This window comes from Clinocottus analis, unplaced genomic scaffold, assembly GCF_023055335.1.
Source record: "Clinocottus analis isolate CAN_PGR_092001 unplaced genomic scaffold, fCliAna1.0.p SCAF_11, whole genome shotgun sequence".
Taxonomy (NCBI): Eukaryota; Metazoa; Chordata; class Actinopteri; order Perciformes; family Cottidae; genus Clinocottus; species Clinocottus analis.
This window is the reverse complement of record NW_027175832.1, coordinates 3,308,072-3,451,227: the sequence shown is the minus strand read 5'-3', so window position 1 is coordinate 3,451,227 and position 143,156 is coordinate 3,308,072. Positions and strand designations below refer to the sequence as shown.

At 42.5% G+C, this 143,156-nt stretch overlaps 8 protein-coding genes across 12 annotated transcripts; 2 read left to right on the top strand and 6 right to left on the bottom strand.

The window, feature by feature from the left end:
* Nucleotides 1-2,232: 2,232 nt before the first annotated feature.
* kdm4ab (lysine (K)-specific demethylase 4A, genome duplicate b) lies at nucleotides 2,233-17,435 on the bottom strand. Its single transcript, XM_068569397.1, has 23 exons — nucleotides 17,280-17,435; nucleotides 15,585-15,746; nucleotides 15,317-15,492; nucleotides 15,066-15,180; nucleotides 14,711-14,904; nucleotides 14,331-14,380; nucleotides 14,141-14,244; nucleotides 13,894-14,031; nucleotides 13,528-13,727; nucleotides 12,367-12,533; nucleotides 11,442-12,256; nucleotides 11,185-11,292; nucleotides 10,881-10,998; nucleotides 10,575-10,750; nucleotides 10,215-10,428; nucleotides 9,901-9,980; nucleotides 8,390-8,445; nucleotides 7,314-7,422; nucleotides 6,189-6,380; nucleotides 4,975-5,145; nucleotides 4,724-4,843; nucleotides 3,786-3,878; nucleotides 2,233-3,658 (listed from the first exon to the last, which is right to left on the bottom strand). Exons 2-23 carry the CDS (start codon nucleotides 15,723-15,725, stop codon nucleotides 3,521-3,523), a joined length of 3,675 nt encoding a protein of 1,224 aa, XP_068425498.1. The 5' UTR covers nucleotides 15,726-15,746; nucleotides 17,280-17,435; the 3' UTR covers nucleotides 2,233-3,520.
* A 943-nt stretch (nucleotides 17,436-18,378) lies between these two features.
* LOC137782252 (protein ABHD8-like) lies at nucleotides 18,379-26,117 on the bottom strand. Of its 3 annotated transcripts, XM_068571461.1 has the most exons (6): nucleotides 25,941-26,117; nucleotides 25,085-25,153; nucleotides 21,414-22,240; nucleotides 21,093-21,263; nucleotides 20,748-20,964; nucleotides 18,379-20,646 (listed from the first exon to the last, which is right to left on the bottom strand). In XM_068571461.1, exons 3-6 carry the CDS (start codon nucleotides 22,229-22,231, stop codon nucleotides 20,446-20,448), a joined length of 1,407 nt encoding a protein of 468 aa, XP_068427562.1. In that variant the 5' UTR covers nucleotides 22,232-22,240; nucleotides 25,085-25,153; nucleotides 25,941-26,117; the 3' UTR covers nucleotides 18,379-20,445. The 3 variants fall into 3 exon arrangements, with proteins under 3 accessions (XP_068427562.1, XP_068427563.1, XP_068427561.1); XM_068571462.1 differs by lacking the exon at nucleotides 25,085-25,153; XM_068571460.1 differs by lacking the exons at nucleotides 25,085-25,153; nucleotides 25,941-26,117 and adding an exon at nucleotides 24,495-24,805.
* A 2,779-nt stretch (nucleotides 26,118-28,896) lies between these two features.
* On the top strand, nucleotides 28,897-31,296 carry LOC137780803 (DET1- and DDB1-associated protein 1-like). Its single transcript, XM_068569035.1, has 5 exons — nucleotides 28,897-29,245; nucleotides 29,487-29,567; nucleotides 29,697-29,748; nucleotides 30,011-30,072; nucleotides 30,207-31,296. Exons 1-5 carry the CDS (start codon nucleotides 29,237-29,239, stop codon nucleotides 30,309-30,311), a joined length of 309 nt encoding a protein of 102 aa, XP_068425136.1. The 5' UTR covers nucleotides 28,897-29,236; the 3' UTR covers nucleotides 30,312-31,296.
* An 842-nt stretch (nucleotides 31,297-32,138) lies between these two features.
* Nucleotides 32,139-44,974, bottom strand: ano8a (anoctamin 8a). The gene is made up of 18 exons (XM_068569025.1): nucleotides 44,633-44,974; nucleotides 42,559-42,669; nucleotides 41,491-41,623; nucleotides 40,379-40,517; nucleotides 40,098-40,194; nucleotides 39,834-39,950; nucleotides 39,535-39,662; nucleotides 39,061-39,222; nucleotides 37,962-38,114; nucleotides 37,523-37,649; nucleotides 37,159-37,214; nucleotides 36,984-37,058; nucleotides 35,675-36,172; nucleotides 35,207-35,347; nucleotides 34,870-35,061; nucleotides 34,631-34,762; nucleotides 34,161-34,271; nucleotides 32,139-33,644 (listed from the first exon to the last, which is right to left on the bottom strand). The coding sequence occupies exons 1-18, from the start codon at nucleotides 44,832-44,834 to the stop codon at nucleotides 32,991-32,993; spliced, it is 3,228 nt and encodes a 1,075-aa protein (XP_068425126.1). The 5' UTR covers nucleotides 44,835-44,974; the 3' UTR covers nucleotides 32,139-32,990.
* Nucleotides 44,975-50,258: 5,284 nt separating this feature from the next.
* Nucleotides 50,259-56,675, bottom strand: LOC137804432 (putative lysozyme-like protein). Its single transcript, XM_068603657.1, has 6 exons — nucleotides 56,046-56,675; nucleotides 55,445-55,514; nucleotides 54,634-55,346; nucleotides 52,264-53,326; nucleotides 51,883-51,940; nucleotides 50,259-51,427 (listed from the first exon to the last, which is right to left on the bottom strand). The coding sequence occupies exons 1-6, from the start codon at nucleotides 56,439-56,441 to the stop codon at nucleotides 51,394-51,396; spliced, it is 2,334 nt and encodes a 777-aa protein (XP_068459758.1). The 5' UTR covers nucleotides 56,442-56,675; the 3' UTR covers nucleotides 50,259-51,393.
* Nucleotides 56,676-65,073: 8,398 nt separating this feature from the next.
* Nucleotides 65,074-73,663, top strand: nr2f6a (nuclear receptor subfamily 2, group F, member 6a). 3 transcript variants are annotated; one of them, XM_068603689.1, is made up of 6 exons: nucleotides 65,074-65,815; nucleotides 66,128-66,928; nucleotides 68,261-68,355; nucleotides 69,667-70,019; nucleotides 70,192-70,438; nucleotides 71,276-73,663. In XM_068603689.1, the coding sequence occupies exons 2-6, from the start codon at nucleotides 66,657-66,659 to the stop codon at nucleotides 71,548-71,550; spliced, it is 1,242 nt and encodes a 413-aa protein (XP_068459790.1). In that variant the 5' UTR covers nucleotides 65,074-65,815; nucleotides 66,128-66,656; the 3' UTR covers nucleotides 71,551-73,663. The 3 variants fall into 3 exon arrangements, with proteins under 3 accessions (XP_068459790.1, XP_068459771.1, XP_068459780.1); XM_068603670.1 differs by having other exon boundaries at nucleotides 65,075-65,815; nucleotides 69,664-70,019; XM_068603679.1 differs by lacking the exon at nucleotides 65,074-65,815 and having other exon boundaries at nucleotides 65,859-66,928; nucleotides 69,664-70,019.
* A 339-nt stretch (nucleotides 73,664-74,002) lies between these two features.
* zgc:154006 (uncharacterized protein LOC563016 homolog) lies at nucleotides 74,003-92,192 on the bottom strand. Its single transcript, XM_068600184.1, is given in 18 exon segments — nucleotides 74,003-74,104; nucleotides 74,726-74,767; nucleotides 74,929-75,100; nucleotides 75,864-76,118; nucleotides 76,564-76,697; nucleotides 79,920-80,081; nucleotides 80,154-80,357; nucleotides 81,014-81,572; nucleotides 84,050-84,162; nucleotides 84,538-84,588; nucleotides 84,812-84,983; nucleotides 85,060-85,253; nucleotides 87,219-88,318; nucleotides 89,289-89,379; nucleotides 90,632-90,676; nucleotides 90,678-90,733; nucleotides 90,842-90,910; nucleotides 92,051-92,192. Coding segments are annotated over 18 exon segments (3,663 nt in total).
* Nucleotides 92,193-93,093: 901 nt separating this feature from the next.
* Nucleotides 93,094-139,706, bottom strand: kcnn1a (potassium intermediate/small conductance calcium-activated channel, subfamily N, member 1a). The gene is made up of 9 exons (XM_068600173.1): nucleotides 138,213-139,706; nucleotides 119,281-119,754; nucleotides 115,600-115,695; nucleotides 114,410-114,828; nucleotides 103,583-103,724; nucleotides 103,222-103,332; nucleotides 102,472-102,599; nucleotides 99,048-99,117; nucleotides 93,094-97,421 (listed from the first exon to the last, which is right to left on the bottom strand). The coding sequence occupies exons 1-9, from the start codon at nucleotides 139,581-139,583 to the stop codon at nucleotides 97,116-97,118; spliced, it is 3,117 nt and encodes a 1,038-aa protein (XP_068456274.1). The 5' UTR covers nucleotides 139,584-139,706; the 3' UTR covers nucleotides 93,094-97,115.
* Nucleotides 139,707-143,156: the final 3,450 nt, after the last annotated feature.

Here is a 143,156-nt window from a genome sequence, read left to right as displayed (position 1 = left end):
TGTGTTTCAGGCCACCTGATGAATGCTTTGGTCTCCAACTCCTGAGACCTATATGTGCCTCTTGAGCAGCCGGGTGCTCCATTGGTTTAGTATCTCGTTGCTAACGTTGTCTGCAGCTTGATGCTGGGCAGATGGCAGCATACAGGAGGCTTTCACTGCTCAACCAACAAGCGTTTGAAACCAAAAGCAGGGGAATTACTGCTCTGAAGCGTCACAGAGGATTTCTTTTCGGAGGAAGTGATTTGCAGGAAGTCACGGTGAGGGCAAAAAGCATGGCATGTAAGTGAAGATGGCAGGTAGGTGGTTCTCATTTCTCATCATACCAGCCCACAAGTGAAAGACCACATCCAATCGACACACTTCCATCCCACTTGAAACGGCAACGTACGTCATTGGAAAACTGAAACAGCACTCTTGGGGCATTTCTTTAAATTGAAAGAAATCCCCCAGAGGCGTTATATTGAAATGTCAGAAAGTTCAGGACGGGAAACTTGAATCCCTCGATAATTTCAAAGAACTATTTAGTCCCTCAGGGCACACTAATCCTTAATGAGCCAGCTGACAAGCTGCGCCCACGGGGAACTTCCTGCCGGGAGTTTAACCTGCTCCTGGGAGAGAAAACCTTTCCTGCGACTGTGAAGAGATCCAACCGTGCCAGCAGACCTCGAGTGAATCTCAAATGTTCACCTTTCAATTTTGTAGATTTTGAAAAACACCTGTGCATGTCTAAAGTAAGCCTTATTGAGCATTTCCAAGCAGTTAATAAACACTTAATAACTGGTTTATAACACGCTATTGTATCGTTGTAATTATCATCATTCATGCATTTGTCAACAAACTATAAGTGAAGATTCTGTCACAGATTATCAATATTAATCATGCATAAATAAGAGGGTCTGAAGAAGTGACTTACTTCTTTGGCCTGACCCTGGAGGCTGAATTAAGGAAAAATAATACTGTTTTCCGAGTGAAAGTTAAACTATAAAATGCACCTCAGCAGTCACGAGGAGACAGAAACAGGTTTACGAGACTCATCTCTAAGGAACTGAGAGGATGTCGACGCTCAGCCTCGATCTTGTCTGCCCCTTACGGATGTGATCTGACACAAACTCCAGTTATAATGACCAAAAAACTCCAGCTATTTTCATTTGGGAGATTGCTATGATTATCACAGAACTTCCATTTTTCTGTGTGGTCGGACTGATAACGACTGGAAATTCTCAAATGACACTTCCGGGCTGATTTTTTCTTGTGATTAGTTCTTTTTTTCCACCACAAGTTATTTTGCTTAGTTGTAAAAAAACAAAAAAAACCCTATTATCAGCAACCACTCAATTATTAGCGTGCACAGAAGTCAAAAGTGAAATGAATGAAATGTCAGATGTTTTTTGGGGAAGTCTCCACTCGAGTCTCACAGCCTGAAGTTTCATGGAGGTTTAAAGGGTGCGGCGATACAGAGAGCCAGGAGCGATCCATCGAGTCAAATTCCAGCACAGCGATCTGCAGCTCACAGGACTCATGCTGCTTTGCTGCTTTGGCGCAGCTGCGAGCCCTCTGGCTGAGACACCCTACACCACTCATTTCAAAACATGAGAACGGGGAAAAACGCAGGTGACGGCCCGGTGAACAACTCCATGCAAGCCAGTGTGACAGAAAGAGAGACTTAAAGGCGAGTCGACGTCGTGTAGTCCTGCCTACGCTTTGGTTTGGTCACTTTATTAGTACCCGCTGGTAGACTTGGTTTGCACGAGTAGAAAACGAGGCATCCATGTCGACATCCATCACAACAGACAGAGGAACATGATGAAAGTACTTAAAGCTACAGATCAGTGCTGTTGTGATTATAATATGTTCACCTGCGAGATGGAACAAAGCTGCTTTTGTTGCGCTTTGTTCTGCACCGTGGTGCTAAACACCTCCGTCTAGAGGGGAGCAGATGAAACTCTCCGTGTCCGTCCTTTAAAATGGAGCCGGCTATCCGTTCTGTCTCTGGACCGAGTTGGTGAAACGCGGCCTGAACCTCAGCTCACGTCCGTGCGCTACGTGTAGAAAGTAAAGTGGAGGTTATATTTCTTAACCGTTGATGATGAGAGTACACATTTGATGCTGCATTGGACACGAACCCAAATAAAACCTGATCAGACAGTTTGAAGTGACTTCCAGCTTTTCTCTACTTTAATGGCAGATACAAAAGAAAACTTCTTAACATGTTTCTTGTTCATTTAACGCCTTTTTATTTATTTGTGATCAAACTAGAACCTGGTTACAATGTTCACCTCTAGAGCCAGCGTTTATCAAAAACATAGTGGAGGCCATGTGTTGACAAAATGGTAAATCTCCCGAGGAAGGAGGTAAAAATAAGTGCTTTTTGTTTGTTTTTTTCGAAAGGGACTTAAGACAGATTAACATTCACACTCTTCAATCCCAATACAGGAAACGCAAATCTGAGAATTTAAACTGGACGTCTGAAAACCTATCAATATAATAAATATAAATACATCTTAGGTTTTCTACAGATTGTGAAAAGGACATGACAAAAATAGCTTTGTTCTTAAACTCAATTCACTCCAAAATAAATAAAGTGTGACAATGCTTAATTACAATAGTTATAATAAACCGTAAGCTCTACAAAAATCAAAGTATGTCCGGCCCTTTGAAATGTAAGGCGTGGGCCTTTGAAACATGTCCAGACGTCTGTCTTCACAGTAAGATGCACGTCGACACACCGATGAGAAGCAACACCGACCACGTCACGCGTCGCATCACATGACCCGCGAGTACAACCTAAAGATGCGTCAAACGGTGACCTTGAGATATTATTTAATTTCTTTGGGGTATCAAGTGAACACAGATCTACATGAATCAAATTGTTTTCGTGGTTTAACAGCTGATTGGCTCATAGTTTACAGTCCTGCCTTTGTTAAATTTCAAAAGATTGACCCTAAAAGATGCTTCCTTTAAAGCCTCATTCCCAAGCGTATGATAAATCATTATAAAAATAACATAAATCAGTAAGTAAAGTGTCATTTATAGAAGAAATGACACAAAATTTGATCAACTGCCAGTTGTATAATGTTGAAAGTTTCCCTTACAGTTGGTAAACGTGGTTGTAGAACAAAAATATATCTTTCCCAAATTAGATAGTCAAACCTTTTCCATATGTAGTAATTACTACATGATGGCTTCTACCTGAGAAAATTAAAAAACACTAAAAATGAAAGGGAGGAAGAAAACAATCCACAGTGTGTGATGGGAAACAAGTCAAAAAATATGATTTAATGCACACTAAAGTCATTGAAAGTCCCAGCCGTAGTTTATAAATATGTAGCCTGACAGGTAGAGGAGGGGGAAGAGGAGAGGGAGGAAGAGGAGCAAGAGGAAGAGGAACATTCCTATCAGCAGTAGCCAGAAACAGAGGAGCCAGACCATTAAACAAAGATCTGGAGCTGCTTCTCTCTGCGGTGATTTGAGGCCGAGGAGGAGAGGTGGAAAGCAGGCGCGAAAAGCTTAAAAACGGACGTCACTCCATGACGGTTCGGTAGATGACGGGCTCCACGTAATCCTCTTTGTACCGAGAGTTGCTGACCCGTTGCCTTTTGGAGTTCTGTTTGACGTCGCTCTGGGAGAAGAGCTCGTAGCGCATGTCCGACGCCACCGACTGAGGACGGAGCAGCAAGAAAACGGGAGTTAGTGCTCGTAGAGCTCAGACACAGGACACGATCATAAACCACACGTGAAGACTTTATGGCTGGTTTCACATTAAAATGGAGGCGGTTGAACTTTACCAATCGTGACTTGACTCGCTTGGGAAGATTCTCATCCAGAGTGTAGATTTCTTCTCGCTTGACAGTGATTTGGGATCCATCCTCAAACTCCACCTGCATGCACACAAACGCACAGTGAAAGCAACAAAATACATAGAACGTGCATGAAAAGTCCTTTTCGCTGGTGCATTTTTTTTTTTTTTTTAATGAATGCTGCTTTAAATAGTTTCTTTATTACATTTTAAGCACTTTACACTTTACTTGATACAACCGTTTAACTGAGAAGTAAAAAAAAAGGCAATAACATGCAGGCTGTGGTTTCACATGATCATTTCTCTCTAATAGACCACCAGACATAAGTAGAACTGCATAAATATGCAAACAAAATAAAAGCACGCCCCTTTTTTCCACATATTACATATTGATGAGCATAGTTACTCATTGATAATGAGTCCAATACTTTTTCACTTTATACACATTTTTGCTATTTTATTTTTATTCCATCTGTATATTCAATATTTTTTCATACTTAATTTTTTAATTGCGTTTTTATTACTATTTATTTATATTACTTGATCTTCATCTCTACTTACTGTGAACAAGGGCTGCTGTAATCCTGCTGTAATTTCCCCACTGAGGGACTAATAAAGGATTATTTTATCTCATCTATTTATTTTTTACCACGCACACTTTACAGTTGAGAAACACAACTCCCCGTCTGAATACACAGAGTAAGCAGTAAATGGACCGGTACTTGTATATCGTTTTTCTAGTCATCCGACCGCTCAAAGCGCTTTAACACCACATGACATCATTCACCCATTCACACCAGATGGGAGGAGCCACCATGCAAGGCGCCACATCAGTACTATCAACCATTCACACACCGTAGGCGCAGCTACGGGAGACATTTTAGGGTTAAGTGTCTTGAAAGAGGGACTTAAAAAAGGCGAGTTTACCATGTACATGGGGATGGAGTGCGACGCCATGAACTTGGCTCCGTAGATCAACCCGTCCGTCCACCGCACCTGAACCGGATCACCTTCGGCGGGCGGGCCGAGCCGGGCGCAGTCACGGTTCTGAAGAAGAGAGCGAAAGGTGAACTTGGGTTTAAAAACAGGGGAACTTCAATGGTATCAGCTCATAAGCGCCGTCCCGCTGACATCTTTACACTCGACAGAGTGAGCGATGGGACGCGGCGGTCACTCACCTCGATGTCCTCCGGGAAGAGGTTGTCGCTGAAGGAGCCGTCGTCGAACACGACCTCGTAGAAGGTGGCGGTGGTCAGCTCCCTCACCTCGCTGTGGTAGTAGCGGCAGTTTCTGTATTTACAGATCACCCTCTGCCCGACCGACAGCTCGCGCATGGCCGCCTTGTTCCGCTGGGGGACAGAAACGGAGCGTTTATCTTTAAACGCTTATCTCTCCGCTGCGCTAACAGCCACATGAGCGATAAGTGGCGGTAGTCTTGAATAAACAGCGCGGGTCTATAAAGATAGCGCGGCGATGATTAGCCGAGTGGAAGTGACAAATAAATGGCTTTATGGGACCAATATACATTGTGGTCAGACGGCTCAATATCACAACACCAAAGAAGATGCCGTTGCACCAAGTTCACTCGCATTCAGCGACGCAGTTGTGTTTCTGCTCATCTCTCAACAGAACAAAAGAAACGTCTCTCTCTCTCCAAGTAGTGATCAAAGCCGAGCAGCACGAACATGTACAATCGTTAGAGTCCCTGAAGTGCTTTGAGAGTTTACGAGTTTAAAAAGTCCAATTATTACTTGGCTGCACGGCTAACTAAATCAGTGCTGGAAGTTAAGGCTAATTAGACCATGAAAAGATCCTTTGTCAAATAACTACAATAACAGAGCTCTTAGCGCCAAATAATGTGTATTTAACACTCTAAAAGCACAACAACAACCAATGTTCACAACAGCAGTGCAAACGAACTTCAATTAGTCCACTGTCGTTCAACACGAACATTAAGAAAAGTCCATTTATTGAGCAGTGGGAGGAGCCGTTGATATATTAAAGTTATTGCTGAACCACATTGGATGAGCATCATAACGTCATGGGTTGACCTACAAAAACACGTCATCCCCGCAGAACTAGAGGAAGCTCTTTGTTTGCTGACACAACACACTGAACTCTGAGTCCATGGAAGGAAACTTAAGATACACAAACATAACTGACTTAAAAAGGTCTTTTCAACATCATCACCGTATGTGGGATAGAAGCATCTCAAAAAGTACAGAAAGAAAATCCAAACAAGTCGTGTGATGAGACAGAGCAACAAGTTAGTGTGTATCATGTTGATTGGCTTTCTGTTTCTACTAGTAAGAAATGCTCCATCTAACTTGCTTTGCCTCAAACGGCCCCAGAATATAAGCGTATGTAACCCACGTGATTAATTTATTACTACCTCTGGTATGCTCGGCGCTTTGTGCCTGTGGCAGGTGATGAAGACTATGAACGGCCAGTCGTCCGGGTGCATGATCATTCCGGCGGCCTGAGCGCAGGTGGGGTGAAACGCCGTTGAGCAGCGCCCGTGGGAGCACTGGACACAGCAGCCGTTCAGCTCCCTCTTCATCCGTTTCCTGCAGTACGCACACTTCTACCAGGGGGACAAAAGACAAGCGTGGATGTCGTACAGCGGTCAAGAGGAAACGTTACAGGCGGCAGGTTAAAGCAAAAAGGAAGCACAGGGGAAGGAAAGGAGGAGAAAAGGAAACGAGCCAAGTGGGGAGGATGAGAGGAAGAAAGATTTTTTTTTTTTTTTTAAAGTTATCAAAGCGAGTACGGAAGGGAGACCCAGGCACGAACTGGAACACAGAGATATGCAGAAGGATATTATACAACTTCCCTTTGATAAATTAAAAGGCTTCTGACATCATCAAGTACATATTTAGAAGTCAATCCATGGAGATCAAGACCTATAACAATGGAGACAAGGCCAACCATTGTGAACAAAATCCTGCTTTATTTCCAGACTGACGGTGACTAATGCGCAAGAATAGACCGTCGACTTTATTTTCAAATCAAAAAAACCTGCGTATTAAAAAAATAAATAATTAAAAACTAAAAAAAGATGTGGTCGGCTACATCACGCACTTGAAACGGCATCCATTATTTGGAAACATGCAGTGGCCGGATTGAGAAGTGAAAGTGGTGAAAAACAGCCAAGAGGCGCCGCAGCAGTTTCACTATGTGGAAATGTGTGTTCTCAGTGAGACACACACACACACACACACACAGATGCCATCAGGGTACAACTCTGTTTACCAAGAATCCAATCTGTGTGTGGGTCAAAAACTACAGTGGAAAAAAATAGACCCGACTCATAGTGCCGTAAATAACCGGATTGGCATTGTGAGAGAGAAAAGATTTCCCACAACCACACTCACTGCATTCATTGTACGTCAATGAATATTCCTATTAAATTACTCATCAACGAGCATCACCTTTATGACAACAAAGTAGGTCTTCTTGAAATCACGGCAAGTTAGACTAAAACCTACAGCAGGCGGCTAACTGTGGTGAGTCTTACCAGCTTGAACCGAGGCAGTGGGATGGTGGAGAGGTCAACGGGGCCTCGCTCTGTGATGTTGACAAAGCGAGCTTCCAGCACCGTGATGGCACACAGCACATGAACCCACCTGAGGGGAAAAGGCAAACATTGGGAAGCTTTAGGACAAACAATTCAATGTCCAGGAGGCAATGTTTCTAGAAACGTGACAGCTGGAATTAAATAATGTAGTTACACGATAAAACATGATGTGTAGACTTCATGTAGTCCCAACTACATTCATAAAAGAGAATACTTATTTATAAATGAGCTATATAGTGGATTAGTCTGCACATATACAGGAAGGCAGGAAGTCCCATGCTGTCGTAAGCCGTTGGTTGACAGGAAAACAGCATTTCCTTACTGTGCAACCTCCAGCTGGAGTTGTGTTACAACAGCATACACACAAACATCTGCCGTGTATGTATGAATCTGTGCATGTTTGCTTTTAAGTAGTTTGAGGGGCTTGATCCACCAGATGGATCTCTGCAGTAACAGACTCAATGCAGTCAAAAGGAGAGTTAATGGACGGCATCAGCAGCGAGCTGTTGAGCACCAACCAGCCGGACTGTCTGCCCGGTTTTGTAAACAGCATAAATCCTGATTACTTTTCCTTTTTTTCCATTTGCTGTGTTTATTACTGTGACTATGAAGATGTTCTAATTAAAATAAAAGAACAGGAACTCTCCTTAGAGAAGAATATTTGTCTACTTCTTTCAGAGAAAGCGAGACAATTAGAAAACGGACCCTCTTCAGCGGCGTCCTCCTGCTTGAAATAAAAAGATCCAACCAACAACCACCTTGCGTCCTGCCCCATAAAACCAAACTGTTTCTCCATATAACTCAAAGTTATTTGGTTTCCACATAAGACCGACGCCTCACGGTCCAGTAAATCCTATTTCAAACAGGAACATTGGCACATTTAAATCACCCTTGCTTTCCATCCCATGGTACTAGATTAGAGAACCAGCTCAGATTATCATGACGACTATACACGTATGACATCATGTCAAAGCAGCTTCTGGTTTACAAACTCCTGCTCTTAGTGTATTTCTTACTTGTCGTCGTTGGCCCTCTGCAGCGCGCCGCCTCTCAAGGAGCACAGACAGCAGTCCTGGAGGAAGACAAACACAAAACAATGTATTATTAAAACTACTCACTCTGGCAGCTGACTCCTTTATCTTCATCACACCTAAATCCTGATGTCTGGATATTTGATGTTCTCCTCGCATTTCTTAAAGCTGGAGTGAAGCTAGTTTGCTTTACCGGATCACATGGACAGGTATCAGCGATACAGAGATCAATCTATTTCTATCAATTCTATAAAAACATGTTTTTTAAAATGTTCTAGTCTGACACTCTTTTTTTCCCCACAGATATTACACAAACCTAAGATTATAAAATATACATTTAAAAAACTGTTCCCCCTGTATCTGGATGTATTAAACACCATAAGTAATATACAAGTGGAATATATGGTTTGGTACATGAGAAGATTGCAATAGCGTTCAAAAAGCCCAAATGTGTATGAAAGTGTGGGTATGCAATTTTCGAGGAAAGAACCTAAAAATAGGTTGTTAAAAAAATCAATTGTCTCAGTACGGTAATCGGCAGTTCTTAGCAAAGTCAACAACGCAAGGAACAGCTTTAAATCCATGACGTTAATAGCTCAAATAACAAAATCACTGGAATTCTCATTATACAAGGAATGTCTTACATTCTGCTAAAAACAGAAACAGTGTGAAGCCAAAAGTCCATTGAGGGGTTACGATCAAATGCACAGTGAAGCATTGCCCACTAGTGGTCAAAGGTGTTTGTGCCGAACCGGGAACACATTCCTCACGTTTCTAACGGTCTATTGTTCTGAGCCGGCAGGAATGCTGAAAGCAACGGAAATTCAATCCAAACAACCTGTTTCAGAACACAGGAAGCAGCAGCAGGGAGACATTTTTATAAGTGTCACAAAAGCTGCTGTGGTTGTTAATTGTGTTGAACTAAGAGAGGATATACGTAATGGTGTGTGTCGTACTTTTAGGTCAAATATGGATCAATTTAAGAGACTGGATAAGCCTCACAATATTGTGTATGTACATTTTTATGGAAAGAAACTTTGAACTGCAGTCAAACAAAGATGCATTCATGATACACACAGTGATTTCAGCTGCAATTCACTTCAATTCAAAAATAATAATAATATACTCTAAATGTTGCACCATGTGGTTTTACCTCTAAACTGTTCCAAGACCAAACAGTTATAACTTTAAATCAGCAAAACAAACACCGGCAGACATTACACATGTAAAACCAGGGCATTCAATTTAATCTTTAACAAAAAATGTAATTGTTTTTACCATATGAATAAAACATTGGAGCACAAGTCACATCTCTAAGCTTTTACAACTAATCTTCCCCACTGTGCATACTGTTGATCATGATCAGGGGCGAATGTTCTCTAATCGAGGCGACCTGATGCAGGGATACAGCAACTATTTGCTGTATTTTTTGAACAATTAATATAATTAAAATAAAAATGATGATTTTCTGCAAAAAAAACAACCATAGAACTGACCTCGGTGGTGGCATTCGCCTCACAACGGGCGCACAGCCAGTCGTCTAGTTCTGCTTTGTCCCCAGACACACCGTAGCAGCCTGAAGAAGAAAAGAAGATGTCATTCACATGGTTAACCCCACAGCATAGTCATTAGCCATATTTGGCTTATTATTTAAGATAATTCGTGGGCATAAAATTGTCTTAAATTGTGTATAACACTAGTTTTAAGCTGAAGAACAACAAAATATCTGAATGTATTTACCAATCCCTGACTTGTTCCTACAAAAGCACATTTTAATAAAGACCTGTTCATCGCAGAAAAGGGGGCTTACTCGTATGCACGCGGACGCAACACTGAGCACAGCTGACCAGCCGGCTGGTCCCGTCCTCTGCTACGTGAGGGTTGGACAGCTGTCCCTCCCCGTTGTCATTCGTCTTGCTAGATTGGGTGTTGAAACACATTTCAGGGATCAGCGGCTTGGACCACTGGCGGCCTCCTGGACGGTTGACCATCGTCACGCTGGAACTCCCGCTGTTGGAGTCAGACTGGAGGGGAGAAAGAAAAAAATGCAGTTAACGCATGGTCTAAGAATTGTCACCGTTATTGAATTGCTGCGTTAACGTGCCCAGCTCTAATATAAATGCAAAATGATAGTAAGAACATTAGTAACTTCATAAAAATATGCTTGCACCTGATGGTAGGTGTAGAAGACCAGGCAGATGGAGCAGTAGGGGGCCTGCTGGCCCATGCGCTTGTTGTACTCTCTCTCTGCCTGAGGGTTGTACGGGCGACACTGCCACAACTGAGTTAACGGCTTTGCCCACTCCTCTTTCTCCTCTTGCTCAAACTCATCGTTTATGTACTCTTCTGCAGATGATGGGATGAGGAACAGACACACAAGTGTGGAAGAAAGAGGATTAAGCATAATAATTAAACATATACTATAAGAGTAATAGGCTCCACACGACATACTACTACACTATGCAGGTGAACGTACCATTGTCACTGTGCACCTCCCTGATGAGAGGGTGATGACGGGGCAGCTTGCAGAGCTGAGCCTGCAGCTGTTGCTTCTTCAGAACTGACTTGCAGTACGACTGCTCTTCTGACATCTGCTGGAGCAAGAAGTGTATAGCAAGACAAAACTTTAAAAAAAACAGGGGTGATACTGTACCGGTAGCAATGAACACAACATCAGTTTGATTGACATAAATTGTAAGACATATTGGGGGCTTGTCTGCATCCATTTCCAGATAAACGTTGGGTCTGTGAGAATTTGGTCACAGCGAGAAACTACTTACATGATGATGCTGTGTGATCACCTTCACCGCATCACAGATTGGTTTCTGGACAGGAATGGTGTCCTTTAGGACGGTAATGCCACTATCCACAATGGGGGATTGGTTTATCTGTAGTTTGAACATTAAAAAAAACAACACCAAAGTAACTTTCATTAGTACGTATGCACAATAGCAGCAAACTCAGCAACTTATATGTGCAACAGTGACTATTTAAAAAAATAAAATAAAACTTGTAAAAGGTAAAAACACCAAAGGACCTTTCTCTTGCTGTTCTTGGAGGCCTGCATCACCGTTTTGCTCATCTCTGTGAACTGGATTTGTGAATTTGTTTTCTGTGTAGAATTGCAGGTGAGTTCAACTTCTGGCGCTTTCACCGGCTTCACTGCTGGCGCCTTCACTTCAGGCGCCTTCACCGCTGGCGCGTTCACTTCAGGCGCCATCACCATTGGCGCCTTCACCACTGGCACCTTCAACCCAGGCGCCTTCATTTCAGGCGCCTTCACTTCAGGAGCCTTCAACCCAGGCGCCTTCACTTCAGTTTGAACCTCAGCAGGCATCGACATTCCAGGTTTGTCCTCCTTTTGGCCCTCGACAAGAACCTCTACTTCGGTCTGATTCAGTGATGCGTTGGTCAGAATCATTTTGGACTCTGGCTGTGGCGAGGACTGAACCTGTGTGTGTGATAATGTAAAGCTTTTGTTCTGGAGATGACGTGGCTGATGCTCTCTAGCGTAGCTGTGCACCTGCAGCTGTGTGTGCGGCTGCAGCTGCTGCTTCTTTTCTATGGTGTAGCTCTGCACCTGAAGAGTGTCTTTTGAACTCAGGGTTTTGTGGAAGAGCAGGCTGGCGACCCCCATCTTGCGGGCAGGCTGAGCGGTGGCTTCTGTCCACGAAGGTGCTGCTGAAACTGATAAATGTCCGTTTCTGTGCTGGGACTGAGATGAGATCGCAGGTGCACGGGTCTTGGTATAATGTGGGGGGCGGCTTACATCACTGTTACTATGGGTAAGGTTCCTGTGAAATGGATCCAATAAAGTGAGCTTGGATGGTGTGACAATCAACTTTGGTGGGCCTGTAAATTGAATTGGAGAAAACCGTTTAGGAAGAGATGGTGAACAATGCACTTTAATTACACGTCGCTGCCCTAGAGGAAATTTAAGGGTAGTGCACGAGTGATGATACCTTTATTTCTCTTGACATCCTGTGACGTGGTGCGTGGAGGTATGAGGCTTAGCCTGGGACGCTTCCCGTACTGCTCCACATCTTCCTCATCTTCATCCTTAGGAACAACTTCCTCAGGCACCTCCAGACAGACCCTGTGTCTCTTTGTCTCTATCCTCTGTGTCGTGCTGGGGACCAAACAGAGGAACATGGGACTATAAACTGCAGGGGACAAAACAACATTTGCTCGTCAAATACCTCTTACAACTGAAATGTTACGACTGGAAATCAGTACAACGCAAAAACTACAGGTTTAAAAAAAAAAAACAGCATTAGTGCTGAAGGGTTTGAGAGCCCTTTTGGAAAGGCACTTCAACTGCTTGAGTTAAACTGTTCGGTGGCCAAAAGACTGTGGTCTTGCAGAGCGCTCTTCAGGTGCAATGGTGTCTCAAGCCGCTTCCCCACTGGACGAAACCCTTACCACGAAGATGTGTTTTTTGTTTTAAGTGGGAAAGGTTAGAATCTGAATTGATTCCCGGGTCATTAACATCTGCAGTAGTCACAGGAATTTATCAGCTCATCTACTGAAAAGGGAATGGAGTTTATGAGTTATTTTTTACAAGGTTTCTTCTGTGATGAAAGAAAAAAATAACTTTCACAAGCTAATTTTGGCAGGAAAAGGCTAAAGCTGTATACGTGTGTGGCGCAGGGCTTTCCAGCGGCATTAGCATGTCTCAGTAATTCTAACTGATTATTAATAAATTAAAGCTGTGATTCGTCAAGAGTAAAGAGTATTGATTTTCTTGGCTGTAACTGGATATTTAAGCTAATATTAACTGGCATTAAACAATGATTTATTGTATATTCTAGAGTAAGTACTGTCCAACAGTGTTAACAGCTCCTTTATATATTAACTAGCTTTCTTATCCATTATTTTACCAAACTCAGACAGACGAGATCATAAGATAGGATGATTTGTCTCCAGTCACTTTACATGGCAGACGTGCGCGTTCCCAACCGAGGGCACAAAATAACCAGAACTAATAAATCACAGATGAACTTAAACATTAAACTGTATAAACTACTCAAACAAGTATTTCATAAAAACTTGAGTCTGTAATAAAAGTTTGATTGAAACATACATATAGACCAGAACATTCATTTCTGGAGTAAATTACTCACCTCTTTCGCTCTGCATCATCGCCACAGTTATTGATGTCATTAAAGGACTCCCCCAGGAACTCCTTCGCCTCTGGCGTTGGCCGTGTGTGGTCAATGGGCGACACATCTCGCCCTGCCAGCCACTGTTCATAGCGATCTGGCTGGAATTTCTTCACAAATACATCCATCGAAATCTTCACCATGTCTCTTCTGCATGAGCACTAAAAAGGAAGAGGAGCAACAACAACAAAAAGACAGATTCAAATGGAGATAATGTTGCATGCAATCTATAAACATATAGCGGATAATACTGTAGAGCTTTACAGTCTAACAAGATAACTTCTCATTCAAATTAGGTTTTCTATGCCGTCATTTGGCAGTCCTCACCAAAACCGCTTGCTTGCCGTACTCGATCCATCTCTCTGTGGCGAAGTTGGTAGATTCTGCACAGTTGAAACCGTGGTTGAAACCAGCATGATAGGCATAAGGGAAAGTTACCATGAACTCCCCAGCCTCCTGAGTAATCTTCGGGAGAGGCAGAAAAACATTTTAGTCACTGCAGTTTGTACAGTTGGTCTTGTTCAACGGGTATGAAGAAAAAGGCCGAACAAAAACAAATAAGTCTACCTCATACCTTTTCAAATGGAATGCTGTACTTCTTTAGTATAGAGGGAGAGATAAGAGTCATCTTGTGCCTTAAAAAAGCCTCACAATTTTGAGAGCTACCAGGAAAGAATCCTAGAAGGAGAGAGATCAGACAGGTTGTCGTCCATGATGGTGGACAGATTTATCATATCAGCAAATAATATTGTGTTTGACCTCACCTTTAGCCAAACGCTCCAAACGTTTGCCATGCTCTGGAGGGACACAGTACCTGCACAGATTCAAATTAGTCTTCTTAGTAAAGTGAAAGAAAAGAATAAAGAATAAAACACCCTTCTGCATAGATGCTATAATGTCACCAGTATGAAATAGTAAGTCTTGTCTATGTGTTTATGTAAATTGAACCCATTACTATGTGAAAAACAAGAGTGTGTGTCAACATTCACTTCTGAACTCACATATCCCCTAACTGTGATTCCTCTGCGTTTATATCAGAAGTGGAAAATCTATATTACATTTGTTACGATTATAACAATTGTATAAGAATGTGTAACAATCAATAGTTCTGCATCTGATCAAGAAAAGAAGTGTGTGTCCATACCATGATTTGGGCTCTCCAAAGTGCAAGTAGTTGATACTATAGAGGTCCATGTCTTCGGTGTGCCATGCAAAGGTGGTCTTCCACATGCCGAAATACAAGTAGGGTGTATTGACACCCTCAATAGTGATGCCGCTTTCACATTCCACTGTATCCAAAATAGTGTCAAGATGGCAAATGTTCCATTCTTTGACGTCCTGCAGAAGTGGAGAAGACGATACAAAATCAACAGATGAGACTTGAAGCTGCGGTAAACAGCACTATGTTCAGTAATGTATCAGGTACACAGACAGCAATTGGAAAATCCATCAATATTCAGCAATATTCCAGGAACAACATCCAAGAAATGTCAACTCACAGGGCCATAGAGTGATCCATTGACATCGGCCCCGTATATGGGAGGGTTAAATGTCACGTTCTTCCAGTACTTCCTTTCCAGCTCCTCAAAGTCATCATAATGTGGACTACAGAACCTATAAAAAGAAAATAGTGAATTACAGTACCATGATTAACCTCAAAAAGGTTAGAAATGCAGTTTCTCGCTTTTAATTGCAGATTTAACAGATGTTGTGATAACCGATGGAAAAAAAAAAAGTCTAAAATTCTCACTTGTCACTGTTGGCAATCTTGCGAAACTCTCTCACGGTCATGGACTTCTTCTGAATGTTGTATTGAGTGAAAAGGCCCGACTGGCCTGTGACCACCTGCTGAATGGGTGCAGGGATCACCAAGTTGTCGATATCGTCATAAGAGTTTCTGGGCTTCCATTCCTTTGGGGGGACAATCTTGGAGGAGGAAAATGGACAGTGAGTTACTGCCAGAAAATATGAACCCATTAACACTAGAATGGCTTTGACACATCAGTATCAGTACTTACTTTAGCCAGGCCTGCCTTGTGTGCTCCTTGGGACTCCACATATGCAATGTAGCGGCTGAAGTTCTTGAATTCCTCAGGAGTGGGGTAAAATGTCATGATCCCCTTGGAACCGTTGTTTTGGGAAATCGCAGCGGACGCCATCCCAAAACTTAATGGCAGCTCCTGCAAATTGTGAATGAATGTTGAAATATCTCGATATATAAATATATCCTTAATCAGTTATTTCATTCTCTACCAGAGACAGGTATCTTTAACTTCACCCTTAATGTTATATCTTAATTGAATAACTAAAAACGAACAATTCAATGATTAAAACAAAGTAATAATAAGTATCTACAATAATATAGCATTGTGTATTTTGGAATATTTATTTTTCTGAATTTCCAAAACTCATTTACATTTCAACATACCAAAGTTACCCAATGTTAACTGTTTCGTAGCCTGAGTGATAACACCTAAAAAACGGTAAATCATTAAGCGGGCATGTGTTGCTGTTAGTTCTTGACATTTTAAATTACTTCTACTGCGTTATATTGTTAAATAGATGTTACTTTATTAATCCTGCAAGGGGATTTTTTTTTCTCCTAAAAGCATCATCACTACGTACAAGTAAGCAATACAATATTAAAAATGCACAAAATATACAAAACAATAATACGAATGCATAATATATACAAAACAAGAATACAATGGAATAATAAGAAAACTGCACAATATATACAAAAATAAAAATTAACTAACAAAACAATAGTTTAACGGAGTTCTAGTTGAGTGATTGATTTAATCAGAGGGGATTTATCTTCTTATCGCAGTAATGAGGTCACGTGTCTGTCCTTTTGAAACAGTGCAGTAGGTGGTGGAGAGGACGGTTCGGGTTATCCAATATGGATAATGTCTGTAGTGACCTCTCCACCACCTTCTCCAGACTATATGCCATCTCCGGTTGTGAATAGTAGAGAGAGCATCGCGTAGCCTGGACGGACAGAGCTGGTGAACTACCACCGTCCCTGATTGGTTAACACCGCGTCTCTTTAATTCGGCCCCAGCCAGCAACATTAGCTCATTTGCTAACTTCGTACAACGAATATACGCGCTTCATATAGTTTAGCATGAGCTAATCCGATAGCATTGTGATTTCACTGGGATTAAACTCCCATTTAACGTTAATTCTGGCCACGTAACGTAAATTACACGAGGGCCGACATTAACGTATACTAGTGTAGTCGGCGTAAACTTGCCATCTCGCTGTGGTGGTGCGTCTAAAAGGAGAGAGTGATAATCACAAGACAAATAGGGTAGCGTAGTTAGCCCCGGTTCACGTTAACGCCATGATTGAATGGGACTACTTCCTGTATTACAGAAAACACCACAGCTGCGTTACATCCTTACTCATACTTGTGGTCGTTAGCAAACGTGAATACAGCTCGCGTTAACGTAGGATAGAAAAACAGAGTCATCTCATTTTCTATAAATCCAACACGTATTTGAGTTGACGTTTATAGACACTACAAACAAGTGAAACTACCAGTTTCCAAGTCAGTGATATAGATTCCAGGAAATAGCCTCGGCCCGACCCCTAGCATCGACATTAGCTGTGGAGCAGTTCCGACTAGCTTAGCCATGAGATTAGCATCGTGAGTTAAGAAGCTAGCATTCTGAGGAAGCCGTATCATAACTCGACATGCACAAACTTACCGCCTCCTCTCAGTTGATTAGGACCTTAATCCTTTGCGTTGCAAAGATCTCGTAATCAATAGAAAGATCCGTTAGTGGCATAAGAGAGACAAGACAGCTTGCTAACTAACCCCCCAGTGAATAGATCACTATCCTCCATTACCACGTCTACGCATGTACACGCATCTCGGATTTTGTTTACCACAACACGCATGGGACACGCTCAGCCAATCAGAGGGCTGCTCTGCTGTCTCGTGTGTCTCCGGATGGAGTTTAAATTTGGCCTTTTGGTTTACAGTATACCCAGATGTTTTTCTATGTTTATGCACTTGGGATTTAAATTGTACATGGGGGGAGCAATTTTCCAATATTACGAAAAGTACTAGGTCCAACAAAAAGGATAGGATATATACCTGATTCATCCCATAAGGGGAAATCTTATAGTGGCAGCAGCAAACAAGGTTACATATACGACATTTAAGAACATTATATAATAAAAGTGCAAAAATGCAAAGTATATAAAGTGTGGAATAAATATAGTGTAAATACAGTGAAAGCGGTGCTAAGGATGTTAATGTTGATGATGATTCAATTTAAGGAGGATTTGGCCAGCGGTGATTTATTATTACAGTCTTATTGCAGCGGGCAGGAATGTTCTCCTGTATCTGTGAAAAAAAACCTTTAGACAATTAATTTTTGATATTTGTTTGTTTTTTCAAACATACCAGATTAATATATTAGTAATGTTTCAACTCACCTATCTATTTAGTGATTACAAGTTAACTAGATTGCCATTTAATGTTAGTAAAATTTAAGCTACTAAAAATGAAATAACATCACATTAAATTACATAACAAAGGTAAGAAAGAGATAAAGCTTGAAAATATATATATTGATAAATAGCGCTCACATCGTTCACATGTAATTAATGGGGAATTGATTAAATTAGATATACTGCTACGTGGATAGGCAAATACATTGTATTTATTAAATATAATTAGGAAAGATTGTGTGTGCACTTTGCATTAATGAATTTCTGAAATTACTGTGATGCTGTTACATCCAACTCTCCCTGAAAAAAAAAAGACTACGACTGCAAACAAACAAGCAAAATCACCTGTGGACTGTGAACAACGATTTTATTTAATGACAGGAAATGCACATTCATACACTGAATCCAACTTTATTGATAGGCTATATAATATCATATGCATCTACATTCAGGCAGTGCACATATTATGACTCCCGTGAATAAATGCAACAATAACATTGACACATTTTGCTAACCACAAAAAGATATAGCACATATGCGCACTGACAATTTGTATTTGCACATTTTTAGCATAAGAGGAAGTATGTGCACCCTGTTGTCCATACAGTTTTACTGACCCTTCACACCAAAAGAGACCGACAGTACATTGCATCAGCAGCACTTGTTGGTTTTTGGAAAGTCCACAGAGAATACATAATGTTTTTGAGATGTCAGTGCCAAGTCCATATATTTCTATGCTATGTCTCTCTATTTTGTTCCTGTTGCATAAAACCAGTCATGTTGCATCAGCATCGTGTCGAAATGCATATATATAACCGACCAGCAGGGTCAGTAGTACAAATGTCCCTGTTTTCAGGAGACTTTCTCCTTTGGCTAAATTCATATTTGATTTTATGCTTTGGACATCCAAGTCTCTAATCCACCAATTTATGTATTTTGCTTCTAAACACAATATAAACTCTCCAGTCAATAGGGAGCATATTAGAATGTCCTTTAACTCGCACCTAACTATCCCACTATGAGACAAAGCACCACCCATCAATGAATGTCTTTTAGTGCATACTATTTAGCTTATTCTTTCTGTCTGATGCTTGATAAATATGATGGACTGGAGAGTAGTAGGGGAACACACTTAGCAGCTTAAAGCGGTCAACACAACCACAATGTGTTTTGGCAGTTGCTATTATTTTGAAAATAAAGGCAAAATAATACTTACACATTAAGAGGAACAGTCATTTGATTAGAGAGACGTACACTGGGAATTTTTCAATATGAGAATATATTGCAACTGGCTGAACCAAACCTCTCACTTTTTTATATTCTGAACTCATACAGGGCCTCGGTACTTTGTATCCTTAGGATATTATATACCATGGCAGAAATGTCTGTTGGAATAAAGGAGGAGAACCTTTTGGCATCCATGTTTGTTTTCATCTGTTTTTGCAACCAGTTCACATAAATCTCATTAAATATGACTTAATTTTCATGCAGCTGTGAATTGATACATTGGTAACATTGTGCTTAACAGACACACATAGCTTTTAGGATTTAGATTTTATATTAGAGTTCAATATATGAAAAATATATTGCTGTAATTTGGAAATAGATGAGCCAAATGGTATCCACGTGTTATATTGACAAGTTTTCATGTTCGCAATGGTGTACACAACAGATGGCTGGATTGCAGTTGAGTAGTTATATATATATATATATTTTTGATCATGACGTAATTTTTATATGCACGTGGTGAAAATATTAATTACATTTTGCACGTATATCGGTATATATTTAATGTCTTTTAACTCATTTTCCACCAGTCAGTATTTGATAATGAACTATTATTATCAACACTTGAGTTGCTATGAGCTGTCCTTCACTTTACTGGCAAATTAGAAATCAGATCTGTAATTCCTCGATTCACAACACTGCTTCCAGTTTTCCACTGAGAGCAGATGTAAGATGGGCCCAACGATACGTTTATGAACATTTTGGAAAGGCTCAACAGAAGCGCTGCAGTACTTTACAGAATATTTCAAGTGGGGGAATTCACACACCAACTCATGGATTGTATCCTTTTTCATCTTGCAGTGGTCAGATACATTTCATACACACGTCACACATGAACATAGTCCTCCAGGTATTGTGTTATTTTGCCACAGTGTAGCACAAACTGGTATCAAAAAGCGAAGCGGAAACTGACTGTGTATTTGCATCCATTCCTCTCATTTTTATGTTCGTTCCATCGTTCTCTTGTCGACACAATGCCTAAGTCCTGCTTTATCTTGGAGCACCAGTGGCCATCTGCATCCTTAAGATGTGGCTCTGTTTATAACAGCTCTCAGCCTGGTAGCAGCCTCAAGAACACAAGCCACAAAAGGCCTTCTGCTTGGTTGTGTAATAAAACTCGACTCCTCGTTATTTGTCCATGGGCTTATTGATTTTCAGAGTGTGGAGAGAGTCACTGAGAGCTGTGTCTGTCTTGATGCTGTCTTTTCTAGACATGTCAGGCTCCCATAGAAAGAACTCGTGGAGGAGGGTGTTGACGGTGTCAGGGCACTCCATCATGACCATGTGACTTCCCTCCTCAATGACTTTTAGGAATGCAAACAGAAGGATCTAGAAATGGAGCCAAAATGAAGGCAAAACATTACAACAGGTAACACAAAAAAATTCACATGATAAACCAGCACTCATTCCCACACGAAGATGCACTTCACCTCTGCCATGCGCTGGTCCTCATCCATGGGCACAAACTTGTCACACATGCCGTGAACCAGAAGGATAGGCGCAGTCAGCTCGGCATGGTAGACCTCATCCCCCTCGGGCCAGTACTGGCCACTCATCATGGCTCGCAGGACAAAAGGAGACACATTGAAGGCATTGCCCTGCTTCAACAGCTGCTTTTCTTTGGCACCTTGACGGGCAAATCCGGCCCTGAAGGTCAGGAAAATAGAGGAATTACATTTTTAGGTCGTTCTACGTAATCTTTCAAATGTCATGACATCAACAAAGTCATGCGGGTGTGTCATTGTCTCTGGCGCCAGTTTTGGCCCCGTACTTACTTGAGGAAGCTCCAGGCCAGGCAAGGTGACAGACAGTGAAGGACACATGACGGCAGCTGGAAGATGGAGCATAGGCTGGGCTCCAGAGCTGTGGGCCCCCCTCCATTGATCATCACCACCTTATGGACCAAATCGGGATATTCGTGTGCCAGGAAGGTGCAAAATGACACCCTGGAAGAGAGGGAATGAGATTATGTTAACAGCAGCATGGTAATCTCTCCTAGAGAGATCGATTAAAAAAATTTCTCCTTTGGGATTAATAAAGTACTTTTCATTCATATGGTGAATAATTTATTACAAAAGTATGCCACAAATCCTCACCCATATGAGTGGCCGATGAGAATGTTGCGTTTACGGGCATATCTCTTAAAGATGGCACGGAGGTCCTCTGCAAGAGCATAAAACGTATAAGCTGCTGCTATCTGCGGGGCAGTGCTGGCTCCGTGCCCCGCCAGGTCGGGCGCGATGACCTCATAGCCCAGCCGAGAGAAGAACTCCAATTGGCTGCTCCAAATGTCCAAAGAACCCCCCACGCCATGCACGAAGAACAGCGCCACGTCCGAGTGTGTCCCTTTGCAGCTTGAGATCACCCTCTTTGAGTCGATTTGCACCGTGCGCTTGGGCTTGCGGCGGCGGCGGCGAGGAGGCGGAGCAGGTTTCTGTTCGCCAACGGGCGGAGGAACCGGAGGAGGAACGGGGTTAGGGTCTGGAGAAGACGGCATTTCTTTGTAGTCAGCCAGCTCCACCTCTACGGTGCTGCAAGGCTCCAGATCCCCGTCCTGACACTGCAGGATCTCGGAGTGCAAAGCATCACCGAGGTTCTCAATCACCAGCTGGCCGTTGCGGTACACTGTGATCTTCCTCTTGCAGTGGACACTGCTGCCGATAACGCTCTCGTTATAATCCTCAAGAGAGCCGCCGTGATCACCGCCATCCTTCTTTTCCTTGCTGGCTACTTGCTCTTCGGTTACTACTGGCTGACGCTCAGGGATGATGTGTCGCACTCGCAGGACTCTTCCAGGTTTCACCTCCACAAACTCAAAACTATCAGAGGGTTCTGTTGCCTCCAGTGGCAGGACCAGACTGGCACCCTTCCCAGTCAGGCAACATAGTATCCCTTCAGTGATACTGGTCAGCATGATGCTTTCCTGTGTAAACAACATCGCACAGACACAACAAAGCGGATTATAATTCAGATGCTTCATTTCAGACAAATACATTTAAAAAAAAGAAAAGGTCGAAGGGGAAAAATTGACAATGTGTAGGAAGCGACATGTTTTCAGATGTATATCCTGTTGCAGTGTTTGAGGATGTCAACAGCTCAACAGGAAGCAATTGGGTGCCAGCTACATAAACTGTTTCCTAGCAACGCAGTCACAATGAAACAGTCTTCTTTATCCTCTCATTAGATCGCTGCCAGCGTCAAGTTAAACGAAACACACCAAGAGCGAGGACAGTCTCAGATCAATGGACTCAACACTGCTTTGCAAATTCCAAATACCGTCGTCTGCATAAGTGCAGCTTCAACAGCCTTTGCGGAGCTCGACTGGCACACTCACCTGGGAGACAAAGCAGCGTTTGAGGATCCCAACACAAAAACAACACTTGCGCTGTACAGTTTCAATGTCAGGAACGACAGGGTCACAACATGCCGACTCAGACGTTTGCTATTAATAACCCCTCCCTTTCACATGGTCTGAAGCAGGATGTATATAAATAGAAAACACCAGTCATACATGGACTGTGTCCATGTCGGTGAACTGTATGTCTCATAACAGCCTGATGGCAGTTTTCCAAACTCTACTGCTTCCACTGGAGATGAGTGGAAAACTATTTTTGTTTTTCCTGCCCAGGAGGACCCGTCGCAGCTCAACTGCATTTTGGCAGTCGTGCAAGTAAAGCATCATTAGTGTTCATTTTTAATACATAACCTACACTGACTGGTTATCTCTAGGAAAAAGAGTGGGATGATTTACATACTGTATATACGGAAGCCTATAAGGTTTCCTTGTGTCCTGGCTAAAACAGAGGAAAACAGAGCACAGTTACTGCACATTACAAAGGCATATTTCACATGACTGCTCATAGCATATCATAAGAAATGTAATTTAGATGATGGCTCCAGTCTTCCCTCTAAATATAATTAATAAGAATGCATTACATCTGGGCCTCTTCAGATAATAAATACTGGAATAGGGTGTATCTCATCGTAAAGTCTTGTAATGTTTGCTGCTTCAGATGTCTGGCACAACAGTGAGAGAAATATAGAGCTGGTTTCCCAAGCCCATCTGCATAGGGAGGTTCATGTGTGCATGTGTGAGTGTGTGTGTGTGTGTGTGGTGTTGTTGTTGGCGGCAGGGTGGTCTGAAGGTCAGGACATCAAGTGCTATTGAGTTGTACCTCAGGACTAAGTGAATGTTGACTGAGAGGCCTGTCTTTCCACAAACATTCAAAAGAAGCATTGATGTATCAAATCTGCATTGTGTCGTCATTATGATCCATTTATCCACGCATCAATTCATCCATATAATTACATTTTGAAGCCATTCTGTAATTTTATTATGAATTAATCAGTCTTGCCACATCATGACGATGTACAAACTGTCCACTGAGGAAAGTCCTAACTGGTGCTCATGATAATGGTGAATATTCTGACAATGTAGCAGGACGTCACCTGACCATGTTTAGCAGTTTGGATGACTCTGGTGTAGAGATGCCACTACACCTCATTAACACAAAACTACATGAGCACTGACAAACAGCCCGTCATCTAAAACAGGGGTTCTCCTGCTGACCGATATCGAGACGCTCAGATCCACAAACCCTATCAAGTCAAAGAAGCTGAAGGTTACTCATCCATGTGATTCGTCTTTGTCTGCATTGCAGAATATGTAGGTTGATATGTCTGCCAAGTCTTACATTAACACACAGTGTGCTGCTCTATTTCCACAACACACGGTCAATGGCACACTCTGACATAATATCTGCACATTTAATAGCTATATATGCAAAGTATTTTCTGTTTGAAAGGCCACATGCATCAATGTCCTTTAGCTTAACTTATTGTACAAGCCCAGGAAATAAATATATCAAGCCAATAAATATCAAGCCAGAAACAGCAATATTTCAATAATTTGACAAACACCATCGTGTACTGTTTGTTGCTATTCACTCTAATTAATACATGCCCATTACTGCATCACAAATAAAACATATTAAAACATACAGTGGCAGCCTGCTAAAGAGGGTAATAATTGCTGCATGCATGTTATTGATAGGTCTGTTATTGTCGCTCTGTCAGAGTGCAAATGCATGCAATCCTGGTGCAGCTGTTTATTGATGTTGATGAGCACACACATTATCCAAATAGACAACGTAATGCAATAAAAAACGATTCCTTACCTGCAGAATTACTGGTGATTTAGGGTGATTAGAATTCTGCACCGAAAAATGAGGGCCGACGACACTGAACTGAAAAAACGTTGCATTTGGTGCAACAATTTGTTTACGCTAGAGATGCTGCAAAATAGTAAACGCCTCTCATTGGCCTCATTAGACTATCACAGAACACGTCGGGGCTTGAATTGATGATAACGCATGAATCCATTAAAGTGTGGCGACTGCATCTCAATAAGAAACTCATAACGATAACAAACGATGTTTTTCTCCTTCAGCATCCACTGCGCACTCAGACCAGACTCTCCCCATCCCTGCCACCCTTGTATCCGCAGCAGTCTTCGGGCATTTTGGCTTCTGAGTGGCAGCGAGGAGGGCGAATAGAAAACAGCTGAGCACGTAGAGGGGGCCAATGGGAGAGGGTTGATTCCTTGTTGCCAAGGCTGACAGAATTGCAAAATGCGTAAGTGCGTGTGTATGTATGTGTGCGCGCAGGTGTGTGACAGAAATTATGAAATGACAGTCCATCTATTTATCTACAGAGGCGAACACATAACCGCGACCAGGCCTGCATGTGTGATCCAACATGTACAAACCTGGGTTCAAATCGTCCTCACTGCAAAATAAACTGACACCTTAAACGTGTCCAGGCAGTTGCTGCGTCACTGAAGGGAGAAATAAAATGACCTTTAGGATTAAGATGCGCTGCGTCCTTCTGTTCCCTCTGAACTCACATCTCACCATTGGTCATAGTGGGACAGGCCTGTGCCTGTCACGGAGTTGCCAGCTGTGACGTTTATGGGGCGGAGAGCCTGAGCAAACAACGTTGTTATTGTTTAGTAATCGATGTAAATAAGATAACGACCTTATGTTCATGAATGAAAAGCATGCCTTAAAGAGGCTCAAAAACAATTAGGGTAATTAACATGCCAGATAGCCTCTGTGAAATATTGCTTGCACGTCAGTGTACACAGGAGTGTTTGAATGGCAACGCGTGTGCTGGACAGGACATACTTGAATTTGTTTTAGGCCCAGAGGTATAACGTATAATGCTATCAAAGCTGGTTTTGGTCAACACTACTATACTGTGGGGTTCAGTGGTACACATACTAGAATAGCATTCACTGGGGGGAAAACAACAACTAAACTATGATTTACTTTTTTGGAGAAACTAGTGTTTTGGGAGCAGTAGTGCACTGATTGAGATATAATTCTAACATAGTGGGTCTCATTGCTTCCTAGGCAGTGAGTCCTATCGGGCTGTATACACATCCTATTGTTTACCTAGTTTACTATCCACGTCTGTCAGACACTCTCATCTCAAAGCATACCCGTTAAAGCGAGAGCCTTTGTCCTGGCCAATAAACCGTTTTATTTGTAAAATGTGGTTTGTGTGTCGATCGGTAATCTGCTCCCTGAAAAACGCTACTCAGGGCAGCAATATCCACCTACCCAGCAACAAGTCTTTCAATTGGCTGGAAGGTCTGAGCCAATCATATTGCTTCATATTCGCCCGCAGAAGGAAGCCCTGTGACATTCACCAGTCCTATGTCTGTGTCAACTGTATGAATATCTAAAGATGAACATCATACGGTCGTCTCTCTCCCGACTGCGTGGACTCAGCAGTTCCACCAGGTAACGGAGTTTGTGTACTTTCATGCTCGTCGGACAGCAAAGCCAACGTTTGTTTACGATGCTAACACCAGCAAGCTAGCTTAGCGGTGCGTTAGCTGCATAGCTACTTCACCATGCAAGTAATTGGAACGGACAGCCGAGTAACAGCTAATAAAGTTCATATCAACAAGTCATGGCCGACGTGGTAGTTAAAATGTGCTTTATACCTGTACATTTAATAATTGTGTCTATTATGGACAACTGCGGTCAAGTGAGTCCACATCTGCCGAGTGAGCCTGAATTGCAATTCTGAATGCACCTCCATTCAAGGTGTTACGGTACGCAGCGCAGAGAAGCCAGAGAACGATACACATTGACAGAGCTGGGGTCAGCCTGAACAAGACTGCATTGCAATTTTACTATACAAATGTAAGGATATGTTCTTATAGCGGTTTGAATTTTGGAAATTGTGACATTATGAATATCATTATGTCATTGAAGCGGACTTTCAAGTCAATTTCCTCCAAAACTGTACAGTAAAATCTCACGGCCATACACATGTGCATGGCAGAGGTCAGAATGAACAAGGATGCATTGTAAATTTACATTACAAGTTTAAGGATCTGTTTTTATAGCCCTTTGAATATTAGACATTGTGCAGTTATAAATATCATTACATGTAAGCTGAATTTGAAGTCACTTTTCTCAAACTGTACAGTAAAATCTCATGGCCATACACATGCACATAGCAGAGGTCAGTTTGAACAAGACTGGGTTGTAATTTTACTCTACAAATTGAAGGATCTGTTTTTATAGCCGTTTGAATTTTGGAAAAGGTGACATTATGACTATCATTATGTCATTGAAGCTAACTTTGAAGTCAATTTTCTCCAAAACTGTACTGTAAAATCTCATGGCCATAAACATGGACAGATCTGGGGTCAGTTCGGACAAGACCGCATTGTAATTTTACTTTACAAATTTAAGGATCTGTTTTTATAGCTGTTTGAATATTGGGATATTGGGAAATTACGTTTGAATGCTTTTTGTGCTATCCAAGCCACCGTAGACCACCATACTGTAACACCAGGAAAAGACGGTCATTTATATTTATGCGTGCGGCTCACTCGGCAGATAAGGGCTCACTTGACCGCAGTTAATGGACACTGGGGCATGGGATCCATGCATGAGACTACTCCACATATTTGTAGTAGCACAGAACACCATATGTTACAATGTATTTTAATTGTCATTCATGCAGATATTAAAGATTACTATTTGTTTATAATGTTTCATAACGTCTGTGATCTGTCAACAGCATCCTTGCAGGGAATCTCGTAGTAACTGGCAACTCTCACCTAAGATTGTTCAGCAACTGGATTGTGCCCAGAGCAGCTTCAGGACCTCTGATTTCCAGATGTGGGCCACTTTCGTCACAAGCTGAGGGTTTAGGAGTGTTCCAACAGCTTCCGTGGCAATACCAGCAGGTGCGGACGGGGAAGAGAGGCACAGAGTATCAGCCTAAGAACATCAAACGCAAGAGGACCCACGGCTGGATCAAGAGGCTCAGCACAAAAGGTGGCATCGAAGTGATTCTGCGCCGCATGTTAAAGGGACGGAAATCACTCTCGCACTGAAGGACCTTGTTGGAAAACCTTCAAGACTTTCAGAAAACGGACATTGGTTCAGAAACGCTGCCATTGCTCAAGGTGCTCAGCAATCGTGTGATGAGTTAACTGGTGATACTGGTTGTAGGTTGGGTTTGGCTTTCCTTCAACAAACAAGTTAGCCTTCAACAAACAACTTTCACCTTGTTATTTTGTATCCATGAAGTTGTGATCATATTATTATTAAATGTTGTCAGATGTATGGATTATTTTTTTTGCTTGTGTGAAGTTCTTTGATTCAAAGACAAAATGTGTATTTGAAGATTAGTGTCATCTTAGTTGTTCTCAAACTAAAACAATAAATACATAATAAAAAACATCCCCTGCAGAACTTAAATGTATTAGCATTCATGTTTAAAATATAGTCAGAAAAACATTATTGTACACTATTTCCTTCTGCAGACAAAGTTCTGCTATCTATACTTTTAGGGACAAAGTTGTAGGTTTATTCAAATGAAGTCCGTCTACAGAAAGAGTAACTTGCTGGACGAGAAGTATGTCTTCAGGGAGCGGGTCCTTATGGTCCTCTCATAAATTTGACAGTGACGCTGAATTCCCTTAGCATTTCATTTTCCAGCCAAAATATTGTTGAAAATGAGAATCTGTGACAGCATAAAATCAGACAAGAAAAGAAATGGAAGCAACAACAGACATTTGTATTTTCGGAAAATTGCAAGTAAATAATTACCATTACACTGATGTACAGATTTAGCCCATACACTTTACAGTTTTTGGTATGAACTGATTTTAAAGACTTAACTGCTTCAAGATGTACGTCCTTGATGTCCAGATACGCATTTCTGCATTATATATAAACAGTTAAATATCGATAATAAGAGCTTCTATTATGAAATCTGTATGTTTTTTACCAACACCCATCCATCTGCTTAATTCCTAGCTGCGGGAAGCAACAGCATGTAGATAGATACATAATGAACATGTAGGGCATGCTGTGTAGAAAGTACTTGTGTTGTTTTTTTTTTTTTTATCAGATCGTCATGCCAATGACCACTCGCGCGTATTGGGGAATTGGTCTATTACATAATCAATTCCTAGCCAATCAGCGCTTTGTTTTTTCTGCCTCGTCACGCATCAACCACTATTCGACCAATGAGGTGCGTCGAATCTCGTAAAGTAACCGCCCACGAGAAGACTAAACAACAAAGATGGAGTTGTGAACTAGTAGCAAGTTAGCTTCCAAAGGACGTTCAATTTCTATTTTTTTGTGTAATTGCCGTTCACAGAGCGGAAGTAACCAGCTGATTCAAGGGGAGTGATGCGATCATATCCAAGTCATACATAGTTGAAGTGTTGTAGGAGTCGCAAGAAGCTGTCGAGCGATTAAACATACCGGTGTCTTGGTGGCGACAAAGACAACAAGGCTTAACGTCAGTGGCTACCTCGGGGAGCTAAGTAACGTCTGCTCCTTTTCACTGTCAACGAGCGAAGAGCGCGACTCGGACTCAAATGGAGAAGGTAACGTTTGTTTCACTGCTTGTTCTTTTCTTGGTGTTTACGTATAAATGGTACATAGTTGGTTCTCGTCGGCCTCGATAGACCTGCTGCTTAACTGCGTTGTGGAAGGCAGAATGCTCTGTAAACACTGTCACGTTACGCGTGAGGGGCAAACTGCTATTGCTACCTGGCTTTGCTAACGTCTGCTGGTCTCACCACCCGGAAGTGCTTTTTTGTTCACATGTTAATGTTTTGCTCGCAGTCAGATTTCCTGAAAGGACTACCAGTCTACAACAAAAACAACTTCAGCAGGTTCCATGCAGACTCTCTATGTAAAGCATCAGTGAGTCATCTTTTTTAATTTTTTATTGTTCATTCACTGTTGTCAGTGTCTTTGCATTCATACAACTCTTGTCACGTTGTAATATTCTGTCTGAGATCAATCTAACCAACATGGAAATATTTGTTTCAGAACCGTCGACCATCTGTGTATCTTCCAACACGGGAATATCCATCAGAGCAGAGTAAGTGCATTGACTTATGAATATGCTTACACTACAGCCCACTTGCTATCTGAATTGATGAATAATAATGAATTAGTTGTACTTGTGATTACATTAGTTTCTGGCTTCCATTAGGGAAAATCTACTTCAGTTCCAGGTCAACAGTGTCTTCATTACTCAACTTGTTTAGGTTATTATTCTCTAAAAGATCAGCTGATTTCAACTCCACCCTTTCTTTTCTATCCCTCTTGATATAATCAGTGCTTGTGTTTTCTCTCCTCAGTCATAGTGACAGAAAAGACAAACATCCTATTGCGATATCTTCATCAACAATGGGACAAAAAGGTAAAGGTTGTTAAACATATCTCATGTAATTTAGGAGAAAATTGGTGCTAATTCTATTTTTTTTTTCATTTGACAATAGAAATCTTATGTTATGTTTGTTAGTTACAAGGTTTTTTTCTTTCTTACTTTATCAGAATTTGGCTAAAAAACGAGAGCAGGAGCAAGGAGAAGTGGAGAACATGGCGCCTCCACGGAAAGTTGCCAGAACAGACAGTCGGGAGCAGAATGAAGACTCGTGAATGGCTGTGCTGTTGATGCACACCCAGCAGAGACTGACCAATACAAACAAAATGCAAACCCAGATGCAGAATATATGTTTGCAAACCCAGGCCTTTGACACTGAAGCACACAGGAATTAATACATTTCAAACCATAGTCGGCATGATATTAATCTAAAAAAAACATTGGTTTTAATGTTTTCCTTCAGAATTTCCCCTTCAACCAAAGTCTTTTTTTGCTTTCACACAACATTTTCTTTTCTTCCAAGACACCTCTGCCTCAAATGTCAGTGTTTGGGGTGTAAAAATAACGCCTACCTCCTTATTCCTCATTCCCTCTGCTTTTCCTTCACTTAAACTCGGTTTTCTTTCAAATGGTAGCTCCTTTGGGGAGGGTTTACTCTTGTAGTTATTCATAGCTTCTCTGAGATATGCACATATTAATTTAAATCTATGTAAGTGGCATGCCATCTGTTGTTGCTCCTACTCCATAAGAATGTTTTTGTTTTGAACCACATGAGGACAGTGGTCTATACAATGTTATTTTGGCTTATCTTTTATGTGATTACTGGTATTGTGTTTGTTGCTTAGATTTAATCAGCCATTCAGGGTTTGTTATGGACGGGTGCTGAAAGTAATGTTCTTGTTTTTTCTTGTTGAATAATGATTTATGGCCTTAAATGGAAGTATGTGTGTTTTAATGATGTCTTAGAGTAAACCCCTTGGTTTACATTGTTGTTTCAGGTGAAGAAGTGAACCACAAGTCAGTTGAATGGATGTTAGCGTGTCTAGAAAGACGTATTCAAGCCAATAGAGTCATACTGGAGGATGCAGACTGTTTTTGTACAATAAGACCTGCAGATTGTGTAGCCATGTTCGAAGTTTAATGCTCAGTAGTTTCAGATCACCACTTTATAAGCAGAGTGTGTATCTTTGTAATTACAATGTTTGCACAATATTTTATGGATGAGCTGAGGACTGCAGATTAAACTACATTCAAAATGTATCCGTACTGCTGTGTTGGCGACTTGTAAGGGCCGCTGTTCATCCTTGTTATGAAGGTGCCATTCCCATTTACTTTCATAGGTTTCTCATTTGAGTGGCATTGAGGAAATGTGTGTTTGGATTTACAAGGACAGCAGGACGAAATAAACAGCTCACAAAGTAGGTGAAGCTCATCGTACATTTTTGTATTTTTGGACAGTATGTATTTTGTGATTGTTCTGACCCTTTTATCAGGTAACAAGACAATGACTCACTCTGATTTTTGTCTTCACCAGGTTAGCCATATTGTTGTTTTGTTTAGACAATGTGTTCTTGACATTGGAGGGATACAAGCCAGAGATCAGTAAATGTTGCTTTATTTTCTTTGCACCTTTTAGAATCCTCACTTTTTGTGCATTTATAAAGGCTAATCTGCTACATTTTCAATGTTTGTCGCGACGGAAAGTTGAGTCCATTAACGTACATTTGTACTTTTGTTACATTTAGCTGTCAGAAGGTTTACAGAGTATATGTGCAGTTTGACTGCTTATGTAATTTGAATACAAACACGTTTCTCATGTATGAGTTTAAACCAGAAACATGCAGTTGTATTTTCCCGGCTCGCTAGAGGAGTGTGCTAACTCTACTTTTGTCAAATAGTTTATATTCTATCACCTAATTCAGTTTGGAATGTGTTTATCGTTAAATGCTTTGCTTTAGAGTTTATGTATAAATGTATTGTTGATCTCAGATCTCATTCTTATAAAGATTACACTATATAAAGGCTTAAAGTTAACAGCAACATGTTTTGTGTGGAAGTGAAGAAAACATCCTTATAGCATGTATTGGAGGTGATTGAGTAAATGCTGTAAAAACTTCTGGCAAAGATGTCCTTTGTGCATATTTATATAGGAGTTTGTTCTGTTGTCGATGTCATTTTCATTATATATAATCTAGTTTACATTTCCTCTTTCCAATAATCAACCCAGAGAGTGTCTCCTATCCAGTTATTTTATTTTTTCCCGGAAACATAACATGGGTGTTTATTCAAGTGGGATTTATTTGCATCATAGAAGTACATTCACTAATTTATGTAGTAAAATAATTCATAGAAAATCAAAGTTAAGAAAAATAGAATATTTTTTTTACGGTCACAGTGAATATAATTTGACCTATTGCGGAAGAATACGATGGCTTCGAAAGTGCTCCACAACTGAAAAGACATGATGGCCATGTAATGCATGCACACGACGCAACATGCATTTAATACAGGCATAAGAATGAGAAACAAACCTGGAAACGGGAAGCTGCTGTTCATGTCCTTTCATAAAAAGGGCTCATTAATGATTAAGTCCTGGCTTTTGAAAAAACAAAAAAAATCCCTCACGTCAACATCACCTGTTCTGGTGCTGTTGAAAAACCAGGAAGTCATGCAGTAGTTGAACCTCAATTAAATGTCACTCAAGCCCCACTCAAGGAGTTACACTCACTGTACACATTTTACATGGAAGCTAGATAATCAAGCGTTAACAGACACGGTATAATACTTTGTGCAAAGTAAGTTGCATCAAGAGTGGCTAACGCTCGCTGCCCGTACGCTGGCTCCTTGTGACGAATGTGTTCTCCTACAGTACAGGTGCGTCTCTAAATGTTTTCTGAACATGTGTACGTACATTGCTCCAATCGTAATATTACATCGGTTTGGTTGAACATGTATTAACTCTTTGAATTGTCTAAATCAGTCAATTGTCTTGATTCTCCTTTATCGGACTCGTTTGAGGGTAATTCCTCCAGGGTTGTGTTTGAGTCTCCTCTGTTGTGCTGAGAGCTCGCGGGCTTGGGCGCTGGTTGCGTCCCGTTCACACACACCACGGTGCCTTCGGATTTGCTGAAACTGAACAGCTTCCCAGGACTGAATGTCCTGTTGGGGGACTGTGACCTCTCCTGGCCACCAGGGGAAACCGAAGAGGCCCCCGATGAGCCTGGCACTCCGGCTGCCACTGCCGGCTCTTTCTTCCCCTCGGGGGACTTCAAGAACTTCAGAAATCCAGGGAGCTTTGCCTCACCTCCCGTTGGGGACTGGGCAGGTGAGCGCGAGTTGCCGGAGGAAAACTTCCCCTGGAGAGGGATGATCTGCTTCAGCTTCATGACATTGTTGTTTCCCAGCAGAGAGCTGGGTCTCTTGGGCTTGTCCCCCCCGGCCTTGCCACCCGACGCTTTGTCGTGGTGGTGCTGGTGCTGGGCGTCTGCCCTGTGCTCGCTCTCCTGGCGGGCCTCGGCCTGCAGCTCAGCCTGACGCTGAAGGTCCTCCTCCTCGCGCCTGCGTCTGAGCTGCTGCTGGAAGTGCTGCTGGGCCTGCTGCTCATGCTTCTAAATAGGGAGGCATTTTAAAATGAGAGAGAGAGTGGAAGACATAGGAAAAAGAGGAGACGACTGCATAAGGAATATAAGTTATAGAGTATTCATTTATGGGAGGAAGCGTTGCTAGAAAATACAACTTTCTTCAGATCAGTGTTGACTCCTTTACTCTCCTTTTATCATTTTTGCATCGTCACTGATGAAGAAGTTGCCATCCGATCCAGCAGTCAGCTAAGACAAGAAGTTGTGTACACACAAAATGTGCTTTTCTATCCCGGCAAGACTTACCTAAGACACTATCAAGACAAGTGCCACTGATGGATACAACACAAACATCATCAAACACAGACAGTCTTTTCTTATGGACGGTTAAAACAAGCTGCACTCGTGTACGCTTTTGGACAAGGCATACCAAGAGACCAGGGACACAAAAGGGGGTACATTTATAGAAAAACAAAATACAATGAGTACAGCCAGCAGCTCAACGTAAGTTGCCCGAAGGTCTTTCAAGCTATGATACAACTATACCTTGAAAGCTTCCCTTCGCCGGTACTCTAGCTTGGCCATCTCTTCTGCTACCCAGCCAGGGATATCAGGGATGGCAACATGGATGATGTACTTTAGGAGGATTGCAAAGTGCTGTAAACCACCGAGACCACAAAGGGACAGGCTCAACACACAGTTACATTAAGGCACAACCACATTATGTGTCTTCTTCTTTTATATATAAATAATATATATATACATATATATCTTTATACCAAACAACACATCTCATACACATACCAAAAACTCGTATGAGGTTTTGTGTTCATTAATAAACCTGGATCAAAAATAATATTTTGAAGGTTTTTACAAAGTCACAACAATAAAAAGCAGGCCATGCACAGTTGTAATCTCCTGGAATATTCAAAAAGTGTTATTTTGGGGAATAAAACAACATTATTTTTAAAACTATCAAACAAACCCGCCTTTACTGATCACAGTGCAGTGCATACCTCCAGTAAGACGATGGATATGATGGTCATCTCAGGACTCAACCAGGGGAACAGACGCTGGAGCTGCCCACACTGGCCAATCAGGTAACAGTTAACGATAATTGCTATCAAGCCCATGGCCTCCATTGCAGTCTGTTGTTGAGAGAGAGAGTGAGAGAGATAAAATGCACAGGCCATCAGATGCCCCCATTATGTACATTGCAGCCTGAACGGCCTCTCCGACGAAACAAAACACTGACCTGCCACTGTCCGATGTTCTCCACCCTTTGTCCGAAGGGTCTCTGCAGGCCGGTGCAGAGCTTCAGGGCGTCGCTGCGGATCTCGATGATGTTGTTGATGAGAGCGCACATGGCCGCCAGTGGAAAAGCGGAGGAGAAGAGCACCACGTAGCCAAATTGGATAAACATTTCCTGGTAGTCCTGAAGCGTGTCCTGTTGGGGTCAAGTATCATGAAACGTATTAATATTTGAGCGGGAACACCGTTGTGACATTGGATGCAGATGCGCTTATATGATGCAAGATAGTTCTTAAAAAGTCAAATTTTGCATTCCTTTCGCCTCATATCAAGAGGCCCACCTCATATGTCTGCATACAGCTCTCCATCTCAGCCTGGGTCAGACTGACTGTTTTGGGTTCTTCTGGTGGATCAATCCATGACTTCTTGTGCTCTGTCCCCTCACCAACGTCCCTTCTTCTTTGACAGAGAGAGTCAGATTCCTTTGGAGAGGACACAGTGACATACTCCTTGGTCGATTATACTTTCAGTGACTCCTAAGGCATCTGAAATTATGCAAAATTATGCCCTGCATCTCAGTGTACTTCCTGTATGGATGACACAAATCTCCAAAGACGTCATTTGTAAAACTACATTTGACAAATTGAACTGTAAGATTTGATGTTGTCTGAACATAAATACACATTTGTGTGTCAATTTTTAGACAAATTCCCTGATTGAGATTTAGACAGAGTCGGCATTGAAGTCAATGAAACACAGTGAACAATACAAATTGGATAGTGAGTCATAAAAACAAACAGACCACATACTTGAGCCAACAATTCACAATCACTGTCGTCATCACAACTGTCGAAAATACTGGACGGATCCATCCCTTCCTCTACCATTGTGGGACTGTCCTCTAGGAAGCTGCGATCCACTGGCTGCATTTCTGTCGCGACATCCTGGTAGTCGACCTTCTCGGTGAAGCTGACCTTACGCTGCTTTAGATTGCCGTCATTCATGTCCCACTCTTCTTCTGTCAGCCTGAATCCGGCTTTCAGATCTCCTCTTCTTTTTGTCTCTGAGTTTCCGTTAGCAGTGCGACTGACAGGGATCCCACTGGAACCCAGGAAGGAATAGGATGTCATTGAGGCCTGGGCTTTTCCCAGAGCCAGGCGGCTGTACTTGAGTACAATGGTTTGGAGTAGCTCCCACAGCACCTTGGGCGTGAAGACGCCCAGCTTGTTTTGCTCATAGAGATAAGGCTGGAGGACCTCTTTGATGTTCTGGAGGAACTGGCGGAAGATCAGCAGAGTGGCTAGCATCTGTGAGGAGACAACAGCTGTGACTGGGCTGAATGGAAGAAGTGCAAAAGAGAGAACACACACATTCCTAAAGTGTTCAGCAAGAACTCCTGCTGAAGATATTCAGTCTGACAGAAGGTACTGACATGATCCCAGGATATTTACAGCATCTGACACCCATTAAAGCGAGACTATGTAAGTCCTGAAAGTGAAATTACCGCACTCTTCCACTTACAAATGCTAAGTGTATTCATCAGCAATAAAATGTACCTTTGCTTCAGCCTTACTTTGTCAGGTTTAGAAGCTAATTCAATGTTCGCTACACCCAACGGCCTTTGAAGAGTTTAAGGATAGCATAAGGATAGTAACCATCCTGGATGCCGTCAGCATTTGACAACTCTATTCTGCTTTTTTAAGGACGACTGCAGCCAACTTTACAAAAAAAACTTTAATCTTGTAACATTTAAAGTAAAACAACAAGCTACAAAAAGCTAGCTAATAGTAAGCAAACCAGCCAAAAAGCTGCATGATGAAATAAGAGTATGATCTAACATTTTTCTTTGTCATATGCCAAAACCAACTAGCTCTAGACTGTCCTGATGATCAATGCATTTTCTTTATTTGCATGTCTTCTTCATGGATGATTGACTGGTGAGGAAAATTGAGAAGCCAGCTTGTGTCTACCTCTAAAATAAGGACCCATTGTTTCAAAACTACTAAGAATTTCAACGGGGTAAATTGACACCATTATCATGTGTACACACATGTTCAATAAAGCTGATCAGATTCATTTTGTCTTAATGTTTTTGATACTGTCAACGCTTGTTGTTACCTCCTTAAGCCGCTCCATGTCCTTGAGGTAGAATCCGATGTAGAAAAGGCTCAGGTAAGAATTAATAAATTCAAACTGTAAGACAACCAGAAAATATTACACAAAGTCAAACACCCACTCAGTCGAGAGCGATTGTCTCTATTCTGCCACAAAGAGAGGAGGATGCGTGTCTTACAAAAACCATCTTGATGATGAGATTATTCTCATAGGCACTCTGAAGTCTGTAGTTTTCTGGATTGAGAAATAAAAGAGACGCATTTGTCAATGTAGAAAGGTTGCTTATGGATCTCATAAAGAGAATGTAAAAGACAGAAACCGATATATATATATATATATATATATATATATATATATATATATATATATATATATATATATATATATATATATATATATATATATATATATACTCATACATGTCTACCCTAAAATACAATCATGGATAAATGTGTCTCATCTCATTACATTTCTTGCAAAACACAATTATTTAACACTATATCACATTTTTCAATATTGTGAGTTAATTTTGTGTCACTTGCCCATGTCATTGAGCCAGTAGGCAATCTTCTTGTACACTTCATCACATATGGTCACAGTAATGGCCAGGAGTATCTTAGGAAGAAATCTTGTGATGCTGGGCAGCTCCTGAATCTCCATCACCACTTCCTGCATTAGAAGAATAATACATATTTAATAAGTCCATTCATATCTACTCCCACGGCTATTTGAAAAGGCTATTAAATGAATATAAACTGGCAAGAGGTATTTTTGGATGTGCTTTGTTTATATTATACGATTCACACATTTCCAGTTTGATGTGTAGTTATTTAAAGATCTTAAGTTAATACGCTGTAATTCTACTTTTTTATGTCTTTCTGCTGGTTAACTGTTGTGCAAATCATCCGCATTTATCGGACCCAGACTGTGTCAACTCCATGTCTTGTCTTTGAACCTGGCTGCTGCGTTGTCTGTGTTCACCTGCAGTTCCAGGCAGAGGAGCATAGCGAGGAAGACGAAGCAGAGACAGAGGAGGCAGATGGGCAGGCTGACCAGCCATCTGAACAGAGCTCTTTTCCAGGGCGGGTAGTAGAACTCTTCACAGCCCGTTATGGGACTGCAACGCTTTACTCCCTGCAGACAACAGAGGAAGAGAAAACCAGCAGGCGGAAGGATCATTTAGAGACTTATTTTTGCATGATTGCAATCATCTTCACTGGAAAATTAATTGGAAATGTTTTGTGCAAAATGTCCTCCGTAATAACTGCTTGCTTGCCAGGTCGCGTTACTTCTATTTTTGCGGTTGCGTGTAACATGAAAAAATGTGGAAAACCTCAGACATTGCAAATGAAACACCGATTTACAGGTTGAGATTCTCTGGTTTGTATTTCCTCAATCAAAGTTTGAATAAGATCTGCCATTAATTGAGAATATATGAACATGATACATCTAATGGGGTGCAATCTAAGGGGCGACGGTGGCTCAGTGGTTGGAGTGCCCGTCGTTCAATCAGTGGTTCGAGTCCGGCCAGTCGTCGTGTCCTTCAGCAAGACACTTAACGCTGAATTGCTCCCCGTTGCTGTGTCTACGGTGAATAGAGCGAACATGTGAGTCGCTTTGGATAAAAGCGTTAGCTGAATGTAATGGTGCAACACATTGTACTGCTTTTATTATGTAATTATATCACATTAAACCGAACAACCATGTTGCCAGAAGTGCATCTCTAAAAGCATATTGTGAGGCTTGAACCCGCGACCCTGAGATTAAGAGTGGGAGTGGGAGAGATGCAGCCTGGCCCCCTCTTCTCTGAGCGCATGTGGGCTAAGAGGACACGCTCCTCTTGTGTCCATACTGGTCACATTTCCTGGTATTGTGCGCTTTTCCGTCAACTGCAGAGTTGCGTAAGTGCTGGCTGATAAACCACTCAACCAGAGTGACATACAACACAACTTCACCTGAGAATAGTGGATTTGCAGCTTTGAAATACAATAAATTACTGTCGATTGTGTGGCTGTTCCTGCATGAGAAGTCTTCAGCTCTGTTGGCGAGCGACAACGGATGTTTGGGAGTAAATCCTCACCCTGAACTGTGGCCTGGGCTCCTCCAAGGACTCGGTGGGGGTGTCCAGGGTGCCCCACCTGTAGGCCAGCTCCGCCTCTCGCCTCTTCCAGCGCTCCAGGAACAACGTCGCCCACACAACATTGAAGAGGGCGAAAACCACACAGCAGATATCCTGACTGGTCTGTGAGCAAACAGGAGAGAATCAAAAGACACTTGTGTAAACCTTTGAGAGCAGGATTATGTCGTGCAGTTGTCAACTGCCAAAGCTTGTGTTTCTTCAACTTGTTTTAAACCCTCTTCTTATCTTTGCAGGAAAATATACAAAAAGTATGATGACAGGCAGCAACAGAGACAATCTCACTACAATCCTGTCATGCCTGGATGAAAATGAAATAATATGATTACAAATCAGCATCTGTACACATATGTATCATAAGATAGTTAAAGGGTTATCTTGAGAAACACTCTGAGTGCTTGAAAAGACAGACTTTACCTGGTCAGCCTCTGCGAGTATCCAGAGCAGAAAGCCAATGACAGCAGGGTAAAGCATGGAGTTAGTGTAGAAACCCAGCCAGGCAAAATACATGCCGATCTTCACCCCGAAGTAGTCACAAATATCATCTGCAAAGCACGGGAAATTGTTAACAGCTAATAGTGACACTCTGAGAAGAAGACTCAACACGCTCATACGATTTTACAGTGATAATAAATGTGGCTTAGTATTAACAGTTTCGCTTGTTGTTACTGCCCTGACCATTTATTTTTTCAAATTAAAATGTTGATATTTCCCACCCAGTGGCTGCCTTTCACACACAGCCTGGACCCACGACGTCATCAGCTGGTTGAGGATCCTCTGTTCGTGGAGAGGGAACATTTGATGGATCACCCCACGAGCTTCCAGCTCTGGAACTAAAAAGCAGACATCGTGAAACGTTCGCACGGTATCCAACGTGACATTTGTGACAAAATCCACAACACAAAGTACTGCTGGTAAGGAAGAGAAAAAGGATCGATTAACCGTCAACAAAAATGTAATGGTAACAAATGACAGCATACTGATTGGCTGTCCCTCCAGGAAGTGAATGTTGTGGAGCACCTCCCCCTGTTTGGCACGCAGATTATCCAGCCAATACTTTATGATGCCCTGACGCTCCTGAAAACAGTTATGGGGAGATGGAAAAGAATACTATTACTTGATATTTAGAGCCATGTATTTTCAAATTCCTGAACTATAGCAGCAAAAGACAGAAAGAAATATCTTTCATGACACACCCAGAGCAACACATTTCTATCATTAGCACTGACATACAAGGTTTCTCACGGTTTTGACCTCTCACCTGTGAGGTAAAAAAGCAAAGCTCGCTGTCAATGTTCTCGTAGATGTTGTCTTCCTCGCAGGAAAAGCGCCGCATCCCGCCACCGAACTGCGGCTTGACGGCCTTGTGCATGCCCATCTGCTCGGCTCCCCGCAGTAAGCTGAGGGTGAGGAACGAGGGGCAAATGAGCAGCAGATTAGACCTGACGGAGCACGACTGTGTCGCGGCTGGCCTGCAGATGTTTGACAGATTAAGTGCATTGAGGCTATGCACACAACAAAGTAAACACACACACACACACATACAGGACTGTGACAGTGGCTTCTGAAATATCCGATTGTTCTAAAGTGTCCTTAAAGGAATAGTTTGATATTTTGCAAGGTGCATTTTTGTTCGCTTTCTTGTCATTCTTGAGCGACTCGTCTACATAATCAACGTCATTGTTTCCAGAAATATGCCGATCTGAGGAACGGCTAAACCCGGTTTACTTGTTGTCCACACTAAAGCATGGTATTAGGATTAGAAACAAACAGAACGTATATCTCTTTGCACATATGGTCGTGACTCCAACATACACTCTATACACTGGTTGTGCAATACTGCCATCGTAGTTTTGCGGCTTATTTTCTGCAATACTCGTACTATATTTTGTGCCCTATTTTGTTAAGTTTATTGTAATTCTGTGTGTTGGGAGGACCCAGCAAAACAAGTTTTTCATTAGAGTAACTCTGTTATGTGTGCATATGACAACACAAATATCTTGAATCTTGTTAGTGGTAACTTCAAAATGATCTTCTGAATGCTAAACGCTTCTTCATCGCCCCCGTGTTGAACATTATTACTGTTTTAACGTAACGTTAAACCATCGGACATTGATGTTTGGTATTTTGTATAGTTTCTGTTTGCATTAACGCACATGCAGTAGTGAGAAATTGGTTATAGAAGTCTGTAACTGTTGTTACAGGTCTATCCATCGTAAATTCACATTACTCTAGTGAAGAAATCCATTCATGTCATAATAACCATTTTTAGGACTTTTTTTAAAATGTCTCACTCCAAACAGTTCAATCAAAGACATAAACACAAGTGCATGCACACAACCACACACAGAGTCAGATGTTTTGGACTCTTACTTCTCAAATGTCGTCGTGATGAAGAAGGCCTGCGCCTGCGTGTGTTTCTGCTGTCGAACCTGAATGCTGACTTGTGGGATCCCAACACGAATCTGATTCAGGAGCCACAGCAGCGTGTGATCATCTATTGTATCTGGAGGGAGCAAATATTGATCCATCTTAAGTTTGACATGTGAGCATGAAAATACATTTTCTGGAACAGCGGCGTCCTTGTTTCGTGGGCTTTACTCCCTCGCAGGTTTGCAGGCATGTTTGCCAAAGGCAGAAAATGAGGAGTTTGCCGTTGCATGAAGGGGCTGAAAGACATGCGTCCTTCACCGATGGGAACCGACAGAAGGGCGTGGAAGCATGATATGAGAGTAAAAAGTCACACTAATAGTTGTCTACATATATCATAAATATATCAAATATCGGTTGAGAGGACAGGCTATATAGCCCAGATGGATTACAATGGGATTACAGCAGTTTCAGTTTTGTGTCTGTTTAAATGTCAAATATGACATAGTATGCCATTTAGGCTGCTTTTAAACTGTTTCAATGGGAAATTATAATAGCAGTAAGCAAAAATGATGACGAGAAATCTGGTTGTTCGTTTAACAACCATCTAAACAAGAGCTGCGATGGGTCATTTGGTTTTGTTTTGTATTTAAATGAGGTGAAAATCAGATTTTGAAGGCTGGAGTATATGTTGACACTTGCAATACGTACATCTTTACTGACATAAATTAGAACAAACAATTATACCTCTGTTTATATTGTCAGATAACGCCTATTGAAGTCCAACATAATATACAAGAAGAGATTGTCTGAGTCAACTTGTAAAGATAGTTTGATGAAATGCCTCATTTCTATGCCCAGCAGCAGCTTCCCTATCAGATACTGCTCTATAGAATTGGGTAATGTAGATGGATGAGATCTAATTGTCCCCTGGGATCATTTTAATTCCCAGACACACGTCTGAGCAGCTGGCTGTCCACCAAAGACGTTTAATGAGGACGCACTGTTCTCTCTGCAGGGAGAGATTCATCACAGGACACACGGTGGGAGACAGGCTCAGCTTACCCGTACCTGGGAAAGTCATCAGGATATCACAGTTTTCGGTGGGAACCATCTTCATCCAGGACTTACGAGACATAATGTAGTGTCTGGCCTGCAGAAGGCGCTTCCCAAACAGTTTATCTGAAAGTAAAAGCCGGGGCAGCAGGAGTTAATGACGTGTATGACTACAGAGAATAAAGGATACATGGAGTAAGTGTGTGAGAGAGAAAGAAGGACAGACAGATGGTGATGTGCTTCATCAAGGACACAGATGAAAGGTCAGTAGTGTCATCACTGATGTTGTCTCCTGCTATATTGTCCGATATTTCACTATGTCATGGGGACACAGAAGACAGAAGACAGAAAATGTCCAAAACATTTGTCCAGCCAGCGTGAAGGTTGACTGTGCTGCACTGGAGTCATGTGACTTGAAGTCAAAAGCTGTAAGCAAATAGATGATCTGTGCAAATAGCCATGAACAAACTGGTTCATCAAGTCTGTCTCTAAAACCATTAAACAGGCGAAGCAGTAGAGGCCTTGCAGCCCGGTCCTATCCCACAATGCAGTGCGAGCGCTAAAGTCATGATTCCTACTGCTTCTTGCTCTTTCACACATTGGTTCTCGCTTTCAAGTCACACTCTCGAGTCACACTTTCTGTCTCACGCAGTACAATAGACTCAGTGACCGATTTCTTCTCCCGGTGACGCTGTCTCAGTACATGTCCGCGCTCAGGATTTCATATTCTGCAGTTTAATCGCATCGTCACATCACCTTTCAGCAAGTCTCAGCCTTATTATTAAGAGCCTTTGTTTTATGGCTGTGTTTTAGACCAGCGTGCCAACTCAGTGACGGTAACAAACACTTGATGTACTGGACCGACGACACATGTCAGACATGAATTAGGTCATGTTTTTGTGTTATAATGCAGTAGATTTTATGTGGAGATTATTTTAAAAAAAAAAATGTGTGTGTGTAATGATGCAATCCAAGTAAAGTCACTAACAATGATTGATTTTATTTTTCGTTGTCTTGCATTTGCCGTATGCTTTTAATGACTTCAAAGTGCATAGAGCATGCACACAATATGAGCCAGTGTTCAACAACTCCATTAACAGCTCTTTACCGCTGAGGGGAGGTGTGATCTGTCGTAGCCTCGGAGGACACACTGATGTGATCATCAGCAACATCATCATTCGTGCTCTAAGCTCATGGACCTCTGTCACAATGCCCATACGCACACTAATCTCAGGGATACGGATGTAAAAGAGGGCATTAAAGTGTAATTATGATGTTCATATCCTATTTCCTGGCTATATATCGCCTGTCCTGATCTATATAAATGGTGGACGTTTTCTCTAAAAGGTTAACATTGGTTGGCTTGAAGTCAAAAATGAAAATTAAGGCAATAACTGCGGTGACATTACTCGGATGTAAAGGTTATATGGTCTCATCCAGAGGACCGGACCTCTGCCTGAGTTTCTCTTGCTATGAATGCTGGATGGTCATAAAAACTCACGATTACATTGGGCCCTAGAATAGGCCTTAAGTAGTCTCAAAACTCCTAAAAATGAATCCCGGATGAACCTCATAAAGTTGATGAAATCACATTTTTAGTGCCGCTTAATAGTCCTCATAATACAAATCCAAAATTAGTCATATATAGCCAGTAATGTGCTTACTCGCCCTCTGAACTCGTATTATATCTGCAACAACAGAGACGACACGGACACTGATATGTGAACCTGCAACACAATCTACTCTCTTCAAAGTGGAGTGTGGTGGCACAGCCCGTCGGGACGGCAGAAGACTCCTGCACGCACCTGTGGACCACTAGAGCCGGACTCCTTCCCGGGCCTGTCTCCGTCCTAATGCGCACTATATGTCGCGGGGGGGGGGGGGAAAGGGAAAGACGCACCGACATCAAAAGCCCAATCACAGACAGGACTGACCCCTTAAATCTCCTGTGAATCATTCTGTCTGTCAAGCATCAGTGACTGCACCATATTACAGTAGCCCGACGTCTTTCAGACCCATATGCCATATAGGTTACTTCAGCTCCGATCTTATAAGATACATCGACGGGTTTTTTTTCTTGGACACTCACCGAGCACCCCGGATGGTGATAAGGACGTGTGCTGCTTGCTGGTCCTGTCCTGCTGCTGCTGCTGCTGCTGCTGCTGCTGCTGCTCGCTCGGCAGTGGCACCGTCCTCTCCATCCTCTCCACCGTCCCGTCGTTGGCGTCGATGTCTGCTCCGGTATTGCTGCTCGCGTCTGTGTCAGGTGCTTCGGCGCCTCCCGCTTGCATCGTGGTGCACGAATACTGGAAAGGGGCTGGAAAACCGCCGCACTGCACGGAGTATTCGGGTGTTTTTTTTTTTTTTTATTGCATGGCCGTTGCATGCGAAGGGGAAAGTCTTGTCTGTGAGGGAGAGGAGGAGGAGGAGGAGGAGGTGGTGGTGGTGAGGGAGGAGGAACATGATCATGGCATCTACACGCCCGCCAGTCGTGACGACAGAGTTGAGGGAAACACCTCGCTGGCTACAGGTCTATTAAAAAATGGCATACGTGTCGTAGGTATGCAGAGCTGCAGGTGGTTCAATCGCACCAGCCTCCGATCATATTCATCAGGGTGCATCTGTCACTTCTGCCTCTCAATGCCTGCACATATATTCACATGCACCATCCTTTGCATTTGCTAACCAATATGTAGGCCCAAGCTGCAGTGTTCACAATTAGTTTTATATGAATACACATACATGGTCTGTATGTGGAAGAACATATATTAATGCCACTGCAATTGATATTTTATGCATTTAAGAATGGCCTATCGCTATTACGGAAGAACACAAGTTGTTGATTTTACACTGTGCACACATTAAAGGTGCAAGATCCTAAATCAGGAGCATTTTGATTGCCTCTCTACAGCTCTCAACATGGCGATGGTACAGCGGCTCAGAGCCGATGTTGCTGACACCACGATGGCAAAACCAACTGGCATGCAGCTAACATGGGATGTTTTGGGCTCTGGGTTCAGTTGTCTGCTTCACCTGGTTTGTAACGCATCCTTGAATGGATCTCAAATGGACAGAATACCTAAAAGAAGATTGAATGACAGCGCTTTTCACAATGTATTGCCCAACAGGATCAGAAAGACACTGCTGATGGACTTCCTTTACGTGACATGTTGTGTTCCTGAGCTTCTGCTTCCTAAGACTTTAGATATTGTTGGTGGCAGCATTAATATCATGTTTTGTAAATTACCAACCGTTTACATCTGTTAAAAGAAGTAAAACAAGAAGGAAACTCAATTACACAATCATGACATTCATTTCCCTCCAATTCCAGTATGGCAATACTCCTCTCTGGACAGTAGGTGGCGGTAGTAGACAGTTTAAAGCAAACAGGGAAGAGTCATACTGTTACGTTCTTCAAATATTAAACTATGTTATGATAACCCAAACACTGAAACTCTATCATGCTTCTTCTGACATGAGATGTGGAGTTTAAGGTGCAAACTAATGTCTCGTCTCTGGCCCAAGATGCCACAAGATCACGCATTTCAGTCTCAGATGGCTTCACAAGACAGCTTTGATTTAAAAAAAGCTCAAATTCCCCCAATTATTAGGGGTTAGAAGTCAACGTTCTGACAAATAAATGCAAAAATAGTCTGTGACCCATTTTGACGGGTATTTTATAAATTCTAATATTGTTTTAAAGGGCAACAGAAATAATGTGTGGCCATAAAATGACAGAAAAATAAAACCAGTGCTCATCGGAATGATGAAAATCCAAAAAGACAGAAAAGGCTTTGAAAGGTCTCGTAGTGTAGAGCTTTAGATGGATAAATGGACTTTGTTGACTCACTGGAGCTGTCTGGGATGACTGCCGGCCTTGCGCAGCCTCTTCCTCTGTTAAAACATGTGTTGGACCCCGAGGAATTCAAGAAATCATCAGCGACTTTTGAAATGCGTTTGGGATGTTCCACCTTTGTTTTGTTGAATGAAAAGACGCCTGTTGACCGCTGAGCAATTCCTTAACAGGAAACAGACTATTGTTTGGCCTTTTGCAAAAATGGTGTTATTTCTATATGTATTTTATGAGCAAATATTTATTATCACGGGGTCAGAGAGGACATCCTGCTGCATGTGTTTACACACACTTTGTGCAATGACTAAACCCAAATAACTACAGTGGCTTAAGCTCCATTGCTCTTCCTTAGCTGAGCAGACGACCTGTGACCCTCCCGGTATCCCAGCATGCAGCGGAGCACCAGAGAGGCTCACTGTGTGATGGATAATCAATGATATGGATAAATAGGACACTGTTGGTGCTGGTCTGCGGCTTACAGCAGCTCAGCTCACGACATCCACAGTGTTTACAACAACTGACACTTCAGGGAAAACTCATTTGGTCCTCAGTAAAGCCTCCCGTTTACCCACAATGCATGCTGGTGTAAAGGTGTTGGTGAACTGAAGTGTCTTCTGGATTTCTTCAGTGTATTATTTTGTGTCTTAAATGTGGAAAATACATATAGAGATATTGTACCATTCTATCTCTTCTTTGTATTACTGTTTAGCAATAAATGCAAGTATCAATTTAGAGATAATAGAAAACAAATAGCATTAAATGTAATAACTATACTTAAAATAGTTTTTTTCCCCAGTGTAAATTGATAGTCTAGTACATATATATATTTAAAAAATATAAATTATTTATGGTTTGATTCTTAGTTATTTAATTTCACAAAACTAGTGATATTCCAGTCAGCTGTTCTATGTTTAATGCTAATTTAAATGCTAGCATGCTAAAATGCAAAACCAAGAGAATGAGCCTCTACCCGATAAACATCTGCATGATAGCAAAGCGATTACGTTCATTAAATTAATTGCAGGCTTTGGTTTGGTTGAAATTATTCTACCGTTGTAACAAAATGCTGCTAATCCTCTACAGCTGTGAAACATGAAAGAAAAATGATAAAATAGAGCTACGAAGTGTGAGAGGCTACTCGTGAAGTGTTTTTCTTCATTCTGTATTCCCTTTGTTAGGTTGGAATTAGGACCACCAGTTTAATTTATTTTAATTGTGACTCTCAGAAATCATGTTTTATCTCTATTGTCTGAACACTTTAATGAGACACAGCTGCTGTTGCCACCGAGAATAATCCAGCCAGCTAAAGTTGAGCCCAAAATGAAAACAGATTAAAGGTGCAAATAATGATTTTAAAAAAGTTCAGTTTTCTCACTAGTGTAATTTAGCTTGTTAGTGGCACACATTACATCATTTTAAGCTTAGTGATTGGATGTTTCTTGCCAAAATGCACCTCAGGAGTTGTAGTTAACTTCTCCCCAGGTAAACTTGTACCTTAGCAAACCAGATATCTTGTAACAGCTATTCATATTTTGGACTATAAATTAATCAAACCGTAAGAATATCTCACGTCGACCTCTCTCTGTGGCAGAGCTCTAACTGCGAGTGACGGCTCATCGCCGAAGGCGGCACGTTGACTTCACGTGTGCAACCTCCGGACGATAAAATTTGCTCGTAAAACGGAGGCTACGCTAAACACAGGTTACTTGAAGTCAACACGCATTCTCTTCAAGCAATCAGACGGACCCGTGTTTCCCTTTCCAGAAACAGAGAGAGGTCACGGTGAAAGTCAGGGTTGCGCTGAAGGACTTCAACACAAAAGGACATCAGTGTGCTGGGGAACATTTTCCGCTCCCCCCCCCCCCCCCTTCAACGCTGTAGTATCTGCAAGACTAAAAGGGTTTTTCTGCCCCCTGATGTCTTTTCCAGCCCGGGCAGCAGCCATGGGACTTGAGGGAAGGCTGGGCAGATAGGAAATGCAATTAGAAGTCACAGTAAAGAGGGAGCATTAGCAGCGACAGACAAAAGAGTTCATAGTTCTGCAACCCCAGGTGAGGAAGGAGGGCGTTATCACAAGCACCCGTTCCCTTTCCGGCCTCGGGAGAGGGAGGGAGGTGGATGGGCAGGCTGCGACACAATGGCCCCCGAGTCTTCGGTCTCGGTGTTGTCGTGTCAGGATCCCGAAAGAAAAGCCAGTCGCTGAGCTTCAAGTGGACCACGATCCTGATCCGTATGGAAAAAAAAATGAGTTAATTTTTTTTTTTTTTTGGGGTCCTAATTTTTTTTTTGTGGCGGAATGTAAAAATAAGAACCAAAAAAAAAAAAATCTAAAAAAATTGGGACCAAAAAATAAATAAATAAATTAACCAATTTTTGTTATAATATTCAACGGAAAAAAAGTCAACAAAAAAAAATTATGTTTTTTTCTTTTTTTTGGTCCTTATTTTTCTTTTTGTGGCGGAAATGGGCTTCCATAAAAAAGTCTTTTTTCTTTTTTGGTCCTAATTTCTTTTTTTTGTGTGGCGGAAATAGGCTTCCGTAGGTCCGAGTGGCGCACGAGGACTAAATAATTAGCGAATTGAAAAAAGGACAAGGATAGAATAATGAGTGGTTGAGGGCCGAATAGTTAATGTCTAGTGTCAAAATCACACATCAGCATTGTTGGCAATGTCCCAAAGTTATTGTTGACCACAGAACTAAATGATTGTATCAATAATATTACAAGTCAATTGTGTTCAAGATGCACGCCAAACCTCTTTGGACTGTTGTGTAACATGATCACACGTTTGATATTGTACACCTGACTCTTTATAAGAATCACACACATCATTTGTGAAGGGTCTTGACCCGTGTTGTGCTCATTATGTCTTGTTTTACCAGATGTCATCGAGCACCCTGAGTTTTATATTTTCTATAGAGTTACATTGGGGTGAGATCCACTTGGTGTCAGGGTCATGACCTTTAGATACAGTTCAACCATAAGCACTTATTCAAAATGTCTCATTTACGATGGGACGCTTATATGATGTTGTGTTTTCTTTTTCTTTCTTTCTTTGGAACAAAGGCCCGCAGTAAAATAGTTTGTGTCTGAGTTACCATGACATATAATATTGACGTTATTATAATATTAAAGATAATACGTTAAACACCAGAGGGTTGTTGAATACTGAACTCAACATTTTAACAGCTGGTAAAATGTAAGGTGGAAAAGTGAAACAATATGTATTGTTGAAGTTGTGTAATTGTTAAAGTCAGGGCTTAATTAACAATATTTTTTGTCTGTAATTTAATAGTTTGGTGTACTGTGAAATAAATGATACGTACAAATAAAACAAGCTGTTATGTTTACTGTTATTGTCCACTGTGTCAGTAAAAACAATGGTCAATTGTGTCATTCTGTGTGCTGGGAATAAAGAAATGACAAGAATCGACAGGAAAATGAATGGCGATGGCAGGAAACACGTCGACCAGCATCATCGTGATGACTTTCCAGCAGAGGAGCTTTTAACACGTCCTGTGTTGCAGTCAGTCTAATAAAGCAACTCCCTGAAGCATTCGACCAGTTAACCTTTAATATCCTCACAGCTCCTCTACAGAAAACTGGACATCCCAAACGTGGAAAAACACTTGATGTTAAACAAAGGATATCCTTTAGACAGGAAAGAGCTCTCCCTTCGCTCAAGTCTAAGTGCTGTTTTTATTAATTGGCGCCACACACACAATACACACTCGCTTCTTGAATTAAAAGTGCGTTTCCATCCTTCCACAGTGCAACGAACAGGATGTTTGTTTGTTCCCATGATGCTTTGTTTCCCTGTTTCTATGGTAATAATAATAATAATAATAATAATAATAATAATAATAATAATAATAATAACTTTATTTACATAGCACTTTTAAAAACAGAGTTTACAAAGTGCTTTAACAGATAGATACGAGCCAAAATGGCGGCAAACATAAAAGACCATACCATAAAAGCGTTTAACACAACCACATCAAACAAATGGCCAAAATAGATCCAAAAAAAATTAAAATTAAAAAATAATTAAAAATTAAAAAAAAAATTAAATTAAAAAAATTAAATTAAATTAAAATAAAAACATAAAAAGATGACATCACTTAAAAGCAATTTCATAAAAATGGGTTTTAAGAAGTGATTTAAAAGAATGGTCGGGTTGTACTGGTAAATTTAAATGCCCAAATCTTCAAACGTGGGGTATTTATTTCTACACACAAACAACCCTGTTTATATTTTGTCCCATATTAATTTCCGTCTCTTTGTTTTAAAAACCCAGGAAAGAAATGTACAATCTGTTTGCTTCTGCCGTTTGAAGGCTTGTTTTGGGAAAAGGTCACAGCCCTCATCCCACACCGAGACAGGCTCCATCTTTTCCCCCGTCGCATGTTCCTTATAAGAGATGGATGAGGATTTTATTTAGCCGATGGATATCCGTGTTCTCAGTTAAGTGACAGCGCATTGTTTTTAACAACAGCGTTTCCAAAAGTTCCTCCCATCTCCCTCAGACGGACTGTTTACAGGTTGGCAGGTAAACATAAACAAGCTGAAGGGGCTAAGACTCGGTGCCAATAAATCTTGTCTGAAACATTACAGGAGGGGCTGAAGAGTCATTTATAGATAATTAGCTACACAATAGGTGACGCACACGGGGACAAAGTGTTGCTTCCGGCTCTGCTTCGGATGATACGTATCTTAAATAGTTTTGTTTACAAAGACGAGGCAGGTTCAATTGATGCACTTACATTCAAACAAAGCCTTTATATTTCGGTATTTACAGTCTAAAAATACAATTTGTGCTTATTCTTACTGTGTGGATACAACATGGACATACAATTCACATTTTACATTCAAAAGTGCAATCATTATTCAAAGTATTGTTCTATATGCATATTAAAGTATAAACTGTGACAAATAATGGAAAATATATGGTACATTTATTTTTTATATAAAACATGAGAACTCAATATTAGAAGATGTGCTAACCCAAGATCCTGGCGAGATCTTGTTTCTCCCTGAATAAAGAGATGAAGAGACAGCTTTTGTTAATGGATAGGTTTGGTGATGTTTTGAATTTTTGTTATTGTCAACAAACATGATCACAAACAATTATGGTGCAATTAGTTTATATCGATGTACTATGAAGTTCTACTTTTGTCCAAAAACTATTACATACACAACAGTGTCCATGCTGTATACCATATATATATATATATATATATATATATATATATATATATATATATATATATATATATATATATATATATATATATATATATATATATATGGGGCCGTAGTGCCACGGACAGAGTAGGGACATCAACTATTGAGAGACAAACTAATACGTTGTTGTTGTTGACGATTTTTTGTGTTGTTGACAGTAACACAAATAAAGGATATATTCACTCTTCAGTAGGCAACAAAAAGCACAGAAACAACCTGCAGCTAGACGAGCCTTCATACTCACTCGGGGCCAGGCGGGTTGATGATACGCTGCAGATCTTTCAGGTGTTGCGCAACACTGACTGTTGGTAAAACATAAGCAATGTGTCATCACTAAGCCAAGAAACATCAAGCTGCATTCATTCACTTATATATCATATGACAGAAAATTCAATGGTTAGCATTTCTTCTAAGCTCTACAAAGACTACAAACATCAATCAGGTTGTATTACTATGATGGAGTTTAAAAAGCAAATACAAATACCACTATCTGCATTGCTGGATACCACCAGAGGCATAAAGAAGGTGAGAAAATACACCGCTTTATAATCTGCGTGAGCCCTACCACCCTTACTTAAAAGATATCCCAGAACAAGAATGATACATTGCAGACATGTATTCTTACTTGAGCCACTTGATCTTCCTCCATCCAGTGACGATCCCGTTCCACCACCATTCCCAGATGATGGTCCTCTCCCTGTTCCACTTCCTGTCTTGCTTTGCCCCGGGTTGCTTCCAAACCAAGAAAATCCGGTGTTGCTTGACCCACTTTTATTCGTTGACCCAGTTGACCCAGTTGACCCAGTTGACCCAGCGGATGACCCGAGGCCTGAAGAGCTTTTCCCAGTCGATGCTGGCTTGTTGAATACCGACCAGCTGGAGCTACCAGACCCAGTAGATGAGCTGGAAGAGCCCGTCCCAGTTGATGCTGGCTTATTGAATGCTGAGCCACTAGAGCTACCAGACCCAGTCGATGAGCTGGAAGAGCCCGTCCCAGTTGATGCTGGCTTATTGAATAACGACCAGCTGGAGCTACCAGACCCAGTAGATGAGCTGGAAGAGCCCGTCCCAGTTGATGCTGGCTTATTGTATGCTGACCCGCTGGAGCTACCAGACCCAGTTGATGAGCTGGAAGAGCCCGTCCCAGTTGATGCTGGCTTATTGAATACCGACCAGCTTGAGCTACCAGACCCAGTAGATGAGCTGGAAGAGCCCGTCCCAGTTGATGCTGGCTTATTGAATGCTGAGCCACTGGAGCTACCAGACCCAGTCGATGAGCTGGAAGAGCCCGTCCCAGTTGATGCTGGCTTATTGAATACCGACCAGCTTGAGCTACCAGACCCAGTAGATGAGCTTGAGGAGCCTGACCCAGTTGATGCTGGCTTATTGTACGCTGACCCGCTGGAGCTACCAGACCCAGTTGATGAGCTTGAAGAGCCCGTCCCAGTTGATACTGGCTTATTGAACGCTGACCAGCTGGGGCTACCAGACCCAGTAGATGAGCTGGAAGAGCCCGTCCCAGTTGATAATGGCTTATTGTACGCTGACCCACTGGAGCTAGCTGCCCCTGCATTATAAAGCTGACTCCCACCAGAAGAGCTGGATGAGGAAGACCTGGATCCACCCAAACCCAACCCGAGCTGAGACTGTGTACCTGTCGAGCCTCCTAGAAATCCACCAAACCCTGGCTGAAATAAAATGAGAGAAGAGTTAATATGAGGAAAACTCATTCTAAACCACTTGTTAAGACAATCATTAACAGTATTTTCAATATTTTTCCATTTTTTAACCAAATGACACAGTTTTTTTGACTGCAACTCCTTCCCAACAGGCCATGTCTTTGTTTTATTGTGATTTTTGTTGCAGATCCCAATTCTTTAGGTCCTAATCTTTCCAAAAAGGTGTCTTATTGACCGACCAAGGAGGCATTTCTGGGGAATCTGGCTTGTATCATGCTGGATGTTCAAAAGGAGGTCTGGAGCGAAAATTGTTTCCACAGTTTTGAACAGGTTAAACAAAAGCAGACAACTGACATAAATAGTTGCCTAGTTCTCAGCCTTTTGCCCTTTTGTACTTCACTGGCTGACAGTTTCCCTCCCTCCCTCTCCTCTTCAGCTGGATCATTTTCAACAACCTGTCAGGTTGCTTTGATTTCCTGTATATTGTCCAAGATGTTAAGATCTAAGGGCGTTGCTATTGTTTCAATATTTATACAGGTGTTATATCAGCAAAGAAGCCTTCTGGCACTGCAGAGATTATATTGCTATTATTGGCAATAAAATACCATTACCTAATTATTGCACAAATATCATATCACATATCCAGATAAGAGCTGTTTTAACCCTTGCATGGTGTTCGGGTCTATGGGACTCGTTTTAATTGTTTATCAAAATAAAAGTAATATGATTCATTATTTTTTTTCAAACTCTGACTTTTGACCTTGGCTGATTTTCTGCGAAAAACATATCAGACAAAATGTTCATCATTCACATTTATATTACACACAGGGTGTTCGGGTCCACTGGACCCGGGCTCATAAAAGTGTGGAAATCGTGTACCTGAATTAAATTATTAACCATATTTGCTGTTTATATTGCTTCTAATTGGGATGAAAAAAACATCTTTTGAGTATTTTACCATAAAATTGTTTGATTGTGTTGAATTAAAACCCCCAAAATACAGCGGGTCCAACAGACCCACAAAACTGCTGAGTAGCAAAAAAATGAACACCATACGAGGGTTAAAATCAACAACTGTGCAGTATAACAATACCCAGTATAATATAGTATATAGTACAGTATAATATATAATATATCAGAGGATCTCCATCAGCATTCCTTGCATGTAATATCTGCTTCTGTTAATACAATGAATGAAAATCTCATTGTCTTTTCTCAGTTACTGACCACACAACGTCACTAAAAATGCTGCCGCCTTCCCCCTGCAGAGCTATCAACACGTTCACGTAATCAGTCTTTGCACTTTTAAGTCTTACCTTAGGCATACAGGACATGTTGAGTTGCTTGATTTGCTCTGTCAGGTGATCATTTGCTTTACTTATAAACCTGACATTGTTGTTAAGGACTTCTATATCTCCGTTCAGCCTCATCTTGTCCATCAGGAGTTTCTCCTTCTCCTCGTCGTGTTTCCCTTGAAGCTTGTCCATGTTCTGTCTGTGCTGCAGGATCAGGCCTGAGCGGTTCAAGCTGCACTCGCGGTAGTCGTCGAACAACCGCCCGTTCTCTGCCTTCATGCGGCTGTTCTCGGCCTGGATGCTTGACACCTGCTCTCCCACGACATTCAGGTAACGCTGAAACTTGTCCTGCACTTCCGTGGACAGGCTGGTGCAATTGGTGCGGATCTGCTCCAGGTGATCCATCTGATTCCTACAGGAGAGCTGGAAGGCGACGTGTGAGGGGAAGAGGGAATTGATCTTGTCCAGGAAAGCCTTGGAGACATCGGAGATACCGCTCAAGGACTTGGAAAAGTCATCTTTGCATTTCTGTTTGAAGAAATCCACCTCTTTTTCGTGTGTGGATTTGTCCCTCCGCAGACGGATGACCTCCAAGTTGATGCTGTCCCTCTCTTTGGCGGTCTGGTCCAGTTCTATCCTCATCCTCTGGACTGTTTGTGTGAAGTTGGACTCCACAAGCGCGAGCCCTGCTTTCAACCGCTCAGTAATCAGCCCACAGTTACATGGAAGCTGAACTGCTCCAAAAAAACAATGACAGAAAAAAAGAAAAGGAGTAAAGTTAAATGAAATAACAACAGTTACTGTGTTGATTCATTTGGGGGTTTGCACTTACATGTGGTCAGACTCGGACCTGCAGGACCTCCTGCGTTCTCGCAGAGGATCAACTTGTTGTAGGTCTGTTGCTGTTCACATCAGTCAAAGAGGAACGTGTTTTAGGGATTTGTTCTCAACCAGTTGTGAAACGTATTTAAGCAGAAAACAACAATTTACTGTGGTCATTAACAGGATATTTATGTTTACACTGTCTTACTCTGACATGTGGATTCAACACTAAAGTGCTGTTTTGACTTGTAATAAAAGAATATCTCACAACTATGTTTTATTTATTGAAAAACATTCAAATACATGTGCATTCAGAGAATAATCATTGGTGTAAATGTGCTTTTGAAACCAGCATGACACTGTTAAAGCTCTTTAGATCATTGAAGCACTTTTTTTATGAACTTTCTATCTGCTGAGGCTCATCTTGACTGAAGCACTGCAGAACATTAATTGCTGACTTTTTACATTACTGACACAACCATACATACATTTCTATGGCGGCAAAAAGGTCTACGTCATCCAAACAAGACAAAGAAGATACATCACCTGTGAAATGTATTACGTACAGGAACGTGCACGTCAGAGACAAAATACAGGATTAGCTTTCTTACCAGCTTCTTGTCCATATCTTGGATGAGGATCGCTGAGATGTTGGAGAAGTAGCGTAGTTTGGCCAGGTCCCAGTCGTTGCGGGCTTTCTCCGTCAGGGTGGTGTTGAGTAAGTTGGTCAGGTTCTTCCTCTGCTGCCTCAGGGCCACATTTTCTATCGACAGTCGGCTGAAGCTCTCCTCCAGGTCCTGGTTGCGCGACGTGGACGCCGAGTCCTGCGTCTTCCCGTAGACCAGAAAGAGCACGAGGCTCACGATGATCAGAGACTGGATGAGCGAAGAGAAGAAGAAGACGATGCGCATGTAGTAGCCGCAACTCTTTCCCTTTGACCGGTACTGCATCTTCTTCTGGGCCCGCGGGCTCGACTTGGAGACCTGCGAGTAGCCAGTGGCGTACATGGGTGCTGATAGCGAGAGGGCTCAGAGAATTACGATAGGTTGGCTCGCCAAGTTCAAACGAGGTCCATCCCCGACTCAGAAGACAGATGAGGTCCCTCTCGACACGCTGTAATCTAAATGATAACTCAATGCTGGATTATTTCAGAGCAGCTGGTGGATACCACACTCTCTTTGTCTCAAGCGTGCGCTTCTTCCTCTCACGAAGCCAAACGCTCTACCGTCGCGGACCAGACGTTTCCTCTCAGGAGCGTTGATAACACGAGAATTGATCAGATTGTGAGCGAGGTGTAAACATGTGGAGGACTTTATAAACTCCTCTGGCCACACACTTCCCATGATGGGAAGTTGTCCTGGACTCAGTCTCCTCCCTGCAGAGGCCATTGGCGGGCCTCTCCCTCTTCAGATGTTATTATCAGTAATCCCCAGTACACACTCAAACACCCTAAAACTTGGAGTTTGTGTTTATCATGTTAAGCGATTCCAGTGTTGAACAAACACAGTCATGGTAAAAACACAATATTTGAGATTTTAAATTTTTTTTTATTTAGTTTTGAACAGATTAGTGTACATCTTTAAATGGATGAATACTAAATAGAAAAGTCTCAACGTGACATTATTGATAAAGTGACATTTACACTTAAAAACACCTTTATTTTTCTTATTGAAAAAAAAAAAGCAGCAGGCCATAAAGAGCTCACTGGACTCACCGTGCCAAACTTTTGAAAAACTGTTTTATGGGATCATAAAAGGTTTTTCCGGTGCACAGCAGGCCAGCAGGACAATGGCTCATGTTGTTCTCTGACGTTCTCGTCCAGTGGCTCTTTGATGCCCCGAGTCTCAGTCCAACACGATGACGTGGGTAAGCTGCCCTCTGTCTCACAGGAGACACACACACACACACACACACACAAAGAGAGACTAAGCAATATCAAATGAGATAGAGGAGACTGACAGTAACAGGCACGACTTTTTCCTGCCAGGAACTGTTGACGTGCCAGGCCTCATCTTCATAGGAAGCAGTAATTCATAGAGGAACTGTTAATGGACGAGCCTGAATCGACTCTTTGGGAAGAGATTCTTGATAAAAGGCCAAACGCAGGATATTAGAGACAAATACAAGAAATAAACACTCACATTGATTGATTTAATTGAGGTTGAAGTGGCTGTTTTTTTATGGCCACTTCAAAACTTCCCCAGATTTTTTACGGGATGTTGCCAACCTGGCTGACATGGCTCTCTTAAATCAGTAAGAGAGGCTTGTTGCATAATTCATACGCCTCAGTAATGCCTCGTTTCAGTTAGAGAGGTCTTATGCAATAAAATAACTATTTTTATATTATAATAAAAGAGTGCGGTCCATGCAACTTTACTAATTTATGTCCAGCAGACTTATCCCATGAAATAAAAAGCCGATAAGAAGTTTGAGCTCACTGTCAGATATTGAAACAAGGATTCTGAGGTTAAAATAATAAAAGAAACCCCATGTTAGAGGTGATGCTTTATTATCTCAAAGAAGCTCTCCGCTTCCGTCTATTAAGACAATTAAAGCAATAAGCCAGCGCAACATGGAACTGTCATTGTGTTACACTTTGAGCTACTTCCAACAACAAGTCTGCCTTCAGAACGGATACATGCAGTATGGAAAGGATATAAGAGCATCCTGTGCAAAGGGTGGCAGCGCCGTGCTGCAGACCAACGTGCTCTCATGCACTTTGAGATGGGAGATTCTGGCAATGTCTGCAAGAATGAAATGCACCGCTGCTTTGAAAAGGGTGTTAAAGGCACGTTTACTCCTCGCGCTACTCAGACACGCAGACAGATTTTGCTGAACGTGCTGACACTTGCACCGATATTTGCACCGTAAATATGAGACAGTCGGATGAAAGGTGGGAGCAGTTTTGTTCGTGAGGCTGAAAGAAATCGATGATGAAAATGAAAAACATACTCTTGATGATCACAGACGTCACTATGAACACATTTCATTTAGACTCAGATGAAAACACAAAGGCCTGTTTTCAGTCTGCCAATTTCATGAACTAAAATTACATTTTAAATGATGTCATGTGTCTCAAAGCAAACTCATCGTCCACACTTGTAGTTCGATCATAAAACCCTCTGAGATGGTGGAGCAGGAGGAAAGCTACATGAATAGTTCAGGACTCTTTACATTTGAGAAACTCCCTCGAGAAGACGATACAGGTTAAGCACCAAGAAACATATTGAAGAGATCTTTTATTCATCTTAAACAAATAAAAGGGATTTTATCAGGTATAAGGGACATCTGCTGTTTGTATGATACATATTTAATATGTGTAATATTCATATTTTAGCATTTATCCCCAACTAGTTGGCACTGTTATCACTTGTAGCGTTGTTAAATTTACAGATGGCAAAGGCCGTCTAGTCATGTCTAAACCCCGAAAAGATAAATACATTATTATTTTGTATGAATTTATTCTTTTTAACGTGCCGTCTTATCTGGACCGTGAGTCTGTTATAAAGTTTGATTTATTAATAGATGTTTTTATAAAAGAAAACCTTACATTACATAGAGGTTATACCATGTCACTATACGGCTTCATTAATAACAAATATAATAAAATGCTCTAAACTGTACATGCTTCTTCAGAACATTGTATGAACTTACATGAACACAAATAAATAAAATGATAAGAGTCGATAACAAAGCTGTTCATGATCAATGTTTTTTCCCGCTCCACTGAAAACAGCTTATCCAAAACAAATGTTTGGCTGTTTATTTGTTCGCCCCAAAAGCGTATTAATAAAAAGCCCAGGTGGGTGTCACACAGCCACATTTGGCAGCACCTCACGGGTGAAGAAGCCAAAGCTGCACCGCTCCCACACCCTGCAGCTGACGTTAACCCTTTCACCAGAATACAGTCTGTGGAGCGGCCTCTGTGTCACACACTAAACCTTCACTGGGTCAAGTAGCGAGGGAACAGAGCTCTATTGTGTTGCCGTGTTGGAGTGTGTAAAAGTTCTGTGAGACACGAAGCCAACTGAAGTGTTTACCGGGATGGTTTCCTGTCAGCTGAAGAGGTCTGTTGACATCGTCTCGACCCGGTTTTGTTGAAGCATGAACTAGAAGTCCCCCACATTAATATGACACTTCAGACCTGCAACTAAACAGAAAAAGAAAAGAAAATGAAACAATAAAACAATAGAATGTGAATGCGCTCATTTGTCTTACACGTGTCGTGCACTGTGGGACGAGTTACACTGGTCTGGTCTCTCGGTGGAGGTCATGACTTGGACTGAGTTCAAGTCTTGACTACATCAGTTCTGGTTACTGTAAAACATGTTTACATTACAGGTCAATAATCAACATTTTGCTAATTCAGAATCAGCTTTAATGGCCGTGTACGTTTTCACGTACATGGCATTTGACCCGGTTTCTCTTTGCTCTTCGTACATATACAAAAGTTAAATATAAAGGACACAAACAAGACATTAAGAAAACAGGAAAAAAAAGAAAAGAAAAGAAGAAAAGAAAGCTTTAATTAATGATGATAAGTAATGATATGGCGTTTGGATTGATGGCACAGAGAGAGGACAGTCTCAATGAAATATTCAAGACACACACTCACACCAAACACACACACACACACACACACACACACACACACACACACACACACACACACACACACACACACACACACACACACACGGTATTACTTGTCATGGAACACTGCAACCTAGTGGGGGATCAATATAACTGCATCTGAAGACTGCCTCAATGCTCTATTTAGCAATAAATGATGTGAATTTAATTAATGTAAATTAATATTTTAGAATAAATTATAAAACGCGTATAGTTTAACATATTGGGAAATACTTTTGGGTATTTACCTGATAAACATCACTGGAGCCAGCTGTTAGCTTAGCTTAGAACAACAACTACAAACAGCTAGCCTGGCCTTATCCACAGATAACAAAATCTGCCTTCCAGCAGCTCTAAAGCTCACTAATTAACATGTCATGTCTTGTAAAAAGTACAGCAGTGTAAAAAGTTTTTGATTTACAGCGACTCCCTGTTATCTGTTTAGTCACGTTTGGACAGAGCAAAGCGAGCTATTAGCAAGCTATTAGCAAGCTATTTCCTCCTGTTTCCATTGCGTGTCTGTCTGACTTGGCTCTCTCTCATTAGCACATTTTAATAAAAAAAACAACAACATTACATTAACAACTTTTTGTTTGTTTTAACTATCCAGTTCATGGAAAATGATTAAATGTCTCTGTTATGACCCCGGTATGTTTTCGCTCCACCTGCCTGCCCGCTTGTTTTATCCGATCTTAAAGAACCGGGTTCCTGATGATAATCACACCATGGGGGTTTCTTTCCAGAGACGTTTGGCTAATTGGTTACTGATCTGGTCCGATCTAATGATCTGGTTATCCAGATCACAGCCTTGTGCTGTATAGGATGGTTAGCCTGAAGAAAGGAGTCTCTGTTACTGAGAGACACAGATGGGAAGTGGTAAATCTCTGAGTTGACCACCAGACAGAGACAAATAAACAATATGGCGCTAAAAAGTTGTGCCCAGTTTGTTTTAAGTTGAGCGAGAGCAAGACAATACTTCCTTTTGTTACCTACGTTCTCTCTTCAGTGCAGCGAGAGGATTCAGACGTGCATTTATCATGACAATGCATGATAATATCAAAGCCAGAATTGTTCAAATGGATTTCCTCAACGGGGACTGGGATGTGCAATCCTCTCAGATCGTTTATTCAGGCTCCAATTCAATCTAAAAATGAAAGACTCGCTGTGACCAGTGGCTCCTGTGGCGATGTGATAAGACTGCAGCATTCATATCAAGGACATTTTCCTTCATATTGTATTTATCTGTTGTTGTTTTTTTTTTAAATCAATTTTTCCTGCAAAGCCAAGAGGCAGCTGAAGCATTAACGGGTAAAATAAGGGTGGTTTTGGTCATATTAATGAGCTGTACAGTGGCTTTCTGCATGCTCCCATCAGCCACCTCTCAACAGAGGTGGCTGAAATGACCTCATGATGAATCCCCGAGAGTTAATCCCCCTCTTCTCTCCATGTCCTCGACCCAGCAGATGTTTTCCCTTTGACCCGCACAAAAGGTCTCTGTTTTTGTTTCCAGGCTCGTCCATTCCTCAAAGGTCACAGGTCACCGTGGTCTCAGGGTGAAGCTGTCACTGTAACTCTAAACATTTGACAGCCATCAGAGCGTGGTGAAAACGCGGTGCCGGAGAGGAGGCCGCCTCATGATTACTTTAAGTAAAGACCTACACATATGCTGATGCGGTTGAGAGCACACACACTAACACCCTGAGATTGAATTACAGTGGTTGCTGGGGATGCCTCTGGGAGAGGGCAGGCCTCACTTGAGACACAGAGGGTTGTATTTTTGTCCTCTGTAAGAGACATTAAAGGTTAACTTAAATGGTTGAAATGTTAACTGAATCAATAGCTGAGTGATTTGTGTTTGGACCTGCCTAAAAATGCCAAAGGACGGGGTTCAATGACACGTCCTGGAGGCTTAACCATGAAATAAGTCTGACAATTTGAAGCCCAATAAAACTTGTTTAAATATGACAGACAGGGCAACTGATCGTTGGACTTCATCACGAGGTTTTAAAAAAAGTATTGCACACGATTAAACACAATAAAAACTTGAAGTTACACATGTTTTGGTATCAAAGGTTTATTAAAACTTGAGTTAAACTGAAGTCTCTTCCAAGAAACAAATCCATGTCGGTTGAGTATTCTAGAAAACCTCAAATCTCAAACTAAATTCAAATTGTGTAGAAATTATTCATTTTGATAGATATATCTATGAAAAATGTATTATCAAAGATCAAACATTTGCTTGCGCAGGAACATAAATATGTACGACGTGTGAAGTTAGATATGAATGTAGCTGATTGTAGAGCAAAAGGCTTCGTGAAGCTGGAGGTGCACGATCAAATAATTCAAAACTTCTGGCAGAGACATGGACAAACATGGTGCTGCATACGAATGTGTGTAAACCTGCTGTAGAGTCGAATTGTTTTTCTATTTACTCTCACTGCTGCTGCTGGTGTACCAAACAAACCTTCAGGATAAAGATCATATACAGTCTAAAAAATTACATTAGCTTCCAAATGATTAAAACTTCAAATTGCCGCAGTTAAAATTATGCTGAGGTTATTTCCGTCGCAATCTTTGGTTTTCAGCCAACCAAAAAGGGTACAATTAACTTTTTTTGAACTGAAAGCACTGAGTTTAAGCTCTAAGTCGAAAACACAACGCAAGTGGAAACAACCTGTCAATCACAATGTAGCCCCGCCCCTAAAACATACTCTAGAGGAGTCGCCCCCTGATGGCCAGTAGAAAGAATACAAGGGATGCCCTCATAATAATAGCATCAAGCTACCACACTCAATAAGTCACTGCGTATATTGCAGTGCAAAATAAAAAGTCAGGTCATGGGCAATCTCGTCGGGTCATTTGGTTTAATGTTGTTCCACTTTGACTTCAGCTGAGAAACACATTTGGGGGAATCACATAAATATTTGAGGAAATACACGACTGATATGTGTCGTTTGAGAAGTGGCCAAGCATGTTAAAGCAACTCCTACTGCACCACAAACAGCTCAATTTGAACTTATAGGTTTGATTTACCCTTTTATGTTTGGTCTAAAGAAGGTTTTTCAGCTGAAAGCTTGTGTAAACTCTTAAACTGTCTCTGTGTGCGTGCTGTACATCTTGTTGGGTTTGCAGCTCGGCAGACATCTTTTTGCAACATTTGCAGTCCTGCACTTTTGCATTACTCTCTGGGAGTGTCTACATTCCTGACCGTGGGTTCAAAGGTCACGTCACTCCGGTCCTCAGGAGGATCTCTCAGACAGACACACACGCCCTGAAGTGGAAATGAGAGGCATGTGCAGCATATCTTTAGGTGGATAGTTTTATTCAACTGAGATTTTATTGGAGGGCTCAAATGTACTGATGCGACTGAAATAAACATAAGTGGACATTACCTTATGCTGTCAATTCAATAAGAAAAGGGACTCAAAAAGCTTGAGTTAAATGAAGACAAAAAGCAACAAACAAAAACTATTTTAGGACCAAACTTTGGAATAACAGCTGTGTTTATTTCATCTCCACCCGCCCCCCCACACACCCTTTATTTGACAAGCCTAATCTTTCCCAACACAAATAGTGACAATAAGCAGGCACAGTGGCCTAATTAAAGGGACTTTCATTCAAATTAACACACACTCTCACTCTCTCACACACACACACAACCCTCTGATGAGCCATTAGCCGCACAATGGCGAGGACAATGTGTCTCTGTGACACACAAACACACACACACAGTTCTCCAGGGGGTAAAGCTGGGTTTAGATTTAGGAATGCCATATAAGTGTTTGTGTGTGTGTGTGTGTGTGTGTGTGGAGGGGGGAGAATGCCTTTAAACATGTCGGTAAACACTCTCTGGATAAGACAACCAGTTGCATATAGTGAATGTCTCAGGGGACGCTTTCATCTCCCCATATCTACAACAGCAACCCCCCAAACCCTAAAGAGCTGCACATTTACAAGCAGATTCGTCACTTATCTCTTAAAGCTCTTATCCAGGGCTGCCGTGCGTCCTCCTCCTCCTCCTCCTCCTCCCTCCTTTATCTGCATTTGACCCTGGGCTTTTTAGCGTGGCAGGGGTGTGAAAGTCGGTTTGACCTCTCGGGGGGTAACCTCCAACACAAATCACGACGTGCTCCACAAAAAGCGCACAGACAGAGGGCCTTGAGCAGATGAGCGATGACCACAAAACTGTAACCTTTATCTGCCGCACAATGAGCCGTCCTCCAGCGGGCTGCTCCCACACATGCGAGATCAAAGTGTGTTATTCAAATGGCAAAAAAAAAAAAAAGATGCGGCCTCCCTTTGAGAAATAAAGCTCAGCTCTTTGCCTTTTTGCGCGGCTTCTTATAACGCATACCGCAATGCCGAACCCCCCCCCCCCCAACATTTGATTGCTTTCTCAAAGACAAAAGGGCAGGAGCTCTGCTTGCTTGTATTTGTTGCAAGGCCTCGGGGTAATCTGGTATTGTCGAAGGGTTTCTTGAGGCCTTGGGGGTCATGCTCTCTGAGGAGAGAGATCCTCCACATCCTTCCTCTGTGTGTGTGTGTGTGTGTGTGTGTGTGTGTGTGTGTGTGTGTGTGCTGCCCCACACAGCCCACTCTCTTTGCTCTTTGACTCCAATGGCCATATAAGGCATCCAGCACCATGGAAACCACAGGGCTTGAATAGCAGTGTCAAATCCCTGTAAGAGCACACACACACACACACACACAAACACAGCCCCTCCCCCTCTGCACACACACACACACACACACACACACACACACACACACACACACTCCCTCCCTCGCTTTGCTTGATCTCTCTCTCAACACACACAAATAGGTTGGGTGAAAACAGACAAGGGGAAAGAGGGGCGAGGGGAAAAAAAAAAAAAAAAAAAAGAAGCAGCAAATGCTGAGAAATCCAGCTTGTCTCCGGCTGTGGCCATTTTCTTCAATCATAATTTGATTTGTGGACTCTGAAGCCTGAGAGAAAACGAGGGAGGGAGGGAGGGAAGGGAGAGAAGCACTCGTCCCTTCAACCCCCACCTCCTGTTTGCCTGAGCCATAGGGAAAGGCTTTACACACACACACACACACACACACACGAAAAGCAGCACACTGGGCTAGGCCGCAAGTCATTAGTTCCTGGTGGGCAAGCACTGACAAAAGGCTGGGGGAGAGGAGCCCGCATGAGTGCCTGGAGAGCAACCACAGGAACTATGGAGGGCTGAGCAGACACACACTCTGCTGCCTTCTGGATTTTTTTTTTTTTTTTTTTGGAGTTGTTTTGGGGGGGGGGGGGAAGGAAGCAACACCGGAGGATCTCGTCACAACCGAGCACTCGTGCTACGACCGAGCACGGGAAGCGAGAGCGATCACTTCCTCGTGTGCGCGCGTGTGTGTGTCTGTGTGTGTCGAGGATCTACTTGTGCATTTCGGAGGCGAGAGCAGGACGTCCACGTCGCCTCGTCTGCTGCCACTGCAGCCGGCGGCGCCCCGAAGAAGAAGACGAAGAAGAAGAAGAAGAAGACGAAGAAGACCACATGAAAGCGATGTTGTTGTTGTGGCGTGGAAGTCAAGGTGTTTTTGCGTGATGTGGGATGTCTTCATTGTGGGTCACCGTGCTGCCGCCGCCGCTGGCAGGATTAGGGCAGAATAGCAGAGCTCAGTCTGCGCTCTGCGCCGCCTCGCTGGATGGAAGGAAGATCTAGAGCAAGAAAAGGATTTATTTCCCAGTGGGGGGAAGACACGGCACATCCACATCGAGGTAAGCTCTTTTTTTTTTTTTTTTTTTTAAAAAGGAGGTGAATTTTTCAGGACAGATTGAGTGGTCGGGGTGCTTTTAGAGAGGGGCGGTCAAAGCCTCTCCAGGCATGTGCTGAGGAGAGCTACACAGAGGTCCTTTTTCAGCCATTGCTGTTGCTACAGAGACACAGAGCTGTGTGTGTGTGTGTGTGTGTGTGTGTGAGGGGAGATTTTCACCTCATGTCATTAGCTCGCAATTCCTGTCTGCCGTTGCAGCTGTGTTTTAGGAGAACGTGTGGAGGGTTTTTGTTTGACTCCCTGTTTCCTGTGGAAGGATACTCGGCTGCAGCGTGACAGCGCTCGACCGGCTGCAGCTCCAGGAGGCTGAGCAGGAGTCTGTCGAGAGGACAAAACACCACCGAGGCTGCGGGCTGGAGAGGAGAAGAAGAAGGGATTAAAATCCACAGGCATGCAACGCTAAAAGTTACCACACTGCAGACTGTTTCCAGGTCATAGTGGAGTGGGAGGAGACTGAACGGCTCTTGTTTTGTTTTTTTTGTGTGTGTGTGTTGCCAAACACCTTCCTCCTAAATGCTGTAGCCTATTTCATGTCTCCTCGACGCTTGAGGACTTATTTTTTTTAATATATTGCATGCTCAGAAGACGTGCCAAATGAGAGCACGGGTGAGCAGATACTGATTATCTCCAGGTGAAGGCGAACACACACACACACACACACACACACACACACACACTCTGGACTTTTTTTTTCTTCTTTCTTTTCTATTTATGTTTCCTTGACAGCAGCCAGACATCTTGGCTGCCTGTCCCGTTTTCTTCCGCCGTGGTTCGGTGACCAAGCGATGGCCATGGTGAGTGGGGGCTGGGGAGATCCTAATGGGGGCACCAACGGGCTGGGGGACAAGAGCTACCTGAGGGGGGACGAGGAGGACGGCGGCTCCCCGCAGGCGGGAGGCAGCGACATGGAGGCCGGAGACGACGACAAGTCCTGCGTGGTGGACTGCGTGGTGTGCGGGGACAAGTCCAGCGGGAAGCACTACGGCGTGTTCACGTGCGAGGGCTGCAAGAGCTTCTTCAAGAGGAGCGTCAGACGCAACCTCAGCTACACCTGCAGGTGAGCGGGGCATCATGGGAAATGTGTTGCACGCATTGTTTCCACGCGGCTGCTGTCTTTCTCACGCAGTTCAGACGGCGTAGTCTTTTGTAGCCTAAATGTTCAACTCGTAACGCCTCTGTGTGTGTCAATGTGTTGTTTTCATGTCAATTATTCTATTTAAATTAGCTTTTTTTACCTCAATATTCCTCAATGAATCATGCAGATATGTCACAGTTACACCAATGTGACTGTGTGGTAACTATTGTATTTATATAACCACAAACATAAGGGGTGTCTACGATAGAGCTCAAACAATGTCTGTTTCTATTTTAATTACATTTTTCTACCTCTATTTTGGATCCTTTGAGCAAGCGAAGAGGCCTGGTCTGCTTCCTGCTTCTCACATGTGATCATTTGCAGCTTTTTCTGTCTTTTTTATGACCGCACACTGAATATAGTTTGTGTTTTTGACTCTTGGTCAGATAAAACCGTATGTTCCCTTCAGCGACAGGCCCAACAACGGAGTGATTAATTGTGACATTTGTGGCAGGTTTATTGTCGATTGCAGCTTTGCTTCGGTGTGTTTTGTAAATCATGACACACAGAAGCATGAATAAAGATGTCTCTACGTCCAACAAGTTAAAATTAAACAAAGATGGTTCATGGCTCTATACATACAGTTTTAAGTTCCATGTTATGAGATTAATCTTTATATTTTTTGATCATTAATTAATACCATTTAAGTCTATGGACTGTCAATGACTACTAAAATGTTCGGGGCCTGAAGTGATATCTTCACATGGCTTGTTTTGTCTGACCAAAGAAGGTCCACATGTAAAATGCTCCATTTAAACTTAGATATAAAAAGAAAAGCAGCCAACACATTAAAAACAATGAGATGCAGAGATTATGAGGCCTGATCTTCTTGAGAAAAGACTGAAACTATGAAGTGATTATCCAAAAGGTTGCACCATTTCTTCATCCTATTATGTTATTGATCAAGTAACAGTGAATGATACAATCATCTGCTTCCTAAGCATGCTAATGTTCCCTGTGGCCTTATAGTAAATTATGCAATATTAATGTTCAAGAGCACTTTAATGGGAAGTGAAGACTTTGCATCACCGAGTAAAGCAGGATTGGTTCCACGTCCGGCTTTAGGTTTGGATGTAGTGTTGCTCATCGGTGAGAAAACCAGGCTAAAAATCAGAGAATCTCTCGTTGAGATCAAAGCAGATCTCACAGTCTGACACAGCATGAGTACAAAATCATCCATTTCTCTTCCTAAAGCTCCAAAATGTTTTCTAAAAACAACTATATAGTACATTAATCCAACGTTTATGTTCTCAGGTCGAACAGAGAGTGTCAGATTGACCAGCACCACAGGAACCAGTGCCAGTACTGTCGACTGAAGAAGTGTTTCCGTGTTGGGATGCGCAAAGAAGGTATCTGTCCACCTCGATTCATGAATCCGCCGTCCATTTTGATCCCTTTTGGAAAGGATTGCAGACACTGTGGGACACACTGTCATTGTACTTTTGCAGTATTTCAAATACTGCAATTGAACGGATATAAAAGAAGTCATTGACATGTCTTCAGTGAGCAGTTCTATTACTTCAATCAGCAGCTCTAAGAAGATTTAAAAAAGAACTTTGCCTTTGTCATTATCTTGCCTCTTCTGCTCCATAAACCCCAAAGTGCAGAGAAAATGGCACACATGTCTGCCGTCTTGGCCCTATCATGGCTAAGCAAGCCATGCGTGTCAGCTCAATGCCGGGTACTAAGTGGCTTAATCTAGTGCCTGTGTGAGAGTGGCTGAGAGGGGATGCGGTGCTAAGACACCTGCGTCCCAGAGCATTAAGCCTCTGGTTGAAGCTGCAGAAACCCTCTGCCATGTTGCTTCGATCAGTCACAATCCAATACGGGGGATTTCAACCTGAAGTGATGGCGTCATTCAGCGTCATGGCGCTCGATGCACAGAAACCATGTCATAGGAGTTTTAAATGAATGGTTTGTGATTTTTTTTTAATTTTTTTTTTAAATACAAGTATGTCTCATACTCGCACATCGTAAAGTATGCTAATGAGACACGTGATGGCTCCTCGGCTCGGCTTGACCACCTCCACCGGGAGGTCAGGGTCAGATGCAGAGCAGCATTCCCGGTGTCTTGCTCAAGGACAGATGCTTACCACGTACATCCACATCCCCCAAATTGACTCATCTTGAATCAATAGTCTGCCCTTCTGTCTTGGCTTTGCCAGCACGACTGTGTCTGTCACGGCTATGGATGATGTTTTTAAGCGAGAGATAAATCAATGTGGTTTCTGCGATAGCATGTCGTAAGTCTCCCCCCAGAATGAATAGTTCACAGATTTAAAATTTGAATTGAGAGTGATTTTTTATCTCAGAGTCTTTGTTTTATTTCCATATATGACCTTCATCTAAAGAGGAATCATTTTTTTATCCTCACTTTCATGCTGCTCTTGGCTTAATTGTGCCTCCTTTTAATCTTGAAGAATAGTTTTCCCAATCGAGTCGAGTCTGTCTGCTGATAATCTGACACACACCGCTGGATGAACTCCGTTTTAAATTTTTGTTCTCTCTGTTTTCTTCTCCAAATCCCCTCACATCCCTCTCCGTGTCCTTCACCCTTTCTCCTCTCTGTATCTACTTCTCAACCCCTTGCTTTCATCTACTTCCTGTGTCCTCCTCTCCTCCCCTCTCCTCCCCTTTGTACCCCAACCAAACTACAGCAGTTCAACGCGGTCGCATCCCACCTCAGCCGAGCCTCAGCCCCTCCATCACGCCAATAGGTGGCGCCAGCGGCCTTGGAGGTGGCGACTTCTACAACAACAACAACAACAACGGAGGAAGCGGAGGCGGCGGCGGCGGCGGCGGAGGCCAGCCGGTGTCGGAGCTCATCTCCCAGCTGCTGCGTGCCGAACCGTACCCCAGCAGTCGGTTCGGACACCAGTACAACCAACAAGCCGGTCCGGATAACGCCATGGGGATCGATAACATCTGCGAACTGGCTGCCCGGCTCCTCTTCAGCACCGTGGAGTGGGCCAGAAGCATCCCTTATTTCCCCGAGCTGCCCGTGTCAGATCAGGTTTGTAGATTAGTTTTGATTTCAAACCTGGTTTTGGGTGTTATTTCCTTGTTATCAGACGGTAACAGGATAGGTTGTCTCCCTCACAGCGTGCATACGCAATGACTGTAGTGAACATTAAAGATGGATGACGTGTAGGTCAATCTGATTTAACACGCCGACAAATGTGCAGGTGGCCCTGCTGAGGCTGAGCTGGAGCGAGCTGTTCATCCTCAACGCGGCGCAGTCGGCCCTGCCGCTGCACATGGCTCCCCTGTTGGCCGCCGCCGGCTTCCACTCCTCGCCCATGTCCGCCGAGCGCGTGGTGTCCTTCATGGACCAGGTGAGGGTGTTCCAGGACCAGGTGGACAAGCTGACCCGGCTGCAGGTGGACTCTGCCGAGTACAGCTGCCTCAAGGCCATCGCGCTCTTCTCCCCAGGTGATGGCCGTTGCTCTTCTGCTTTGTTGAAGGGTGAAAATGAGCGCAGCATGCGGCTCGGGTTAATTTAAAGTTAGTCTTGGACAATCTCCAAAAACATTGGAACCTTTCATTTCCCATAATGCAACTTGATAGCGTCTTTCGTCAGACCCCTCTGCCCGGAAAACTCTCAAATTTAACATAAAGCTTTATGTTAGAAATGTGCAGACTTCAAGTCTAAGCCAAGAATAAAGCTAAATCAACAGGGTTATGTTTTCTGACTTGACTAAGCTCCCACAAAGCCACAGAATACATTAAACGATCATATTCCCGGGCTGGTTATGACTTAGCACGGCTAGAAAACTGATCGTGATGCGCAAAATATCTCAGCTGCCTCTCTTATAGACAACCATGAGGAGGAATTTAATGCAAAATAAGTCTGCAAAATGCACATTAGAGGCCAGTAAAACTGTAGATCTTAAAATGAAGAAAGCTGCAGGTAAATATGCAACTTTAATCTGTGAATTAACCCACTATGGCACCATCTTCTGGTTTATTAATGACAATGCAGTAATGCACTACGTGCTGCATAATTCACTGCTGTCACTGATCATCAGGCAGCACTGCATGTCAAGATTGTGCATGAACAAACTGGGATGATCAGGGTTTATAGGTTTGACATGTTTTCCTTTTTCATAGTGTAGACATGCTGAGGCACTACATGTGAATGTGTTCCCCCTCGTGGGCATTTTACCACATTATCTGCGAAGATTTTAACGTTCCTCTCGGCTCATCACGACTCTTTATGTAACCCGCCCACGCGATTAAGTTAACCGCCTCCTACTCTCTGCCTCTCAGACGCCTGTGGTCTCACGGACCCGGTCCACGTGGAGTCTCTGCAGGAGAAGGCTCAGGTGGCGCTGACGGAGTACGAGAGGATGCAGTACCCGAGTCAGCCTCAGCGATTCGGACGCCTGCTGCTGCGCCTCCCGGCCCTGCGCGCCGTCCCGGCCAGCCTCATCTCGCAGCTCTTCTTCATGCGCCTGGTGGGAAAGACACCCATCGAGACGCTGATCCGCGACATGCAGCTCAGCGGAAGCTCAATCAGCTGGCCGTATGTCCCTGGACAGTAGCCCCCCCGCCCCCTCACGCCTCAGGGGGCGAGGTCTCCGTTTGGGATTAGTGACGACAAGGACCCACAGGAAACCTCCTGACTCATCACTATCCATCTGTGTGGTTGACAAAACTGCAGTGCCAGCTGGCCGTCATATGTACTGTACTGTAACCGCTCTATTTCCCCTCCCGCCCCCCCGCGCCCCCTTCCTTCATGAAACGAGCCCTCTGTCTCCATGCGGGCCTCCAGTGAAGAGAGGAGCCGGCGCCAGGATGGATACGTCTCGTTGCCAGCCCGGTTCGTTCCGGTGCCAGGTCTCCGGCCGGAGAACAGCTTTTCCCGCTGGGCTCGGATACGGCCTCCACAGCCATGTCATGTCACCACCCACATGCCACAGCGACTAAAGACGCTGCAGTTTCATGTAGAGGGCAGCAGCACCCTGCTACAAAAACCACCGACAGGACAAAACTGTGCCGCCGCTGAAAAAAAATCAGCACAACATCCCCCCCTCCCTCACGAGTGGGCTCATTTTCCACGGCTCACCATTTGTGATACAGTCGACCTTTTTAAAATCACACAACACTGATAATGGGACAATGCGGTATCATTATTATTAGAATGGATTGAACTGAATAGAAGACAACGTTTCAGTGGATTCAGCGCTCTCTTGGATCGGCACCGAGGAAGAAGCCGAGGTGGCAAATCAAACGGAACAGAACGACAACAAAACCAAGGAAAAAAATCACCAAAGTCTATCATATCATCCTTTTGAGATGTGTTTTTTTTTTTTTAAATAGAATGATTAGCAGAGAGATGGACTCTTGTGACTGCCTGACCGTCAAGTGAACAATGCATTTGGATTCATTCACAGGGCTCGCTGTTGTTACATGAGAGTGGAGTAATACCTCAGTAGACATCAGAATGCTTCAGTCTGATATTTCCTAAACACAAACCTCTGTAAATGTTGTTCACCAGAAACCGCCTTCTTTTTGACAACTGCCTTCTTATTCATTATGAATTTGGAACACATAAAATATGAAACGAGCATCACAAACATTCGTCGAGTATCTTTTGAAAAGGAAAAAAAAACAAGACCCCCCCAAAGTGACTTTCACTCTTGTGTTTGGAGTATGAGTTTTGTTTGGATCAAGTTTTTTTGAATTATTATTATTATTATTATTATTGAGAAACGGCAGGCTGACATTAACTAAAACAACTCGCGATGTAAGAATTAGTTATAGTTGTTGGTGAGAGTTTATAACCGACACTACTAATTAAATACCAGTTTACGGCGACCATTGCTGTTTCTGGGGGCATTGACCCCTTGAAAAATGTATTGAAATGTGTATATATATTGAGGCCAACTTTGTCTTTTTGCATGTTCAAATGTTTTGGATCTCTAAGTGGAGACTGTTTCATTATTTTACATTATGTAATTAAAGGTTCCTTTTTAAATATTGCTTTCACTGTTAGCTCCTAAATGTTTTTTTTCTATATGTATTTACATAAAAATACCTCTGTCATCTGTTTAGATGTCAAAAAAAGAAGCTTATCTTCATGCCATGTCAGCCGGTGTGACGGAGAGATGCTCTGAGTCTCTGCTGTTGTGAATGATGTGAGAGGAAACTGTAACGGAAGAAAATCTGGTGGAAAAACTGCACTTGGAGGATGTTCAATGCCAAAACATGACCCTGTCTGAGTGAGTTGAAAAGAGAACCTGTACTTCTAGAGGCGAGTTTACAAATTCACAAGTCGAAGCTTATTCGGAAATAACTAAATCATCTCCAAATACAACACATTTCAGCATATAGTGCTTTTAAACGCAAAGTGGATGTAACTCTGCTTCATCATCTGCTGCCGGGTCTTCGGGAAGTTGTTTGGATTTTCTTCTTTGAGGCAACAACTCACACAACTTTTGTCATTGAGGAGAAGAAAAAAAAAAGAAGATAAATATGCTATTAATGTTTTCTTATCTTTGTGTTACTGAGTCCTTACGTTTTTTGAAATTTCATGTGTATGGCAACGTTATTAAAAGAATCAAAAGGTGACTGTGTCTTTTTATGTTTTTGTTTTTTCAGACTACTTGAAAAAGTGTTGTAATTACATCTGTATGAAGAATGCCAAATAAACACTGCAACATGCACCATGAACGTGTTTTACTGAATGAATTAGTCTGAACTGCTCATTTAAATAATTTACGAGATGCTATTTCTGTACAAAAGCTGACATTTGTTCTTCAGCATAAATATTACATCCTGTAACGATTAAAACATTAACTTCAAATTCACATTGAAATGTCAATCCTAACAAAATAAAATGCGAATGTTGTTACAACCACACAGAAAAGTAGTTACAGTTCAGTAACGGGTCGGTTTGAGGCCACGTTGGGAGAGAAAAGGAGAGAATAAATCTTTCTTTCAGGTCAAACCTGTCGGTGTTCTTCCTCAGCTGTTTAAACAGATTTTAAAACACTAACAAAGACCTTGGTCAAAGATTTTCACCAGACGTTTGAGGTGGAAAAGTTTTTTCCGAAGCTCTTTGCACTGCTTCTTCTTTCCTTGATAATCGGACGTCTGGAAGAAAAACACATTGAAACAAGCACATATTAAAGGATCAGTTCACCTCACAATACAATACACACGTTGCTCACAAAAAGAGATTTTACTAATCAGGTCATGATTTCTGGAAAGAGACATTTCTGTTGAGTTCCTTTAATAAATGTGTCCCTCGTTGACAAGTGAAACATGTCTACAACCAATGTCAAATAATCCATATTGATGAATAGCACTACAGATAAGAAGTAAAACAAGTATTTTTGACTTTGGTGTGAACTTTTCCTTTAGAAGTTATCTTACCTGAATAAACACTTGTAGTTTTACGGGAGCTCGCGCACCAAATGAGCTCTAGTTCCTGTGTCTTGTCTTCCTGTACGGTTTAATGCTAATTTAAATTTGATATGGTTTTAACAGCTTGGGCACGAACACATTTGACCTTCGACCTTTCTTCCTGATTTCAGTCTTTATGCTAAGCTAAGCTAGCAGGCTGCTGGCTGTAGCGTCATCACAATGGTACGAGAGAGTGGTATCGACCTTCTCGTCTAACTCTTGAGAAGAGAATAAGCATATTTCCTAAAATATCAAACAAATGCACGTAATAACGTAACATGTTGATCCCACTGGTGTGAGTCCACTCACCCTTTTCAGTACTTTCAGTCGATTATACTCGTCGGCCACACCCTGAAAATGGAAATGCAAATCCTCTCACAGAATGTACTTTAAAACATAAACCATGTAAGACAATTATCCGACTGTGTTCTTTCTCATACTGAGGATGACTGAAGAGGTTAAGATACAATAAAAACAGCAGTGACTGTATATATTCGGCGTCTTTTCTCTACCTGGTACTTGATGGAGTCCTCGTCCAACATGTCCAGATCTCGGCTCAGTTTGTGCATCTGGTCGCTGACGTCGTCCATTTCGGCACAGAGGCTCTTATAGCAAGCCAGATCGGAGTCAAACTCCTTCTTGTACTGCCGGCGCTGCTCGTCTGAAGTTATCTCTGGATACAGCCTGGTGGGATATTACCAAGACCACATGACATCATTATTACATTTAATCTACCATAGAGGCAGAAAAGGGCCTTTTCTGTCAGTCTTCTTCGCAATATTTAAATAAAATCACTTAAATCTTTGGCCAAGTTGTCTTGACTGTAGAGATGATTTATAGTATTTGTAGTATTACAGCATTTTTCTTCAAAAATAATATGAATATTCTTTCAGGGCAGAGAATATCTCGTCATTGATATTGATTAGTAGGAAAACATAAGTATGGCTTCCTCTCTGATTGGTTTTACTTATATTTGCATTCAAATAAGGTTCATTTTAAACTGACGCTGAGCTTTTCTCGCTTCAAATACCTAACATAGCCGTTTTTTGCCCTAAACCAAGAATACATAATCCGTATATACTGTATGTATATATATATATATATATATATATATATATATATATATATATATATATATATATATATAGCTTTTTAAGGGAGAAAAAGTATCTAAACACTGAGTATTACCTGGATTACCTCTATAACCGCTATAATACGATTTACTGTATATATAATACTTTTTCCATCATTCATTTTCATAATTTCAAAATGACTTCTCTTTTAATTTGTGTTTCATGTCGAATTTCCAGTTGTTTGCCTCAATGAATCATGGAAACCCGGTTGTCCCGTGTGTAGTATGTGCTGTACGAATAAACATGCTTTGCTGAAAAAATACCCAGATGCCAAACACACCGAGGTCGCAGCATTGCGTGGCAGCAGAGCTCACCTGTACAGGTGGTCTGTGTGGTCCCCGTCCAGCTCATTGGCGGTGTCTCCGGTGGTGTAACCGGTCTCATACGGGGACTCCATCCTCTCCTGAGCGGCGGGCCCTCGGCCCTTTCTCTGTTCCTTCTCCGCGCGATAAGGAGGAGGTTTCCGGACGCTGTCGGCGTCGTCCGAGGAGCCGCTGGAGCAAACCGGGACCCCGCTGTTCTGGTACAAAGGCTCCGCGGCCCGATGATTACTGTTGTCAGCCGAGAAACTATGAAGAAGCAAAGACAAAAGGTATCACGTGACCCATCGTGTGGCTTGACTGTTCGCTGCTGCTGCGTTCATTTATGTCGTATTTTAGTTGATGTTCAAGTCAAATATCGGGAGAAAAAGCTTTGTTGATTTTGGCGTTGTCTTTTTGTTGTCATGCAGAGCAAACAGGACTTTAGTGTATAACATATATGTGTGTGGACATTTAAGATTTAAGAGCCTGAAAACACTATCATCGCAAAATATGAAGCTGCAGTCCACATGCAGCTGATTACTTATGAAATTAAGAAGTGTTTTGACTGAACTGAAGCATATTCAAGGCAGAAGAAGCTCTATAAACACAGTTCTCATCATACGTTCTGTTAGTGGACATGATGTGTCCTGTTTTTTTTGTTTTTTTTAACGCAATCCTCTTGTGTCTTGAGGGCTCTGCGATCATCTCTCACCTTTTGCTTTTATAATTCCCCTCACTGTGAATGCTGACCGTTCCATGGCTGTAGGAGACCACGCTGTTTTCCGCCGTCAGGTCGGGTGCGGTCGGGGCCTGCTGGGTGCTGCGCCCCTCTCCAACAAGGTTCACCTGTCGGACAACACCAGGAGACCGAAATCAGAATCCATTCACTTGATATCGGACTTTGTTCCAACGCGGAGCAGAGCATTGGATTCAAATCGTGCAGAAATGCATCAGGGGAAATCAGAAAATACCCAATATGTAGTATTCTGAAACATAATGCCATATTTAGTTAGCAATGTGATACACATGAGAAAATCTTTAAGAGGAATCAAATACATTCGTGAGCTGGAAAGAAATAATATTTTCTGCACTAAATCTGTCAGAGTGAAGTAACTGGAGAGTTCTCTACACTGAAAAACACTCAGATGAGAGAGACTGTGTCCCTGCCAGACAAGCACACACACACACACACACACACACACACACACACACACACACACACACACACACACGTACACACACACACACACTTGGGCACATTGTGACACAAAAAGTCCTTTCTCGCTGATCAGTGTCTCATCTCAAATCCTTTCTTTCAACAACTATCAAAAGCAGTTAATTGGATGGAAACACACAATTTTCTGAACAGTGTCTGCGAGGAATGGAGGTGTGTGTGTGTGTGTGTCTGTGTGTGTGTGTGTGTGTGTCACCGTGAACGCACTGAGAAAGCTGGAGACCGGAGTGAAATCAGTGCAATAAACATCTCTGGTGTCCCATCGTTCTGAGCTATCAGGTAAACATGCAGCAGAGCACAGAAGTGAATAAAAAGCTTTGCAAAAACTGCGTGGTCATAAGAAGAACTCCTCCTAAAGAGAATACCAAACACACAAACTGCATTATGTCTCATGTAAACCACTGTTACGCTGTACAATGCATCATTAATGACTTCTAGTCTTTGACCTATTTCTGGATCGGTTCCCAGAGCCGATGCAAATGTCTGGAAGAAGCAGCCTGCGAATTAGATCTCATGAATGTGGAGCCGGAGGACGATCCTCTGCGTGGAGAACAAACTCGCAGAAAGCGGCGGGGAATCTGACACACTGCGGCAGGAAGGTGCCGAGAAGAGCCGACGCTTTGTGCACAGCCAGTGTTTTGAATCCCCACGCTGTTGAGTCCAGCCAGCGTTTTTGAAAAAGTGACACTTTCTACTAAAATACTAAAATACTGCGACTGACGACAGAGAGCGGGAGCTTTCATTACATCTGGAAAAGTTATTCATTGATTATCAAAACCAATTCATTCATCAACTAACTGTATTCGCTCCAGACCCCAAAGTGAAGTCCTCACTTGAGAATCTATAATCAGCGATAATTGTACGTCATGAAAGATGAATCATTTGTCAACTTCTGGACATTTCTTTCTGTTGATTTGCTTTTAAAAATATATTTCTTTATTGTTCACCATTCTAGGATATTTAATCTGCAAGGAGGAGCTGCCCACTTGATACCTCCCATCACTTCATGTTTATAGTCCTATTTCTGCTCTCCTCTTCCACTTGAGGGAGGATTTCTCATGTTGGACTGTCCTGTTAAATTGAATCAACATACAATTTCTAACTATTCTGCTGTGTTTGCGATGCATCTTGTTATCCTTTGCCATCAACTACCGCTCTTCTCCCAGTTCTGTTAAATACGAATGAAGCTCAAATCACAAGGAAATGACTTCTTTGCCAGGAGTCTGATCCGCAGCAGACCTTTCGCGTACTGAATCATTTAGCGCCACCACAGTCTGGAGGGATTCACACAGCAACACTGAGGAAACTCAACCCTTTTCATACATTATACATGCCACATACATTATATATGCCTCCCTGCAAGGCAAGCATCTTCACTGCAATACAGGAGTGCCCCAGAATAGGGCCTGCGTCTCCATGAAGTGACTTGCTTCACCCTTTGCGCTGATAGGCAGTATGTCGGCCAAGGCCTCGCAGGATAAACTGATTTAATGTCGTCCCCTTCCATAACGAGTCGTGGTGATCATGATACATTCATAGGACACTACGACTAGTAGGTTATTCCCCGCTAAACGCCACACGAGGCTAACGCTGTGAACTGCAAAGCGTACAGCGCTCACAGAGCTCTACAACAGCATGACCACCTGCTAAATGCTGGTGTGAGCACCGATGGTTTGGGACAGTGAATTAGACATTCCTGCTTTATCCATCCATGATATACAACTTGTACTGTCTTCTGAAAAAAAACAAAACCATATGGAGTTGGAATAAACTTCCAAAAGCGATCATTTTTCTGAAGAGAAAAGTCAATAAAAGTCACCAAAATCACTCCAGAGTCATTTGAAACAGTTAAACAATGACCATTGCTGTTGGTCTACTGTGTAGATATGTTTTCTTTATGTTGCCACACCTGCCAATCCCCACAGGATGTCTGGACACTTTGATGCTCTGCCTCAATCTGTGCATCTGTCGCGACTAAAACATCCGCTGTGGTGTACAAACTGTACACGGCGCATAAACAAAAGCGTATCTAACCCACATCGTGACCGGAGGCAAAAATAAAGTCAACTGCCAAATTGCTGCAGGTCTTGTGGGCCCTCTGGTTGGATAAAACGCTAAATCACCAGACAATATGTGCACGGTATGAGAATCTGGCAGGCTGAAAGTTAGGAGCAAAACTTTTATGTGGAAACTGTAATGTTCTAATGTTTTGGATTGTGTAAATGCAGATATATGCAAATTCAAATACTTCATCAAATACTGCTGATTTAATTTAAAAGCAAACGCTTCTTCTTTGTTAAAGAACACGGTGAATCATTTACAACTGGTTTCAAATAGTTAAATTGATCATAAAAGGTGTGATCAAAAGCACGTAACGACTATTTCTGCTCAAATAAAAAACGAAACCTGACTGTTAACCATGCGCTACATTACGATGAAAGAGTCTCCAGACCTGTTTCCTTTCACAGGAAACCATATAACGCTGCTTATCGCTCATTTGTAAATAGTGTGTATGCAGCCATTATCACTCGTCTGGTTAATGATCAGTCAGAGTGAAACCTGGGTGTGCCGAAGATAAACAGCAACGCTCTCTGACTCAACAGCAGCCGGGTGGTGTGAGTTTGTGGAAACCAAAAAGGTCACGAGCAAGAACCATCGGCTTTTGTTGCGTAATCTGCCTCGAATATACAGAAATAAACATAAACCACAACTTTTTAGTGGACTTACGGCAATGAGTACATTATCTTAACTCAATCATTGACACAGCACAAACCACATTCATACTCAAAATATCACGAAGAAAGAAATGATGAAACATAAGAGACATTAATCACCCAGTCCTGTACATTCTGGCTCTCCGGCGACCTGAGCCGCGGCTCGTCCCAGTAGATGTTAGCTTTGCCGTGACGCCAAATCTTGCAGCGGGTCTTGTAGGCGTAGTACGCAGACAGGGACAGGACCAACACCACCATCAGACCCAACACCAAGGCCACCGCCTGAGGGAAGATTATAGATCAGTATATAATAGATTAGAAGAAACTACAATGAAATAGAATAATCCCGCTAACCTCCTCTGGGTCCATGTAGCAGTAGTGGTGCAGGTATTGATTGTACATGGGGAACCCCCCCGGAAAACCGGCCCCCACGCTGCCGCTGAGGCTCGGGCTGCCCTGGATGTTCTGGCACATCATCAGCATGGGATTGTACAGCATGCTCTGAGAGCTCTGAGACATCGGGTTCACCCCGATCACAAAGATGATGTCGATGATGCCCTTTGAGTCAAGAGGAAAGGCACATTTATTCAACGTGGCGCAACATATAAAAAAAAGAAAATACAGACTATACGCGTTCCTACCACCACTTGCATGCACAGTTGGTTTATTATTATGTCTTAAATGCTAAAGGTCCCATGCTAGCAAGATGTTCTCTGCAACATTCAGAGCATTAATACAGCAGAAAACCAGCACATGTGAGCTTATTAGCGCTGAGCTAATATGCTGTTAATCAATATTATACATATATTAACAATGGATGTGAATAACTGGTGTATGAAAAGCGTCGCTTGATGAAACCACACTGAACTATAACTTTAGCATGTCATTTTAACCTCACCTATAGTGAGCTTTTTAGCACCTTTCAGCTAATTTTCTGTCCTCAAACTTTGTTGTTTTCATTTATTCTCTACGTTTTTCTTTTCTCTTATAATTCTACTGTTCACTACCTGCCCAGCACTAAACAACAGAGAGACACAGTTAACAACAAGCTGTTGGAGCATTTAGCTGCTGAAGAGCCACATATGGATCTCAGAAGTTGGTGGAGACCAAAAGTCGAGCTAAAAAGGAGACCCACATTCACCAAATGACCAGAATCACAACTCCAAAGTCTTCTTTGTATCTTCTGGATGTGTGATACGCTCGGTGAGACTCACCTGAAGCACAGCTAAGATGAGATCACAAATGAACACAGTGAGGTAGAACCTGCATCCCCTCATGACCCGAGAGCGCGAGAAACTCCCCACCAGGAAGCCCAGAGAAACCAGGAAGTTAATCGCCGCCATGGAAATCATCGCCCACTTGGCGGACTGCGGCGTCATGTAGGAGCCGCCGTAGCCGTAGCTGCCTCCATAATATCCCGACTTCATCCCGGCGAACGCTCCCGCCGCCCCGACACCGTGGCTCCCGTAGCCGCCGAGGCCGAACCCGTTCATGTCCCACACCAGGGTCGACGCCACGAGGGCGAAGATGAGGAAACACATGAGCACCGTGGCTCCTTGGAAGGTTTTGACGAAACCAGGGGGGGAAAACCAGCGGTAGAAGTGCTGAGGCTTTTCCTCGATGTAGTTGGAGTCGGGCGGGGCGTTGTAGGTGTAGGGGACATTCTGGCTCTGCGGGGAGTGGATGCTCTGGTTGGGGTAGAAGCTTTGAGAGTTGGTGCTGTAAGGCGGGCTGTACACAGGCGGGCTGTCGTAGTACCGAGGCTCATACATGGTGTCGAGGGTTTTGCTGTAATTTCACCTGAAAGAGGGAGGAGGGAAATGTGTTCATGAATTAATAGAAAAAACAATGTCCTTGTCATCTCTTCACATCACTTGTACACAAATGACTCAAGTCAGAAGCGTTAAAAGGTGTTGTCTCAATCCTCTGGCCTTCAAAGTATTGAATTCATTGACTCTTAGAATTGAAAACGTGAATGCAGAAACTCAAATGTGCCTGTTTGTTTTGGCTAGGGTTTTTTTTTTTAAGCGCCTCTTCGCCCTTCATTCACCTCTACATCCCTGAACCCTCTCGCTGGTATCGTTGACCCACGCTTCATTGCTCCAGAGGAACTCAACCCAGCAGCCGTCAATAATTCAGAAAGAAAGCAGATAACAGGCGGGCAGACCTGCAGACATGTATGTTACCTGAGAGCACCTGCTGAGGGTCAGTTACCTGAGAGAGAGGGGAAGCGGCAAGAGAAGCCCAGCCGACTGTGGCCGACCAGTTGTTTCTGTTTCACATTTTCTCTCAGAAAGCAGAAATAAAACAAAAGTAACTCAATTTGGTTCCCTTAATGGGATGAAAGTGGAACCAAAAATGAAATTCTACTTAGATATTTAGCTTTAAACATATTGTAATATGTTAACCTTCCGTGTAGGATCTGACCAACACGTTACGCGTCCATTTTGAATGCTTTAAAATCTTCTTGAAACATCCAACAGGTCAGATTATGGATCAAATGTACAAAGAAAAAGCATAAACAATGAAATGATCCATTATAAGCTGCACATAATACACACAATACACAACTTACTTTGCTCTGTTGAAAGCGTTCCTCAACTTTGCTCCCGTCAGTTAATCTCATGTCGCTAATCTCCTGTCTGACAGCGCGGGGTCCTCCTTATACTTCACGGACGGTCGTAAACTGAGTCATTTCCCTCGATGGACCTTTCCCATGAATGGAAACCTGCGGAGCGGCGGTGAGCCTCAGCAGCGGCGCACTTCACCCTCCTGACCCGACAGCTGCACATGCTCTCTCCTAGATCCCTCACAAGCTATGCTACCTTCAAATTAAAGATTAAACACTGCATCAGGTTGAGTATACTCTCCTCTTGTAGTACACTGGATACGTTCAAAGTTCATGAATATTTCAAGGCACAACATATAGTGGGAGGTTTACTCCAAACAACTGTATTGTGATAATACTTAGTGGCACAGCATGTGTGAGGTTTGTGAAGCACAAATGGCTTCACGGTGTGTGTTTGTACTGTCTGGTTACTGAGCTGATGTGCTGTTGGTTCAGACTTGAACACGGAGCAAGAACAAGCAAAGTCTTGACTTAAAGGGTTTGGCACAGAAACAAGCAAAGGTGTCCACAAAAGCACGAGGCAGGACCTCAGTCAAAGCGCTGCAGACAGGTCTGATAGATGGTGAAGGTTCACAAGGAACAGAAAAGGCTTGACAAAAGGGAACACACACACACTAAACACACAAAGAAAGGAGGGCGATAACGAGGGGCAGGTGTGAGGTCACGCAGGTGGAAAGTAAAAGGGCTCGGCAGATATGTATCATCTCAATAATGACAAATGAGCACATAAAGATTCACAATGCGCACAGAACATTTGTGAATCTTCATGCGCATTTGTTTTTTTTTTATACTTGATATTTTATTTAATTATTTCTACAACAGAAAAACACGTTGCTCAAAAGGTAAGAAAAATAGAAAAAAACAAACCTTCATGTGCATTTGTGAATCTTTTTTTGTGTGCATTTGCCATTATTGAAACTGATCTGACTCCATAAAGAAACACACAAGAGCAGGAAGTGAAACTAGAGACAAAGACGAGTGTACCGAAAGAAAACTGGAAATGATCATCGAAAACTTAACAAAACTTAAACCTAACCTGAGATACACTTAATAGTAAAGCTAGGAATTATATTTAGTTTTTCTATTTAGTTTTTTTCTGAAGCCAAATGAAAATATATTCCAGTCTGAAGGACGATACAAACCATGGACAGTAGGCGCAAAGCAAAGTAGCCACAGTATGTAAAATATGTTGTTGAGAAACACAAAATAACAATGACAAAAGTCCAAATACGAAACAGCAATAAGTGTTTGTAAAAAAATGACCTTCATTACACAAACAATTTCTTAATATAAATTGCATTCACTGACAGAAATGTGATTTAAAACCATACACTGAATCAACATGTTGTTCCTCTGTGGCAAACGGGAGATAGCATGTAATGCACGTCATACACAACAGCAGAGCAACATTCAGCCTGTATAACTGGTTTAAACCAGCTTTCAGGTCACGCTGACGCTGGTACCAAGATCGCCAATTAAGCTTGTTTTATCAAAAATAAATAAATACAATACGATCAATATACGGACGAAATAAAACACAAAAAAGTGACAAAAAGAAAAATCAATGACAGAGAAGTTTATTTTTGTTTAGCTGCATGTATTTCTCTCTGTTCTTCTTCATGTCCGATCATTCTCCAGGGATTCCTGGTCAAAAGTACGGATTCTGTTTTTGATGTGGCTCAATTTAGCTTTTAAATAGTCACAGCGTTCCTTTTTCTCCAGGAAGCCAGGGTCCTGTGGAAACACACACACACACGAACACACACACACACACACACACACACACACACGTCAAATAATCTATTGATTAATGACAGCAACCTCTGTCACCTAAATGTGTTTCTTCTTCTTCTCCATCTCTCTTCCTCTCTGCCGTCTCGTCTGATTCATTTTGTAAAGTAGTTTCTTTAAATAAGAATTTCCAAGTCAGTTTCACGGTGGAAGCAATATTATTATCAGTATTGAAGAAAAACAAATGTTGCCTGGTTTGCACAACAGCAGCAATTCTAACACATCTCTGGGTTGAATGTTGGATTTTCCACACTATTTGTTTGAGCGTGAGCAGATGGAAAACATGATGTACGTGACCTCACTGAGTCACAAACTTACACTTTTTTTCTGCTGATACTTCTTCAAAATGCTTTGAATCCTCTGCCGATCCTAAATGATGAGGAGAATATTTACCACAGTGGTTTGCATATAGAGCGTGACACTCAGCACACATTTGCTTTGCGTGGAAATAGAGATGTTTAACGATGTCTTCTGCAATCAGGAGGCATAATCATGACCTTTTCACCCCAAATTAAATCCCGGAAGCCCATCACAGAAATAGTTTCCGGTTAATAAACATGATTAAATGAAGCGTGTTTCGCATTCATCTCACCTCTTGGCTTTTCCCGTCTCGGGGGAGTCGAGCCATCATGGCGTCCAGCTGCATGAACTTATCCAGGGTGCTGCCGATGTCCCTGTGGAGGTCCTTGTATTCCTGGTACTGGTCATTGAAAACTGCTTTGTATTTTTCCTTTTCCTCCACACAGCTGATCCCGGGATACTTTCTGTGGGGAAGGATTTTAGGGAACGTGAATACGTGGCAAAAAGTGAACAGTATATGTGACTTTGATGTCCACTCACATGATGTAGTCTGCAACGATGTGCACTTTTGGAGCGTATTCAGACGCTGTGGCTCTGTTCACACCGACGGGCTTCTTACGGACCTCAGAGACGTTTTGATTGAGATAATCTTTACTCGGAGACTTCTCTTTTTCATCCTTGAATGATATGCGCTTTGTTTTTTGAGTTGTTAGTGGGATGGACTGGTAGAACTCCTCCTGGGGCTGGAGATAAAAGACAAAAAAAGATAATGAAAAAACGGTGGATTAATTATTTAAGGATTGTACAGCACTATGTGTTCAGGCCTGTGTCATCAATACATCTTTAGCTTTGATAAGCTAAGCCTCTGAAGTTGTGTCCCCTCAGCTGGGAGATAAAATCATTATGTCCGCTCCTGGCCTCTCACACTTTCTTTTTTGACATTGAACATATTTGCTGACCATGCTGTTTGTCACCTATAGGTGGTGGCTGTGATGTTGGATTACATGGACTCTATTTGCTATTTGTTATATGTTTGCTGTTAAAGGGAATGTACAAATGTAGTGTTTATATATTTCAGCCATCCGTTTTCAATTCCCGTAACTGAAAAACTTTAAATCGACTTCTGTCGAGTCTTATGCTTTAAAATATTAGATTTGATGTTGTTAGAAAAGTCTGCTCAACGACCAGACTTCTCAACGACCTCTCAAAGGACCACGTCTTAAATACACATCATGACCCACTAACAGAAACCCTCATGACGTCTTCGGCCTTGTCGTGAACTTTTCCCCCGTCATCCCACAGAGTGGTTTGCAAGAAATGGTCATGCGAGAACAAAGGAACTGCACGTTCTTTCAGACAGAAACTTACAGATTCCCCAGTCTCACTGCTATCAGGAGACATGCTGAGGATGTGTGTGAGATGAAACAGAGACAGTTCAATGAGAAGTCTGAATATAACAGTGAAACAGTGACTGATTAAGAGGGAAGAAGATTTCCTTCCAACTGATGTGTAATGGATTGCATGTTGGACTAATTAATATAGATCAAATACCAATGGCCATAGGAGTGTATTAATGTTAGGGTCCTATGTTCCTCAACTTACGCTCCTCTTAATATGACTTCATATTAACAAGACCTTTAAGAAGGTTTTATGTTCTCAGCAATGCTTCTTAGGTCAGATGTTGAAATCACCCACATACAGCCTAAAGCCTACTGATCTACTCCTCAAACCTCCTCTTTTCCTTTCTTTTCTTGAGACATTGATGTCCCTACAGTAGCTTAACTGATTTTTACCATTCAAACTGCATTTGAAACGTCCACCCTTCATTTGCAATTTGAACCATGGACCTTTAGAAGAAAGCCCACAGGACACTGGGAACATAAAGATGACCTCATGACCTCAGGGATGTCACTCAACCATTCAGTCCGGACTGAAATATCTCAGCAACTCGCTAAACTAAGATGGTAAATATACTAAATCACACGCTCAACATGGCAGATTCTAAAAACACAGGCAATAGCAACTTTGTATGGAGAGTAAATGATGATGAACAACTCCTATTGACATGTCTTAATTCGATGTTTGCTTGGTAGTATTAGCAAATGTTTTACAGATTACTTTGCACTGAATAAGCATCGCACACGTGGTTTCAAAACCGGAGCTTCTACTTCATATTTAGCTCATCTATTTCTGGCCAACTCATACAGAGAGGACCGCACGGTCAATACAGTTAGGACAAACACAGTTTACAGCTTTGGGACGAATCCTGGTGGACTGCCAGCAGAAAAGAAAAAAGCTGACATATCAATACTGACAAATGGCACATTATTCTGACTGACTGAACATTGTATTGGATTTGATCTTCCGCTGTTGTTTCGGAGCTGTAGTTGGCTCATTTGCAATCAATAGCAGTATCTCTGACTGTTGTCAACAATAAATAGGATGTCTGATACGTCATATATACTTAAAATGACATCGAAAGGGGAGCGAGTGTGACGGAGCAGAACGGACAGAGTACAAACAGGAAGGCGATGAACCATGTCTGGGCTGAACATTCACAAAAGCTGTGGACACGTTGAAGGGGAACTTGGACGCGTGATCACTTTCCAAATCCAGAGAAATGCAACTCTTGAATAAGACACTTCAGTCTTAATCTCATTTTCAGCTTTCAAACTCGACATCGCATTAATGACCTGCACCTTGTTCTCAAAGTACTCTTTCTCCCTCCGTGCAGCCTCGTGCCTCCACATCTTCAGACACACCAGGAAGCTTCCCAGGTACATCGCCATGTTGATGAAGATGAACGCCGTTCCCGCCATCTGTCCTCCGTCCACCCGGCACAGGTTGGCCATGACGGGGTTGACGCCTATCGTCGTGAAGCACAGCCCCCCGCGGTTCAAGTCGTTCAGGTAGACGATCCCGGCTGCCATGTAGAGCAGGAACAGCGCCACGTTGATGAAGGCCTCCGTCAGAGGCCACCAGGGCGCGTCGAGGAGGATCGTGCGATAATACATGGTCAGCCCCATCACTAAAAGGATGAGGGTTATAATCCAGGTGACTCCAGCGACAGCCAGTACAAAGGGAGTCATGGGGCCCCTGTAGCTGTATCCAGATAGGCCTTGCCCATTGTTGTATGCGCCGTTATAGAGTCCGTAGCTGTTGGACCACTCGCTGTCTTTCTGGATGTACGCGATGACGCAGGCGAAGACCATGCCTCCAAAAAGGAGCTGAAGTCCCGCGAGAAGCCGGAGCAACCCTGGCCAGGATTTTAAATAAGAGTACTTCAGGTTGTAGACCTCCAGCTTCTCAGCGTAGTACTCTGCAGGGTGGATGCTGGTCAGGAGAGATTCCTCCCGTGGGGCCGGATACAAGAGATCATCATAGGGGCTCTCCCTCAACGATTCGCTCCAGTTCCTGCGGTCCCGCAGGGGACTCACTGGAGGACTCACTCGGCTCCCATTGGGAAGGATCTGGATCTTACTGGTGCTGGCTTCAGAGTCATTACAGCTGTCACTTTCCTTTGTCCACTTCTGGATGATGCCTCCCCATGACTGAGGGATGAAGGCTTTCAGTCTGTCCCTCACGCTACCTTTGTTGTCCTCCTTCTCAGCGTACGGTGGAGTGCTTGGAGAGCTTGTATCGCCGTCATCTGTGATGTTATCCGGTGTGGGTGTGTGAGTCACCCACACGGGCGCTACTGGTGGACCACTCATGGAGGATCTCTTGCTCGAGGAGGACTCAACCACACCGCCAGGGTCTCGTCTCTTGAATTTGCTGCTCAAGCTTTTCATGCTGCAGGCTGATTTTGGTGATTCATTGAGAGCAAAATAATCATGTAGTCCTCATGAGGCATGGAGAAACTGGGAAGGAGATGGATACATCATTAGTTGTGTATAAGATGTGTCATAAGTATATGCTGTAAATGTATAATTAACGTGCTTGAGCCTCAGTAGCTCACATGGTATGATTTTAACAGGACTTTAGTGCCTCATTTAATTTGAACTCAAAATGACTGAAGAGTGCAAGAGTCAGATTTATGAACATGACACTTTATATTTCCTTCCATTGTCCTCTCAGTTGTATAAAAAGAGCCATGGTTGTAAAATGCTTTTACTTCCTTATCTCAAATGAAGACAACATATAATAAAACAATGAAAAATCTGATCTTAAAGGACCAAACCTGTGTTTAAGTTTAAGTTAATAATGCAAACGTGTCAGCAAACATTTCCCTATTTACACATCCAACAGATAACGTCTTGTTTGTTTGTGTCCACCTTGGTTATATAAGTCCAATATCCACTCTACTTTTAGTTGTGTTTGGTCTCTCTGGCTGCAGAATGCTCCACCATGTTCACCAGCGAGTTGCTCATTGTATTTGTCTGCTGATTGGTGCTGAGCAGGTAGCGGCCATTTATATTTATTTGGTGCTTTTTCACTGTTAATGAGTACAGACTAATGCAAAGACCCATGGACCAGATGTCATTGTCCAGAGATGTTCTGATACAGATGTTAATACCAGGTGGAAACCCGGTCAAACAGCTATTAAATCACTGTTGAAATAAAAATATTCAAGATAGCGTCGTTAAACTTGGTTCACTTGTACAATTCATACAAACACCCTTTTCCATTTAGTCTGTTCTATTTTTATATGAAACTGCTGATAGACTTATTTTAAGGGTCTGTTAATAGATGTTCATCTTAAACATACATTCAAGAAGTGTTTGGATGGTCAAAATACAACTTCTAAAACACACACCAGCGTTGTTTACAGCAGAGCTGAGCGGGAACACAACCCGGCTGCAGCACAGCTCGACTGACAACAGGGTTTAAGCTGTGGCTCACAGCAAGCTGCTGCATGAGCTTTTGATACACAGAAAAAGTGGCATAATAACACTGTCAGACATCAAAATGAATCTCAAAAACACACTTCTCTTACCGGCTTGACCCCAGGCTCGTTCTCTGGTCACGCAGATGGACTTCGAGCAGGTTGTCTGGAAGGAAACCGGAACTGATACCTACTGTAAAATGGCCGGCGTGTCCACGGGGCCCACTCAGCGCTCCAGTCTCTCAGGTGACTCACTCGCAGGGTTAGACGCTCAGTTCCACACAACTGGCCAACTGTGTGTGTGTGTGTGTGTGTGTGTGTGTGTGTGTGTGTGTGTGTGTGTGTGTGTGTGTGTGTGTGTGTGTGTGTGTGTGTGTGTGTGTGTCGAGAACTGAGGGGGGAGTAAAAAGCTCAAACATTAAACCTGAACCGCCCCTGAGCCGCTGCTGACTGGCACCACTAAGTTAATCTGTGGGAGGGAGAACGAGAGAGAGAGAGAGAGAGAGAGAGAGAGAGAGAGAGAGAGAGAGAGAGAGAGAGAGAGAGAGAGAGAGAGGCCGAAACTGTTGACATTCATAAAAACAAGGAGGTGGAGAGCTGTAACCCCAAATGATGCACGTAACCCACAACACGTGCTTCAACACAAGTCGTCACTTTGTCCACAAATTGACCATTCAGCCATTAATATTTCTTCTGCGCACATTTATTATCACTTAAAACATTCAGAAAGAGTGGATTTTCTTCGAGAAAAGCACGTGTTTGATATCAGCTCTGTGATATTAATTACATCTCATATCTAAGATCTGTAAAAAAAATAAAAAAAATCATCCATTATCATCCCATCAGTTATGAATAATGAATTCTCCTCTGGACTGTGTCATATTGTGTTGCTGTCACAGAGGGAACTGGAGTGTTTGGCACTAGAGGGCAGCAGGATCCTGTGTTTCTCACTTAGATGGTTGATCGCCACCTCTCTGAGTTTGCTCTTTCTCTCTCTCTCTCTCTCTCTCTTTCCCACTTACCTTTTCCAAATCTGGCTAAACCCGGTGAAAAGCGGTGCTCTGTATTGCTTGGCCTTGTTTCTTTAGTAGTCACATCTAAAAAAATAGAACAAAAAAGCAGCAAAATTAATAAAACACACCACGACATCAAGATATCGTTCCATTCAGCAAAGTGTTGGTGTTGTTTTTTTCATTCTAACTGTCTTACTGCAACATTACCTTCACCATTGACGACATATAATCAACGTTAAAGGTAATGTTGCAGTAATGTTGTTCATTAAGATACATTAAGGTATCCGACTACTGCTGTGTGTGACGTCACTCTGTGCCAGCTTTTCTTCCAGCGCAGGGTCGATTTTCATGTAGAGAAAGCTCAAGGCAAGGACATCTGTAGTGACACACACACACACACACATACACACAGCAGTACTCCCAGTCAATACAGCGCAGTAAAACATAATGCAACCCACTTCCTCCAGTGAGAGTAGAGTCCCACCAGTGGCCTTGGCCCGGGGCTGGCTCATCTGTTGTTGCTGTGCATGTCCTCTACTGCCGGCGCAGGTGCCTGCTCATCTGCAAATGATATGCAGAACAATGCGAGAGTCATGTATTGGGAGTGTATACTGTATAAAGCAATGGCCTGGAATGTAAAACAGGGCATACATATATAAATATATCCTTTCTTGTGTTGGACACAGATATAAATATGAAAAAAAGTCATGATTCTAAAGTTTAAATCAATGTCAAATGTCAGACACATATCTGTACTGTTATCAAATGTATGATTATAAAAGACAGATGTGTGGAAAATAACGAGCAAAAGTGAATGTTTGAAATGTCAAGAAACATGCTTGTTTGCTTTCTTGCTGAGCGTTAGGTGATACTCATAATTGTACGAACAATGTGAATCCATAGCTAGTACACGTTAGCTTAGCTTAGCATAAAGACTGGAAACAGCAAGCCTGGCTCTGCTCAAAGACAAAACAAGTCTCATGCCACATTTCCCCTAAATGCTACAACTAGCCTTACATTCCTGAGTGATACATGTAAGTATTGTGTGAATAGAGAAAGTTCATCTTTATAACTAATAAAAAAACAGTACTTGATGTGAGAAGTGATCATAGATCGTAATCTCTAGCTGGAATGAGGCTGTCAAGTGGAGGACAGTTATTTATTCATCATGTGTGTGTATCCCAGTGCACGTACGTACACACACAAAGAAGATACATGCACGCTTTCATGCTTGAAGTCCTGAAACATGGCTTGAGGGCTCAGAGAAAAAGCCTCTTTTCTTCCTTCAGAGCTAAATGAAGCTTCAACAGCCTCCAATGGACCAACTCCCTTGTATCAGTTCATTCTGCTTCAGCTTTCAGAGAGAGAGGAACGAGTAACCGAGGAAGAGACTCACATGGGCAGATAGAAAGAGAGAAGTGATGGATGCTGATATAAATTACACTCAAAACACATTTGTTGGACTAAAAAGGCCCTTCACACCCACTCTCGACCACTAAAGCGTTGTGCATTAAAAAAAAAAAAAAAGGCCCGAACCGAGATCAATACTCCTGTTCGCTCTGATATCCCCGAGTGTATGCCAAAGCACGTTAGCTGAAAGTGATAGCGAGGCATTAAGCATAATGCAGCGGCTAGCTATTAGCTCCCAGATGCAGACAGGGAGAAAAGTGAGGCCTGTAATAAATTCAATAACCGACTTCCCCTTGTGCCACAAGCTGTCCCCGAAGAACCTTTTCACACTCTCGGATGATCCTCAACACTCCTCCCCCTCCTCCCCCTTCTCCTCCTCCTCCCTCCACCTCCTCCCGTCCTGCCCTTCCCAGGCCGAGGGTCATCCTCACTCCTCTGCAACCTGCCCCTCTTGTCTTTTCTTGCCGTGGATTCATCTTCAGTACCCTCTAGGGGAGATCTCTGGTAATTTAATTCCCTTTTTTTTTGTCCTCCCCTTGCCTTTCACACTTCCAACACAGGAATAACTGGATGAATGAACTGTGCTCATCAGGAGACGGACATTATTACAGCAGGAAAACTACTGGGAAGTTCATTTGTTCAGGACATTAAATAAGCTGTGGACACATTTAGTTCTTCACGATGAAACATTCGGATCGGTGGTGCGTTCTTTAAACCACACATTGTCCTGATCATATATGAAACGACAAACCCAAAAATTGATGTGATGCTGCTGTGCTATCGGCAGGGATGAGGAGCAGAGGAGCATGTCGTTGGGGTTGTACAGCAACAACTACAGGGTGACTGACTCTGCAACTCTTGTGGGATATCGGTCTGCTGCCAAGTCCCTCCTGATTTGGCTGTAATTAACCAGGCCGAGCCTTGTTTGTGCATGTGGACATGAATAGTAGCTTGTTATTTGAACATTAATGGCTCAGTGTGTGCGTGCGTGCATGTTGTCGACAGCACATAGTTCACCTTGGAACAGCGCCTCAGCAGCTGTGCGTCCTCTGGAGCGACGTTTATGTTTATGTCAATACATCCTCCTGTAATCATGTTTTAGGATGTCCCCGCCTCACCGTCTTCCAGGAGGAGACATGTGATGTCTGTGTCTGTCCAACTCACCTTCCACAGTCACCGTTGGCTTTAAGCTGCTGTCGTTTCACGTCTCCTGGACCTCGTGTGAAAAGGTTTTGCGGATAATGTGACAAGAAGTGATTTCAAGTTAAAGGTTCGGTGGCAAAAAAGAAGAAGAGAGTTGTGGTCATAGCTGAAGATAGTCTTTAATGATTTGACCTTGGTGTCTCTCCTTGCTAGGACAAAAGTTCACCTGCAAAATGAAGGAACAGCAAACAGTTTACAGAGAACATGTTAAACCCATTTGCCATCCATTAAAAGTTGATTTATTCCAGTGCTACTACGTACATTATGCATCATGTGGCAGTGTACACAGAACAATGATTGGGTTACATTTCTTCACTTGTTGGGTTTTTTCCACTCTGGTATTGTTCAGTAGAAGTGTGTTCTGATTCCTGCTCTAGGAGGAAAGCCTACTTTTCAGGATAATAAAAGACTCTGGGATGCGTTTATCACTTTGACTCATCTACCATCATCAGAATAACATCATGAATGTCCCTCACTTCACTACAAAATACTGTGCATTTTTTTATTTTCTAGTTGAGAAAATCGGGTCTCTATTAAATATTGGAATGGTGTTTTGGCAGGACTTTGTTGGTGACAGGAGAAGGAGTGAAAAAGAAAACAAACTTTACACCGGGATACGAAAACAACAGAACCTGATTAAACCTCCACCAGCAGAAAAAAGTGCGAAATGAACCAAAAAATAATCTTTAATTTGAAATTTCAAAATCCTTTTGTGTCCCTTCTCGATTGTTGTTTTTCTGCTGCCCTTGCAACAGCTGTGCGTCGCACCCAGCTACTTTAACCCCCGCGGTTCACCATTTGTCCCGTTTACTTGGCGACATCTACAATGAGGTCATATTTACAGGACACCCACTCTTGCTGTTCTCAACCTCCCTCCCCTCCCCCTCTCCCTCCGCCTCTGGGCAAAAAAAATGAACGTGTCAGTAAATTAGCTTCTACTCTCAGCTCGTTTTTTGTCTCGTCTCGCCTGACTCCTGTTGCCTGGCGAAGGATGAAGTCCTTAACACCAGCACCTTCACATCTCTCTGGGGAGGACACTCCAGCATCTGTGATCTTTTCTTGTGTAACTGAATATTACGCACCGAGTGCAACATGGAACATGAGCTTAGCGGTTCCTCTGCTTCTTCCTGTCTATTTGTTCCTTTTTTTCCCATTCAAACCACTCAAAGGTCTTTGCTGCAGGCCATATGGGAAGCCTCTTTTGTGTGCGGGTGGGGGGGGGGTATATGTTCTCAATGACAGACGACAAATGTGAGGCTAAACCTGCCATGTAATGAAGAGATGCAAACCTTGGATCCGAAAAAAGGCAGGTAAGGCCGTATTTAAGCAGATAAGTCGCCCATTAGTCGTCCTGACTCAATGGAGGACGCTGATTGAAACGTAATGGCGTGATAGATCCCTTCAGACTGGAAGGGTGTAGCACTGTACGAGAAGTGGCTGGAGGTGGGGGCAGTAAAGAGTCATGCTTCATCAACTCAAGTTGAAAGGAAAAAAAAGCTAATACTCATGCTTGATTAAGTTCCTCTCGTAGCAAACTGAATATGTTCTTAAATGAAGTGCTCTCTGGTCAGTGCAGAGCCTGTGGGGGAGTGATATCGCTCACTGTCTCACAGGGGTTGGACTTTGCCCAGATTCAACCCAAAGCCGCTTGGAAATAATTAAGATGCATCAAATAATAATGATCCTATTTGTCGGTTAGCTTGAGGGGCCCATAAAGATGACTTTTAGCACTAACATCACTTTGGGACTCAGATTATCTACCATTCAAAGTATTTTTTGGACAGCATGCTAGCCTGCTAACCTGCTGACGTCCTGATCTTCCTTTTGTATGTACTTTGGAAAGAAATTACTTTAAAGATCTACTACTTTAGGATGCTTCAAACACCATGCTTTTGAGATTTCAAAAGTTCTAATGTCTCAACGGTCAAAGGGAATGTGTTTCAATGTCTTTTCCGGAGACAACACAGAGGCCTTACACTGCAATGTTAAGGGAATAGTTTGACATTTTGGGAAATATGCTTATTCGCTTCCTCGCTGAGACAACTGATACCGTAAATCTGTGAGCGCTAGTGCTCGCAGCTGGTTGGCGAAGCTTAACATAAAGACAGCAAACAGGATGAAAACATCTCGCCGGGCTCCGTACAAAGGTAACAAAATCCACTTGCAAGCATCAAAGCTCACAAGTTAAATTTGTCTAATCTGTACAAAAAACTAAGTGTATAAACAACAAGTTGTGGTTTTAAGGAAGGCCTTATCTCCTGGAGTTGTGTTGGCAACATAAGGGTTGCAGGCACCCGGAGGAGACTCCAGGAAACGACTGCACTATTTACATTAGATTTTTTTAAATTTTGTATTGTATAAACAAGGTTTAATGTGTTTTTTAAGCAGCTAAGCAAAGTGTTCCCCTTGTTTCCAGTCTTTATGTTAAGCAATTTTGTCAAATCTGATTTTTCTTCACCTTATTTTAAACAGGGAATGCATTGAAGAATCACATTACTGCAACTCTCTAGGTTCTGTAACTATAAAAAAAAAACCCTAGGTATCCGAGTAAAATGTTGAAATATATAAAAGGAAAAAAAAAGCCAACAATCAAACAAAAATAAATGTCCGAAAAGAAGAAAAAAACATGTAAATGATGTAAAATCATCAAGCCATCTGAGGAAGATTGTGTTCCATTGTCATTTTTTTTGCACAGAACCATGCAAAGGGCAGGGTTGGCTTCCCAGTTTGACCAGTGACGTGTGCCAGTGTGGCCAGCAGACCTCAAGCCATGCCATTATCCGAAGACCACAGAAAGCTCTAATTAGTGAGAAATGTAGACGTCTCCATATTTCAATCGTTGTGTGTATGAGTGTGCAGTATTGAGCTAAAAGTGAACTCGTTCTCTGACAAACACACACAAATATTCTCTTAGTTGGCCTCGCGTTTGCGTAATCTCTGAACTTTTTTTCCATTTCCGATGGTGTTAGTAGAAATAGAGGAAATAAAAATGTTCCAAACATTTAGATTTGCTGTGTCATGGAGGCAATGTTATGCATTACATTAAGACATTTTCTTTCAATTTTTGGAGAGGAATGTATCTGAAAAAGGAATGCAATGCTGTATTCAGACTGTTAACATCGTAAAAAAGCTCTGAAATTAGTAATTAAATAACCCTCTACTATTTATACATTCAGGCACTGAAAAATCACATGTCAATATGTAACTAAAAAAGATAGTCCCTCTCATTTCCCCTTGGTAAGAACAAGGAAGCTTAAACCTTGAAGTTGGCAACTGTGTAAATGTTTCCTACCCAGTAGTAATGCCATATGCATCCCCTTTGCGTTTCTTTTTGTGTGACAGTTTCTCCTTCCCCCTCAAGTGCATTTTCAAACACTGACCTCAAGTCAGAGCTTTTCGTCGCCTCGTCTAAAGCTTTCACCCGAACCTACGGGAAAGAATCCGTGACACTAGTCTTTTGGAAGGGAAAATCCAAACGGTTTGTCTCGCTCCCCTCAACCGGACAAACAGGTAGACGGACGGATGGGTGGAAGGATGTCCTCCACGGCCTCAGAGGACCAGCAGGTGAGCCGAGGCTCCACAGACCAACTTCCCCCCCTCGTGGTTAAGGACTCTCCGGTGTGATAGCCAGCTCTCACCCCAGCGACCCTGAACTCAGTCTTTTTTTTGTTTGTTTTAACTATACAAGGGCTTTTACAAAAAAGCTAACTTGAACAGCCATACAATGGCTAAAACATAAACCATATCTCTACTTTATCTCGGTTTTTCAGTCATTCCAATTTATTTTTTTTCTTCCATTTTTCTTTTTTTTGGATGCATTTGTGTTTTCTTGATTTAAGTCTTTTCTTTGCGTTTCTTTGTTCTTTTGGAGTAGCTCTGATCCAGTCATGTGCCGCGCTGAGAGGCTCAGTCACAGAGGAATTGGGTTGTTTTTTTTTGGATTTGATGACAGGGCAGAGAATAGGAGGAGGCATGGATCAGCTCCGGGGGGGTTGGGGGGGTCAAGATGTGGATTCATTATGAGTCCAGACGTGGACTCGCCAGCGGTTACAGGGAACGGCTTTGGATCGAACAAAATAAGGTGACGAGTTGCTTTCGGGGGGGGAGGGGGGAAAGGTGATCGCGGTGGGTTTTTTTCGTCAAGGTTATCCGCTGTCGGAGGAGGTGTGTGGTGCTGTGGAGGGAGAGCGCCGTCTACGGGCGGTGGAAGTCCAGGATCGCTCCGAGCGTTCCGAGCGCTCCGAGGCTAGCGAGGCGGGCCGGAAGCGGTGAACAAAGCCGTCCAGGAATTCCTGCTGCTGCTGGGTTATGGCTTGGGAGATGAGGCAGGGCAGCGCCTGCAGGCTGCCCGTCACCGAGTCCAGCTTGTCCTCCAATGTGCCGATGCGCTTGTCCAGCTCCTCACTGCGCTCCTGCAGCTCTGACACCAGGTCATACATCACATTCTGGGTCTAATGAAGGAGAGAAAGTAAATGTGTTTGGAGAGGCGCAAGAACAGGAGGACAAAGAAGGAGGAGGAGGAGGAAAAGTGCCAGACACAAGATAGAAATCTGTTTTACAACACAATATGACAAGGAGAGATGCAACACATTCACTGTAGAGGAGGTGCAGGATGTATACATTGCCAGAGAAAATAAACTTTCACGTCAGAAATTACAGTCTGAATCCAACTTGCTCGGTCTGAAGGGAAGGACACAATGACAGGAAGCGGTGTGAAAAGAAGCTGTACAGTTCCAGCAAGTCAGCATTGATTTTTATCTTCCCACCGTTTCACAACCAGCTCCTCCAATCCATTTATAGCCCGAGAAGGTCTTTAATGCATTATGTATATGCTTTACACAACTCATTCATATAATGAAACGCGTCCTCCATAATTTAGGCACTTACTCTTCCACAATGGATGCAATATGTCCAGTGTTAATGTACGTGGCATCGGCATGTAATTCATCTTTTCAAACTATTGCAATTTTATTGGTTATAAAATATAGAACAAAATGTACAGCATATATTCATTTTTCATTATGACATACTATTTAATGGCGATCAGCAGCACTCACAAACTATATTATTAAAGCCTTTTTCAGACATTAGTACTCCTCACAAGTCAATCGGTTAAACCCGGAAATCAAAGGGTTTACTTCACCGAGGAGCTTAACCAAGAGACATCGTACGCAGATGGATCTGACCACGCAGCAGCGTAAGGGCAAGTAAACACACATTAAAGGAGTTGGCCTCAGAACCTTTTAAAAACACACACTGGAGTGCAAATGCCACCCACATCAAATGAGGCTGCAGTCATGCACCTCCCTTTGAACCCCCTCTCTCCGCTCCGCTCGGGCGGGCCAGCTGACGTCTACACAGCGGGACAGAAGCTACCGAGGCGTAGCCGCCGCGTTCACCTTCTTCCAGCCAGACATTGTTTGCGGCGTGCGTTAGGCTCGGGTTACTCCACCTCTTGCACTGCCAGAAGATGTTAGCGGGAACGGGGATTCAGTCCGTCTTGAGTTTGACTTGTTTTTTATGAGTTAAATATCAACACACCACTGGTGAAAGAATGCAGCAGAACTCAAGGATAGCTGCTGGTTCCCATCGTTTTCTCTCGAGATTTTAGAGCTCAAAGGCTCGAGAAAAAAAAAGGAGACAGTTGATCTACATCGAACAGTAAGACGTTTGGCGCTAGACGGTTGATGAATTCAGCGTTTTTCAAACTTTTTGAACATTTCCTACAATAAAAAAAATCCTGCGGCACACCAACAACCCAAAAAGTTACAAAATGTCACATTGTAGCACAATACAGCACAGACGGTGGGTCATTATTGCGCTACCTACTGGCATGGAAGAGTATTTCATTACCAAGCCAGCCGCTATATTGCAGGTTCAGACGCTCAACGATGGAAATATGATTTGCGGCAACTCCATAAGATTTTTTTGGACCGATTAAGTCAAATCGGACATTTTCCCACGACACACCTGACTATCTTTCGCGGCACAAAGGCCTTTTTCACAAACAAGTAGTCATGTGATGACCTCCATACTGATTCTCGCCACTTTAAAGTCACATCAGATGGGAGAATTACCTTCGCGAGGTCCACCAAGGTGTTGGCCTGATCATTGAGTTTCCTCTGCTCCATCTTCACACTGCGCAGTCTAGTGGAGGCCCGGGGAGATGGGAGCAGGAAGAGGAGGGGAGGAGGAGGAAGAGGAGGAAGAGGAGGAGGAGGACAAAGGGCAGGAAGAGTGGAAGAGGGAACAAGGTAATAGAGGGATGTTTGCGGTAGAGGGGCGAAGAGAGACGGGTCGTTTGGGGGTGTTGAAGGGACAGAAAAGGCCAATAGGGAAGAAAGGAGGAAGAGGAACAACACATTTTTATCAGCCTTGCTCTCTCACTGAAGACATTTAAAAGAGAAGACTACCTGCATGCGTCATACATATATATGTACTCTACATATCTCTATGTATACATAGACAGTATATAGAAATATATATGTATATATACACAAGCATTCCTGGTCTTTGTCAATGCAATACCAACCAAAACATGCAAAATTGCAGAAGCATACTACGCTCATTTTGAAAAAGAAGAAATGAAAACAGTGTTTATCATGTTTTATCTGAATTTTCTTCTGTTGTTATAACAATATGTGTTTTCATATAATAGTGCAGTGCTTTAAGTAGCAATCTTTTATTTATTTATTTGTATTTAGTTGCTGCGGTCTGAATAATGAGAGATCGTCTTGTTCCAACCCAAAAACAATTTGTTTTCTTAAAAAGAGGAAAACAATTCTCAATATAATGACTATATTATTATTATTACTACGACAAAACATGATGCTTTTTTCCAGCAAGAATGCAATATGCTTCCATACAAGAAAACCTCCATATATATGTTGGAAATCACAACATTCCCATTTCTTTCCACCCAAAAGTAAGACATCAAAAAAATAAGATGATGACATGCCCTTTGTCAGTGCTACACACAGCTCAGTGGTAGTACTTGATGTATAAATACACACTGATCATTCAGTAAGCGTGCGGTGAATGTGAGGGACTTGTGCACAATGAAACGTGAGTCTTTCAGTGTGTGTGTGTGTTTGTGTTTGTTTGTCTGTGTGTTTGCTTGTGTGTGTGTGTGGATGCCACAGATAAAAGATGTCTGTTGGCACTGCTGAACATACGGCGACATGGACGTTTTGGTAGCACTTTATAATAACTACACTATAACTACGCTATTTAGCATCAGTAAAGTATGAGTACACACTTAATATACCACTCATAAAGCATTGTTCAGACATTAACACTCATTAATATGCGATTCATAATCACAGTTATACAAGTTTCTTGATGAATAAGCTCGACTGTTATACGCTTCATGATTTGGGTTATTATTCAGTATTATGAATAATATAAGTGCCAGCAAACAATGAAACACACTCGTGCCACTTTGTGTTGAGGAGATAACTGAGAGTTGTGTTAACTTTGATTCACTGCTTTTAAACTCTTTGTAAAGCAAAGACAGACTTCACTTTAGTTACAGAGCATACTTAACTAACGACGAGTAACTACCTCAATTAATCATGAATTTCAGTATTAAAACCCGTTTATCGATCACATGTTCTCCATTAGTGCATCATATATAAGTCCTTAATTGGTTTGCAATATATATTACTTAATTTACAAATGTGGAATCCATCATTTATAAGAATAAAACATGTATAACTGTTTTCATGCGTCGCAAAGTAATGAGTTCCTAATGAGTGCTCATGCTGGAATAATGCTTAATAAATGACGAATTAAGTGTTTGTTCGGCTTGACGAATGCTACATAGCATGTGGTTATTATAAAGTGTTACCGACGCTTCAAATAACTTGTGCAATGACACGTCGGACATGTTTTGTGACGCCTTCAACATTGTGCCCTTTTTTTTATCTATAATCAAATACATTAGGGCCTAATAATAACTGTTAACGCCGATGCGAATAATGTGTCATTGTTAGCGGCGGCATCGTACAGCCGTCATTTGGACGTGTGAGAGGAAGAATTTCCCTGTTCTGCAAATTATGAGCCGGGATGACATTCAAGGGCATTTATTCATGTGCAAATCAGAATATCAGAGCCGAGTGAGGCTGCTCGCTTACGGCTGCGTCTCTCTGCGGGAAGCCGCTTCAGCCCGCCTGTGTCTGTTTGCTCGGCTTTGTTATTCCGTATGGCTGTCGAAGAATAGGGGCTAAAAAGCTAAAACTACTTATTAGTGTAACGCATTTTGAGTACAATTTATCCTTCAAAACCACAACCTGTGTTGTGCCTCGTCCTTTTTTCGCGTTGTCACACGCAAGCTTCGGCATTTGATCTCAAATCAGGATAAAAGAAAGCAAAAATCAATATTAGAACATCAAACATTGAGACCTCATTAAAATTACATTATATTACATTAGTGTGTGCGCGTGTGTGTGTGTGTGTGTGTGTGATTTCATGTCATCATAAAACCATCAGGAGTGTAGGATGAGTTCTTTTGATGCAGGTTAATATAGCCTCCAGAGCAGCTATATTAATCATGGGCAACATTATACAGTACATCAGATGATTATGACCCTCTGACCAGACCAACAAAGCTTCAAGCTCATTCTGTGCATGATGTTTTTTTAACTTTCACACGTTCTCTCCAGACAACCTTCCACGTGACACCGGCAGCAAAATGTTGATTTTTTTTTTTTGTTTCATTCCATTCAAAAGGGGAGATGGCAGGGAGAGGGAAGTAAATGGAACATTGAAGTAAAAAGAAAAAAAATAAAATAATTCAGCATCCGCCATATTCTTTTTTTTTTTTGGATTTTTTTAGTTGTTTTTTTTGGTAACAAACGCTTTTTTCATGCATGTCAAACGCAGACATGGAGAGAGGAGGAGGAGGAGGATGTTGAGGAAACAGTAGGAGGAGGATACATAGAAGACTCAACTTACTTCTGAGCTCTGCAGTGATAGAGCAAAACAAAGACAGAACACAGTACAGAGTTTTAACCCCACGACATTCACGAAACGAGTGAAACCATTACACTTCTCACTGTAAGCACAGGGTAAAGGGGGTCGGAGGGAGAGGGAGACGGGGAGGGGAAGAGGGAGGTCCATTACACTAGATTGCAGTGTATATGCTTGTGTGTGTGTGTGTGTGTGTGTGTGTGTGTGTGTGTGTGTGTGTGTGAGAGAGAGAGAGTTTACATGTTTGTGAGCATAACAATCATAGGCAATGGTACTCTTGAAGAGGACATTGTATCAAACTCTAGAAATATTCTCAGCTACGGCTACATTTATTAGCATTGCAACTATTGATACATCTTAAATATCATGTACCACAAATAACATTCAATACAATCACATGGGTTAAACATCTTGAATACTATGTTTTAAAATAACATGATATAGTTTGATTCCCCTCTGAGGTTTGGGGGTGAACAACACACCTTTTATTACACATCAGGTAACACAAAACGAAAGCAGCGCAGGACTTACTGGTGAATGGCTTGGAGAAACTTGCGCTGGTGTTTCCGCACCTTGGCGTGATCGATCTTCTTGACCAACTTAGTGTGTTTGTAGATGAGCCATGTTTCCCTGAGTACATTGGCAGCTGTGTTCTTGACCTGTGAAGCAAAGTTCAGAAAGACATCAGATGTACAGTAGCTTCTCAGCGGCGGCGCTAGGTTGAATATTTAACAGCGGCATTCATTTGGTTTCGACATGCAGGGGACGTCTGTTAAGATGAAGGTCTGGGGGGTCGTCCACCAGAAAATGTAGGCCGTCAAACACTTTTATGCATTTCTTTTCATACACTAATTTATGGTGAAAATGTTTTTATACAACATTCAGGAGGCAGATGGTCAAACATAATGATGTGACGGTTGCAGGCTTCTGGCTCAACCTGCAGCGCATGCAGTTGTTTGCATGCAGTTTAATTGTGTTATCATTTAAATATTTCGGCATCGGGTCACTAAACAGTCTTAGAATTGCATTAAAATAAAAAAATATATATTTTAGCCTCTGCGCTGCGTGTTTAGATCACAATATACATGACGTAGTTCTTTCTTTAGGCCTCTAAGTATTATACAACTTTACACAGCCTGAGGAAAATCACACATATCCACATGTAACCTGTTATAAGAGGTCAGTAATTTATGCTTTAAAAGGTAACAAAGCACTCAAACAATTCATCACCCTGTTGTAAAACGCAAAAGTGACTGAATGCATTGTCATGCTGTGACTCACTCGTTTGCAGAGTTGTGTGTCCATCATGAAGTTGTGGACATGTTTCTCAGCCTTGGTCAGCTCGAGCTTCCTGGCGACAACTGCAACCACCAGCGCAGTGCAACCAGCTCCCTTTTGCACAAAGACACGGTCAAACAAACACAGCAACATTTTGTGTGTGAGCTTTGAAAATGCTACTTCACTGCATTCATGATAAAAGAGAACTAGCAAATAAACGAAAAAGCTGTGGTTGTTTTCGCAGTAGGTTCAGTCATGGTCTGAATGTAGCTGGCAGTGAGAGCTGAGGTTTCATTTTATAACCGGTCCAGTTGTTCTGCGAGAGTGTTATGTGTTGATCTGAGTGAAGAACAAAGGAACCCACCATGATCCCTGTAAGCAGACACACGCCTTTCCCACAGTATGTGTGTGGTACCATGTCCCCATAGCCGATGGAGAGGAAGGTAATTGAGATGAGCCACATGGCTCCCAGGAAGTTACTGGTCACTTCCTGTTTGTCGTGATACCTGAAGTGATGAAGAGAAGCAGAAATGGGATACACACAGTGAGTAAAACCGCACGCAGTCTCTTGAGCGTGAGCATGCTGGAGAATGACGTAGTGCTGTGTGAACAGAACAGCGGTGGTGGGTGGAGGAGGTGGAGGTGGTGAAGATCGAGGAGGAGGGAAAAAATAATGGTGCTAGGTGTTACACCTGTTTTTGGAAAGCCAGTTTAGAACAGCATATTAAAACAAGTCCGTTTTGAGTTTAAAAAAACAACACAAAAAACACTATGAATCATATTCTTCTTTGACTCTGGGTCAGTTCTACCTGAGGCAGTGTAATGGAGAAACATGTTTAATGGGTAGGAATGCAGGCAGGAAAAAGTACACAGTGTACTTTTTTATAAAAGCAAATTGATTGAATGATTTCGGCAACATCACTGAACATTTTGTATGTTCAGTGCCGGTAGGAAAATATTTGGTGAGAGGAACGATAAGAAGGGGCATTCAAATAAATCACTTACTCGTGTCAGACATTTGCATAGAAATTCCAACTTTCACCAACATGTTTCAAATGACAAAAAAAAAACAGGGTCCGTGTCGCTTTAAGTGACTGGATAGAGAGCACCGCAGGTCAAACTTGATTTGAGTATGACAACGCAACAAATGGAATGACCGAGCATCCAGAAATGCACACACTGCTTGCAATAAATCAAACTAACAATTGGCTCATTGGTCACGGTTTGCTGCAAATCTTCCTCCAAAAAAAGGTTTGGCAATGCAAATCATCACTTCAAACATTGCTGAAAATAGCTGACAGCTATGCTTGAATTGTCAGTCCAAAGGCCCACAGTGCATAAACACACACACTGTACAACGCTGGATTGGTGATGACATTCCCATACCTTTTGCAGCGAGACAAAAGTCCATCACAGAGGCAAATCTGCCGTATCCACCCTCCCTCATTCAACTTGTTTAATTATTCCCAATGGGCTGTCTAGGAGGAGATCAGATAAGATTTGATTTTGGAGTTAAAATCAAATATTCATTAAACACTATGAGACAACATCTCGCCAGCATCCTTCTGACAAGACAACATCAAGGAGTATTTCTTTAGGTTTTTAAAGGCTTTTCTCAGGAGGATTCTCACTGAGCCAATCGTGAAGTGCTGAAGACTTTGAACTATCCTGTGGTGACCAAGCATGTGAACTCCAAATGTCCGGAACAATCACCTTTAATTAATGCACAAGTACAGAATTTCCTAAGCGTTCATTTCCAAGCTAAGGCGAATGCCCGCTCCTCCTCCTCCTCCTCCTCATCCTCCAGTTCTTCCTCCTCCAAGACAGTTCATTGTCATCAAATATTCCGCAAGTTCTTCAAACTCCCACTCTAATGTGTATTCATGGGCAAAGTAACGAGAACTTTGATTTTTTAATTTTTTTTTATCCCTCAGAAAAACAAAAAAAGTGTGCAGTCAGTGGGTTTCAAGCTTCTGAGATGACATGCGGAGAAGCAGTCTGTGCAATACCATGCAGGAATAAAAAAAGATGTCTGCATCCTGCATGCTTCAAAACCAGTATATTGAGAGCAGGGGAGCGACGGAAAACCTGAGATCCATTTAGAGCTGAAACCGCCTCTGATGAATACTGCAGCATCAGCAGGTGGAAGGGAACTGTTCGTCTTCGTGGACAGGCTTTCATGTGTAAACATCGGGGTAAGATTGGATGAGTAACAAAGGACGAAGATCATTGAATTTGACACCCCTGTCTCTTTTACCTGCATCCCAACACTTCACCAGCTGCCCTTTGATAGCTGCCAGGGGGGCTAAACTTGATCAGCTGGCAAAATATTGTAATTACAAGTGACTAGTATGTTAATTTCATTCATCTTGTCATCAAGGCGAGCAGAGAGTGAGTCGTGTCTTCACACCAGGCAGAAATATGCTGCACCTTGGAGCTGTACTGTTACAGTGACATGCTGGTGGTAAATATACCTCCATAGATATGCTTTGACAGAAATGCAGAAGGCATCTTCTTTTCTTTCTTTTTTTTGCAATAAAACCTTTTAGGGAATGCTTCTGTTTCATTATCAATATCTAAAAATCCCAAAAGAACAGAAAAAGCAATACGGGAATAGAGACAGAGGCTGAATGGGGGAGCTAATCGATAGCATTTTAAGGCTCTCAATATACTGTGTCAAGTTTTGGAATAGCATGGAGAAGAGCTGGCACCACTTTCAACCTATTCCAGAACAACAGGTTTATCCCCCGCTGTTAGATTCTCCCTGACAGACACTCTGCAGCGAAAGCATTATCCCGAAATCGATTGCGCAAAGATTTCAGAGATGATGTTTTTATCCACTTCTGTATTGTGTAGACAATAATTCTGTACATCCAAATGAGCTCTAGGGCTTTGCGTCTGTGGCGGGTTAGAGGAGGGAGTACAGCACGATCCACACGACACATGAAGAATAACCTCCACGGCTCCATCTGCAACCGAACGAGGCACCGATAGGAAAGGCGACAACAACCTTCCTCGTCCATCTCTTCAACTCATCGCCAACGTATCACCGGGTCTTGTCGACACTGGGATGAAACTAATGAACGATCCCCAGTCACTTTGTTTCGTAGATAAGCACATGACACATAATACGAGTCCCGAGGAAACAAAAACACAATCATACTGATGGTTCAGATGTGAAAGAGCTGCACACTTACAGTCATTGCCATCTGTGTTTGGACTGTGACACAACTTAAAATGTTGCCTTTTTACGCAATTGGACAAACATAGTTATGAATATAATGATTGTTAATACTTTGAGAAGAAACCTTGCCTGAAGTCTAACACCCATATACATCACTAAATGCATTGCAGCATCCTTCAGGTGCTGCTTCTTTTTGTGGGTCTATCTGCCTGCAGCTTTATCTCAAGTAAGTGAAAAGCACGCTCACTTGGGTTAAGATCAGGTGACTGACCTGGCTGTTGAAAAATATGCTATTTCTTTGCCTTGAGGCTGTTTTCACCGTATGTTTTGGGTCGTTATCCATCTTGACGGAGAAGCGCCGTCCAGCCGCTTTTGCAACATTTGGCTGAATCCGAGTAGATGGTATCGGCCTAAACACCTCAAAACTCATCCTGCTGCTTCCATCAGCCGTGACATCACCAGTGACCCGGTTCTCTTGGCAGCTACACCTGCACACAGCGCATCACCGCCTCCACCATGTTAACCAGGTGATGTGGGTCGCATCGGATCAGGAGCCTCTCCTTTCTCTTCCCATCGTCTGGTACAAGTTAATCTTGGTTTAATCTTTCAAAGAACCTTCATCTAAAACTGATCAGACTCATGCAGATGTTTTCTGCTGAAGTCCAAAGTCCCCATTGGACTCCAGCTTGTCGTACCTTCAGTATTCAGACTCATGAAGGCGTCTCTTGATTGTAGACTTTGTCAAAGACACTGCCTAATTTTTATTAACAAGGGAACAGGCGACATCTGGCCATCAAACCATCTCGCAAACAAATGTCCAAATTACTTCCGACCCTCTGAAAATGGACACGACTGTGTAAAAATGTCGCGAATCATTTGGAGTTATGTTAAGAGGCAACATTTAGAAAAAAAATGTGTCACAGTCCAAATATTTATTGCCCCCGACTGTACCTCTGCCAACACACACACACACACACACACACACCCACACACACACACGCACACACACACTTGAAATGTTGACTGAATGGGACTAAAAACACTACCATGTATACTACTTTACAAAAGAAAAGCATTTACATGCACCGCTTGAAAAGTTTTCACTAAAAAGTGTCACATTATCATCAGCAAATATCTTAAAGGTTTAGGCGTCATCCTTAAAATGGTTATCATCATCTTGTTTTGGAGGGAAAGATACTTTTAATATCAACTAAAACATGCAAAACCTGATTCCACATCTGTGTTTCAAACTTCCTTGACAAGAAGCACAACCTCGCCTCTGTTTCTACTTTCCTACGCCGGTCAGCTGTCACAGGAAAGCTAATGACTTCCTCTACACTCCAACGCGAACCATCTGCCGCTATCGCCTTTGTACGACAACAGAACTTCCCCTTTTCTTTCCTGCATTTTGGTTTCATATAAACAAAAAGAAATAAAACACATTTTTCCAACAAAAAAACTTGATTGATATAAATGAAGAGGAGTGCTGAGATTACTTGGGGGCAAATAAATTGGCATGCACTTCAGGGAGTGTGTTAGTTACAGATTAAACTCAAAGTGATGATGACCTCATTAAAAATGGTTTCACACCGCAGCCAATAAGCAAAGCAAGCAGCAGATGCACACTGCAAGTGGACTGTAGTTTGATGTGTGCATTTTATAATGTACAAGTATTAAAACAGTACGTCCAATACAGGGCAGCTTAACATCAGCATGTTCACATTGTCAATGTGAACATGCTAACTTTAGCATTTAGCTAAAAGGAACAACTGTGCCAGAGAACCGCCTGACTGAGCAAGCATGACTTTGTGTGAGTGTAAGCACATACAGCACCGTTTGGAAAGTTACACAACACTGATAGCATCTTGGAAGAAGAACAAAAAATATGAATCACCTTAAGTTTACACACGTGTGTCCTTGTTCCCTCGTCCTAAATGTGTGGAAACTGAACAAGATCAACTAAAGAAGGGTTTTATTGTTCCATAATTGAGTTAAAGTTTTCACTTTCGCTTCATTTCATGTGCAGAGGGAAGAACGTAGCATCTGCAGCCGTCTTCATCTGCTGGCTTTGTGCCTAAAATAAATTTGGATCAGGGAATTGTTAGACACCCTTGACCAGTCGAGGCGTCCAACGTCCCCATGAACCCTCGATAACCAAACACGAAGGTGTCATATAATTTTACTTTAATATGAACATAAACCAAGAGAGACTTGGTGTGTTGCTGAAGCCCAACCTCTTGATTAAGAGCAACTTAATGCATTATATACTTGCAGCGGGGAATGAAATAACTTTGTTGCGCCAATATGACTGCACTTTAATAATTATAAATAATGTATCGCTGCCAAGCAACTAAGCTGTGAATCCAAAAGTAAAGACCTGCTTGCGTTCGCTGACTTGCAGATTTTGCAGCCTCCAGGCCTCCTTTTGCCAGAAATAATCAGGTGGGTGTGTTTGTGATTCTCATCCATTTTAAAGACGCTGGATGAAAACTTCCATAGAGTCCTCTACACCGAAAATTAATAATGAAATTTCCCTGAAAGTCAAACTATTACAAACAAAGTAAAAGACGTCAGCGTCCTTGAAATAGTCTCGTGGCACTATATACCTTTACAAATGTTCATATCTCATGAGAACTTCACAGTCAGGTCTTTTCTGTCCCTCTTAATCTCTAATTCCACTGGACGGGGGACTCCGTCAACGAAGCTCTTAATCTTAATGTTTCAGTGCTGCAGTGTGGTTACGTCTCGGGGGTTATCAGATAGCGAGCGTCCCATTACAGAAGTTTCATTGAATTAGGCGAGAGATATACATGCAAACAACTCAACAGTGAGTGCCTGTACACAAGGTCACAAAAGTCCCCATGTAATCGTTTAAATATATATATTTTGCTCCTAGACATGATATGCTCCAGGGTCTTCGTGGGCAGAGTGCCCACGTTTGTTGCAGTGAAACACATGTGCGTTAGGTTAATTTGATCCTATTCAGGTGCCCCGCAGAATGCCTGAGTTTCCATGGTTTTTAGGTTCTTCATATCCAGCAGGGATTTCATTTCCAGCTCATGGGAACCCGAAACAGGAACTCATTCTAAATCTGACAGAACGCGACTAAAAGTAGAGACGCTCGATGAACGGATTCAGTCAGCTCTGATTCTACATCAACTGATTGAACGCTGATCGATAAGTGCAAGGGTCCGTAGTATCAATCCATTTGAATTGTACACATTTAGTTGGCAAAGAAAAATACAGTAAACCACTATTTTAATAATATTATAACAATGTTTAAGAAGGTAACAACTAGTCTTGAAATATTTTGACTACCTGAAAAAGATGTGAGAATAAAGTGGGAATACATTTGCAATAATGTAATTTGCAATAAATCCGGGCTTTTTAGGTCTACTAAGACGACCCTTTTCTTTTTCTTACACCCCGTAATAAAGCTTTATTGTTGCTCTAACATCAAATCTATTAATAATAGATTTTAGTTGAGGTACTTCTACAAGTTTTAGCGGATGCAGAAACACAAGTCCTACAGTGTAAATTATAACAATCGTAAGGAAGCTGCTACTTTAAGCTACTACCACACGTCTCTGAACGGAGAACACAGCGCCGGTTTGATCTGCAGCGCAGATCATATCGCTGGTGATTAAAACTTCCACATTCTCTGTTATGCAAACATGCTTTGCGGGCTCTGTATATGCCTTTGCCGTAGGCTGCGATCAATACTATGCCTCCAGAGCGTGCATAGTTTAAAACCCAAATTATCAGATCGAGTCATCAAACCATAGAGAATCCACCTGTCCTTGAGGTTGCAGCAATTTGCATAAAATTCATCTGACATTGTGGAAGGGAAGTTCTTTTTTTAGATAATCTTGTGAATGATTCAGTTTAAGGCGAAGGTGTTTCTTACTGTAGATTAAGAATGCACAGCAAACTGTACACATGTTATTGTGTGATCCTTTGGGCACACTGTATGGATTGAAGACATCAATTGTGGATGTAAATGCTTTGAAATACTGCATACATTTCAAAGATGTCATCAGAAGAAGAATAAGGAGGATGTTTAGTCACAACCCACTTTGTGGCGATCTGAGTTTTAATCCAAACACAAAGAGACACAGCATTGTTGCGTTCACAGCTTGGAAACTGTAAAGTTGTAAAATCGAGCTAAATATTTGATGTGAACCTGTAGTTGGTGTGAGAAAGTTCAAGTTGCATCGGTGTGTGTTTCTCCCGTTAGACAATCGGTCCGTTCTTGGCTGCCGCCGTCTGAATCCAACTAATGACACAATCTGGATGTCAGACCTCGGTGTAGGTGTAGCTGACTGGTAACTCAAGCCTGATAATCCAGTGCTGCGCTCTGAGGGAAAGTCAGCTAAACTTTCCGAGAGCTTGCCTACGGGTCCTCACCCGAGAAAGCGAGGTGAGAAACAGCAGTCTCGCATCGCCTCGAAATAGAGCGTTTTGTTTCAGATAACAGAGTTAGAACAGGAGCGGAAAAGAATTAGATAACAGTTAAAGAGGAAAAAAAAAAAAAAAAAAGGAGCGAGAGACCGGGGAGGCAGGCAAGGCATGCGAGTGTGTAACTGAGTTTCTGGCCTGCTTGTTATGGATAAGGGGAAAGCAAGGGGACGAGGACTCAGTAGTGGGGAGAGGTGTGGAAAAACTACAAAGCATGCCACGTTAGATGGGTACAGTAGGAGATCTGCAAAAGATCAGTCGGGAGCAAGAGAGAGAGGGAGAGAGACTTATGGTTGTGAGGGAGTAGCCCAAAAAAGATTTTAGTTAAGGAGCTTAGTTGAGGAAGGTTAGCTCTGAAGATAGGCTGAATAACAGAAAGCGGTCTCGTGACCAGCATTGAATAAATCTACTGTAATATTAGCATCCCTCCCGACTCCACCCCTCTCTGTCCCCCCGGTTGTGTGTCTTTCATTTGCCCCATCTAGGCCTTTTCCAGGTAGACTCCGTGCTCGTCCAATCCCACACCGTACTGCCCTCTGATTGGCTGAGGGGCGCGGTCCATGTGACGGTTTTAAAGGCGCCTTTATCACACAGCACTTTGGGAAACAAGCGCCTCTTTTTTTTGTCCCCACTTAGTTGACTTATTTAGTTACCTGGTATGATGTGATCTATAAGTAAACATGAAAACGTGCATGCTGTTTTTGATGTTTACCAATGGAGGGAGTGAAGGGAGATGACGACACGCAGGTCATGGGTATGAACAAAAACTGGAGACACTCCTTCTTTCAGAGTGAATACATTTAGGGAACTGTCAAACAATGGAAGCAATGTTCTCATTTACCTGCCGAGCTTTGAACTGCGTAACATTACTCATATAGTTGGCGATCAAAGTCAAGCTTTATAGTGCTAGATAGTAGGACACACCCCAGAACAAAATGGCATGAGCTAGTACTCAAAATGACTTGACATTTGTCCTCTATTTGCATAATCAGACCTTCTTTTGGCTACAGGAGACAAACCGTCTTCCCCTCTTGAACAAAATCTTTGGGGCAGAAGCAACAAGAGTCTGTGCAAAACCATTATACCACTGTTCAATTAATTTTTGTGAAAGGAGACACATAATGGGATGGTAATGTGTGAACACAAAGAACAGGAAGGCTTTTGCTCCTCGACAAATCTTTGGAGTCGCTGCTAAAAAGATTTTTTGTGCAATATGGATCTATAACAATTGCATAAGGACAGGGAGAGAAAAAAAATGAGAAAAGACAAATTGCCCTCTGGCAGAATCATGAAGGTGACTTGAAGGAGCTGCTCTATTTTAGCACAAATGTCGTCGTCCTCCTCCTCCTCCTCCTCCTCCTCCTCCTGCTCCTCCTGCTCCTCCTTCTCCTCCTCCTCCTCCTCCAGCCCCCACCGGCCCAAAACGCAATAGTTAGCAAAGAGACGCTTGCTTCAAAGTGCTGCTCACACTGTTGGTCTCTGCTGTGCTCCTATCCACTAAAAGCCTGTTTTCTTAGCAGAAGGATGGTGCCACTTTTCATGCCAACTGGAGGGCCTGCCTAATCCTCCTTTGCCATACTGAGTTTGGAAAGGATCATCGATTAGTTGTTTTAGACTGGCTGACCCTGCTCCACACGACCACCCCACCCTCCAACCCCGACTCAGGGCAGCAGTGGCGCCAGCTCGGTGCAAAAATGATAAGTTGTTGGGTTTTTTTTTCCACGGCTAGAGAACGAGGACTCACATGGTATCCCTATGGAGCAGCATAGTGGGGAAATAGAAAGTACAACAAAACATTATACAAACACACACACACATGCACTCACACACACTTACATGTGCATGCTTGCACTTAGGAGCACGCAGATCCACCCATCTGAACTCACATGTTATTCTGAAACCAAAAGGACCAACGGCATGCACTGCTCATGGAAAGTGTGTCTCAGAACGTGTGTGTGAAAACCAAAAGTCCGTTAGAGATTCTGTCTCATCGAACCATTAATTTCAATCCCGATTTTCCAAATTGACCCCAGCACTTTGTAAGATTAGGGATTTGCAGTGTCAGATAACTGTTCTCGTAGGTTGTTTTTTTTTTACTGGTATAATTCATATTGAACTTCTGTCTTTGATAATGAGATGCCAAAGAACAAATACTTACAATAATCTCAATGTTTTGCCAAGACAGTCATTCTATTGAAAGGAATAGTTCAACATTTGGTCAAACACATTTGCTTTCTTGCCGAGACTCTCAATGATTGGATCAATACCACTCTCCTGCCTGTACCGTAGCACAATATACGGCTAGTAAAGTAGCCTTAGCATAAAGCTAACACAGCCATCTAAAACTAAACAACTACAAAATACAAGTATAAAAACAACAATTTGGCATTTTCAAGTTGGCTAGGTGCCAAACTATTTCTGGGCTGCTACGAATTTCACGTCTTTGTGACTAAGCTAAGCTAAGCTAAGCTAAGCAGTTGCTGGTTCCAGCTACATGTTTGCGATACAAACACAAGAGCAGTAATTCTCGGTAAGAAAATAGCGTTTCCACCAAAATATCAAACTACTCGGCTGTGAATCAGAAAGAGCGAAAGCAAAACGCTGTGAATATCCCAAAGTATAATGTGTAGTAACCTGCTGAGGTGGACTGTGAAGAGACACCACTAAACTAGACCAACCAACAGCTGAGGGTCCGAAAAGGGCGTGCGAGGGGCGGGCGAGGGGAGTTAGTGACAGATGCCAACACGGGTTTGGGGGGTAGTTAAGAAGAGAGGTAGAGGAAGGGAGGGGAGGTACTTAGTAGTAGCAGGTTAGCTGCAGGAGGACACACTGAGCATCCGGCTGAAAGCCTTCGCCGGAGCGGATGCTTGACTTTTACACTGCAGAACATGTACAGCTTTTCATATTGGGTCTGACAAGAGCTGCTGCTACAGATCTTCCACTCTCCACCCACCCTACTCAAGTCCCCCTTCCACTCCAACTACGCACAAATGACTTTGAAACATCAAAGCTGGCATTAACGTCTCATTTCCCTATGCAAATGAAAAAACGAGAAAGGGAAAAAGAGGGTTTTTTTTTCGATTCTCCCTGCCTCCTTTCATTTTCCGTGAGAATCGTTGCTGCCCCCTTGAGACGAAGCCCGATGCGCAGTTTTGGGGAGAAAAACGGGTTCGGGGATCCCGGAGGCTGCTCTGCATTACCAAAACAAACCATTCAGCAAACAAACAATTAGACTCATGAATTATGAACAAGCCATCTAAAATAGCAATAAAAGTGGGGAGTCATTGAGAGATTGCTAAGCTAATGAACCTATGTCAGGGTGTTTTTTAAGCAGGAGTACAGTACATGACTTCCTGTACACATCTACAGCATTTATATGTAACCTATCCTGATTCTCAACTCTTCGGACCATTGCAGTTGCGTAACTAAAAACAAGGTAACAAGGGAGTGAAGGAAGAAAGGTGTCTAGTAATCCACAAGAGTGTGCATCAGCCATTTTGTTTTCGATCTGTCCCCAGCAACATCCATTATTCACAACCCTGTGTTTACCTCTCACAGACGCGCACAGTCCATGCAGCAATGATCCAGGAGGATATACTGAACACCAGCAGAACAGTTCCTGGACAGATGGTCATGAGGGTCTTCATGACAAAGCGTGTGTTGAAGTTGATTTTGTTGAGGGCGCCGATGCTGCGAGATGAAGCGTCCGTGAATAGCTTGCTGTGGAGTAACATGACCCTGCCTATCAGGTAGAGTCTCAGGAACATGGGGATGGAGAGGATGATGTCCACGTCAGCGTCGGCCACCGACGGCGTGTAGGTGAAGGCCAGCCGTGCCGTCCATGTGAAGACGTACTGGCCCGGGATGGGATGGATGGCACACACCAGCAGCTCCAGCACGATGAAGAATATCCGCTCATACGTCATGGCTATCCTCCAATCGTCCGCACCATTGTCGACCATAAACAGCTGTAGAGGAAACAGACATACACCAAGGACTTGCTTTAAAAATGTCTACACTTTTTTTTTAGGTTGAAAAAGCTGAAATCTCAAACTTTCAATCTTATTGAACCCCGCACCTTCAAATTGTTAATCATTACAACCACGCTAAGCCAAACCCACGTATTATATTTGACATTCTAGTCAAGATCCGAGGTAGTCACGCTCAATTAGATTCAAATGTGTATAAAATTAAGGACACGTTTTGCGTTTAGTGTAATGCTGTTGTCATAAAAAAAAAAAAGTGGAACGCAAGATATTACAATTTAATTCAATTCTAAGTCTGATGCAGATTCATCAAGCAACAACAAAAATAACATTAACCTAGATGGAATTAAAAGGCTGCAATGAAAACCCTGGATAATATCATATGTTTGGACAATAGAGTCATTGCATTGTTTTTGAGTCACATTTATTTTTCACTTAATGATAATGTTATATGTTAATTTCTTAAAAATGTGTGCTATGTATTAACCGTGTCAAATAAACATGATGCATGTGTACAGTCCTCTTGTGTGTACCATAAGTCATAATATAATACAAGTATATCATGAATGTTTATATTATTGTGAGCATAAATTCATTTTTCATAACAATAACATACAATAAAAGCAATATTTTAATAGGCCCAATAGTCAAATGATGAATCCCCATTATCGTCGTTATTATATCCTATCACTGTTCCAAAAAGCTGCTGGTATAATGAATAAAAAAACATTATTTTTTATGTGTTGAACTCACCTGGATTTCCCGGGCATGGTACATTATTATAAGACCAAGCAATATAACAGTGGAAAGGCTGATAAGGCATTTCAGTGCAAATGAGTATGAAGATTCCTGTAGTGAGAGAAAGAAAAACAGGGAAAATATATTAGAATTAACCTTGTAATTGAACACAATTAATATATATATATATATATATATATATATATATATATATATATATATATATATATATATATATATATATATATATATATATATATAGCCTCAAAAGATGGCACAGTCTTTATTCAACTAATGACTTCTGTCTACATCAACGGAGCTGAGGTGGAGCCAGTAAACAGTTTTACGTTTTTGGAAACAATTGAAAAACAACCTGACATAGTTGTCAAAAATCTATCCTAGTTGTATTTCTTAAGGAAACCTAATATGGCAAAAATGGGCCAAGTTCTTCTTAACTTTTAGGAGGTGCAATAGAAAGCACCCTGACGGCAAACAATAAAAAACACATGAGTTGTGCAAGAAACCAGGACAGGAGAGCTCAGTAGTAAGCAATTAAAAGTGCCCAGAACATCATTGGTATCCGTTTAACAGTGTTTTTCTTATAGTACTATAATAGGATTACTCATTTAAATTTGTTGCACAACCCTGTTGTACAATGACAATACATAAACGTTGTATGTTACTGCTCAGGAACATGGTGAAATGAGGTAATTGAGCAAAAAATAGATCCAAGCAACTGTTGATATTTACTCCTATAAATTTATTCCTATAAATTTAAATCTGTAAGTGTCACAATGAAAACAAATGCTTCTAATGTTGAATGAACAGCATGAATATCCAAATATAATTACATGCATATGCAAAAGTATGCCCACAAAAAAGCACATACTGTTCTAGTCTCTGTCACACACACAGACACACGAGTGGATACGCACACGTGCACACACAGTACTTATTAACTTAAACGTCTAAGTGAGACCAGATAATGGGGTTTTGCACACAAACAGCGCAGTCAGGATGTTGCTAAACAATGCAACTGCAGGTGTAGGTGCAGCCTGATATTATATATATATGTATATATATATATATATATATGTATATATATATATATATATATATATATATATATATATATATATATATATGTATATATATATATATATATATATATATATATATATATATATATATATATATATATATATATATATATATGCAAGCTGTTCCCCACCATCTAAACTACCAATTAATCAAAGTCTAGCACTAACAGGAGGACTTTCCACTTAATGGCAGGCGCAGAAGAGGAAAGGCTAGCATTAGCAGGGGGCCCACCACAGTGAGTGCTGCTGATGATAAATAGGCCAGCTGGATGCCAGCGCTGTAGCGTTGGATTTGAGTGCATGTGTGTGTGTACACAGGAACCATAGATCTTGGAAATTACAACCTGTATAACACAAGTCCCCCCCTCTCTATGTTGGTAAAATGCCATTTGATAAATCATGGTATAAATGTACGCTGCAGAAGGCTAATGACGTCGTAGGGTGTTTATTATAATAACACCAGCAGCAAATGACAAGAACGACAAGTGGAAATATCGTTTATAATCGTCAGTTTGATGACAGCGAGAGCAGTTCAACATTAGTCTGTCCTTCGCTGGTCCATATTACACAATGTATTTTTAGCTATCAACTAGATTGCTTTGCCCCTCAGGTCGACGACATGTTCTCAAGACATTCTAATGTCTGAAATTGTTTTGAGAAGTCCCTGGTGAAATAACATTAAGTAAACCAATTAATCCACCTCGCAGAGGTTCAAGGATTTTTCAGTCCCAGTGCTCGCTGCCTCTTAACGTGTTTCCCTCCTTCAAGGCTCAGAAAACCTTGGCTGAGCCTCAAGTGTCTGCTATGTGATGTGACACAACATGGATAACGGGCCTTCCCCAGCACATGCTACCTGTCTGGAGCTGCTATGCCACTCAGATATAAAAGGTCTTTTCCATTCAGGCTTAGGTCAGCGAGAATTAAGTGGTTCCAGTAATTTTGTATGTAATAAAACAATAACTACAAATACCCCTAATGCTGATAAGTTGAAGCATACCAGAGGCTTTTAAATGCCAAACATGTGTCAGCTGACAGACAACAAGTAAATATCTCCAGAACGTTAAAACAGCATTAAATTATTTCCTATTACAGACATATTTTAGAACTCTGCAAATCCATTTCAGGACATAGACAAACATAAATAAAAACCAATAGCTGCTTGGAAGGTGGTAAATACATGCACAATGTTCTGTTGTGCTTTATACCATAACCTGCAGCAATTTTAAATCTGCTCGGTAAAGATGAAAAGTGAAAGGGATCAACTTACAATAATACACTTAGATAATCATCAAACTTAGCAACTATCCAGAAAACAGCCAAACTTAGCAACTATCCGGAGAACAGGCCAAGTTAGCAACTAGCCGGAGAACAAACTAAGTTAGCAACTAGCCGGAGAACAAACTAAGTTAGCAACTAGCCGGAGAACAAACTAGGTTAGCAACTAGCCGGAGAACAAACTAAGTTAGCAACTAGCCAGAGAACAAGCTAAGTTAGCAACTAGCCGAAGAAGAAGCAAAGTTAGCAACTAGCCGGAGAACAAACTAAGTTAGCAACTAGCCGGAGAACAAACTAAGTTAGCAACTAGCCGGAGAACAAACTAAGTTAGCAACTATAGCCCTCTTAGTCAAACTATTTTGATCCTCTTCTTGAAGGACTCTGACCCCAAGTGATCAATAATGCCAAAATATAAACATGATTTGTAGTTAATGGGCTCAAACATATCCTGTCACTCAAATACAGGTTGTGTTGTTAAAAAAGGTGGTCTTCTTCCCTTAAATAAAAAACACCTGTTCTGTGACTTATATCTTTATACTGCAGAGCACAGCAATGCCAGCCTCCAAGTAAACATCTCTATAAATATTGTAGGATCTGGTGTAAGTGCACTAAGACTCTATATAAAAATACCCTGACACAGCAGATGTGATTGGCCGATGCAGAGGGACAACAAAAGGTCTAGGGATGATGACCTGGTCACCATGGCCCTGACACCAAGCCGCCCTGCTGATGTTCTGGTTGTCTAAACGTGTGCTATTGTCTCCATTCTTATCTGCTAAAAGTTAAAAGATGCTGTTAGGCAACTGGAACGTCATTCCCATCATTTATTCTTATTGACCTTTCTCTTCATCTCTGCATCTCTCTAGCTCTGCCTAAATCTCCATAAATCGAGCTCTCTTCATTCCATTTCCTCCACTATCCTCGTATCCATCTTCCTCTGCTACTGCAAGCTTGTGATTTCAAATGTTGGTATCACAGGGCATGACAGACAGCCACAATAGCGCTGGGAGTGGAACCAATCCTTTGGCGAAACTCTATTCTGGTGCCAACAAGGCGAAAGTGGATATACCGATGACAAAACCAGGCCTTTTATCCAGAAATGACTGAACACTAAAATGTCATAGATCACGTGACACTCTTTTTAATTTGGAGTCGTGCACTATTTCTGTCACCTTTGTTTAATAATGTATGTCAGTGTCTGGGCTAATAATCATGTTTCATAAATGTGACAGCTGCCAATCCCACACAAATCATAAATGAACAATAGCAGTGACAACACACAAAGCTCCCACTCGATGCATCACACACATGTACAACCTACCTTAGTGTAAACCCCCCATGACAGCTCCGTCTCTGTCACCATGACCACAATTCCAAACATCCCAAAAATGAGCGCGTAGTCGCTGAGTCGCTTCCGCTTCTCAAACAGCGCCCTCCGGTGGCCGAGCCTGTAGCCGATGTCCCTGTTCTTCTTCTGCGGCGCCCGGCCTCCACCGCGCCCGCTGCCCTCCCTGACCAAGCTCTCGTTGGAGGCCTTGCTGGGGTCTTCGCCGCCGTTGCCCTTCGACACCACCACCTCCAGTCCGGAGCTGTGCAGCGTCTGCAAGGGCTGGGTCTCCGAGTCGAGCTCCGCGAGGTTGCGGCGCGACGAGGACGCCAGGCTGCCCACTAGTGGTCTCACCACTCCGCCATTGTACTTGCAGGTGTTCATGGCTATCTGAGGGAGTCGGCCGCTGCTCTCGGAGAGGGAGGGCTTGGATCCAGCATGGCTCAGCTTCTTCTGCTCAGTAGTGGCCTGTGAACCAGGAAGAAGAGCGGTAAATACGATACTATCAAATCAAAAATAGTCAGAAGGTTGAAGCGAGATGTACAGGTTTAGACTTTAGATAGCATGGATGTGGGAGTTACATCTCTGTGGCTCTGGAGAGAGCACAGAGAGGAAGGATCTTGCGAAACAATTTGGGTTATAAAAGCAGATTTATTGCTCAGCTGGACATGTGGCCAAACATATAGTACATAGATGCATCCAACAGTTCTTGTTTGATAGTCTTAAATACTCCTTTTTCTTGAGAAACATATCCTGAGAGCAGGTTACAGACACAGGGTTGTTCAATTTGATTTTAAGTCTGTTAGAAAGTGTTGAAAAAAACAGGAAATCCCAATATCACAACAGTAAAAAAAACTGTTGTATGTTTTCCGTCTTTTCCTTCAAGAAAATGGCATCAAAATTGGACGGCTCGAAAACAAATAAATAATGGATAGACTTTGATGTATAAATAAAACCATATAACCAATAGTGGACCCTACAAAGTGCAGAAAATTGAATCTTTGCGCTGCACAAATTTAGATATGAATGATTAATGCTTGCCGTGACCCCGTTTCCTATCAGAGAAACACTCTTCTCCTGCAGAGATTAGAAGTGTGCTGCCCAAAAGAGAACGAAAAAGAAGAAATGTGGACTTTCTCAAATCATGCGTACCACAGAGACCAACTGTGAGGTTCCCCCCCTCAGAGGGAAACAAGGAAAAAAAAGGAAATCCATTTCCTTTGAGGTTAAGGGCAACTTCGGGGCAAGTTCAGAAAAGAGTGAACTATGTATGTTTTCGCACATAACAATCACGTTCAGCAAATATTTATATCATTTATCATTTAAATGAGATAGGAGAGGATGCATTAAACTTTTTTAAATTCTCTATCACCTCTACAAAATGTTATTTTCCTTCTTTTCTGACCGGATGCCATGCAGACGTTTCTCTTCTTGCATTGAGTCGTCCGTCATGTCTGCTCTTCTTGGCAGATCGGAGTGGGTTTCTGTGCCGGTTACGCAGACAGAAAATGTTCAATCCATGCAGAGGCTGCAGACCAGTCACCCCAGAAGCATATATCTGCCTGTCTATCCTCTGCCCTTCAGAGACTCGGGCAGATTATCATAATGGGTTATGAAAACTTCACATGGAACAGTGCTTTTCCGAAACAAGTCGGGGGTGTTTGATAGCACTGCTGGCCCTTTTTATTAGCCTTGACAAAGCATGCCTAATGCCTTTAAATGTGCTAGTGGGAATAAAGAAGGGCGGCCCTAATGGAAATTTACTAACTCCAGTCTTGTGATGTTATCGTCTTGCGCATATTGTGGCTCCATGAGAACAGGACTAAAGGTTAAGGATTAGTGCAGCCATAGTGTTTCTAATCCCCTTTTCTTTATTAAATTGCTTTTTAATCTGTGCCATTAGGACCCCTTCAGACTTTCCAAGACAGTGCAGTGAGTGAACTTTAGGTTTGAATGACAGGAAATACTGTATCAAAAAAAAAAATGCTGATATGGCAATAATGGTCAAGCTATTGTTTTTTATTTGAGGCTAAAAATAGAACGAGAGCGCTTTTGCATGTTTGAATTCAATTCAAATTCAACAAATTAAAACAAAAAGATGTGAAAGAAATGCAGGATTAGACCAATTTAAACAAGTTCTGACACTAAAGTTTTGTTTTTCTCAGCATTAGGAAAGACAACTACGATAACTTAATATCAATATAAAACATATCACTGAATATTTAGACAGGAGACCAGCAGCAGTTCTGGCTAAAATGCATAATAAATAAAATGTGTGTACACAATCAAACTGTATAGTTTATTTTGGTAGGCTATTTTAATACATTGTGTTAAATGTGTATTGGTCTTCATCAGTTCATAAATAGATTTTTTTTCCTGCATCAAGCTTCACGGTAGATCCGCCGGCTTCTTTGAATGTGTTAAATCTCCAGTATAACTTGAACTGAGCCACAAAACATCATTATTCTTTTGGTTTTGAGTGTCACAACATGATGTCACTTATTGTCAGAAGAGAATTTCCTGCCTTTGTGTAGGAAGTAAATACTCTGAAGCTCCTGTTCTGAGCTTTGCGTATTTTTAGACTCATGCAGTCAAACTTTCAGAGATGCTTGATGTGTAAATTTGATTCCTGGACTTTAATATCTGAGAAGAAGAAGAAGAAAAAAAGCCATGACAAGTATCTCAAACAAAGGTTGGTGAGTGTTGGTAGAAAACATTCTTTTGTGAGTTTATAGGACTTGAGTTTATTTTTTGTGTTCAGCCTTGGAGTATTATGGTTCAGCCTCTTGCTCAAGGTGGGAACCACCAACCCAGACGATTAATAGCTAACCTGCTCTATCGCCACAGTTTATGACACACCAGCAAGTTAAGAAAATCATTGTTCATATTGACACAAGGTGTGGCTTCATAGAGAAACCTCTGAACTCTCTATGACTGTACGGTAAACGATTGACAGAGACATGAATCCTCCCTCTAGACTGGACACTCACAGCACTCCCTGTATGGACTCTTATGGGTTTATGGCTTTAAATTTCAAAAGACATGATTGATGTGCTTGACAAATACCTTCCGACTACCTAAAACAATGTATTGAAATACATATATACGCTACCGTTCAAATGTTTGGGGTGACCCAGACACATTTTCAGTTTCTTGGCAAAGTCTCTCATGGAATATCCTTCACTTCTAAGAACAAGAATAGACGGGCCAGTTTCACATGAAAGTTATCTTTTTCTGGCCATTGTGAGAGTATAATGAACCCACGAATGTGATGCTCCAGATACTCAACTAGCTCAAAGGAAAGTTTTATAGCTTCTCTCACCAGCAGAACTGTTTTCAGCCGCGCTAACGTCAATGCACAAGAGTTTTCAGTGGTTTTCAAGGGTTTTTAAGGGGGTTTTAAGTTGTTTTACAGGTTTTCAAGGTTTTGCAAGAGATTTCACAGGGGTTTTGAAAGTTTTCTTAAAGATTTTTTAATGGTTTTAAGGGTTTTCTACTCATCCATCTTCTAAGGCGATTATAACACACTGGAACACTGTAGTGATTGCTGCTGGAAATGAGCATCTATACACCTCTATAGATATTTCATTAAAAACCAGACGTTTCCACCTAGAATAGTCATTTACCACATTAACAATATTTATGATTCATTTAATGTTATCTTCATTTAAAATCAGTGCTTTTCTTTGAAAAATAATGACATTTCTAAGTGACCCCAAACTTTTGAACGGTAGTGTATAGACATTTAAAAGTAGAGCTCTGGCTTCCTTCATTCATGAAGTTAGAGTGGTGCAAAGTGTAAAAAAAAAAAAAAAAGAGGCATTTTCCAAAACATAATTAATCTCCTCTTTAAAACATTTCTATAAATTGTGAAGGAAAATGCTGAAAACAAGACTCAATGTCCCGCTATAGGGTTTCCGATTGCAACGGATCAAAGTGAAAATGCCAAGTTGTTACAGTCAGGAGCCTGAGGTGTAAAAGGAGAACGTCCCAGGAAGTGTTGTTCCAATAAGGTAAATGAACCGAATTGATTATAGACACCGCGAGAGCAGGGCTGCTGTTACAACCTCAGCTTCAGTTACTCGTTTCTGGTGATCATCAGTCACGAAACAAGGTCAGGACCGTCCCACCAGTCGGTTTGTATGAACGCCGACTGTCTGCATTTCTAATCAAGGAAAACACTGAGCCTGAAGTGAGACGAGTAAGAGAGAGAATATCTGCACAGGCACATTGAGACAAAACACCAAGACGTATGCCTGACTTTTTCCTCTATAAAAACTAAAGAGTCCTTCACAGACTTTGCAGCGGGAGTCCTCACATCACATTCCAAAGCCTCAAAGCAGCCTCAATCAATTCCACACACTCGCCCACTTAACCAGCTATACCCAAGCTCTGTCGCTTTTTTTTCCCGCATTTCCCCTGCAACCCGACTAAAGAGTACTTTGAAAAGGGCACGGCGGGCCAGCGTTGCCCTTGTCGTCCCCTGATGCCCCCACAGAGGAGACGAGGCGGGGGGGTGGGGGGGCTGCTTGTCCAGCCGACCGACGGCTCAATTTCATTTTGGATGGCACGCAGCATCCAGGCTCTATGAAATGGAGCCTCATAATCAAATTGAAAAGCCTCAGTGCAGAACAGTTTAAATGAAGGCAACTCTCTGCCTTGCTCCTCTCTCTCGCTCTCTCTCTCTCTCTCTCTGTCTCTCTCTCTCTCCGGCCTGCTCAAATCTAATAGAAAATCCACATGCTCCAGTGTTGTGTGGGGCTTCTGTGCTGCAGTGTTGGAGGCATTACCCTAAAAATGGATTTGTGCATTGGAAAAAAAAAATCAAGCGTGCTCAATTCTGCCTGTTTGTTTATGAGTTTGTGCATGCGGGTGCCAGTCTGTTTAATTATGTGTGTGTTGCATGTGGGTGGGTGGGCGTATGTGTGCATATGTGTGCTAGTTGAACAAGCTGAGCCTCAGCCAGGCATCGGATTAGGTCGAATATTGACGCAGACAGTGTGCAGCAACCGAACGAGCGCGAGGGGGGGAATTGTTTCAGGAGATCCACGTGTGTGTGTGTGTGTGTGTGTGTGAGCGTGTAAAAATTTTGCGAATGGCGGGCGGATATTGACAAGACTGACATGAAAGGATTAACACAAAAGAGAACAAGGAAGAGGGATGAGAGGCAAAATAAGGCAGAAATTGAGGAAACATGAAAGATGGTGCAGGGTGAAAGAGAAAGAGATAAATGAAAGAGAGGAAAGACAGCTCCCGGTGGGTGTCTCTGCCAGCCCCTGGAGTGATTGAGAGCTGCAGGCTACACTCTCCAGTTTGTCCCCGCACACTAGACGCTGTCACATTTCTCTGACAGGCCAGCAGGCATCAGGCCTCCAACGTCCATCCCTGACCAGCATGAGGATCATTACTCCGGTAAAGACGGAGGGAAACCGGAGGCTGCGGCTCCACATTCATAGCAGAAACCTCCTCCAGTGACAGAAATACACATCGTATATTTAATGTGATCATGTTAGAGCATCTAATGCTAAAAAAAAAAAAGAATGTCATAAGGGTAGATATCACGTATCAGGGATAACACCATGAATTAAAATGTGTCATCGTTATCGGCGTCTTCGGCGAAATGATATTTCTTTGTGGTAGAAATGTCGAGCCTCTGCATGCCGAGCCTTATCGCCCTATACTTCATGTCCTTATATCTCTGTAGGGATGTCTGCTGTTAAATAATGGCTGCTTCTGCCCCTTCTGCTGGATAAGTCAGAGCTTTTGTAAGTGTTTCATGAAAACACGCCGGGCCCAGAGATTGCAGAGGACAGCCGACGATCAAAGAGTTGTCACGGGATATTCTTGCGCTGGCTTCACGTGTGTGTGTGTGTGTGTGTGTGTGTGTGTGGGTGTGTGTGTGTGTGTGTGTGTGCGGGACAAGCCTGGACACTTCTGTTGAAGCGCATGAACACAGGGCCAAGTGCGTTTTTGACCTCATGCATTCATTCAAACGTGTTCAATCCCACATCTACTGTATGTATTTTTTCCTATTTAACATGATATTCAAACTATACAGTTAGAATGTGATTTGTAATGTATTTGAATTAAAAAATGATGCTACCAAGCTCTGCTGAATGGATAACTCCGGCACCAAGCTATCAGACATCAAACATGGGTCAACATGGGATCGTGAGAACAGGTGTTGCTGCTGGATTAATGCTCCAAATTTGGAATTATTTTTTTTTTCCACCCTTTTTTCGAACAGGCAATAGCTGTATGATAAAATAGCGACATTGTTGCCATGATTGTTAGACATTATGGTTATATGCATCAAGCCATTTTATTCACAAACATATTGCTTGCCAACACCGACTTGAAGCACGAGGCAGGACATCGTTTTCTTTTCAATATTCAACTAAACCCACCATCTTAACCGAGGTGTTTTGGAAACATGAACCTGAAAACACAGAAGACACAAACCCTTGTTTCGGTTGTTAAAGTATTGTGTTTTGAACTAATGGTTCTTGATAGTGGCAAGGGTCAAAGATATGAAATAACCCCAAGTCTCACGACCACCACCTTAAACGTCTCAGACGCTCATCCAGGGAATACGATGAGCTGCACATGATCTGCAATGCAGCGTCCTTTACGACCAGCGTTCAATCTACAGATGAAAGACAACTCAGTGAGAGAATAAAAGGCAACAATACAATTTACACATAATAAAATGTGACAAAATAATGGGAAAGAAATATAAATCCAGCTCTGCACTGTAGTTGCCTGAGGGATGCTATATAACCTTTAAGGAGGCAAATAACTAGACTTCCAATATGGGACAATAGCACTAAGTGAGAGCAGAAACGAGACGCTATCCTTCATGTTTAGCTCAGTGGCAATCTTTTAAAGATCACCGTCACTCCAACTATGAGTCATCTGAAACATGATATAACATAATTATTTTGTTTTTGTATGTGTGTGTGTGTATTTTACAGTGAAAAAACACAGTAATACACCCTAAAGCCAAGTCAAATGCAAACACTGTGAGAGTAATATTACTATGTGCACATTACAATAAAAAAAAAAAACTCTCCCCCTCATGCTCTCCTCATTTTGAAGAAGAACAACAGAAAAGGAGGCAAAAACAAAACACAACCTCCATGGAGAAAAAGGACATGTACATGCCTTAAGGGATGTGTTATTGTTGGGACTAATAACGCGCTGTGTTCAACAGAGACAGAACACTGTTATAATTAGGACCCAACAAGGTTACTGCATGTGAACCTGTGTGAGTGTGTGCCTCGTGGACGAGGTCCTGGGGAGATTTGGGGGTTTGGATTGATGGGGGGTCACTTTCCCTGTGGGACGCTCCCTCGACTGCCTCATTAGAAACCATTTTAATTTCCTGTAAATTAATGCTGGGCTGTTAGAAACCTGATTTGTGTTTTGAGGTCATAATGAATGGGCTGATCCTGGTAGCGAAGATTCATTAATCATTCATTAATTCTCACAGCAATATATTTTTTTTTCCCAAACTGTTATTTTTGGTCACGAGTGTGTTCGTTCGCAAATATTACACATTATGAAAAAGGGATGTCTTTTTTTTTTTTTTTTTTCAGAAAAGGAGGTTGGCTTGCTTTCATCGCCGTGAAGTAAGACATCAACCAATCACATCCTACACAAGGCAAATAGTTTAACCTTTTGGAAACCGTGAGAAAATCCTGCCGCGCCAATTTTAATTCCCAGCATGCCCCATTTAGTCAATCTTTTGGCATATAATACGTAATATTTTGCCATTTTTTAACCGAATGACACTGTTTTTTGACTGAAACTGCCTCCTAACAAGCCAAGGCTTTGTTTTATTGTGATATTTGTTGCAGATTACAATTCTTTAGCTCCCAATCTTTCCAAAAAGGTGTGTTATTGACCGCTCCAGGAGGCATTTTTGGGGGAATCTGTATTACTCCTTCCAACCGGGACAAAAAGTGTCTCTCTATCTCTTTAACACCAGAACTTGAGCATCATCGTGTATTTAAAGTTTCCTTATTGTCAAAGTAATCCAGTGATACAGTGAACATGGATTGCGAAGAGCTAATTCTTGCTTTTAATGATGCCAATCAGGCAAAATGTGAATAAACATCTCAATCTCTCCACACAAAGGCAAACTTTTGACAAACATTTAGCTTCATCAATCTCTGAACGTCACTGTTGGGTTGCTGTTGTGCTTTCCAGAGAAACAGTACTTTTAAAACGGTGTGGTTATTAAAATAGAAAAGAGAAAGCATCCACAGCCCTCACTAATGCAGGATATCACAGAAACACGTGAATGTCTCTTTACAAAGTGGTTTCCTAGAGAAAGACACATAACAACCCAGTGAGTTTGTTTGCTCTGCCAGAAGTAAAACAAACGCTCATAAATGACTCAACAGTCAAAGAGTCCAAGCGGCAGGTTTCCAAGAGAAGAGAACATGTGTGAAAAGGTCGGGACCACTCAATTAAAATGGATTCAAATTTAATTTTGGATGGACCAGATTTTCCTAATCGGAGGTCGTTACATGACATTTTTATTCTGATAAAGCTGGTATCCTAATTAGAATTAGTTTAATCATAAAGCGTTTGAAGTTTTAATTCCATCATTATGAAAAGTTACCGTCTAATTTTTGAAATCTTTGCATTACTCTGCTTGCGTATTAAATGATGTTTTCTTTATTTTTGCAACAGAATTTATTTCTACAACAAAATTATGAAAATGGCAATTTTGAAAATTGAAACACAGAGACTTCACTTAAAAATCATAAACTGCTCTTAACTTTTTTTTTTAAGGATCCTATTCCAGGTTTCGATGGCTGACGATGACACAATGTCTCACGTCACATATTCTCAGAGGTGACAATGACGCTCCATAAAAGCTGCTCCTGAGGTCTCACATTGCACTTGAATACGACACCATGACCGCATTTCAATAATGCGCTAATCAGCTCCCTGAACTAATCAAAAGTATTGCCGAAGTACAGTGGTGAGGAAGGTCTTCCTCGCTCAGAGCTCATCCCTCTGCTTCTTCACGGTTTCAACATGGCGGCCTCAGTGAAGAGGACCCGCCCCCTGTGCACACATGTAGGACTCATTCTGAGTTAAGAAAGCGCAGCGATTCTTTGTTTCAGGCGATTACACACTAATGAAAACATAGCTGCGGCTCTGCACGGCGCTCATCGCTCATTGCCGATGTAATTTAAAATAAGTCAACACTGACATTTGGTTTCAGTCTCCTGGTGCCTTCACTATATTTCACCATCACCACGTAATGTGCTGTTCAGAGGTTGTGGTCCTTCTGCAAATGTCTGAAATCAAGCTGGTCAAACCTGCGTATAACGGGAGCAACAGAGAAACTTTGTTGAGCAAACTTTGAAAGTTTAAACAGTTACACCGGCTCGCTTGATCTCCTCGAGGATATAAGGAGTCGCCAGGCAACAGAAAGGATGAGATTTTTTTCTCGTTTCTGCCACTTTGGATTTAATCCAATGAACAAACTATGAAAACATTCACGGAGTAGAGTTCTGTGAGTCTGCACTCGATTGCTCATCCTCAACGAGCAGATGTGTGTCTCAGTAAACATAAATTAAATTGAAAGAGCTGAATTTGAATGAAGCCAATGTGGAAATACAGAGACTTCCAATAACGTCTCACAGTCATTTTATTCAACGGATGGACTGGAATTCAGCCCCAAACTAATAAATTCAATTTAAAATAACAAGAGGTCCTCCGCTCTGACAACATCAGGGCTCAGGCCCTAATTATGCCTTTTAGATTCAAAGTATTTTATTTAATGGCTGACTGGTTCTTGGAGCAAAGGCTTTGGTGTTTAATTTGGTGTATAACATCAATATATTTTCTTGTGATTTATATGTTTTATTTGCAAAAAATCCAAAGGTATCCAGATTAGGATCCTCTGGTTTTTAAAAGGTTAATAATAATAATGCAATTAATTTATTTCGCGCTTTTCATGGTACTTAAAGATACTTTACAAAACATTTTGAACATCATCATGAAAGCCATAAAATCTAAATAAATACAACAATCTAAATATATGTTCAAATTCAGTTCCTAGTCACACACAGTAGTGGGTCGATAAAATGTCGCACTAACACACAGTTGTTAGTAATATGAACCTATTAGGGAGAGAATCATTGTTTTTAAGCGAAAAGCGAAGTCTATATGTAAAAGAAACGGTATTTGAGAAAGAGTGCAATTATGTGTGTGAGGAGAAAAACCCTAAAAGTGGTGAAAGTGTGTAACCAACAGTGTGCGACTGCAGCCACTTCAGTGTGCATTCATGTCACGCAGACACCCTCCATCCTCCATTGTCGTTGACATGTACAATCATCCTCTCATACTATGACGGCAGAGTGTCGCACGAGTGTGAGCATCGCTGTGTGTTACAGAGAATAGTGCACGTGTAGTTAGTGATTGCACACGTGAGAGGGCTTAATAGTGTGGAGGAGAGTTTGGTTCAACATCATGATGTCGAGAACAAGAAGGATTTATGACCTGATTGGCCTCACATATCAATACTTCATCCCACTTATCAAAACAACCAATAATGCATGTGGTCAAGGACACACACACACACACACACACACACACACACACACACACACACACACACACACAAAAGCTTGAAGTATAGCTTAGTCTATGTGGACCCATAGGACTAATTCATCTTCATTAGGTGACTAGTCCCCAGGCGGCTATTTGACATCCCAACAAGACCACAGTGGCCATAAATTCCTCACAGAGATTATCACCCTTAATGCCTCATAAGCCACTCTACAATCCCACAATGTCACGACCTCCCATCAAACTTCCTTCACTCTCATGGGATCCAAGTCTCAATGTATGAACGCCAGCATCTGACAGCTTCTATTTTCATTGCGAGGTGATTGTAATTCATTTGAAAAGGAGCCCTCTGTAAATTCAAGGCCAGACAGTTTCTTTTCTTTCTTTCTTTTCCCCCCTCGAGGCAAAAACATCAATAGAGGACAACCTATAGCACGGGACAGATCGATAGTCCGACAAACTCAGTAGAGATTGACTGGAGAATTGCCTGGAAACATCCTGCTTGAGATTTATGACGCGAGGACGATGCGAGCCAACGGGAGGAGCTGGAGGACACGAGAGGGAGAGGAAGCAAGCGACGGGGAAATCGGAGGAATTCTCTTTTCTTTAGCATTTGAGGTTCAAAGTGAATTATCACCAATATCCCAATATTTTAAATACACCATTGAATAACACAACGTGCAGTTTTATGTGAGAATATACATCAAAGATAAAAAAAACAGTGTTTAATCTTAAACTGTGTTAGTCTAAAAAAAAAGCATTGTATGTATTTGTATCATCTTCTAGTTATCTTCCATGTATTAATTTAAAAAGGTGAAAATAGGAGATAAAACGGATACCTCATGATGAAGCAGACAGTATGACGATCCAGTGGCAACATTTCTGAAACGGTGACCAGATGAAATGAGAAGATATGAGGTTTCTGCTCCTCCACACGAACAGAAAGCCCTTAACATATGTCACCCGGCTCCAGCGAGCTCCGACTAGTGCAGCCGCGTCCTAATTGAATATCCTTATCTGGATGTGAACACCCTCTTCTCTCTGGTGAACTGAGACAAAGGCCGGCTGCAAAAAGCGGCACGTGTGTATTCTCCTGCAGACACAAATGTATCACACACACACAGGTATGGTTACTGTACTTCACTGCACCACATGTAATCTTGTTTTCATGTAGGTGAACCATCACCAGACCCCACTCTGTGCTGTACTTCATTAATGCTTCTCAATTACGTCTCATGATAAAAGTTCTGGGAAATGTGCTAACGGCCTCCAGCTAGGATTTCTTATTTTTTTTTGGGGTTATAAAATTAAGTGCAGCAGTTTCCAATGCCTCGTGGGCCTTTTAGTGTAGATTGATTCTATTTTTACCCCCTCCTCCCCCCACAATCTAACAGAAGAAGAAGAAGAAGCAGAAGAAGGAGAAGAGGTGGCGAGGGAGCAGAAACGAAAATAGACTCTCAAAGAAAAGACAAGTGAAGAGATGGAAGGCAGCTTTGTTCGTGAAAAGGTTAAAGAGAGAAATAGCAGTGACAAAAGATGAATTGCGCAGACCGCTGGCCCATTAAAGGGTTAACAGTTGAAGGGAAGGCCGGTAATGGAGGCAGGGGCAGCCGTATAGAAACTATAGCATGCTGGGAGCCAAACGCCATAGAAGCCGCTAAACATGAAGTGGAGGGAAACCGAGGGAGAGCGAGAGGAAGGAAGTGAGGTGCTACATTTCACATTGACACCGTGTGAACACTCCTAAACCAAGATAAATCAAAACAGCATTCATATTTTTATAAGAAAATCAATGTTTTTTGTATTTTTATGGACCGCAAACACATGTCCACACCCGTTAACGCACACTGTACGGCGCTTTCGCCCCCTCTTTTTTTGGAAACGCAGGCCTGCAGATGCATGATGAAGCACGGAGCCCCGACGTTGTGACTCAAACAGCGGAAGGATCGGCGACTCAGAGGATTCCTGACGAAGAGGCTCTCCCACATGACGAGCTGCGATAGAGGTAACGTGACCTTAAGCATCTGCAGACAAAACAGTGGCATCCACATGATAATGATATGCTCAAGCTGGCCTCCCACTCGCTCGCTCGCTCGCTCTCTTCCCCTTACACACAAACACAGGTAGAAATGAACATGTAAATGCACGCAAACCACATACAGCAGAACAGCTATATATACTACACATATGCACAGTGGAACAGATGTTTTGCCGCAGCTTATACACCGCCTGTAAGTCAGCCTCAGAAGACCCTCAACATACACACTCTGTTGCTGGAGATCCATCATGGCGGTTTTATTTGCTCCGGCTGGGTGATTTGAGGTAACACAGTGAGAGGGAGACAAAGCTGAAGGAAAGCTGCTTCATTCAACTCGTCTCCTGCTCCTGGAAAAGCTTGTGTGTTGGAGAAGAGCCACTATGTGCAAAGCACACACATGTGTATACCACATGTGTAGTAAACATCAATGCACAGAGGCCTCCTGATAGCGCTCGGGCTAAATATGAATTCCCATTGTCATGTGTTTTGTTTGTATAAAGGTAACAAATGGTAGCATTTTCTAGAAACAGCTAAAGGCAGAGTGTGCAGCTCTGACGAGATGCGGATCAGCGAAGGCTTTTTGTTCCTCACTGAATATTTATCAGTGGCCAGAGGAGGCTGTGATTGAGTTTTACAGGGGAACGGTTGTGTATCATGTGCTGAAAATTAAGTAGTACAGCAGCTCAGGGGATCAGCAGTCAAACGCTGACCTGAAGGCAGAGAGACCTGATAAGAAGGAGGAGGAGGAGGAGGAGGAGGAGGAGGAGGAAGAGGAGGAGGAGCACAGGCAGAGCAGGAAACTCATCACAAATAAACAGGCGTGTATTGATATGCACGGACCAAAACACTCTCTGTATGGAATTTCACAATGGCAGGAGAAGCTTTCCAAACTTGCATCAATTTTTCTTTTTAAGGACAGGCTGCAAGCGAAGCGTGAGTCGATTGTGTGAGCAAAAGTATGATGAAATCACACATCTCTCACATCTCGTTACTGCACTCTGCACTCCCACCGAACACAGTGTTTATAACAAACATTTGAAAAACAGCCAGCAGGCAATATTGAAATGACTCAATGAGCTTGCACGTCTGAAATATCATAAAATATGTGGAAAGACACGTGCCGTGGTGCGCACACACCTGCAACTTCTCTCTCTCACACACACACACACACACACACACACACACACACACACACACACACACACACACACGCACGCACACAGCCATCGTTGTACGACTGAGTCTCTCTACAGCATCGTGATGACAAATATCTGCTCGCAGCGACATTACTCACACTCTCCTACTCTTTTGTGTTGTGATCATGCCCCTAACGCAGGAACAGCCTCAGATCAATAACCTAATTAGCCATAAAGCATATGCATTGAGGTGATACATTATATGCCTGGCATCCCTTGGCCAGCATCTCAAAGGAATTACCATATAAATGAACTGCGGCCATTTATAAAGCAAAGAGCCGTCGTGGGGACTTGGCACCAACAAAAAAAAAAAAAAAAAAAAAAAAGAGAGAGAAATTGTGAGTTACAGCTCACATTAGAAAAAGGAAACACATCGTGAGAGGTCGAGCCGTCAGGTTACAAATTGCACTGACTGCTGGCAGAGCGAAAACATCTGCCGTGCTGTGACTCTGTACCCGCGGAGTAAGTATGCAGCGAGGCTCACAGCGACTGAGGAAACCCCCTCACACGCTTTCTTTCCACTCTTTGTATTCAACTGGACTGTGAGTAATTCAATACACCTCTCCTTGTGCAGGCTCACTGGAATGAAACGCAAAGCGAATGAACTATATCAAGTGGAGCACTATTTGAACACCACTTACAGTAATATCAGTGTGTGCGCGCGTGTGTGTGTGTGTGTTGGCTATACCCTTCACTGTGTGTGTCTGTGTGTGCACATGACGTCGACATGCGTGCCCGGTGCTGTCCGTGTGTTCTGTGAGCGTAAAATGGATCGTGAATTCAAAAGATTAATCTTGTTCTGCACATAATTCCTTGACCAAACTCGACACCCCTGAGAGAGAGAGAGAGAGAGAGAGAGAGAGAGAGAGAGAGAGAGAGAGAGAGAGAGAGACCGCTACAACAATACAAGGCTGATCTCTCCATAGCAACACACTTGGTAACGCAAATCTATTTCAGAGCAGGAGCGCAGTGTAGCACTTAAACACCGCGCACACACACACACACACACACACACACACACACACACACACACACACACACACACATACAAAAAAAATAGGGAAAACAGCAATCAATTATTAAAAGAGCTTGATGTTCATACTTACTGCTTGTGTGTTGCCAGCTGCAGCCCAAACTGAGAGACTCCCACAGCCACACATACCTCTCTTCATACAATCCCATAGTGTTATCAGAGATCTGCAGCAGAGGATGTGAACTAGGATCTGCCCCTTGTCTGACATTTAAATTGTTTAGTGAGGTGTGTTTAGTTTAAGGTGTTGGCTGCCCTGTCAGACTTTGAATGCAGAGTGGAAACATGGAAACCTAATGAGAGAACAACGGGGCCTGCAACAACAGGACGATGACCGATAGAGAAAGTTTAAATCAACATAATGTTTCTCCTGGCGTAAGTTGCAAGTAAATCATCCCGCTGTAAGCAGATCTGTCGACATCAATTGTTTCCCCGAAGCCCAGGCACTCAACGTTACCTCGGCGATATTGCAAAGCCAACAAAAACACACAACTGATAAGATTAACTAGTTTTCTAAAGAGCACCGGCGGCCCAATTACCTCAGCATTTCCCTTAATTCAGACAGGAGGAAAAAAAAGTGCTCTGGATTTGACTTGGAATAAAGAATCTTAGGTTCAGGAGAAACTGAAGAAAACTTGGGAAAAATGAAATATGTGTGTGTGTGTGTGTGGGGGGGGGGGTGACAGGGGAGGAGAGAGGTGGCAACAGGCTTTATATGTTTTTTATTCATACTTTTACTTTTTATCCCCCAAAGAATCTGTGTAAATCTGTTTTTTAACGGAGATGTGCTAATGGGTTCCTTGTAAAAAAAAAGAGAAAGTAATTCAGCATTAAAATGCCAAATAAAACTGACTCAACAACTTAAGAAATCTTAATCGACTTCACACTAAGACCACCAATTATTCAACTAATCAATAAAGAGGATGGAGCCACGGGAAAAAAAAAAGATCATTTCTGGCTCTGGATGGCACCAAATCTGACACACAGTCGAGTCATCAATCAGGTTCCTGCGAAACAGGAAGTCCTTGTATCCTCAAAATGCAGCTTTGTTCAAAAAAAAAAAAAAAAAATGAGAGCAACTCCGGCAGTGTTTGTACTTCATGCAGGAGATATCGCCATAGCAGTAAGTGGCAGGCATTAGAGTACTTACACAGATTATCACAATAGAAGCAGCAACGCACCTTTCAAAGCACAATGTTATGGAGGCAGGGCACGATATCCTACTACCTGCCTTCAGTTCAGCGGGCCGGGGGATCGAGTTCCAGGGTGCACGGCGGGATACTGTAATCGTATCCACTTTATCAGGCTTGTTCTGTCACAAGTGTTTTGTTTAGGGGATTTCAAATGGGAGCGGAGGGGTGAGGGTGAGGGGGGGGGGGGCTCATTGAGGGTGAGTCCATAAAATGTAACCGCAATCCCGCAAATATCCGTGAATGGATAAGCGTGTCTGGCTGTATCGAAATACTTGGCACGGTCGGATCTGAGCGAGTGGAAAAGGTTTGATACTTATAGGCACAGTCTGTCCTGGGAGCGCTTCTAAGATTTGTTTTCCTTTCAGATTTCCAAACAGTTGTGTTAGAAATAAACGTTCAGTTTCCAGGCTGGAGTTATATAGTTATATTGCCATTTGTGTTGTTTTTTTTTGTTTTTTACAAGAGATGTATTTCTATAAGAGTTTTCCATTGCATATTGTGTTCATGTTTGGTTCTCTATACTGACCATGTTCCAGCTTTTGGTTTCCTTTGGTCCGTACCCATCAGAGAACGAGCATGATCAGGTTGAAAAAGACAAAAAGAAATCTCCCGGTATAATAATGAGAATGGATTTAAAAGACATAACGATCCTGCAGCTTGTTAAAATCCCAGATGCCTTAAACAGTAATGAGTATTCACTGGGACTATTTTACGACTTACCAAAGACTCTTTGTACTAACGTCTTACTCTATGATTAGCACAATACGGGCTTTTATTCTCAAGTAATAATGGTGTCAAAACATCCTTTTATTCTTCACAGATATAATTTAATGCATTTTTTTTTACTGTATTGGTGATGCACAATATATGGCACCATTAACTTGATGCATCTATGATGCTGATCGCAGCAGATTAGAAGAAACGCTCTTTCATAGACTATACTTCCTACACGATGCTCTAACTCAAAGCGGCAGATATTTCTAGAGTTGTGTGTCTGATCAATATTATGGAACGAGAGAACAACATTGTCCCTCCTCATAATTCACCTGGTGTCTTGGGTTTAGCTTCCCGGTCAGCAAAACAACCTGTGACTTGAACTTGAAAGAGGATGGTGGCAACTTTAAGAAGAAAAAAACCCCTGCAACTTTCCCTTCAGTCATTGGAGCTTTTCGGTGTTCTGCCGATGCTCCAAAATTGAGCCAAGTTCAGAACAGTCGTGTCAAGGTGGTTCAATGTACCACCTTTTGCTGCCGGTGCCAGCTCAGTCCTTTGAAAACAGCTGCAGCATTTTAAAAAGGGAAGCTGGTGCTCTTATTTAGAGGCTGCACCCTCGTCAGTGCCTCCCGTTATTTCCCCTTTTCTATCCTGCAATATACAAACGTAACGTCTCCTGCACCTGCAGGAAACGCTAGAGGAGGGGAAATACAACACAATAGTAGTAGTCATTAGAAAATATTGCACGATTACTTCCACAACCGAGATGAACACATGTTCATGTGTTCATCCAGTGGCAGGAGCAATAATTAGCCTGTTTGGCCAACCAGGTGTCTCAGGGGAGACGACTGGTGGCACTTTTAAAAGCAGTTCCTTTGCTCTCCTGCGAGCAGCTCGAATCAACAACAGTGAACTTTTGAACATGTTGCAGTTGGATTTAGCTTTCCGTGGTACGTCTGCAAGATCCAAAGTGATGTATTCTGCAACTTCAGAGCAGCCAGAGTGAACATTGAACTCATTCATTTATCACCGACATATTAGCCGATGTACACAATAACGATTTGTCACGCTTATTATGAGTTTTCCGGAAGCCACACGAATGATCAGTCAGTGGTAACGGCGATTACTCAGCGGGTTAATAATTAGAAATTGATTGTACATCATATAAATCAAACTGCTTTAAGCGTGTTCTTCTTTCTCTCTGTTTCATTTTCAACACAAGCATGTGGACCCACACCTTCCAACTTGTTACCACACTTTTACTACAATCTAAATGTCTGCAGGGCCATGTTAACTTGTGTTAGCTGATTTTATCCCCCCCCAAGATGTGTTCATCCTTGCTGTCACTTAGAATGTCATATTGTCTAACAATATTGTCATCTTGATGTCCTTGCTGTCATTCCTTATGGCCAGGAGTAATGCGTCCTATAAGGTTGATGTCTTTTACTACACATTTTGTATATATCACAATGTCTATTTGCCTGTTGAGTGCAGCTCTCCAAGTCTACATTCAGTGCATACTACTGGATGAAATAAAGTGAGTGTGAGCGCCCTTCCAGGAGCTGCTCACACTGACAGGTACAGGCCTCACCGTTATGTCAGAGCAGTGTCTGGAAGCCGAGATACTGGAATCCGCTCAGAAACCCCTCGGTTTAGTGGGAACAACACATGATTTGTTTAATTCGGCTGCCGGGGGGGAGCGTCATTAGAATCATTTCCAGTGTGCTCCCCAAAACAACACCGCAACATGGAACAGGTGTGTGTGCGCGCGCGTATGTGTGTGTGTGTGTGTGTGTGTGTGTGTGTGTGTTCACGATCACGTGCGTGCGTGCGCCTATTTGTGTGACCAAATGAAAGAAATGCCAGGTTTAGATCCGATACATCACGCGTCGGGTTACATGTGCGGTAGTTACATCGGCGCTTTTGAAAAAAGCTGCCCAATACTGAATGACGATTCAAATACCACCCTCCCTAACATACATACACACACAGAGACACACACACACCACGCGCGTGCACACACCGTACATAGGAGAATGTGAGAATCAAAATCATATGACAGGCGTGGTCATTGAGTGAAAAAACGTTAAGGCCAGTTTGTTTTTTGGTCATTGGAGCATATTACACTCCGATATCGCAGGAGAAAATGTGAATAAATCTACCTTATGGAGGTCGATGCGTATCCTCTCCTCTCCTTTATGCGGGCTCTCTGGCCACAGGTGATAGCTCGAGCCGTAGTTGGGGCTGTCTTTGCTGCTGTTGCTGCCAGTCGCAGATGAGTTGCCCGCGTATGCCTGTTGTGTTACTGGGGGTGTTACGCGGGAGTCGCGGCTGTGTGGCTGCGCCTGATCGCCTTGCGCGGTGATCCTCCCAGACTTATTGCGGTCTTGTTCACAGTGCTGCGGACGCTGGGGACAGAGCCCCAGTGCGCCTTGCCGCTGCTGCTGCTGCTGCTGCTGCTGCTGCTGCTGCTGCTGCTGCTGCTGCTGCTGCTGTTGCTGCTCTGGCTGTTGCAGCAGTGGAGCCTGGTGAGTCCTACATAGCTCTCCTGAGCCGCTGGCGCAGTAGTTGATAGGCAAGCTGCTCCCCACCAGTAGCTGTTGCTGCGCTCGTAATTGTGGGATCTGTTGCTGCTGCTGCTGCTGCTGCTGCTGCTTTTGCTGCTGCTGCAAGTCCTGAGTCTGAGACTCGAATGCTCTCCTGTTAGCCTCGGTTGACTCACATACATTTAAAGAGCGCCCTTTCTGCGAGTTTGCACGGGTTCCTTCAGGGGAGGGGTCCCTCTGTTGGAGTTTTAAATGACTGTGCTGTTGCTGTTGCTGCTGCTGCTGCTGCTGCTGCTGTTGCTGCAACAACTGCCTGTGGTCTCGGTGCCCTCCTGCTCCTCCTCCTCCCCTGCAGCGTTCCACGATGCTTGTCTGTTGGTAATTATTGGCACTCCTTTGGAGACGATCCCCCCTTTTAGATTCCCGGGAAAACAGCAGAGAGGAGGAGGACGACGTTGGTGGCGGCGGCGGTAGAGGCGGCAGAAAAGGTGGGGAGGGCTGCGGTGGGAGAAGATCGGCAGGATGGTGATGGTTTTGAGAAAGACTCGCCTCCTGCTCGGAAAAACTGCAGTGGCAGCTCGGAAAAACAGGCTGCTTCTCCGACTGCGGCGGCTGCTGCTGCTGCTGCTGCTGCTGCTGCTGCTGCTGAGAGCCGGCCGGGGCCCAGGGATCCTGCTGCAGGTGCGCCGGCTGCCCGGTGCTGGGTTCACCGCCTGGGTGTGAAGGTCGCTGGGCGGTGTCGTAGCTCGCCAGAGGTAGAGGGTCGCCGCTGTGAACAGGTCGCCGAGAGGGCTGGCTCAGACACGGCAGCTCCTGGAGGCTCTGGCGCTGAGCGGCGGCGGTGGAAGTGCGGTCTCGGTGGTGAGAAGAGGGCGGGGGCGGCAGGCTGAAAACAGGAGCGACTGGGTCTCGGCTCTGGTTGCTGCTCGCTTGCTTTTCGTCGGGGATGTGGTGCTGATGGACAGCTCCCGCGCACCGATGCCGCATCCCCTTGATCGCCTCGTCTCGCTGTGGTTGCTCCTTTGCCGTGCAGAGCTCCGACACCCGTTCATTGCGATCGGTCCCAGCAGAATAGAAGCGACTTGTATCATTGGTAGGTTTGACCAAGACCTGCCTTAAAACGTCACTGTAAAGCCAAAACACCGCCTTCGACGGGAATATCTGTCCATCGCCTGCCTCTGCGTACAGGTTGCAGCGGATCGATCACTCTGTACGGCCGTTAGGATATTACAAGTATACGGGATTGTTGAGATGTGTGTCCTTAAATCCTGCTCTCGTGGTCGATCGCTTTAATCCACTGTGGACCCCCCCCCAATAGATCGATTTTGTCAATGTTGCCATAAGCACCCATTGTAAGAAATCACCTTTACTGCTACGTCACCCAAACAGATCCACAGGCCTGTCAAACATGATGATATAACCTGAACGTCCATTTAAGTGCATGTTTAACTCTAAGTGATTGTCCTTCTCTCATAGTTGTATGCCCCGAAAGTGTTGCTATTTAAAAAAAAATCATGAAAGGAACAATAAACACACACTTGATGTCTATTTTTTCCAAAACACATTTCCACTTGTTGGCCCACAGGAACGCGTCAAACAAGCAGGGCTGTACCGATTACCTCATGCCGTATACAGCCCGAGCCTTGCAGTCTGGTATTTAATAATTTAGCAGAATATGCCTGGTTTTGTATTACCACGCAGAAATATTAAGAATGGGTGCTGCATGCGGAGCCTGCAGTCGGCTCGCATGCCTGGTGCGCGTGAGCCGCTGCTCGCTGCTGTTGCATGCCCTCAGTATAGAAAGAACATGGTGAAGGCTTCACTGTCACAGCGGAGAGGAAAGCGGCTATGGAGGAAGAGGGGGAGAGGGAGAGAGAAAGAGGGGGAGAGAGGGAGGGAGGGAGGGAGGGAGGCTGGGCGCAGACGGCGCTGTCCGTGGTGCTGAAGGAGTTTGGACGCGCACCACTAAAATAGACTGCGTCGTGGTGTCAAGTATAGCCAGAGGATGGACACTGTCCATCACATGTCATTTTGAAATTTCTCACAGCTGTGAGGATTAGTAATTTGTCATATATAACTTGGATTAAAGGATCAATTATTCTCTCTTTCTGTTCTAATTGGTTTGCCCTAAAATGAGACTAAACACTGAAGAAGCAGCATTCCTCTCATCATTACTGGCTATAGGTGAATGTGTTTCCCTGGACACGGTTTTCCTTGCTGAGCTGCATGTGGAGGGATATTAAAGAGCTACTAAAAAAAAAAGACTAACTCAAAGATTCCCCTTTGATTTAGTAAACTCATACTGCTGAAGCTGCTCAAATGCCGTGGCTTCAGCTGAGCTTTTAATCAGACCTCTCAGGTCATCACGTGGTGGTTTTCCAAGTAAGTGAACTTTATATCTAGCACATTGAAAAACTTCATCTGATGTACTGAAGGGGAGTTCAGTCTTAAGCTCGGGGAAACTTCTAACAGCAGTTGCTTGCATTGCGGGTTAGAAAATGTAAAATATACAACCACTTTGTAACTCAACCTGGAATATAAAGTGTAGATGCTTTCAGGTACTTTCTCTGTGTAACAAACCTCATACACAACTTATCTCAGGTTCATGTTTGGTCACTGTACGTTTGGGTTCGTCCCTCATCTCTTGTCTTCTCAGTCAGTTTGGAGACGAGAAGTATCGTGAGTATTGTATTCAGTTAGACTTTGACACGTTCGCTCCTTTCACGCTCCGTAAAAAACAAGTTAGCATTTGAAAATATGAGCAGATACACCATTTTAGTACAGGAAAGAGAAGTTGAGGCTGAGCCAAAGAGACGGGAGGGGATGGAGACGAGAGGAGAGTCAACTTGTATATCATACATTAGCAGTTCTTAATAAGTAATAATCCTTTCCTTATTAAAGCTGGTTCAGCCATTTGGAGTTGTGATGTGTCTAAAGACTGCAACGGTGGCACACTTTGCCTAACCACTGGAAGAAAGCTGAGGTATTATTATCGGCTTTTATAGCCACGTGAAGTACTGCAGGAATTTGTAGTGGAGGTCTGGCCATGGCTGCGTTAGAAACCTGATCATTTTCATTAAGTAATTGATCACTGTGACCTGTATGAGTTCCTTGGCAAGATGAAGTTTCATTTGCTAGTTTGGGAAGCATTCCCCATTAATAATTAAATCAAACTTTACAACTCTTGGACACACACAAACACTCACTCACCAAGCGGCTATGAACGCCAACAGCCTTTTTCTTTCCGTCTTGCTTTTTTTTTTTCTCCCTCCTTTCCCCGCTCCCTCCCTCTCTCAATCACACCCCTTAACGACGGCGCAATATTTCACTCGAGCGGCCTCTTTCTAGTAAACGCCGCCATCAGAATTTAGTGCCTCTTGGATTGATCCCATACTGCCGTCAAACGTGGCGAGTCTCGCCATGTTGAAGCATATTGTGCGGCTCCGCCTTGATGGCTCCTGGACGGAGAAGCGGCAGAAGATCAATGGCACTAAAATGGTAGAGGAGGAAACATTGAGTAGCCCGATGGCTGCAGCACGTAACATAGGAAGTAGATAAGAAGCCTTTAATTACAGAGAAAGAGAAAACCAAGCAGGGCAAAGCAAAGAGATGTGCAAGTGTGCGTGTGTGCGAGAGAGAGAAACTGATAGTGTGCACTGTGTGTGAGAAAGAGAAACCGGACCGAGTGGGAGGGATATCTAAAAAAGAGCAGGTGCACCAACACAGAGTAGATCAAAAAAGGGTTCAATTGAAAAGAAGAGGAATATAGAAAAATGTATTGTACTGTGAAGTGAACCAAAATTAATTACACACAGGTACAGAGATTAGCTTATTATCTTAGCACAGAATCATCCACGCTGAAGGATAAGTCATATGTTTCCTTAATAAAGACACTTAGGGAGGCCCCTGAGTCATATTTCATTGTTCTTGGCATCTTGACTGCATAGTGTGCTATGCACCTGGTTTTAATGACTGTTCGTCTGAGCAGTTTTACATTTGCTTTGACAGAACACATGGCTGGGGTTCAAACTGGAGTCCATCCTCTTATTAGACTCTCTAACGGCCAGACCTCCAGCCTGTTTTGATGATATTAGTACTGGAGTTTCTGCTCCTCTAACAATGAACTGCATGTTTGTTTGCTCTCATTGCAATGATCACAGTCTTATAAGTGAGTCCGTGTACCAGGTGACTGTCCCTCCGTCCGCGAAGACAGACTCACGTTTACCTTTCGAAATAGATTTAACAGTGGAGAGCTGCTGTGTTGTTGTTTTTAACTTCGTAGTTCCTGCTCAAGGGTTTTCCAAATGGATGATCTGAGGATAGAGGGTGTCATATGGAAATTTATTTAAATCTCTGACACAAATCTTGTCTCCGGAAACAAAATTGACTTGGGTATCGTTGCTTATTTACACCTTAAAATAGTGTTATGTATTAATAAATCATGCTCTCCACTGTGCAATTCAGACAGAGAGAGCTTGACTTCTGTTGCCTCCTGATACGTAAGTTCATATTTACGGCTGAATCTCTGAAGAGGTGAAACCAACAGCTGTTCTGAAGACG

Excerpts from the sequence above, each read along its gene's own strand:
- kdm4ab (XM_068569397.1), bottom strand. The coding sequence starts at position 15,725 with ATGGCGTCCGCTGCGATTTCCCAAAACAACGGTTCCAAGGGGATCATG. Across the intron at positions 14,381-14,710 it reads TTTGGAGAGCCCAAATCATG|GTACTGTGTCCCTCCAGAGC; the intron begins GTATGGACACAC and ends GAATCTGTGCAG. Across the intron at positions 10,751-10,880 it reads GGAGGTGCACAGTGACAATG|AAGAGTACATAAACGATGAG; the intron begins GTACGTTCACCT and ends CATCATCTGCAG.
- kcnn1a (XM_068600173.1), bottom strand. The coding sequence starts at position 139,583 with ATGCGGCATCGGTGCGCGGGAGCTGTCCATCAGCACCACATCCCCGAC. Across the intron at positions 103,725-114,409 it reads ACTGTGCGCGTCTGTGAGAG|GTATCACGACAAACAGGAAG; the intron begins GTAAACACAGGG and ends TCATCACTTCAG. Across the intron at positions 103,333-103,582 it reads GTCTGCTTACAGGGATCATG|GGAGCTGGTTGCACTGCGCT; the intron begins GTGGGTTCCTTT and ends TTTGTGCAAAAG.
- nr2f6a (XM_068603670.1), top strand. The coding sequence starts at position 66,657 with ATGGCCATGGTGAGTGGGGGCTGGGGAGATCCTAATGGGGGCACCAAC. Across the intron at positions 68,356-69,663 it reads TGTTGGGATGCGCAAAGAAG|CAGTTCAACGCGGTCGCATC; the intron begins GTATCTGTCCAC and ends ACCAAACTACAG. Across the intron at positions 70,439-71,275 it reads CATCGCGCTCTTCTCCCCAG|ACGCCTGTGGTCTCACGGAC; the intron begins GTGATGGCCGTT and ends TCTGCCTCTCAG.
- ano8a (XM_068569025.1), bottom strand. The coding sequence starts at position 44,834 with ATGCAAGCGGGAGGCGCCGAAGCACCTGACACAGACGCGAGCAGCAAT. Across the intron at positions 39,951-40,097 it reads CCTGGAGGGACAGCCAATCA|TTCCAGAGCTGGAAGCTCGT; the intron begins GTATGCTGTCAT and ends TCTGCTTTTTAG. Across the intron at positions 37,059-37,158 it reads TCATCATCAAGATGGTTTTT|TTTGAATTTATTAATTCTTA; the intron begins GTAAGACACGCA and ends GTTGTCTTACAG.
- LOC137780803 (XM_068569035.1), top strand. Across the intron at positions 29,749-30,010 it reads GGAATATCCATCAGAGCAGA|TCATAGTGACAGAAAAGACA; the intron begins GTAAGTGCATTG and ends TTCTCTCCTCAG. Across the intron at positions 30,073-30,206 it reads ATCAACAATGGGACAAAAAG|AATTTGGCTAAAAAACGAGA; the intron begins GTAAAGGTTGTT and ends TTACTTTATCAG.
- LOC137804432 (XM_068603657.1), bottom strand. The coding sequence starts at position 56,441 with ATGTACGCCACTGGCTACTCGCAGGTCTCCAAGTCGAGCCCGCGGGCC. Across the intron at positions 55,515-56,045 it reads AAGATATGGACAAGAAGCTG|CAACAGACCTACAACAAGTT; the intron begins GTAAGAAAGCTA and ends TGATGTGAACAG. Across the intron at positions 51,941-52,263 it reads AGGAAGATCAAGTGGCTCAA|TCAGTGTTGCGCAACACCTG; the intron begins GTAAGAATACAT and ends TTTTACCAACAG.
- LOC137782252 (XM_068571461.1), bottom strand. The coding sequence starts at position 22,231 with ATGCTGACCAGTATCACTGAAGGGATACTATGTTGCCTGACTGGGAAG. Across the intron at positions 20,965-21,092 it reads CTGGCCTGGAGCTTCCTCAA|GGCCGGATTTGCCCGTCAAG; the intron begins GTAAGTACGGGG and ends CCTGACCTTCAG. Across the intron at positions 20,647-20,747 it reads AGGACCAGCGCATGGCAGAG|ATCCTTCTGTTTGCATTCCT; the intron begins GTGAAGTGCATC and ends CTCCATTTCTAG.